Raw genomic sequence first — 139,733 nt, forward strand, 5'->3', positions numbered from 1 at the left:
TTTTTTTTTTAAAAGCAACAAAAAAAAATATCTTAAAACATGGAATCCCCTTTGCAAAAAAATAACACTTGATTTTACATCAAGTGCAAAATTAAAGACCTATGAAATAAATTGGTGCCCTTGTAACAAATTTTTGTAGTAAATGCACTGTTAAAGCTTCCATCACATCATCTTTGTGAGCACCACATAGGTGGTGAATGATATTAGTTGGCCTCATTTCATGTTAAGAGGACATCGTCTTTAAAATAATCTCCAACCTGGCACTTATTGACCCAATTGAGTTTTGTGCCTTTTAGTCCATGTCTTTCAGCTTTGAATCTAACTATACCTATACTGTCAAAGAAAGCAGACAGGGAAAAAATATACAATGTCTGAGGGAAAAGCTCACTATAAAAAGCTTGACATTTGAGCTTTTAATTAATCGTTAAAAGATGTTTATTATTAAACCTTTGTCAAGTTGTCAGGGTGTGTGCAGGCAGAAGAAGACAAGGAAGGCAGAAGGCTCCAATACAAAGTGTTTACTTACAAATATAACTTAAGCGATACAAATAGCCAGGATACACACACTGGTAACAACGTTACATAGATGAGAACGGACCAAGACTGACTGAACAGAGGGAACTAAATACAGACACTGATGAACACAAACCAGGTGACAGATGAAAATGATAGACAAGACACAGGTGATGATAATGAACTAATGATGGTAGATATGGCAACGGATTAGTGGCGGGAAAACAAAAGACATGTGACTAACAAGGCTGAACAAGGCTGAGAGGGACCAGAGCGGAGCAGACGGAGCAGGTGGCCAGGGCGAAGCAGGTAGTGCAGGCGGCCAGGACGGAGCAGACGGAGGGAGGAGCCATGGTGGAGGTAGGGATGACGACTCCAGGGGGCCGACTGACGGGTGCAGAGTAGGTGGGTGAGGAGACCTGGGTGGAGCCGGAGAGCCGACGAGACGGTGATGTTGAGGGACTGGAGGGACATGGTGACAACGACAGCTCCGACGACCGAGGTGTAGGCGGGGATCCAGAGGGCCACGGCGGAGCTGGAGCAACCGAGGACCCAGGTGGAGCCGGAGGGAGTGAGGAGCCCAACTGAGCCCGAGGGACGGAGTGACGAGGCGAAACCGGAGGAGGGTAATCCCAGGGCGAGGGCGGGTCGACGAGGGACCAAGGCGGAGCCGGAGGGACGAGGAAGCCCGGCGGAGCTGGTAGGCTGATGGGCCATGGTGGAGATGAGGGAGGTAAGAGCCAAGGTGGAGGTGATGGACTGACAGGCTGCAGCAGAGTCCTGCTCAAGGAGGTTTGAGGCGGAGACAGGGGATCCACCGACCCTGAAGGAGTTGGTGACAGGCAGACCGTCTGCGACTCCACCTCCTCAAAGGTGGATACAGGAGCAGAGGGGTTGCCAGGCAGTGGTGGAGGAAGGGTAGAGAAGTGGTAGATGGTAGGAGGTGGGATAGGGAGGCTGGGTGGGAATTCAGGCTCTGGTGTCAAGACGGGCTCCGGGCTGGACAGGACCAGCGATGACAAAGTCTCTGGGCTGGACGGGACCAGCGGTGAAAAAGTCTCTGGGCTGGATGGGACCAGCGGTGAAAAAGTCTCTGGGCTGGACGGGACCAGCGGTGAAAAGGTCTATGGGCTGGACGGGACCAGCGGTGAAAAGGTCTATGGGCTGGACGGGACCAGCGGTGAAAAAGGCTCTGGGCTGGACGGGATCAGCGATGAAAAAGGCTCTGGGCTAGACGGGACCAGCGGGCTGGTGCAGGCTCAGCGGGCATGACGTCAACTGTCTCAGGCTCGGCGGGCATGACATTTACAGTTTCTGGCTCAGCGGGCAATACGCTTACAGTCTCTGGTTCGGTGGGCAATACATGTACAGTCTCTGGCTCGGCGGGCATTACGTGATGCGCAGGCTCGGCAGGACTGACGTGATGTGCAGGCTCGGCAGGACTGACGTGAAGTGAAGGCTCGGCGGGACTGATGTGATGCGCTGGCTCGGCGGGCAAGACATGATGCGCAGGCTCGAAAAAAGGTCAATTAAGTCCTTCACGCCTCGTCTCGGCAGAATGAGACTCAGGACGGGTGGTGACGGTGGTTGACCGGCGATGTTAAAATCAGCCTCACCCACAGTGTAGGCTGAGACGCTCAACAAAAGCACGTAATCCAGATAACGAACGAACGTCCCCGGGATCGCTGCTGCTGGAGCTTGCTGGTGCAGATGATCATCCAACCCGTACCAAAACACAGTCTTTTGGACGTTATCTGCCCAGCTTACCCCGTCCGAGAGCTCAAGGAACTCGGCGACATATTCCTCTAGGTGACGGCCGTCCTGGAAACAGGTCAGAAGACTGTTGGTGGAGTTGGCAGGGGTGATGAGTATGCCCATCTTGTCCCATTATTAGGTCCGTTCTTCTGTGCAGGCAGAAGAAGACAAGGAAGGCAGAAGGCTCCAATACAAAGTGTTTACTTACAAATATAACTTAAGCAATACAAATAGGCAGGATACACACACTTGTAACGACGTTACATAGACGAGAATGGACCAAGACTGACTGAACAGAGGGAACTAAATACAGACACTGATGAACACAAACCAGGTGACACAGATGGAACAAGACACAGGTGATGATAATGAACTAATGATGGTAGATATGGCAACGGATGAGTTAGTCACAAAAGACATGTGTCTTTTGTTAGTCACAAAAGACGTGACTAACAAGGCTGAACAGCAACACAACAGTAACACAAGTACAATTACAGCGAACATTCAGATCTGATTTGATGCTGCTGCTGTGCCAGAGAGAGCAGTTGTCATGGATCGGTATAAAACAGCTTCACAAACAGTGTTTTCAACCACACAGTAGCCTGTTTCTGTGTTACAATAATCCAAATGATCACAAAAGTACTAGGATAAAAGTTTATATTTCGAATATAAACACTGATGTCTACGGTAGAATAAATCACCTTTTGAAAGTAATTTGATGCTTCAGATAAAGATTGTATAAATTACATTGTTACACCAGTGGGGGCGACAAGTGACCCAAGAGATTTGTATTTATTCAAGAGATTTGTTCAAAAACACAGATTCACCCAGTAATGAAGTAATGCTGTGTCTCAATTTGCCGACTTATACTACGGCCTAAAAGCATGTACTCTTTTTGTGAAGAAAAAGTAGATCCTTTTGAGTGTGTAACAAAAGAGTACACAAGCTTTGGGACATACTATCACGTCATACAATTGCGTCTTTAACGGTTGCTCTCTGTCGCATCCTGTTTCAGTAAACTGGCCTGTCAATCATCTTGTCACAATTAAAATCCTCCACATTTCATTTCATTTCAGTATTTCTTACTGAATCGGAGAAAAATGCAGTAGCACGTTGATCTGCAGTCGAGGGTCTTTCATGTGGAGACTCTCCTCATATTAATGCATAATGATGCATTTAAAAGTTAATAGCCAAACAGATCTTTATAAAAGTCCACATTGTTATTGCAGATGAAATATAACACGGATAACATTAGATAAATATTTTTTTATCACTGATTAGACACTCAAACCTTTCTGAGTCCTTTCTGTATTTTTTTAAAACTTTTTACTCGTGTTTGTAGTTCCTCCTCCAAAGCGCAATGGGTTGTGGGCAATATTAGCCTATAGAGTGTGCACGGATCCACACTTCGAAAATCTAACGGAAATAGTACACCATCCGGGGACTTTTGACATATTCTTTTCAACATAGTATGCTTTGGGACAGACTTATTCTAATCTCACATACTATTTAGGATGGATAGTATGGACATTGGGATGCAGGGAAAGTATTTGAATGAGTCATTGAATCATCCAAACGATTAAAAAAACAATACTTAAAAATAAAATATTTTTAAATAGACTGCAGAAATTACTACTGTCAGAACCTCTAGTATATTACATGTTGTTTTGTTTATTTGTCTATTCAGAAGAATCGTGAGAGAAAAATGATCTCTATTAAAAAAACAAAAACGTGCTTCTGAAAAATGCAAGTGATCGAGCCAGCGCCTCCATGTCATGCAGTAAGCGCGCTATAGGCTACTTTAGCTCCCTTCCACACTCCGCACGAACACATATACTCCTATTAATAGGGCACATTTATCTAGGTTAACGTTGGAGCGAGCAGCCATGTAAAGATGCTACTTACATGTTTCAAATTAAAAGCCATATTTGAGGTCGTTGGATGATAGGCAAACTTTTGGGTTTCCTGCCCGTGCCCTACACACTGTAATTACCACAAGAACCCGCCGTTAACAGTCTGTCCCTCAATTATTTTTTTTATTTTTTTATTTTTTTGACTAAGACTTTTCTAGTCGACTAACGATTAGTGGAATAATAGGGGGCAGCCAAATAAACATACATACATACATACATACATACATACATAATATGTGTATTTTCTCAAATTCCTTGAAATTACACCAACACAGTATTGCTTCACAAGTAGTGACAAAATATGAAGCCAGGGGTCTGTAATGCTTGCCAGTAAATTTTCAATTGTCTCACTTAAAACAGTTGATTGTAAATGAACCCAAGCTGAGCATGAACATGACATAGGCAGACCCCCACTACAAACACTTCTAAAATATGTAACCTTAGTGGTGGGGATACCCTTTTTTCAAAAAACACATCAGAGAAAGAGAGGAGTAGAGGGTGTCTTCAAGGTGATTTAGGTTCCCTGAGGGGTTTCAGTCATTGTAGTACAGTTTCATTGTGCATCACAATGTTCATGTGGCTCTGAAAACCGTTGCATACAGTATGCAAAACTTGACATTTATTTCAAAGGGTGGGGGGAGCCAGTCTGGAAATTACTGGACCATTAAAGTTGCAACTGCCAGACAAGCCGCTAGCACCACCCCAACCCCAACCACCCACCCACCCACCCACCCACCCAAAACTGTTGGCATCGAGCACTCAAAAATTAGGCCTACATGCACATATTTTACTCATAAAACCCAGCCTAAACACATTTAAAAAGTATATATGGTTTGTGAAAAGTTGCTTTTGGCAAGCTACTTTACAAGCTACTTCTCTCAGTTGTGGTTTCATCAAGTAAGTGTTTCCAGAACCTGAGAGAAACCTGAGATAAACCAGATATAAACCGAAAGTGGACTATCAAATCTTCATTTCATTATGTTCATTATTAACATAACTGAGCAAAGCTAATGTCCATTTGCTCAGAACAGAATAGCCTATGCAGTGAACCCAAAAAGCATGTCTACAACAAGAGCTTTAAAACCTTGTTTGCACCAATGCAACTGTGAATAATCAGTACGCAGGTGCTCCTACTGGTGTTGAATGAGTGGGAAGATAATAAAGTCCCATTCACACTAAGAACGATACCAAGAAGTAAACTATAAACTAAAACTATATTAGCATCCGTCCACCCCAATGGATAATAGCCACAATAGCCAATGGCCAATCGATTTTTAATATTCAGTTATTTTATTCATCATAATTTAATCCAATTTTTTCATTTTATGAAATTAAACAAGCACACATAGATTAGTCAAATCTTCCCCCAAAGATTTTGCAAATAGACAATGAACACAATTTCAGTCAAGGGCAATAAGATATCAAAATCACCTAAAGCACTGGGGAAACGTCCTACAGTATTCATCCATTATCACTACTATTTACAGTTTCAAATCAGGACGATTGATTGAAAAGTCACTGTTTCGGACATCCCCACAGTTGTGGTTAGTTGCGTTTTTAATCTTATTTTCAATAGAAACAGGAACTACATTACAATTTCAAGGTCACTTACTTGGCACAAGGAACCGCTCCTTTTTATGTTATGACATTACAAAAATTCACGTCACGTATAAATTACGCACGCATAATGAGTAAAATGCTTTTATTTTATTTCATTTGTTCCTCAAGCACAATTAAATTATTGAGGAGCTGCCGGATTTAGCTCCTCTGGCCCTATGAAAAACTGGTCATCAAGATTGTCACCTGTTTTTTGAATGCAGATTTTAGACGCATCATCCCTGCGCTCGACAACCAAAACAGACAGCAACAAAACCCAGCGATCAAGAACTAAATCTGATGCCCTGTTTAGTTTTATGAATACGGCTGTCAACTCTCAAGCCCTGTTCTAACGCTCGCATACCCGTCCATTTTCTCACAGTGAAAAAACATCGCGGAGCAAAGAGGACAACGTGTCGACAGACATGACACAGCAGGTTTTGATATGAAACAAAGTCTAAGCTTTCAAATTATGTAAATTATATTACGAAATATTAAACAAGAAATAGCCTACCATTTGTCACTCTAATGTGGCGTGACGGTATTGCCTCAGTTCAAGCGAAGCGGGAACGCATGGGATTGTGAACTAACCATCTCTTCCTCTTTGGGCTACTAGTTGTAGGCCTATCACAAAATATACATGAATGAACATCCGAGGGTATGTTGAAAGATACAGTACAACTTACTGAAATGTATCACATATCTCATGTAATCGTGCAATAGTGTTTCAACTGCAGAAAGACGTCAATATAACAACAGATTGTAAACTCTTTAAAGATAAAAAAAAAAAACTTTACTCTAGAGAGTATTTTGCAAAAAAATCACTATATTATGTTTATTATATTTTTACTCTTATATTAAAAATATATCATGCTATTATTAGAAAAATGACTTTATGTGCAACTGTATGCAAATCAGTTGTTAATTTTAACTTTTTATAGTTGACATGATTCCCTGTAGTTTACATTAGTTGAGAAATATTTTTTTATTGAGAAAAATTATCATATAGCCTATCCATGTATATATCCAAATCGAGATTGATTCGCAAGCTTATGAATCTAATCATGAAATTTGTGTCAATAATTCTAAATCCAAGCTGAACTCAAAAGTTGTGCAGCACAGTCTTCAAGAAAGAAATTGAAAGCAAACAAAAGTTGCTAAATATTCTAAAGGTTCATAAAAAAGTCAACTCTGACTCGTTGTGTGACCTCATTACAAAAAAAAAAAAACGCAAAAGTGCCAAAGTAGTAACGTCTGTAACGTGAGCTATATTCACATCTTCTAAGGCCAAATTACAATGTTGAGAGACAGAAATTAAGTTAAGTCAGACAGAAAAATTATCATTTAACGATGACTCAACTGTGAGCAATTGTGGTTGTGGGTTTTTTGTTTGTTTGTCTTTTTCATTTAATTGATTAATTATATTGGCCTTTTCATGTTCTGCAGAGATTATAATTCTGACTGTAACCTCTAGGGACCCCATAACACCATTGGAAAGACAGGCCTTTCCTTAGTATGAAGAAAATGCCACATTATAATGATAGTTTCCGTTAAAAATTGAAGTATTGCGCATAATAAACTGATAAGATCTGCAGCCTCCACTGCAATGACTGATAAGATGATTTTACTTAATTTGCACTCCTTCACTTTCACTTTTTTCTTCTTGGAATTGTTCTTATCTTGTGGGTTGAGTTGCATTTGAACCAATGGCATTAATTTAGAAAAATATGATTATATCATCAGCGTGGGTACTGGAAGATGCAGCATGTGTGCACTGATATATCTTCAGAGAGGTGAGATGATGATAGAAGAGGTGAGTCTTCAACAGTTTTTTTTGTAAGTTTCACTTGTGGCCAGCGACAGCTACCTCTGCATCTCACCTTTCCTTTCACTGGCTGTTTTCCATAACATGATATTTTGTGATTATGGTATGGAACATGGGAAAGAGTGGGCAGTTGCACCAAAAAAGGGCACAAAAAAAAGTGTGAAAATTAAGGCAAACCTATTAGTAAAAGTAAACAACGTTTCCAATATTAATTTCTATTCACTTCTGTTAAGCTTATTAATCTAGTCCTGTTCAACAACTAAAACACAAGTGATTGTTTACCTCACTCCCATGACAAATCTTATTAGATTGAAAAAAATGTGGTGTAGGATTTGCTTTGAAACAATTTTTTCACTCAGAAACTGCTAGTTAATTCATACTTATTCATTAATTACAAATAGTAACACATTGAATTAAACATGAAATTTTGAAGTAGAAAGACTAAAATGGTATTTTCATGTAAACCACATGTTTCTTGTTTCACTAAAAATATTTTTTACAGTGAGTTGGGAATTAGTTAAAGTATTTTTCATGTCTCTATCATACATGTTTTAATGTATAGGATACAATATTAAGCACAATTTAGAAATATGGAAATCATATTAGCTTTGTTCTATGACAGTATCGCTATTAAGTGAAAAGTTTGAGCAGATGTGCTATTTCTAAAATGAAAACTAATTTATTGTATTCCTCTTATAAAATGTTTATTTAATTGGAAATATTATCATGAATCAACTTTCTGAGTTTGACCAAGTCCATATTTCTGCAGTTATCATGAAAGGTTTAAATAAGTCAACAGCACAGATGCGCTTGATTTCTAGAAAAAATATGGTGATAGAAAGGAAGAAAAAAAGGAGAAGACCAATCACAGATGTCTGAGGTGCAAGGGGAGGGGCTGGCTTGAGTTTAGAGGTGGCCTTGCTATATCTCACCCACATGTAGGCATCCACTGGTCGATGACACCTCTGGTTGAGGTCGCAATGCGCGGTAATGCGTCTCTGTTGACTTGCTCGCGGCAGGACGCAGCCTCCACCTTGAGCTCATAGGTACGTCTTTGAAAGTTTCTGTGAGTCAGGCTCTTCTTCTTTTCCAACGTTTAGTGTCATCTTGCTGTTTCTCATCTTGTCTGCTGTCTCTCTACATCCTCCCCTCCCCCATCACCAAGTGCTGTGCTTTCTATATCTGGAAAAATATCTTTTGATTACAAAAGCATCCGTGCAAGTGTCTGATTGTGTGTTGAGGTCTTTTCTGACTGCAGGCCCGGAGAGGATGTGTCACTGTGCAGACAGGTTTTCCCCTGTTACTCATGGGCCTCTTTCTCTCGCTGTGTCTTTATGTGGGTCTGACCGATGCACTTGTGCAGTTTTCTAAAGTTATCACCTGCATTTGACTGTCTGTTGTACAATCTATAGGTGACTTTTTTTTGTCGCTCATAGATTTTTGTGGCCTGGGCTAATGTCTGTCATTGGATAATAGTTTTGACATCTGATGTACTGTAGTTTCGTACAATGAAGGGAAGGGTTTGGTTTGGTGATGGGACAGAGTGTAACTTGCGTATCACATTAAGACATTCACGGGCCTGTACGGCAGGTAAGTCAATTGCTCATTGCACTACTGCAGAATTTGCAGTTTTAGATAGACTACATAGCCTTTTCCTCAGTTTCATTCTTCTTATTCTCACGCTCAAATGAGAATTCAACTTCACTAGGGCTTTAGAAGTGGGCGAAGAAAGAATAGGAACTGGTGAGGTATGTGACACTTTATTTAGCGTGTTATAGCTGAGCATTAAAATGTAAAACAAATTGGTCTTAGAAATAATTTAGCAAAACCTTAAGAAAGCAAAATAACTTATTGGTGTATCCATATGCATTTCATTTAGCATTACTAATTGTACTATAGTCATAAACATAGAAACAACTTTCTGCACCTCTGACCTGTTTCTTGGCAGTTGCTGTGATCACGATAGTTGTAGAATATACAGTAAATGCAGTAGTGCATGAAACAGTTCATGTTTATTCGACTATTTTAGATTTAAAATATAGAATATGCTTAGCATATCCCATATGCTTTACGTACAATACATAACTAGATCATTTTTGCCAAATCGGCTTGGATTATACGTTTTTTGTGACTTATGAAAAGCCAAAAACTTAGTAGCTTTTGGCTATTTGATATTCATTTTTGCATTTTTAAACACTAATTACGACATACTGTTCGCTGCATTTATGGTGTAGCTTTAGTACAGTAATATGACTCACTTACATTACAATACACTAGACTATTAATATTGTAGCTTAAAATGTGACTCATACTTTTTTTTAAAAATGGTACTCACACACACACACCCAAGCTAATGCTACAAATAAAGTTGCAAAGGATCACAGAAGCCTTCTCTGTTTTTTAGCCGAGCGTATTCTCTGTCAAAGGTACCGTTAAAAAAAGAATTCTGTGGTCATTTACTCACACTTGTTTGTCATCCGTAACATTTTGAAAAATGTCTCTGTGATTTGAAAATTCAATGTTTTTAGACACCAATGTTCTTTAACGATCCTCTTTTGTGTTCTGCCGAAGAAAACAAAGTCATACAGGTTTGGAACGACGTGAGAGTGAGTAAATGATGACAATTTTCATTTTTGGGTGAACTATCGCTTTAAATAGGCTAACTTGGTTCCAGAACTCCTGACCTGAGTGTGTAAACTCTCATCAGTTAATTTGGACAGTTATGAAAAAGAAGTATCTGCACACACCTGTTTGATAAATGTTTTACAATATTAATGTTAAGGTTGTTTCGGTTGTTCTTTCATGCTTTGTGGTGTGTGTGTGTGTGTCTCACTTTTAGCCAGTTTAGCATCAATTCTAGTAATTAGAACATTAAGCATCGTCATCTCAGAACAATATGTTCCACAATCCGTCACCGTTGCGTCTGCGCTGAGGGGGAGTGATCGTATCAGCAAGTTTTTGCAGGCATTCGGTAATCTTACTTTCTTTTGTACGCAATTGTGAGATCGATGACCAAAAACAGACAATGGGTCATAGGAATATCGCCAATTGAGATACTTGCATCTCGAACCTTGTACATCTCAATGATAATATCTAAAAACGGCCATTTTTTATTCCAGAATGGACATGTTATTTGGAGAGTCATTCTTTGCACGCACTTCAAGATCGAGTATTGAAATCGTGTCCACTTTCTGCGCGATTGTGAGGAATTAGTACACAGCTGCGATGTAGGCCTACTGTAATCAAACGTTCCACCAGACACCACATCACACTGCTACTACAGTAGATGCATATCTAAACCGACCTACTGTATGGCTTTGATACTGTTGTTGTTGATCAAACAAACTTGAACTCTTACGAGTCTCAGCGTACCGGCATTAGTCAGAGTTTCACATTCTGAAGAGGTCTGTGGCTTCATCGCAGTACTTCACAGAATTTCAAAGGTGATGCAAAATTCGAAAGGCCCTTGCACCTTGACATGACCAGACATGCCCGCCTCCGCTCTGTGCCATACCTAGACAATGCAATTCCAGTTCATGGTTGAATGTATTGTGAGATAGAAATGATTAAACATTGCTAGAGTTTCATTTTGTGAATTAGTTTGTCTGCCTGATGGCTGAAAGTAGGTTGAAGGTGTTGTGACGCTGATGAGTTCTGAAAAAAAAACAACCCTACTGATTCTTCTGAATATGTCTTTCACAATCTCTGAAATTAAGTGAAATGCAAAGTTTCAAGCTTCGGGCTTATCTGTGTTTCACTCTTTCTTTCGGTCTGTCTGTCTGTAAACCTTAACTATGAAAGATTGATTAACCTTGTAAAATGTGCTTGTAAAATGGCAATGATACTGGTTAGGATTAAACTATCTTCTTGTTTTATACATGACTGTTGAATAGAGATTGATATGATTTATACACTCTACCACGTGCCTTCAAATGAATGGACAAGAATAGCTGTGACAAAACAGTTTATTTGATTTTAGGAAACTAGATAAAAAAAAAATGGGTAATTTATTTATTTTTCTTGGCTTGATTTTGACTATCAGTGATCTATTTCTTCAAAAATCCAGTCAACCTGACAAGTAAATAAATAAAAATATAAATAACTAAAAGCCAATAAATAAATTGAGTTTGCATCAGAGAGATAGATGGGTTTAAAAAATAAAATAATAAATCTCATCATCAATTGCACTCATGATCAGATGTACTTAATTATCAATAGAAAATGTAATATTTTAATTTTAAATATTTTCAGTGTTTTTATTTATTACTATTTGTGACGTAGTTTTATTTTATTTTATTTTTTATTTTTATTTAGCCAGGAAAATCCCATTGAGATATTCCTATCTCATCTCAGACCAGGTCAAGACGGCAGCACATAGAGTTTATAACATCAGCATTTTAATTATTTTCTAATAATGTAGCATATTTTGTTGTATACAACAACAAATATGCAATTTATATAATTACTGATTTTTGATCATTTTCATTTCATGAGAGTTTATTTTAAGATTTGTAGCTGAGAACCTTTTGTCTGTCTCTCTTTCACTTCGACTACGATTCCCTTGACAAACTTAACCTCTGTTTTTTTCCTCCTTCCAAAGGCTGACATGAGATTTCGCAGCTCGAAATCAAACCCAATCATCTCACTTCAGCTGCCCCTTTCGCTCTTTGAAGATGATCCGCATTCATAACCCTCACCACGTGCCTTTTCTGCATCAGACGGAGCAGCTCCGTCAGGCAGGGACACTTTGTGACACGCTTCTCACCGTGGAAGGCCTTTCATTTAAAGCCCACGCTCTGATCCTAGCGCTGGCGAGCAAGCGGCTCAAGCGTCAGTTAACAAACCAGCACCGTCCAGGTCCAGGGTACAGCTGCGCAATAGAAAGTGTCTCTCCCCACACACTCAAGCAAATCTTGGACTATGTGTACAGCGAATCGGTGGAGGTGCCCAAAGATGACCTGGAAGAGCTGCTGAGGGGTGCTGAGTACCTGGAAGTGGAGTCTTTGGTGGAACAGTGTCAAGCACAACTTAGTAGTCCAAATTCCCCTACTAAGACAGACACAAAAGTGGCAAAGTCACTCCAAGACGACAAAACATTCAAGCACACCGAGTTGTCCAAAAGAAGCCACTCTACGGATAAAGACAACCTCGATTGTTCTTTAGAAGAAGAGCGTTCTTCCACCAATAAAGACCACAAGAGGTCGGTCCATGATCCACACAAGAAAAGCTGTTCTCCTGTGTCTCTTCAGCCTCCGGTGTTCTCCAGAGAACCCGTCATCTCCTCCAGCACCCCATCTTCGACCCCGCGCTTCTGTTGGCCCCCAGTCAGCCCGTCTCGTAGCATGTTGTGTAGAGAAATTATGACCTTCCACTCGCTCCGAGCGTACCCGTACCCCACACCCATGTACCCCTTCCTGCACCGCTCGCTCCAACCACATGTCTCTTCCTCACTTATGGGTTATCCCGGGTTGCTTCACTCCTATCACCCTCTCATACACTCTTCTCAGATGACTCAAGACAGTCCCTTTGTTTCGGGTCTAAAAGGAAAGAACACCTCTATCAGTACAGCTTTAACAGAGTCCGAGTCAGAAAGTCAAGAAAGGTAAGAAACGACTTTCTGAAACGTTAGATATTGAAACGAAATGAAAATATTATTGATTTGATCAAATATCCAACCATGTGAAACTGGTTTTAAAGAAAGACAAGTGAATAAGAATAGCTACGGTTCATTTGAGGTAAACTAGATTTATTTTTATTTTTTTTAATTGTCATATTGATAGTGATTTTTTGCTTGATTTGTACTATTAATTATATATATTTTTTATATACAGACAAAACATAAAGCCAGATACATAAAGAAATTGATGAATGATTCAATCAGTGGATAAACAGATAAATAACTAAAAGCCAGTAAATAAAATGAGTTTGTTCAGAGAGAGGTGGTTTAAACAAACGCAATCTTACCATTTGAACTTATCACTCGTGCTTAATTATCAATAAATATCAATGTACACATTTTTCAAGCAAAACATTTTACAAAAAAAATTGGTTTTAAATGGTAAACAATAGATATTGATCACATTAAGATGCTTGCTATCTAATGCAATGATATTCATGTTTAACGGGTGGCTTAAAGGGAAAGTTCACCCACAAATTTTAATTCTGTCATCATTTATTCACCCTCATGTAATTATACACCTGTATGACTTTCTTTTCTTTCTTTTTTTTTTTCTGTGGAACATTATATATATTATTTTTTTATAATATTTTTGTCCATACAATGGAAACTGTTTGGATACCAACATCCTTCCAAATATATTTCGTGAAAAAAGTGACCTATTTTAAGTGTTCAAATACTTTTGGGCTGTCTGTAAGTCTGAGCATTAAAAATTCAATAACATTTAAATATTAAGAAACTATATATATTATAAACTTTGACCTTCAGCAGTCCAGTGTCCATAGTCTTTTTTTCAGGGAGAAGTCTAGGGTTATGAGACATCTGGGTATTGTCAGCATGGTGAAAGAAATCTCTTTTTACAACGATATTTTCAGCAGGAAGCCACATTATAGTCAGTTAATTTCAGCGGAACACCATAAGTCTGGTAAACACGTTTTTCACCAATGCAACAACACATTTACAGTCATAACCAAAGCAAACACCACAAAATCCAACTTTGCATTACTTTAAAAAAAGGACTGGTTTACTACTATGCAATAGTATACTGAAGAAGACCACGATTGCTCGAAATAGACTTGTATCCTGATTGTTTCTAAATGATCTTTATAAAAAATTGATAGAACTCAAAGTATTCTGAGATTCTTTTTAAACCATACTGAAGTTCACATACACACTTTTTTTCTTCACCATCCACTCCAACCATCTTTTTAGATACAATAATTATCAAAAATAGTTTTTGTTAAAAATTTTGATTTATTTGCATTGTATACATCAACAACAGTATTCTATAGCATGTCTTAGTTAAGTTGAGAAACAAATTCAATCAAGCATGCCAAACTTTTCACGGGTAGTGTATATGCTCCCTTTCTGTACTTTCCAACAGACACTTTTTCCCCAACCAGCCCCCTGTTCCACCTACATGAATAGTCTTTCAACAGGCTCCATTAAATTGAGGGGAACTAATAACGGCCTCTGGTTCAGTGGCACTGGAATAATAGTTCAATAAAGACAATTATGGATAGTGTTATGACATATTCTTGTAATGAAACACTTTGGGGTATGAATAATAAATATTGTTATGATTACTTTCATTCGTAATTAGATATGTATGATGTATATAGATATGCTTGTGGACATAAAGATCTGTTAGTCGATATTTTAAGTGTTTGAGCCAGGATAAAAGCACAGAAGCATCATGTGCACTAAATACTGGATATGTCGGGGAAGTGTTTTGGAAAACAACACTTACTATCAAGTCTGAAACTGAGGGGAGCCCCCCAATTATCCCCGACTTTAGAAACAGCAAATATGAAAGTCAGCCATCTCCACCCTCAGAGCATGATGTTCTATTTCAGGCTCATTTTTAGCCAAAGTCTGTTCCACTCTCCAATTCGCCACACACAAAAACAGGTGCCCCATTCAGACAGAGATCTTTATGCTTGTTTTGCTCAATGTGAGTGTAAAATTGAAACTTTTTTTTCTTTCTTTTCTATGCATGCACATACATAGAAACAGTACAAACCACCCACTCACCAGTTCAAGAAGTTCATGATTAAACATCGAAAATAATGTAAATATCTGAAGGCTCTTATAGAATATCACTTCTTATATTTTGAAGAGCATATTATTATTATTATTATTATTATTATTATTTTGGCTCTAAATATTTGAATCGGATATAAAATCAGATGATCTTTTCTTCACACTGTAGATGCACTGCAGGTTGCTTTACTCTGGCAGAGGAAACCATTGTCGACTTGCTTTGTTTCCTGCTACCTGAGCGCAAAACCTTTGTTCTTATACTTTTTGGTCTTGTTTTAGACAGAAGGAGGTGATGTAAGTCTAAATTGATAATTGATAAGTCTTAATAGTTTGATTAAACAGATTTGAGATGCATTTGAATGGCAATTTGCCGCCTTGTGTGTCTACATGTGTGAGGCTACAGAGCGCTGTATATCGAGTTTTGTTCATAAATTTCCTCTTCGTATTCTCCACACCTACTCATTTCTTATTATTTTTATACTTCATCAGGTGCATCCTGAGATGCTTTTTAAAGCGTTGAAGGAATACACATGTAAGCTGACACTTTACTTGATTAAAAGGTAAAATAAAGTAGTAAAGAAAGTCATACCTGGGCATATTTATATTTGTCTAAGGAACTGCTTAAAGCATTTAGATCAAAAGTTTTTTAAGAGCATGTGAAACAAATTCAGGCAAGTGTCTTTTAAAACTTTTAACTGGTTGTGCACTTTCTCCTAAATAATAGCACAAATGTGAAAACACACTAAGCCTAACAGAGAGCATCAGCAGTAACACCTTAAAGCTTGTGGGTTTCTCACTGACCTTTACCTGCTGGTAATAATTAGCTGTGGTCTAGTTAAAGCACTTGAATGTGTTGAAATACATCTCTAGATGATCTCAATTTGCAGGTGTTAGATGACCAGATCAACAAGTGGTTAAAAAAAAAACACCAGAGGAAAATGCAGTGAGTCGGTTTTTGAAGTTATAAGTTGATGATGAATAAAGTCCTAAAAGCTAATGTCACTAGTTATGCATGGAAAATATGGACATCTTTGAATAAGCGTTAACATGACAACATTTTCCACAGGAAGCCAAAGGTTCAAGAGGAGAGGGAGATATGCTGCAGACACTGCGGTAAGCCGGCCCTGGAAAACCCCTGGAGGCCAACCACTGGGTCATCAACCTCAGGTAATATGTTGTGTGAATGCACAAAAATGAATGTGGAATAATTGTATACACTCATATCTGCACAGAATGAAGAAGGCATATAGATACTCATGCAGAAGCTTGCAGAAACACAAACTGATTTTGATTTTGGATGCATTGACATTGTTCGTAGTTCAGAGGAATGGATGCCCGCAACAGGATGTATGTTGTGTATCTCTCTAAGAGCTGAAAGCAATTTAAAGTAGAGATGGTGGCCGTTGCCTCCCTTCCTCTGACAGCAGTAAAAGAAAGAATAGAAGACAGTGGAAAAAATGACAACGTTTTTTGATATGTAAAATTCATGCATCTATCAGTTGAACTTGATTCCTATGAAATCTTTCAGCCAGAATTTACCATTAAATGGTTTTTATTTTATTTTACATTTACATGTACAATTTTGCATTTAGCAGTTGCTTTTATCTAAAGCGTCTTACAACAGAAGAACAAAGCTATTCGTCAAAAGGCCAACAATATTTATAGTCAATGCCAGGTTTATGTACTCTTAGAAGAAAATGTTTAATATAGAACCTTAAAGTGTTCTGTCAGGCACTTCATACTGTACCTTTTAGAGGGTCCCATCATAGGATCATTTTATGGATTTAGTTTTAATGAATTATTTTTGCATGAATTCTTTTTGTTTTATTATTCATTTTTTAGTTTAATTTTTAATTTATTCATAAACTTTATCAATAAATGGATCATAAACATACTTTTTGCAGTAGACAAAAATTTAAATACTTTCATGTTTTAAAGGTTATTATCCAATCATTTAAAACATTTTTGGTATAAAGCCATCTTTAAAATTAAGTCAGGATCCCTAGGGTTCTATATAGAACATTTTATTCTAAGAGTGGAAAGCTAGACTATGAAACAAGGTAGAGCAGAGGTGAAATGCAGAGGTGAAATTTTTGAATCTTTATTTATCTATATATGTGACCTGGATCACAAAACCAGTGATAAGTTGCACAGGTATATTTGTGGCAATAGACGACAATACATTGTATGGGTCAAAATTATCGATTTTTCTTTTAAGCCAAAAATTATTAGGATATTAAGTGAAGATCATGTTCCATGAAGATATTTTGTACATTTCCTACAGTAAATATATAAAAAAAAATATTTTTGTGAGTGAATGCAGAACAATCGCGAAGGCGATTTTTCTCAATGTTTCGATTTTTTTGCACCCTCAGATTCCAGATGTTCAAAAAGTTGTATCTCGCCCAAATATTGTCCTATACTAACAAACCATAAATCAATGGAAAGCTTATTTATTCAGCTTTATTTTATTATTATTTATAAAAAAATAAAAAATTGACCCATGTGACTGTTTTTGTGGTCCAGGGTCACACACACACACACACACACACACACACACACACACACACACACACACACATACATATACATATACATACATACATACATACACATATATATATATATACATACATACATACATACATACATACACACACATATATATATATATATATATATATATATATATATATACAGTGCAATGCATAAGTGAATACACCCATGCTAAAGTTGACTAAAAAGAGGAATAAAAAATCATATTTTGGAAATTGAACTTAATGCCTTAATTTAAAAAATTAGGAAAAATCCAACCTTTAAGGACACCAATTTTCTTTGTGAATGAATAATGTATCGTAAATAAATTGTAGCAGCCCTTGGATCCAAAAGAGAGAGTCTCGACTGATGCATAAGGTGTTTCTTTATTTAGTTCGCCAAACCAGCATGACGTTCAACTTTCAATTCATCATCACCTTAGCACCGTGAAAACTGTATTAAAAAACATACATACAACAAACATTTCACACACTTGGTTTCACGGCTACAAACGTCATTACGTAAACAAACATTTAGGATGACAAACATTAATTACACAGCAAAATAAACCATACATATGTGCAAACAATATTCAGATTTATATATGAATAAAACATATCGTACCTCGCTGCGCTCACCAAGGAATGCAAACAATATACGATAGTCCTTTCTTCCGTCATGAAACGGGCGTCGAATTATTTAAGTTCACGAACAAACAATTCAAATAAAATCCATGTAGGCTCAAACACAGTTGCGTACCATTCACACCCGCCAGCTACCTTTTAAAAGCTCATCTTCTCTTGTGCAAACTACGGTGCCACCAAAGGGACAAATTTCAACATCACAGGTGCATAGGATTTCCGGTCAATCACATACAGATAACATTAAAGCGCATACAAAATATAGATTTATTTGAATAAAGTACAAACATTAAACAAATATTTTACCAATAACCCAACCCATATTTCATTTAATCAACAACATACATTAAACTCCAAAGTGGTCCTTTACATAAATAAATGTTCTTCCTTAAAATACATGGTGCATAAGTGAGTACACCCCTATGTTAAATTCCCATAGAGGCAGGCAGATTTTTATTTTTAAGTATTTTTTTATTATTTTTTTTTAGGATACTATGCATCCTGATAAAGTTCCCTTGGCCTTTGGAATTAAAATAGCCCCACATCATCACATAGCCTTCACCATACCTAGAGATTGGCATGATTTTATTTCAGTTTGCCTAAAAGCTAGTTTGATTTGCATTGAGAGATGATCTTATGGAAAGTACCCCATGCCAATCTCTAGGTATGGTGAAGGCTATGTGATGATGTGGGGCTATTTTAATTCCAAAGGCCAAGGGAACTTTATCAGGATGCATAGTATCCTGGATCCATGAAGTAACTGGCCTTTAAAAATAAAAATCTGCCTGCCTCTATGGGAATTTAACATAGGGGTGTACTCACTTATGCACCATGTATTTTAAGGAAGAACATTTATTTATTTACGATACATTATTCATTCACAAAGAAAATTGGTGTCCTTAAAGGTTGGATTTTTCCTAATTTTTAAATTAAGGCATTAAGTTCAATTTCCAAAATATGATTTTTTATTCCTCTTTTTAGTCAACTTTAGCATGGGTGTATTCACTTATGCATAGCACTGTATATATATATATCTTTTTTTTTTTTTATCATTCCTATACTGTATTTTCCTCACTGTATCTCAAACAGCACAGCATGGCACTAAAAATGCCACGGTCATAGGTTCGATCTCCAGGGAATGCATGACTGATAAATTGTGATGTAATGCAAGTCACATTGGACAAAAGTGTCTGTCAGATGCATAAATGTAAATAAATGCTAGCATCTAGCATTATAGATGAGTTAAAATGCTACAGTGACTTTGTAGAACACATACAGTGGCCTGAAACAGAAGTTGCGATAGATTTTATCTATGGGGAATTGTTAGATGGTTGTGATTTGCTATTGGCCGATCTCACTTAAGTGACAATTGTCCTGCCCTTGCTCCAGTAAACATGTCATCAGAAAAGAGAAGAGATTAAAGGCGCATTATGCAGGATTTTCACCTACTGGAAGTTATTTCAGTTATTTCAGCACTGGCCGTTCCTCTTCTCCGACCACCTGGGACAGGACGGCTCCCAGCCCCCTGTTCGACGCATCTGTCTGCAATAAAAAGGGGAGATCAAAGTTAGGAGACTGTAAGAGTGGCCCTTCACACAGAGTAGCTGTCACTTTGGTTACAGCCTATTGGCACAGCTCCATCCACTGGACCAGATTTGGAGCTTTCTTTTTAGTAAGATCAGCTGGGGAGCTCTGAATAATTAGGCACAAACCTCCTATAATATCCCACCAGCCCCAGGAACTGTTTCACCTCCTTTTTGGTCTTGGGATTTGGGCAGGCCGCATCGCTCTTATCAATTTGGGGACGCACCTTCCCATGTCCCAAGTGGAAGCCCAGATACTGTACCTCCACACTCCCAATTGCACACTTCTTTGGGTTTGCTGTGAGTCCTGCCACCCTCAGCGATCTCAGGACAGTGCGTATTCATTCCAGATGCTGAGATGCAGATGTGTTCCAGCCTGTGGGGAGTCGGGGACCCGGATCCAAGTCCCCGCAGCTCCATGACTGGACACCTATCCTGGAAATGACCTGAGTCCTTGCATCTCCAGCAGACAGGCCCAGGCCTTCCCATCGCCCTGCCGCCAGAAAGTTGGCCAAGAGACTGACAGAGAGAGGGGAGAGGCGAAAAAGACGCAGAGGCTTCGGCACTCTCGGACACGTCTCCTTGTGTCCAAGATCTGTAACCCTGGGAAACCTCAGAGGCCAGACTGCCTCTTCCCTGCTGTAGCTGTCGAGGGGGCGCATTGCTCCATGACCTGGGAATAGGGATGGGATGAGAGACAGAAGAAAAAGAGATAAGGGCTGGAGAGAGAAACATTAGGGAGGGGCTCGCCGCCCCCTGTGCATGCCACCATATGATCCTCGGCCAGCTGGATGGCAACGTTCAGTGACGTCGGGTGGTGGCACTGGACTCACTCTGCAGTCCTGCGCAGCAGACGAGCGATGAACTGCTCCAGCACCACCAGGTCGATTACTTCCTTAACGTTGCTGGGCTGGGTCAATCCCCCAATCCCCCAGCTCCACTAACCGGAAATGCTGGCGGAATTGTTTGGCGGAGCAGATGATCCGTTGAAGGATGAGGAAGGTACCATAACTTTCCATCATTACAGCTGAGGTTTGTTACCTTCACTGCATAGCCCTTGGTGATTACATCATTCATTAAATTAACATAGTCATGATGAAACAATGGATTCTTCAAGATCTTTTTTCTCACACCGCTTGAGGTCGCCATATGGCAGGAGGTTCGCCACAGGCAACTGTTGTGCTGCTTCCTGTGCTTCCCCGGACAGCAGCGGAATCAGGCGCACCAGCCTCCTCCGCTTTCTTCTCAAACAGGTCCACAAACGCCTCAGAGTCGTTTTAATCAGAGGTATATGGGAGATGGTGGAGGCTGCGTCCGGGGTGACCTCCCAGCCAAGCAAGCTCCGGATGACCCGCCAGTCCTCCTCCTGACCCTGGTCCAGCAGACGGAATCGATCCTCCTGCTCCAGTCTCTGAGGTCCATAAGGGCTTGGTGTTGTGTCTGGTGGAGACCGGTGAGCGATTTGACCAGCTCCGCAAGTGGTATTTGTGCTGGCTGCATGGCGGCGTGTATACTTCTTCGCCACGGGCTTCGGCACCACTGTAACAATGTTCATAAATAAAAGCGATCTTGCACATTCAATATACAGTAACAAAGATTTCCAACACATAAAACATGTCCTTAGAGTCTGCAGGCTCTATTTATCCTGTCTCTCCATCAGTTACTGGAATTAGAGACAGGTGTTAATCATCATGCACTTGTCACCGCTCATCTTCGCTCTCTCTCCCCGTGCAGACTCTGCTTTACTACACGCCCCTCGGCACAGTCACATTTGTCTCTTTTTTATTAATCTTTTTTTTTTCTTTTTTTTTTTTTTTATTGCTGAAATAAGAGAGTTGAAGTTTCTTCTGCATCCTATTCTCCTGCAATCCAGAATAGCAGCACAGCTGGACGTTTTTTTTTTTTTTTTTGAGCTGCGCCCTCTACTGGACAGGCGTGAATTTGCTTTTCTTTCAGCCTGAGACTTATTCATTTCACTTTTGGTGAAAGGACTTTTACATTTGCCAAAAATAAAACGTAACCTGTTTTTAAATAATTGTTTCTAATAAACCTTTTTTTATTTGTGTCATTAAAAACAAACAAGCAAGACCAGCCCAGGTGAGAAAAAGTAAAGCAAAAGTAACATAACGCATTACTTTACATAAAAAGTAACGTAATATTTTAACACATTACTTTTAAAAATAACTTTCCCCAACAATGCAATTAAAGGGGTCAAAAATTTTATATTGATGTCTGAGGTCAACTTATGACGTTCGCTTGGTTTTTACATTCAAAAACATCAAAATGAAAAAGTAATAGGCTATTTTCTACCCTGGTTTTGAGCCTAGCTCCTGAAATGCTCGGTTTTTATGAGCGTGCCGCATTGAAGACTTGGAAGTAAAAACCCACTGCTATGATTGGATAACAGTTTTGCATATTATAATGAGTTTCATGTAATGCGCGAATCGGTGGGCGGGGCTAAACAGGCAGTGTTGAAGTAGGCGTTGATCTTCTTCTGCGGAGGCGGTGTTTGATAGCCTTTGACGTCATAGATCCCCACTTTGAAAAACCTGTCGTTCACTGTGCCTGGTGTCAATAACAGCTTTTATTGGACTAACAAGGACGTTTTCAGTTCTGAAACTTACAGGATATTCTTATAGTATGATGACCTCTTATATGTCAAAAGCTCAAGGAAAGTTTGATTTCTCACCCCATTAATAAACTTGCTTTTATATATTTTTTATTATAATGCATTTATTTATAAAAAATGCCAAATTGATACAGTATTTAGAGTTTTTCTGTTTTTTTTTCTCGTTATCAGACATTAATGCAATTAAGCTGTGCAATAAACCTGTGGTTAATCTGCTAGGACAAATGTGTGAACTTGAAGGGAAATTACTTCATGCATCAGATTAAAAAAAAAGATTAAAAAAAAAAAGATCACATTGACACCTGTTGGTTAAATGTTCATGTTATTTCTATTTCAGTTATTTCTGAGAAACACTCCTGCAGCATTTGTTTTCAATGCAATGACATTCATGCACTGTAAGTTAATTAAGTATCCAAATACATTTTAGGGGTCACTGTGTAGTCACAATATTGGTTGTGCTTTGTCCTAGGTCACATAGTGTTCTCTCATTGTACAGAACCAAATGACCCCTTACCTTCTAAACCGGGGTGTAAAGCTGTGTGCGAGAGAAAACTGTGGCTTCTCGTGGTGCATCAGCACAGTCCTGCGGTTGATTGGCTCTGTGCTCCATGGTGGTTTGAATACAGTACCAAAAGAGAAGTGTCGACTTGTTCTTTTTTCATCCAATTTGGGGTTAGAGCGCTTTTTATGTGTCGAGCTTGTGTGCACGTCGGATCATTTTGGGGTGAGAATGATAGTAACACATTTTTATGAGATGTTATCTTTAAGAGACTATGTAATCTATACTGTATTTAGTTTATCACATACATGTGGGTAGTTTTAGTTTTAAAATAAATATAAATGCCTATTTCTTTGAATTAAAAGGTGAAGTGTATATTTTAGGGAATGCAGCTTTTTTTTTACAACTTGTAGCTTTTTTGCAATTAACTGAAATTGTCCTGTGGATTTTTTTTCAAAATCATATTCTAATGTAGTCCCTTATTTATTCGAAATTGCATGTCTGGTAAAGTAATTTTAGAAGAAAAGCATGTCAACAACCTATACATTAAGTTCTGAAATATAAGATTTTCTTCCATGAACTTCCATGAAAATATTTGTCACAAAACCTAAAAATGTGCTTCACATGACTCTTTCAACCTGACAACATTTGGTTACGTCAACTCAAGTCATTTTAGGGTACCAGCTGCAAAGTTTCCAAAGTGTCCAGATGGGTTTTGGTTTTATTAAAATGCATTTGAGAATTTTAGCCAGCAGTTTTAAGAATGGTTGGGTACATTGTACGATGTCACCTATTCAAACAGCAAACTTGTGCCGTAATGGCGCAAGTTTCTGCAGCAGTTTTATGTTACTGTGCTGCATCCTGGTTTAGTGTTGTGTGAGAGAGTGTGGGGTATGTGGGAATGTGTGGGTGTTTACATATGTGTGAATACAATGTCTGTCATGTGCACGTATGTTTGCTTTAGTTTCACATTACTTTTGTGTTTGCTTTTTTTTCAGCATGCTCTGAAGTATAAGCTTACACAACCTTGCAAGTGTCCATATGATTGTCATAAACGCTCTCTTAGCGAATATAAAGGCAGAAAGTGTTAACCATGCTTTTTTTTTCACACTTTGAGCTGTACAGGGGAGGATGTGGTGTGTGAATGTATGTGTGTGTGTGTGCGCGTGTGTGTGTGTGTGTGGGGACAGGGAGAGCTATAAACTAGGCCGCACACCAAGTTGCCACAGGATGTGTTTATCTAAAATTGGGCCCCTCGGCTGCGCACTACCAAAGCCTAGATGTCACTTTATTTTTGACCATAAATCACTTTTAATCTTGACATTTTTACATTTGATATAAAATAAACATAAGATTGGTTTATTATTTGAACAGAACTGGATATTTAACAGCTAGAATTTAAAATCATGTTTTGATTTCTTTCCGATGAAGAATCCTTAACAAGCAGTGTCATGTTTTTTTTTGTCTGACTTGAGGAAACTAATTAAAAATATACACAAAAAAACATTTAGTCAAGTCAAGATATTGCTGGTATGTCTCTCAGTCATCATTCGTACAGTTAATACTTTTTATTTTTTTATTTTTCTTTAAATGTCTAAGCATATTAGCATCAGCTATGATATATAGTAAGGTCCTCACAGGTTAGTTTAAACATGGAAATTAAGAGAAAGTTTATGATTATTTAATAATTTAATACTGATTTAATACAAACCTTTCCACAACAAATTATATTATCATCACAGCAATTAGAGTGAACTTATTTCACACTTTGACATTTATTAGTTTTTGGTTTGTCCATCTTTTGTTTTAATGACAACAGATTTCGAGCTGCATGAACATTCACGGGTTGAGCATCTTATACAGAATACAGTTTAAACAAAAACATTTTAAACAGAATTTGAGATTAGTGAGAATACTTTTGAATACTGTACAGAAGCCCTGAAATGCCATACATTATTCTTCATACATATTTTTCTTAAGAAAGTTGTACAACATATTTCTCTGGCCAGCTGCAAACCATTTGATCAAACATCGTGCAGACATCTCAGGTCAACTGGAAATGAGATTGACCACATCGATAATGTCGATAATGCTGATAAAGTTGTGGTCTTTTGAAAGTGGTCCAAATGAAAATGTACTTTGTATATAATAGTGAAACAAACAAGATGCTAAACCATGTGAATGTTCATGCAGCTTGAGATCTGCTGTCATTCAAGGCTTAGCCTAGTAATAAATGTCTAAAAGTTGCAAGTATCAAATTGCTGTGATAATATCATTTGAAATGGGAATGTTTGTATTAAATTAGAAAATGCAATATAGATGCAGACGTTGGTATATATTTTATATTGTTATAAATGTTTTAGGTTTTTTTTGTTATAAAAAAAGCTAAATTATTTTGGTAACACTTTACAAGAAGGTCCCATTTGTTAATGTTAGTTAATGTAAAAAAAATAAAATAAAAAAAAATAGTTCATGTTAGCTCAAGCCCATTAAATAATATTAACAGAACTTTTGATTTGAATAATGTATTAGTAAATGTTGAAATTAACATTAAGATTATCAAATGCTTTAGAAGTATTTTTCACTGTTTGTTCATTTTAACTAATGTAGTGTGATTATAACAAATGGAACCTTATTTTAATGTGTTACCCTTATTTTTATATTAAGTGTCCTTTCACTTTCATGCGTGGTTAACTGGTGTTTTAACAGGATGGAACAATCATCACCAGCAGCACATCAAATTTAAACATATTTGAGCAGATATGAGGGGCCAAAGAGCTGACCAGCGTCAGACCAAAAATAACCCTGCTTTCTCGTCAAGCACTGAAACTGTTTTTGCCTCAGAGACCATGATGATGTGTTGAGAGTTTTAGTCGAATGGTCACTCTTTCTGTCTTAAAAGAACATGCATAGACAACAGGCATATATTTGAACTGAAAACTTACACTACCATTCAAAAAGTTTGGGGTCAGTCTGATTTTTGCTTGTTTGTTTTGAAAGAAATAATACTTTTATTCAGCAAGGGTGCCTTAAATTGATCAGAAGTGATAGTAAAGACATTTATATGTTACAAAACACTTCTGTTTCAAATAAATGTTGTTCTTTTGAACTTTCTATTTAATCAAACAATCCAGGGGGAAAAGGTCATAAAAGTCATTAAAAAAACAAGCAGCAACGGTTTTCAACATTGATAATAATAATAATAAGAAGAAGAAGAAGAAGAAATGTTTCTTGAGCATCAAATCAGAATATTTGAATGATTTCTGAAGGATCATGTGACACTGAAGACTGGAGTAATGATGCTGAAAATTCAGCTTTAACATCACAGGAATAAATTGTAATAATATTTTACAATATTACTGTTTTTCCTGTGTTTGATCAAATAAATGCAGCCCTGGTGAGCAGAAGAGACTTCTTTCAAAAATATTTGTAAAAAATCTAATGACCGCAAACCTTTGAATGTTTAGGTTTTGATTAAGTGCTAAAATGAATTTAAAAAAATGAATCTGCATTCATGCAAAATAAAAACATAATGCATAAAAAAAACGGGCAAATAGACTTTGAAGATTGTACGTAAACTGAGCCACATATGACTGTTCAAACCTCTTTGTCTGTGGTTTTCTTCTGAAATGAAACTGCATTAAAAAGATCGTCCACTGATAACAGAGAAGTGTTCTATTTCTAGTCCACTTGTTCACAGTTACTCACCTACTGTTGTTCTGTCATCACCCCGTTGGCAGGTTCAGGGGAGATGACGTTCAGGTGTAAGTTCTGTGGCCGAGGTGGACGGGACAGGCGATCTCTGCGCTCGCTCAGGAGGGGTGTCGGGGGAGAGAAGCCTTACCAGTGCAAACAGTGTAGCAAGAGGTTCAGCCTTAAACACCAGCTGGACACTCATCACCGGGTCCACACAGGTACAACCAACATTTAAACCCATGAGCAGAGCCTTCCTGCAGAGTATTGATCCTGAACATTTTCACTTTCTGAGAAATCGAACATTGTGTTTCACTGTATCAAGATAAGATCTGTAATCTGAATCAGTACTGTTTTAGTAGCATTGAGTTAGTAGTATAACCTTTTATATTTTGAATTCATTTTTATTTTATGTTCTTCCAGGTGAAAAACCATTCGAGTGTCGGCTGTGCGGCCAACGTTCCCGTGACTATTCGGCTATGATCAAGCACCTGCGCACTCACGGCGGCGCCACACCGTACCAGTGCACCCTGTGCCTGGAGTTTTGTAGCAGCCTGGCAGCCATGCAGAAACACCTGAAGAATCACTCCACGCAGGACTTCCCTCCAGACTGGAGCCTGAGCAGCACATACCTGTACAACTGCCACACCTGACCATGCAAAAACTGGACATTTGAATCCAGGGGGTTAACATGTGTAGATATAGAACATTTAATACAGTTTTGTTATTTTGAATCATTTTATGAATCTATTTTGAAGCCATTTTACAAATGTGATAATATATTTAATTTACATACAAGGGACATTTATGCCAATGACGGATGTTTTCTTTGAAGACGTCTAGATGATGTAGATTGTAATTTGCCATTGCTTATTTTCTCGGTGAAATATCAATCATCACAATAGCATACAAAATACATGTTTATTTATTGAGCTGGTGAAATCTGACACATTTATCTAAGCACTCACTATGTGATCTATATTTACACACTGTATGCAATCTTTTAATAAAAGCATTATGATTAAAACTGAAAGAGTTTGTGGCTTTTTTTAATCCGTGTCTGGAAATATGCAAATTAATCTACATGAAAGCCTATGAAGAAGAGTATGACAGTTGGCCTATATTCTGAATAAATACATGGTTTAGTCTTGAATCTTTTCCAAGCAGCTGATTTGTTGTCAGCCGAGCACTTTTGGGCAATCAATCTGTTTGTTCAATCTATGTAGCCTATTTATTTCTGTTCCGAACCAATTCGACATGGCAATTTTCCTAGCTCTCCACCTTCCCCAGCACCACCTGCTACCTAGGGGATTCTCCCTACTTATTGCATGTTTTGACAGAAGCCTTAAAGGGATAGTTCACCACATTTACTCACCCTCATGTCATTCCAAACCCGTACAACTTTCATTCATCTTCGGAACACAAATTAAGATATTTTAATGAAATCTGAGAGCTCTCTGTCTCTCCATAGACAGCTACGCAACTACCACTCTGACACTTCAAAAAGTTCATAAAGAGATCGTAAAACTAATCCATATGAATTGAGCAGTTTAGTCCAAATTTTCGATCGCTTTATATGATGAACTGATTGAATTTAGGCTTTTATTCACATATAATCATTGATCAGTGAACATAAACAGAAGCTCAACTGAGCTTGACGCATAAGAATGAACCTCATAAGTTCTTGCTGAAGCTCAAACTTGCTATGTAACAACATGAGAATAAACCTCACTGGTTCTCACCTGGTTCTCACACGACAAGAGAGCATGCTTGAGCTTCTGTTTACTGCAACTGATGTGTGAGTTGATGAATGATTATATGTGAATAAAAGCCTAAATTCAATCTGTTCATCATAAAGTTATCATGTCTCTTCAGAAAATTTGGACTAAAAAGCTTGATTCATATTGATTATTTTCAGGTCAAAGTAATAGTTGAGTAGACTGTCAGTAGACTGTCAATAGAGGGTCAGAAATCTCTGATTTCACTAAAAATATATTCACTTGTGTTCTGAAAATGAACGAAAGTCTTATGGGTTTGGAATGACATGAGGGTGAGTAAATGATGACAGAATTTTCGCTATCCCTTTAACTCGTCATCATCAGATCTAGTCCGCCAAGAAAGCCTATGTACATTCTATTCTTATCAATAAATACTGTTTAAATTTATTCAGAGTTGTCATGATTGAAATGAATGAATTAAATTGTTCTAGCTTTCCGCACTTTTGACAATTACTGTAAAGATAAAACTAAGCATAGCCTACATAAATATTTACTGTATATATCATTGCTGGAATTCAAATACAAAATTTCTCATTTACAACGATTATAACAGATTTTAAAATGAAAAGCTTAGCAAAGTAACAATAAATCTGGCGAAAGTGCAGACATTTTTAATGGCCACTGATGGTAAACGATCCAGCTGGGGCAGACAAACAGGTCAAATTAATGCATAGAGCTTGGTTCGGGTAAACCGCGTTCCGCTCGGTTCCGCTCCGTCTCTCGCAGAGTTGAGCGCGGCGCTCGGCACGAGCCTTTCAAAGTAGTAATTTAGTAGTAATTTAGCCGTGAGGGCGGAAAGACGCGTCCGGCGCATGCGCACTATGTAGTGGATTTAGTTTCAAGCGCTCAACCCAGATAGCACACGTACATCACGGAGACGTCTATTTGATGTGCGTGTTTACATCTAGAAGACGTATTTTTTAGAGTGTTTGCTCATCTGCAATACGTCTATAGGACGTTTTGCTGCCAGATGTCAAATAGACGTTTAGAAAATGTCTTTAAGATGTAATGATTAAACTGAATGCATGTTAAACTGACATCTTAAAGATGTCTATCAGATGTTAGCAAACAGCAGATGCTTTCCAGATCTTTAACAGACATCTTGCAGACGTACGTGTGCTATCTGGGAAGTCACTCGCAAATGCACTGTTGTACCCCCCCAAAAAATGGGCTGCACGCGGACGGGGTGTGCGGACGTCCTAAAGCCTTGTTAAAAAAATACTTTCGCCTGGCTCCGCAGCGCGAGTCTCTGCAGACTGCGCGCGCACCTCCCCAAATGGACGAGCCGTTTATACTCGACACGCTCGCCGTAGTACTATTCTGTAAAACGACAGGGGGCGACTCAGGTAATTGTCCTCTTAACCATCAGGAATCAACGGTGAGAAGAAGAAAGGTCCACACGTGACAATGTTTATTTTATTTTAGTACATCACCACCACACTACAAAAATAATCGTGTAAAATCCAGTAAACCCTGAGATTATTACTTGTGACATTAGAACAAAATGTGGATATAAAAACATGTATGTAGGCTATACAACCAAATTAACGATCTCTTAAATATTCTCTAATTTCACTAAACATTTCATTAAGTTTCGTTGACATTTTATAAAACATGGACCTGTATTTTTATTAAAATGGCTTATGTCTGCTATAGGCTCATTTTGTAAATGTAAGCAACTAATTTAAGACGCACAAACTGGGTGCCAGTGCAGTGAGCCGTACATGCTCGGCCAGACTGGCTCGAAGTTGTGCATCTTCGGATGCGGAGCCGCGCGCGCTGTTACAAAAAAAGTCGTGCACACCGGCAAGCGAAATGGTGTCTTGAAAGTGTGACCTCTTAGTTGGCGACCACAGATTCTTCACCATAGAACACCACCTTGATGATTATCATAGCTTACTGCAACTCTGTAGGTCAATAATAAATAACCAAACATTTCACAACAATGTTTGTGTGTGTGAAAAATAAATGAATTTATTCTGTATATAACAGCATAGACAAGAATTTCTAGAAAAATACTAGGCTACTTGTTAAATGTTTCTAGAAAAATACTACTTGTTATTGGTCTCTTTCTCATTGTCATATTTATTCTTTCTTTCCTTTTTTAAAAGAGAAATGTAGCACTTTAAACTTAATTTAGATCACTATAGTCATGGGAAGGATTGTTACCAATTATTACATATTTCATGAAGATTTTTAGCTTCAAATGGATCCATCGTCGGAGATCAAAAATGTAAGGCGTCAAAAATATTCAGTAAAGAATTCTGTCAAATTATTCAGTGAGACTGGATCAATAATGCCATTCTTTTTATGAGTGTTTTTCTTTTGCTGAGATTTTAAACAGGCATCCACTTACCGAATATGTTGTACCACGCAACAATCAAATTCGGTAAGTGAATGCCTGTTTTAAAAAAGCAGCACACACTCTCATAAAAAATAATGGCATTATTGATTCAGTCTCACTGATTAATTTTACAGAACTCTTTACTGAATATTTTTGAAGCCTAAAAAGAAAATATAGGCTATGGGAACATTCCAGAGACTGGACTACTAAGAAATGTTGCATAGCCTACACGCAATGTAATAGTCTAATCAGAGCCGGCCTGCCCATTAGGCGATAGCAGTCGCCCAGGGCCCCACTTTGCAAAGGGGGGCCCCACAATCTTGGGACTGTTACAATATATAGTTTGTTGGTTGGTTGATGATTTTTACCAGAAGCTTCAGGTGCGCACACCACACGAATAATTAAATTATTACACATTGCATTGACCTAACTAAACATGACATCACAAAGACGGTTCACAAAGACGGTGAGTAACTAATATATTACCCAGACCCACTACATACATAAAAAGGATAGCTCTGTATAGTTCATACATGACAAATTTCCATAACAATACATATAAATACATAACAATAGAATGAATAAAATACGAAAACATAAGAAATATACACAGTAGGCTAGCGCGTCACACACTAATTTGCATAATACCACCCGCGATATAGTGGGAGACCTCGAGTACCGTAATTATTACAGTATTCACACACACTGCAACACACTTCTCTCCGAAATGCTCACGTTTTAGAAACAAGAGAATGGGAACATTTTTATTTATTTAATGTCATAATGTAATAATGTCACGAAGTCTCGTCAGAGTCGTAGTCATACAGCAATGCTATTTTTAGTTAATTGAAATAAGAACAGATGTTAAGCTGTGGTAGAAATGGCATGAAGAAAGGAAGAGAAGAATGGTTGAGGAAGAAAGACAAGCTCAAAGTAAAGGTATGTTCTTCTGACTTCTATAAATAGTGCGTTATTTATTGCTGTATTATTAGTTTTAATAATAATAAATGTAACAATACCCATGATCGCAGACAGACAGACATGGAAAAATTGGGCCACATTCAGCGTGTTAAGAATTATCTACCCATGCATTTTGTATAGATTTTTACCCTCTGATGAAGTTATCGTAGTTTTTTTAATTAAGGCGGGCCATCTCAGGCCTAGGTGAAGGGTAGGTTGTAAAGAGCACGCAAAACGGTTGTTTTACCCCTATGATATGCTAATTATGCAATTAATAAAAATAAAAAAAACTTTCATATGTATGTTGAATGCTACACTTAATACATATTTATAAACTTAAATTTTTAAATTGTCGTCTCATGTGCTTTCTCTTCCTTCATAAAATTATGAAAGTTTTTTACTCCAGTGGGGCCAATTTTCATGATCTTGCCTAGGGCCCCACAACCCCACGGGCTGGCACTGAGTCTAATGTCCCCAGCAAACACAGAACGTTCCCACTTGATGTTTTTTTTAACCAAATAAGAACGGTCAAGAAACGAGGAAACTACAAGGAACCAAAAACTAACGTTCCAAGAACGTCCTGGAACCCAAAAGTATAGCATAATGCCAACAGGGAACGTTCTTAGGACATTCTGGCAAGGTTCTCTCAAAAGTATGAGAAAAAAATAAAAAAAAACCTTTAAAGTTATCTGGTCTTTTATAACACCAAAACATAAGCACAAAATAATGGTAGGCTATTTGGCATATGTATCATTTATATAGAACATTTTTCTGAAACATTTTAGTTGGACATTATTTTGTCTAATGATTGTAAAGCCTACTTTACTTTTTTTTTTTTTTTTTTAGATGGTTCAGGAGAACACTCAAAAGCCGTTCCCATAACTTTTAACACTTGATTGAAACAAAATGATTTGTTTTAAAAAAGGATTAGCTCAGAAAATTCGGAGATACCCGTTGTAATTACGAGTTCTAAGAGTCTAAGAGGACGTCAACGCTTATTAGCCTACATTTTAGAATCTCATAATTTGGGTAATTTCGACATGAAAACCATCCATAAAGTGGATGGTTACTATCGCACTCATAACAACTAGAGAATGTTGTGTATAGTGAAAGTACATGCTCCTGGTGGTTTCACGATGTCGTCTTCTTGATCGTCCCCCCAATTTCCAGTTCACACTCTCTTTGAGAGATTCCTGAAGCTCCAGTCCGACTTGCAAAGTCTGTAGGTGAAGCAGCGCATCTTGCGGAAGAGGCACCGGATATATGTGCTGTGGAACCGTCTACGGTCGACTCGGAACGCCCCTTTCTCCAATGTCATATGCACCGCTCAAAGCTGGCTCCCCATTCGATCTCCGTCTCGATATAGGACGTCTTTGCTTGGCACACCTTTTCCTGTCAAAACAAAGTTGTCAAACGATCTGAGAAAGCATTGCGTCATTAAACTGACACTCTAACGTAACGTTAACCTTGACCACAAGATGGCACTATAATGTAATAAATCACTTTACTGGCGCTGTGACTCCACTTCAGTGGATTAGATTTTATTTGGGTGATAATATCATATGTATGAGAATATCATGAAAACATGCACAGGTTATTTTATTTTATTTATTTATTAATTCGAATGAAATCATTCAATTGTAACATTACTCTCAATTCATCCACCTAAATTCTTTTTTTGTTGTTTTTAATAGTAATTCTCATTTTCATTGCTTTAATCAGTGTTGACTAAAACTACTGAAATATAGTAGAAACAAAATATCAGTGTTAGATGACAAAAAACACTAATCGTATATAGCCTACTACAAATACTAGGCCTACTTTACTAGGCTACTATATATATATTCATGTATTCATATTCATTCATTCAAGTTTCTGTTAGATTCACAAATGTGAGAATTGGCAAATGTTGAATTTTTGTAACATTTAATTTGTTGTTCCCATTACATATACAATATACTTTAATACTTTGCTTCTCCCCACTTCTCAACATTCCAGATTTAGTAAAAATTCAACAAATAAAAAGAATAAAATGTCCCAAATATACAAAAATGTACAAAAAAAAAAGCTTAATATTTGCGAAATTATGCAAAATTATTCAACCCCCATTGCAAATGCATTCAGGTTTATTAGCAAAATTTAAAGACTTTCAGCTGTTTGCAACGAACAAATCAAACAGAAGTAATTGAAATAGCTCAATGCAACACATTTTTCAAGTGGTTTCTGCAAATTCAACTGAAAATGCAACTTTTAATGACTTCTGCAGTCTCAAAATTATTCAACCCCCTGAATAGAATCCCTCACAACAGCACAAATCTGCAAAACCAGTGTTGTCTCAAGCACACCTGATGCAAATAATCAAGGGCTTCATTAGTTGCAACTGGTGTGCTAGAACACATGAAATACAGGAACTAGCTAGGTTTGTTGAGTGTCACGTTTGACTCCAATTTAAAAAATATGGCAGAAATAAGTCAAAAGAATGGTTCAAATGTTAAGAGAAGATCATCGCCCATCACAAACAAGGGACAGGATACAAAAAAATAGCAAAGGAACTAAATGTTCCTAGAGATAACGTAGGAAGCATAGCTCACAAGTTCAAAGTTAAAGGAGCTGTGTAAGAAATGTATTTCAATTAATCATAAAATGGCTCTGATATGTCACTAGACATTAAGAAATCATGTTCATTTCAAATACTTATATCACTGACAACAGTAGTCCGGCCAGGATATTGTCATTTAAAAAGTGAAGTTGCAGCCCTCAACTGATGTTGATGTTGTCATGTTGTGTTTTGGCCTGAAGCGCCACCCTCCACCTATCTACCAATCACAAAGTCATGTAGTGTTTCAGCATCCGGGTTGCCAGCTCAGCTCTAGTTACCACAGCTGCAGCTACAAACGTTCGTGCTGGATCCTGCAGCCTATCTGGCAACCTCGAGTCAGGGGGGAGGGGGAGGGGATACACTGCTCGACAGTAATTTGAAAGTGATTGCAGTACCAGTTTTGGCCACAATCTTACATACAGCTCCTTTAAAGGAACAGTGGTTACATTACCTGGACAGGGCAAAAAAAGGAAGCTATCAACGGCTGCAACCAGATTTCTGAGAAGGCAGGTTCAGAAAAACTGCAAAAGACCTGCAGCAAGACTTGGTGGCAACAGGCACTGAGGTTTCAGCTTGCACAGTAAGACGCATCCTAAACACATTCAGTTTTCATGCAAGAACTCCAAGACGTACACCATTACTGACCCAAAAGCACAATAAAACTCTCCAATTTGCTTAAAATCATAAATAAACCACAGAGGTTTTGGGATTCTGTTTTGTGGAACGATGAAACAAAACTGTAACTGTTAGCAGCCAAGTCTTTTACTTAAAGCAGCCAACGCTATGGTTATTATTCACTGCAATGTCCACACATAAGTTAATATGCTTACATTGTAGATTTATTTTACCGTTTATTTTCCAGCAACACCTGTCAACCGAAGGAAGGTTCCCACCTATATTCAGTAACCAATTGACCAAAGAGAGACCTCTACTGGACACACACTTAAATATCAAAGTTTAAATAAAGACAAAATGGCTCTTACAGTAACTTTTCAGCTCTTTGGATCAGTGGTATGTCTGGAGGAAGAAGAATGAAGCATATGCAGAAAGAACACTCTGTCTACAGTTAATCATGGTGGTGATTCATCAGTGACGCTCTGGGGCTGCTTTGCATCCTCTGGCACTGGAAACCTGTAGTGTGTGGAAGGCAAGAGCGATTCATTGAAGTATATCAGGAAATCCTAGGAGAAAACATCATGCCGTCAGTGAGGAAGCTGAATCTTGGGCGTCATTGGACCTTCCAATAGGACAATGATCCCAAGCATACCTCAAATTCCACCAAGGCTTGGTTGCAGAAGAAGTCCTGGAAGATTCTACAGTGGCCTCACAGTCACCTAACTTGAACCCCATAGAAAATCTCTGTTGGGATTTGAAGGTGGTTGCAGCACGCAAACCCATGAATGTGACTGAACTGGAGGACATTGCTCATTAGGAATGGGCTAAGATTCTTCAGAAACACTGCCAGAAGCTGCTGTCTGGTTATACATCTTGTTTGCAGCAGGTCATAACAGCAAAAGGGTGTTCTAAGATGCTTGTCATGAAGGGGTTACATTATTTTGAGACTGCAGAAGTCATTAAAAGTTGCATTTTCAGTTGAATTTGCACAAATCACTTTAAAAATTGTTGTGTTGCGTTATTTGTTATTTCAATTACTTTTGTTTGTTTGTTCATTTGTTCATTGCAAACAGCTGAAAGTCTGTATATTTTGCCAATAAGCCTGATTTGCAATGGGGGTGGAATAATTTTGATTACAATTGTATATATATATATATAAAGACACCTGTGGCTTCCACAATCCCCTCCAAGATGACAATAATCCCAAGTTCCCAGAAAGTACTGCTGGAATCGATGTTGTGTTGAATGACCTGTCGCTCCACCAGGAACTGATGGTCAGAGCCGCTGTCTTAGCCCAGGTCAATCTCAGACTGCTCCAGCGGGAGAAATTCTCCCTCCGACATCTGCCGAGACTTGATGAGTTTAGCACATACTTTGGCATCCACCATGTGGCTCTCCCGCAGGTCACCTAGACAGAACATAAGGCAGAGATGGTCATCACGGTTGAAGTCCGGCTGAAAAGAAGATTTCGGCGCGTTTCTTGGGACTAGAGCCCGACCGATATATCGGCGGGCCGATATTATCGGCCGATATTAGGCATTTTCCAAACTATCGGTATCGGCATTTATAACGGCCGATAAATTAATATTTAAAAAATAAAATAAAAGCGGACGAAACACCCTGCAACCATGTTATGAGTGTTGGCGCTGCATAGTTTGTCCACCAGAGCACACTCTACAAGGAAGGAAGACTGCTAACATCAATGAGCTTGGAAATCACAACAAACTTATTCTGCCTAAATAAAGTAATGATTACTGTATTTATAACTAGCATATCTGTAGTTCCAGTCCCTGCATTGTAAAACGTAAGTTAGGCACGCGAGGAGTGAATATTTAGACAGAGAGAAAAAGTATCAAACATAGCAGCTAGCCTGTGCATAAAAGTTAGCTTTTCTTTTACACGTGTGTGAAATCCAAGTGTGCGTTACTGTAGGGGTAATTAACACATGGTTACCAAGTCGATCGTTCCCTGGAATGCGTTTTCATGAAAATCGAATGTAAAGAGTTTTATCTCTAAAAACAGATTAGCTTATAACGCTAGTATATGGGGCACAGAGTAAGTAAAAGTAAATCGCTAGTTAATACCACTAACAAGGCTCAAAATAGCCTCACACTAACACGGTAGCATAATGAGGGTCCCTACATGCAAACCGAAGCATTGAGAACTTTGTAAGTGTACAGACAGTTTAATAAGATACTTTATAAAGACAGTACATTACGCGTTTACAGGCATCATCTAGGAAAACAGACTCGACCTCACATAATGTATTTAGTACATCACTAAGTAGTAGATTTTAGAAGGCAGGCAGCAAATGATGATTGAAAATGGTTTGTTGTAGCTTGATGGAATAGATGGATAGAATTAGGAGTGACCTTTGTCTTGTTTAATAATAATACAAATGATGATGATGATAATAATAATATCATCATCATTGATTTTTTTTTAAATTATTACTGTCAATATTAATAATAATAGTTGATTTTTTTTTTGTTCAAAGGACTTTAAGTTTAGTATCTTAAGTTTGTATTTTTAATATACATTATATTTATCAGAACTTTAATATATTCTGTTCTGTTGTGACAATAAAGTTAATTAAAAAAATATATATTTTTTTTTAAACTGCATTATATTATTTTAGTAAGGCTGAGGACTCTTAAATAACTACAAATAACTAATGTTAGGGAAAATCTGTTCATGTTTTGTTACACGTTTCTGGATTTAAAAAATATATATATATATCGGCCGATATATCGGAATATCGGATTTTTAAATCACCAAATATTTGTATCGGTATCGGCCTTAAAAATCCTTTATCGGTAGGGCTCTACTTGGGACACAAAATTCTGACAAACATGCAGCCCACCATGTGGGCGTCGATCATGGATCCCACAATGCACTGCGCCATGACCAAAAGCACATCTCCGTAGCAGCTTGGCGAGACCGTGCACACACCATAACCAATAGTCCTCTGTGTCTCCACCGAGAAGAGCAGACCTGACACAAACCATCTACGTTGGGCTAGCAAACATCAGTGTCTGCAGGAACTTCAAGATCTCCACGCAGGAATGCATTTAGCGAATAAAGTCCTGTGAATATAAACCAGGTGACTGCATAGCACATCATTAAACAAAGATAAACCATCTACGGAAGGTCCACATATGAAGTGAAGATGTCAGCCAGAAAGCATTCTCTCTCAGCCACGTATGCAAAGTCTACACGACACTTCCCATCTTTAGAGACGTAGCGGCACTGCTTGCAAAACTCCGGGGGGCAAGTAGGAGTCTGTGCGCTCTCATTCTCGATTAGATTGTTGCATGCTTTAGGACTGCACTCCACGTCCCGTACAGGGGTGCTGCACAGAGGGCTAGTGCATTGGCTTGCCATGTTGGGACACTAAGAGCATGGCGACAACATGGACGAACGTTCGCCTCACGTAAGAAGCAACACCTCATCATCGCCAGCTCAGCCTCAGTGGGGGCGCAGATAGAGGGTCTCTGGTCTCGGACGTACCCACGCTGTGGGCTGTATGGCAAATCTGTGGTACTCTTGTGGCGGCGCATGGACACACTGGTTTAGAGGCCTGGCTCGGCTTTCCTGTAGCTCAAACAGTAGAGCGTTGGCGCTTGCAACGCCAAGGTCGTGGGTTCGATTCCCAGAGAAAGCAAGAACTGATAAGAATGTAAATGTGTACTTGAAAATGCAATGTAAGTCGCTTTGGATAAAAGCGTCTGCCAAATGCATAAATGTAAATGTAATGTTCGGCATGGAAGGGAATTGCCACCTGTTGAATAGCGTTGACTATCGCTCTGAGGGAGACTCTGGAAAAGAACATGGAGATGATGACATAAATATTTTTTGGATTTTAAGCATTTCTTAGCAAATCCGTGTAATGAAAATGTCACTGTAGCAAATTTTGTCATTGCACTGGAGTTTTACATGATTTAGTCAAGCCTCAGAAATCATAAATTCTTTTAATATTATACAAAGTTTGAATGATGCAAAGCACGAAGAAGCTTCAACAACGACATGTTCATTGACGTTAAATGCTATTTATTCTCTTGGATCTTGTGGCCGATTGCTAAATGGAACAGTAAATATGTAGATGTGAGAGTTAAGGGCCATTTACACCAAGAATGATAACTATCATCGGTTTATTATAAGCATGCAGTGATGTCGTCCACTGCTTTAAATGCGCAAGCTCTTTAAATTTGGGTGGATTCCTGATTGCTGTCAATGTTTTTATCATTCATCATCTGGAAAAAACATTCTGAAAGTGATTCCAACAATATCGTTCCACTGTGTTTTTATCGTTACAGATGTGGTGTGAACGTTGCTATTTTCATGTAATTAGAAAGATTATTAAAATATTATAGTAGTTATCATTATAGTTTTAGTCTTTGCTGTGAACTGGCCTTCACAGTCATTATCATTCATTAAGGTCTTAAACTGTAGTGTGTACTTTATCGCACACAATTATTACTTTTAATTTAATTTAAGTTAAGACTTGTAATATAGCAAATAAGCAATATGGACCACTTTAATGCTGCTGATTTTGGTGTATAGATTTTTTTTCATTTATTGCTCCACAAAAGACTTTTGAATGTCTTTTGAATGATAATTCAATGTTCCAAACCTATATGACCTTCTTTCTACAGTGCTCACAAAAGCAAATATTTCAAAAACAAAATTGGTACACATTCACTTTCATTGTGTGAATTTTTTTTTTTTTTTTATTACCGAGAAATATCTTAAGTTTTTCCTTCCACAGAAGAAAGTCATACGTGATTTGAAACAACATGTAGAGTGAGTAAATGATGACTGAATTTTCATTTTGATGTAATCTTTCTCTTTAAGAATGAGTCAATGATGACAATAGCTAAAACTGATGTTTCAATATGTGTTTGACCCACTGTGGGAGAGTACATATGGTGGCGTATTCCATCTCCAGGTTTGCTCAACAACACAACAAACCTGGATTTGAGCTTTAGATTGTTGATTGTTGCTGGTCTGGTCCTGGCATCACCTGAGGTCCCTCTGCCATCTGCGACAGGAACACTTCTGTCCCCACTCAGCATGATTCTGAATATGGCACTGCTTTATGCTGCTAAGGAGGGGAAGCTGATTCCAAAACGTTGCCAAAGAGAAGAGATTGTCAAAAATGTATCTATAGTATGAAATAATGTTAATGTATGTATAAAATCACTGTTTAAGTGCAATTAAATGCTAGATAAGTATTTCCATTTTACAAAATTAGAATTGTTTTTCAAACGATTTGTAAAGGAAAAAAATATGCACTGGATGTAAAGCAAGGAAGGATGGACTTACAGGAAGCAGTCAGACAGTCTAAGCTTCTTCATCTGCTGGCTCAGCAGGAAATAGACATTAATATGCTTACACGAGCTTCCAATAAACTTTACTCTTTTGACACAGGCATGCCAAAGGGTTTAACTTGTGATTGCTTGCGTATTTCAGTTTGGGTTTTTTGAACTGCTAAATGCAGCCATGACATTTTTACATGATGACATTGCTAAAAGGTAAAAACCTACATCAACAAATTAAATTCTGGTAGCACAGAAGCACCGCTGAAGTGGAATTTACATGGACTGTTTATTGTTGCTCAGAGGTGGCAATGGCATACATACTTTCCCACAGCAATTGCGACCGTAGGCTATACTTTGAGGATTAGGTGGGTCAGCGCAAGAATAATAAGTCTAGCTTTTATTCAGTATTGTTCACCCAAAAATGAAAATTGTATGAGTTCCTTTGTTCTATTAGACACAAAAGAAAATATTTTGAAGAATCTTGGTAACCAAAGAGTTTCTGTTCCCCATTGACATCCAGGCGCGCTGGAAGCTGTTTCATGCGGGGCTGAGTGCTGGGTCAGAAAATATGTGACGTCATTATGTTGTTTCAAACCTGTATGAATGTCTTTCTTCTGCTGAACAGAAAGGAAGATATTTAGAAGAATGTCAGTAACCAGACAGTTTTTGGTACCATTGACTTCCATTGTATATTTTTTTCCTACTATGCAAGTCAATGGTACCAAAAACTGTCTGGTTACTGACATTCTTCTAAATATCTTCCTTTCTGTTCAGCAGAAGAAAGAAATTCATACAGGTCTGAAACAACATGAGGGTGAGTATATGATGACAGAATTTTCATTTTAAAGTGGAGTATCGATTTAAGTAGCCTACAATATTATGTTAGTCCACAGCCCCCCACCAGGGGGTGCTGATGCTATGACGAGGGGGGTTGCAAAAAATGTTTTCTTTATTTTCTCAGAAAACAAATGTATCTTGATTTAAGAATATTTAGATATTTGTATTGGAAAGCAAAACAAAAACATGAGTAAGAACTTTTTTTTTCTTTTTTTTTTTTGCATAAAAAAACTCGACTGTGGATAGGATATGGTTCATTTCATGAACATAAGCACTCTATCAGGTTAAACCGTTTAGAGGTAAGAGGACTGAAAACCAGATGAAAACAAAAACAGTTGATGTTAATATTTTAAGAGAAAAAAATATTTTATAAACACCAAAAACTATATAAATCACAGTAGCCTAGCACACAGCTGATGTCACAGATTCGTTAGACCTGATTGACTACGTGCTTTTCTCTGAGAGTAGCCTAACACTGTGTCTGAATTGGTTATGCAATTTTGGTTTATGGTTTATGTTGGCATCGCTTAACCCTTGTATGGTGTTCGGGTCTGTTGGACCCGTTTTCATTTTTTATCAAAAGAAAAATGATACAATTAATTATTTTTTCAAACTGAGACTCATTGGCCTTGGCTCATTTTCTGTGAAGAACATATATCAGAACACATTTTCAAAGAAAACACACTGTACACCCCCCCTACACATTTATATTACACACAGGAGGTTCGGGTCCACTGGACCCGGGGCTAATAAAAGTGTGGAAATTGTAGGTCCTGTGTAACTTTACTCTGTCCTCCTCCTGTCAGGGCTTGCTGTTAGTGTGTGTATGTTCTTTTATATGGTTTATGAGGACACAAATGTGTATAATGACATGGGAATTACAACGTAAACATGGTTTATGACGATATCTGTGTCCTCATACTAAAACATACTAAATGGTGTTTTTTGAAATTCAAAAAATGCCAAAAGTTTTCTGTGATTGGTAGGTTTAGGGGTAGGGTTAGTGTAGGGGGATAGATTATACAGTTTGTACATTAGAAAAACCATTATGCCTATGGAGAGTGACCGTACACCACATATCCAAGTGAGTTTGTGTGCATGTGTGTGTGTGTGGGGGTGTGTGGGTGGGTGGGTGTGGGTGTGTGTTTTGTGTGTGTCTGGGTGTGTGTTGTGGGTGTGTGCATGTGTGTGCATGAGTGTGTGTGTGCGTGCGTGCGTGTGTGAGAGAGATTGTGTGTAAGTGTGAAAGAGTGCAAGAGTGAGTTTTGTGTTTCTACTCCTGCCATTCCCACACGAGGTTGCAATTCTTAAATGTGATCTGACAAAGGTAAAGAGAAAATATTAACCAATGGGTGATTCTTCAATTAGGGGAACTTTTATGTCCCCAGGTTATACATTCATGTTAAAAATACTATATTATAAAATAAATAGTTTAGTTATTTCAAATAATATTTATTGAACCACCAAAAAATGTTATACACTAAAATCAGTATGATTTCCATTTTTAAAAATGTTTTCATCACTAACATTTGGCTACTAAGGCCTTGTCCCCAACCCAGACTTTAAAACTTATCTGCTCTGAAAATGTGAAAAAATGTTATCAATTCATTAAAAAATCACAATATATGTTTAAAAAGTAACTTAAAAAGGCACTTGATGCATAATTCGGGTTCATATCTGTGGAATTTGTGAATATTTTTAACAATTTAGTATTGTCCACAACAATACTGTCATTACCACGACAGTCTACGATTACAACAAGGATATTTTTGAGGGTAAGACTTGTTTATGCCGTAACCATGGAAATGAAGACTAGCAGAGGAGCACATGTCAGCCATGAAAGAACAGTGATATTTGATGTCTGAAAAAGTAAGTAATTTAATCATGAATTCCTTCTGATCATGGAGTAGACTTATTCAGCGTCATTACCATAAATGCTGTAACAGCAGTATTTTGATAAATGTATATATATATTCACATGATTTATGTGTATTTAAAGTTCTTTTTGTACTAGCTGCTGAGTGATGTTAGCAAATCCATGACCTAGCATCTTTTTTCCTGAAAAAAATAAAAAATGTCATTACCGCAACACGTCATTACCAACACAAAACTTGTTGTGATGGTAATGACAAGTGATGGTGGTAATGACATGTGCAAAGTCTAAATTCTAAATAAAACCTAATTTTACAACAAGGACAATTCTTTATGAAATTAAATTAGCTTATTTTAATACCATGAGCAAGATCCTAAGCAAAAACATTGGGTTACCACAATACTCCCACATGACACACAATGGCATTGCTCTTTGACACTTTGCTCATTGAGTGACTACACTATGCCTGTCATTTAAACTAGGGCCCAGTATCTCTTTCTCTCCACATCCCATCCATCTCCCTTTATCATCTCTAATTCACGTTTTGAATGTTCAAAAACATGTTTGAAAGCAAACACATTTCATTATGCATTGTTAGTTTTAACCCAATGCAACTTTTATGAGTTTTTAACCCAAACATATAGTATTTCACCTAATGGTAATAGTCATAGTTATGAAATGTTTATGAAGGATATTTTTATGCTGTTTTATCCCATTGTGACAATTGATTCTCTAGAAAATATTGTATGGTTTCTTCATGATTGAAATAAACATGTTCAAGTTGATGGTTGTCATATTTATATATATCTCCTCACATCTGTCCATTTCTTTCAACAACACTCACCAGAAGTCATTATTTAAGCCTTTAAATTTGCTTTATGTATCAGTGCACTTTTCATTTATGTCATTACCAAAACACTATGTCATTACCAAAACAGTATGTCATTACCGCCACATTGCTTAATTTACAGCAAAAATACCTTTAAAACTGTTTTATGTTCAATCTTGAGGTACTAAATGAAAAGCCTAATGAAATACTCATCCACCTATTCAAAGAAAAAACATCTAAAATTAATTTTCCAGAAATTAAACAAAAGTGTGCTTTGATGAACACAGAAAAACACATTTTGATGGTAAGAACAAGAAAATATATGTAATTTGCTGAATGGAAACATTTTGTTTTTTTATACGTATTGTTGAAGGTTAATAATGTTTGCAAGATAAATGAGTTTAAATGATCTCCTTGATACATCATGAGCCTTTTTGATGTTGTGATGGGAATGACGTTTTGCAGTGCCAGTTGGCAAATAGATATAAAATACTCAATTTATATTTAAGCTCAGTCGCGGCCATTATTATATCTTTACATCAAAGCATGTAAACATTGTCTTGACATAATTATAACAAAATTCAACCAAATTTCATTCATCAAAATGTAAGATGGCAAAATAGCCCCCAATTGAAGAATCACCCATATATGTTGTTTATATTGCTTGTAATTGGGATGAAGTAAACATCTGTTGAGTATTTTATCATAACATTTTTGATTGTGTTGAATTAAAAACCCAAAAATGCAGCGGGTCCACCAGACCCACGAACACTACTGAGTAACAAAAATATGAACACCACACAAGGGTTAAAAGTTCACAACCCACCCAACTCCTCCTCCCCTCTGCTGGTTATCTTCAGGCAGTCAGAATTTCAGTTTAGTGTAGTGATGGGCATTCCGGCTCTTTTTCGTGAGCCGGCTCGTTTGACTCGGCTCACTGAAAAGAGCCGGCTCTTTTTGACTCACAAACGGCTCTTTAAAAAATATATGTTTTAACTCGCTGAAAGTCCACCACACAACTGTGCAACGTGAATATTCACATTTTTAATTGTCCATCACAACCCAAAAACTAGCCTGCTTGCCTTGCACATCTAATTAATGGGCAAAGTTATGACTGACTATTTTTCTTACCTTCTTTTTTTACTTTTTGATGTGGATATTATTGAGCTTGTAGAAGTTTAGCTCTTGCGTTCTTCTGAACATCTTGCGCTGCAATTGCCCGATGTCATTTCTGAGTCATATCAGACCATAATCTGTCTCTCTTTTAAATGCATGTTCCACAGTAGGCTACGATTGGCTGTTTTAAAATATAATTAATATCGAAACAAAATAACAAAATAGCCCAGGCGGTCTCATCTAAGAGACATTTAGGCCTCCTCCAATAGTACTGACAGCTGGGCATAGCTTGCAGGTTTGCTTAGTGGCAAACTTTTTTCATTTGATTGGTTCAACCGCCACCCGCCCGAATTTAATTAAAATATTATTTTTCGTCACGTCATCCGCCTGATCCGCGGTTTATCCGCATCTCTAGTGTGTGTGTGTGAGTTTGCTCGGCCCTCCCTCATGCAGTTTAATTGGTTAACATCGCGTGTATGATTGACAGGAACAGAATGTGAGGCTGATCAGACAGTCGAAACAAATGTGTGTGCGCCTTTAGGCCTATATAATTATGTTTTTGTTGGTTTTTGAATTAGTCAATTATTTTAAATGCAATTAAAATCATTCATTATTTCATTATTAGCCTACACAATGATTTAATTTCTATAGGCTATATTTTTAAAAATAGAGTCGGCTCTTCAGATATGCGAGCCGGCTCCCGTCGTTCACCTACAAGAGCCGGCTCTTAGATCCGGCTCATTCGCGAACGACCCATCACTAGTTTAGTGCAGTCAAAGAAACGTTCAACATCAGCAGCGTCAATGACTTCAGGAAGGTGTGTAGATGAGAAATTCTGGAATAGTGCTCCGCATAAATGTCAGCCATGCGAGTCTAAATATGAATTCAAAGCAGGTAAGTCTCAAATTCAGTGTTCGGTTAATCGTCTCTTAGTCCATTTACATGTAAACGAATGATTATAATTTCGGGGCGAGGTTAAGGCGTAGATTTGGTTTGAACATTGGGGGGGTTGAAGTTTGGGTCTGCATATTTTTCATGTGATCATGGTATAAATATTGGGGGGGTTGTAATGCATAGATTTAAATATTGGGGGGGTTATCTCCCCCCCAACCCCCCCACAAACTACGCCCCAATTTTCGACATAGCGCAGTCATTTAATAGTCAGTTTTCTAAAGAGTTTCAAATAAAACATTCGATTTTTTTTTTCGTGTTGTAGTAAAAAAATAAATGTTTTGCCGGCAGGTTTCGAATTTACTGACAACTGCGGCTGGTCCGACGATCAATATCAAGTCAAGCCAGCTTACAAACCATGCAGAAATGGAACATATAACAACGGATCTCACGTTAAATGCCAAAAATGTTCCTCGTGCATAACGCCATTTATTGCATGCAACACAACATCTGACACCATCTGCTGTAAACAAGGGTACGTTTTACTTGGATTTTTATTTTTACATTTATTATGTTTGTACTGGGCTAGTTTTGACTCAAAACTTCTAAAATGTGGATTTGCCTAGTACAAACATGACTGTAGCCTATATAATCTTAACGATTGTTAATTCAAGTTTATTTATATAAATAGTTCATTATAATGGTTAATTATAACGGTTTGCCTATTATTTTAATCCCATTTAAGTAGCGCTATACAGTTGGATAAAAGTGAGCTTTAAATTGTCTATTTTATTCATATGATTATTGGATGTTCCTGGTCTTTTTTGCAGGGAGCAGGTTTTTGATGGAAAATGCATCCATCAGCCGTTGCAGACCACAGCGATAACAGTAAGATTGTAACTTATCAAATCAAATCAAATCAAGTATATTTGTATAGCGCTTTTCACAATACAGATTGTATCAAAGCAGCTTCACAGTATTAAAATAAAATAATACAACAAAGTTTGTTTCTAGTGGAATTTATTGATTGATAGAATAAAATTAAATCTTCGAGTTGGCTCTCCCTTTGTCCAACAGTGCTCTCTAATCTAAAGCTGAGAGACATTATATAAGCTTTAGAAAAAGCTTGATACGCCAATTTCAGTGTAAACTTCTTTTTTTTTAGACTGTGAGTAGGAATAATACTAGGCCTACTACTACTACTACTACTACTACGGCTGCTGCTGCTGCCTCTGTCGGTAGCTCAAGCACCATCACCCCTCAATCTCAAAACACCCCTCATGTCATAAATGTGACAGGTATTGATTTGCATTTCAGTGTTTTTAATCTTTATCTCTACAACAGTTTACCATACATATACTACTGTTGAAAATTTGGGGTCTGTACGATTTTTCTAAATGTTTTTCAAAGAAATATCTTCCAGTAGGCTACACCAAGGCTGCATATTTGATCAAAAATACTGAATTTTCACTCCAGTCTTCAGCATGATCCTTGCGAAATTCTAAAATGCTGATTTGGAGCTCAATAAATATTTCTTATTAATGTTGAAAACAGATGGGCTGCTTGATATTTTTGTGGAATCCCTGAAAAAAAAAAATATTTCAGGATTATCTAAAGGGATAGTTCACCCAAAAATGAAAATGCTGTCCTCATTTACTCACCCTCATGGTGTTCCAAACCTGTATGATTTCCTTTCTTCTGCTGAACACAAAAGAAGATATTTTAAAGAAGGCTGGTAATTAAACAGTTGCTGGTCCCAGTTGACATCCATAGTATTTTTTTTCCTACTATGGAAGTCAAATGTGAGGTATTAGGGGGGGTTCTAAAATGTGGATTTCTCTGACCCACATGCATTTTAAGGTGTTTGAAGGCCAAAAAAAAAAAAAAAAAAAAGGATAACAATAGCTTTAAAAGCATGTCAGTGGGCAGTAGCATAAATTATTTGTCAAGCAGATAACAGATTCGTAACCATGAGAATGAGGATAAATGTTGTAATGAATGATCCACAGTACAAAATGGAAATGCAGAATGTTTCTGCTTATTATTGACAATACACAACATATTCCAAACAGGAATGGCCTTAAATGAGAAATCTTTCAAGGATTATTTTGCATAGATGTTACATTTCAATCAAACACCAGTGCAATCTTTTTGTGTCCAGAGGCAAATGAGCAATTTATATATTAACATTAAAGATTGGTTTCAGCAACTTTTTTCTTTTTAAAAGTTAGAAGTTAGAAAAAGTTGACTTTCTTCTTTGATTAGTGCCAAAAACATTGATTAACTCAAGAAAGAAAAAAGTTGCTGAAACCAACTTTGTGGGCTGGTGTGGCTACAGTGCCAGGGCTGAATTACCGGTAATCATGTTATCGTATAACCCCAGCCCCTGACGTTTCGGGCTCAGCCCCTTATGTTTTTAAAACTAGAAACGCCCCTGCATATAGCCTGAAAACATCTCATTTGACAGAGGACGGCGGTGCTGACTGCGTTATTTTTTTATTTATTTTTTATTGCTGTGAGATTGTTTGCTGTTGCGTGCAAATCCTGGAGATATTCTAGATAAATCACTCACGTGGTGCGTCTCTGTGTGAGAGATTTCAGCAATCACCAGCCAGAGACAGCAACAAAGCCAAAGCACATTGAAAAAAGGCAACTTATGATTTCGGGGGTTTACAATGGCTATTTCATATTTGTCAGTCGACTTTTCAAAATACATTCGGGGCCACACTCGGGGCTGAAGCCCCGGCAAAATCGACTGCACACCGCATCTGCTTTTGATCACTTCAGTGAATGGTCGCTGAATTAAAGTATTCATTTCTTTTTAAAAAAACCACTAAAAATAAATACTTACTGACCCCAAACTTTTGAACAGTAGAATACATATTTACAGTATCAGTATTCAGTGCTTGGTGTTGATCTGTTTCTCTATCTAGTACATGTTAAAATGTAGCCTTTTCAATACAAACACACAACATGAGAGAAAGAAAAATAGAATGTGTTGGATTCAATATAAAACAAAAGTAAATTTGATGTTTTTCTTTGCAGGGATTTACGTATGTTTAGGGATTTTATCCACCCTCATTCTGGTATGTCTGTTCTTGGTTATCAAGAGGAGGAGGACAAAACATTTGAATGAAGGTCAGTCGCAGGAAGACATATTTGAAGGATATCCTGTAAGTTAAATATTAATGTTTCCTGTCATGTCTGATTGAGGCTGATACATATATATATTGAAATAGTTTAATAGTTAGTTTTAGATGCTGACATGCAGAGACAAAACAATAAGCCATTCATAAACTGATTCTTTCAAGAAGTGTGTTCTCTCAAAACATCCGCTAGGCTTAGTTTGTTTTTGGCAGGATTTATTAATTTTTTTGGAATGTAATATGGGTGTGTGTTTTGTAAACTTGTATGAAACAATCATCATTTATTTTGTAAACCCATTTGGTGATTTTACAGTGGCAGTACGGAAATTACACACTTAAAAAAAAAAAAAAAAAAAATAGAACATCTTTACCTGTAATCTTTTTAGTATGACATTATTGCAATTGCTACATCACAAAGGCTTGAGTGCTACTATGAAGCAATATGTATTTCACAAGATTAAAGAAGGGGAATAACAGGAATTTCTTTTGTTTCACAGAATTTCAAAAACGTAATGGATCAGCCTGTCCAAGCCTGTCCAAAAAGGGCATCAAGGTATACGAACAGTCCATCTCATACAACATAATCAAAGAAAGCGATAATAACGATCACTTGACTGGATCGGCGTATCTGTTAGGTGGGTATATGAAAAAACAAACTAGTTTCATTTGACCCTAGATGAAACCACTCCTTTCAGGTGTGTTTACAGTAAATTTCCTTGGGCGAAGGTACGTTCCACATTCTACTAACTATAAGTAACTTTGCATCTACGTGTTAACTAGCAGTCATTAGAGTATTAGTAGACTGTCTGCTTAATATCTGCAAACACTTTATTTTTAATGGTCCCCTTACAGACATCCTACTGACTATAATTACTTTGCAAATACATGTCAACTTATTCGGTAACACTTTATTTTAAGGTGACGTAGTTACATTGTACTTATTACGGTTAGGGTTTGGTTTAGGTTAGTTACTTGTAATTATGCTTAATTTACTGTTTATTACTATAGTAAGTTCAACTTATTCTACTAACTCTAACCTAATAATGGTAAATTAATGGGTTAGTTGACATGTAGTTGCAAAGTCACTAGCAGTGGACTATCGAAATGAAGTTTAACCCCTAATTTAATTTATATTCATAGCTCCTGAGATCCAGGGAGCGCCTTTGAAAACTGTGCTGAACAACCTGGATGTTCTGGAGGAGCTTGTGCTGGTTTTAGACCCGGACATCTCTAGCGCTAAAAATACACGTCACCTTGCCGCCCAGTGCTCTTTTTCCTTTGCCTGGATCAATTATGCATATTCCATGAAGGACCACAAAAGTCCCCTCGTCGCCGTTTTGGAGGGTGTCGTCACCAAGAACCCACAATGGACCGTCGGCCACCTTGCTGAGCGGTTAACCGCTATCGGTCGCAACGATGCCATGGAGATTTTAGCAAAGCTCCCTGCTGGTGTTGAAGAATAACTAACGTGGTTTTGTAAGAAAACAACGCAGTATTAAACTTCTCTATATAGTATTTTTACTTTAAGGGGGAGCCTACAACAGCTTGTCACTGGGGAAGTACCGTTAAAGGGGTGGTTGATTATGATTTCACTTTTTCAACTTTAGCTAGTGTGTAATGTTGCTGTTTGAGCATAAACAACATCTGCAAAGTTACAACGCTCAAAGTTCAAAGCCAAGGGAGATGTTTTATTTTATAGAAATCGCTTTTCAAGGACTACAACAAACGGCTGGTAGGGACTACACGAGCTTCCTCCCTGGTTAGTCACATCACTAACCCTAAAATTTACATAAACCCTGCCCCCCATTTACATAAACCACGTGATTTATAGATTATCATGACAGAATATGCTAAATCAATGACTATAAGATAGTTAACTCCACATCGCCTACATAAATTCATCAGTTAAACATTCAGAAATGTCCTGTTGCATTCAACATGTTGTCACTTCTTCTTGAGTCTCTTCATCATGGTCCGACTCTGGTTTGAACATAAAAGGCTAAAAGTTTTAGAAATTTTAAGTGGTGTCTGTGTGAGGTAATTGGAGCTGCTAACACACACACACACACACACACAAGCTGTTGAAGTGCCACCCTCTGTGCGGAAAAAGGGACACACACGAAAACAGAGCGTGACCAAAAAAGTGAACATTTTAACATGCTATAAATTTTGAAATATTGTACTCTAAGGGACTATTATAAACCTTTTAGGAGTAAAAAAAAAAGATTCAAATATGTCCTCTGTAAATTTTACACTTTGGTGTTAAAAAAAATAAAAAAAAAATATATATATATATATATATATATATATATATATATATATATATACATATATATATATACATACATACATACATATATATATATATATATATATATATATATATATACACTCCAGTATTCGAAGACAAGTTGTTAAAGCACAGTGATTTAGAGACGCACACAATGTGAACCTCCAGAGTTACTTGGACTGAAAACTAATGTAATGGGTAACAGATGTGTGTAGGAACAAAGAAATGTGTGTGTAGGAACACGTGGAAGCAGAACAAAGAAAGTTTTTTACTGTACAATTTTGTATGTCGTTTTCACTCTAGTTCAACTTTGTTAAATGTTTACTTTTGTGTATGTCAAAATATTAACAGTGCATAACTAATATTTTGGCTTTTTATTAAATTACTACTTCAATTCCTGAAATAGTTGTTTTTTTATATATATATAAATAAGCCATAAGCAATATCTTTGGTTATTAGTGGTGCACAATTGATGCTTTTTGTCTGTTCAGCTCAAAGACCACAATAAATCTTAAACTTTGTTCAAACATTGTACATCTTTATTAAGCAAAAACATTATAAATAAAAAAGTGCATAGAAAAATTAAACAGGTTTAGAAATATGTATACAACTATTTACAAACTTAGGGGTCGTTTGTACAAGGTAGCAAAGACACTTTTTTTTTTTTTTTTTTTTTTAGTCTTTCAACACAACGTTGTTGTTTTTTTTTTTAAAATAACCTACACAGGAACAGACAGATTTTTCCTTTCCCAAGAAGCTCTGGGAAACGCATCATCACAGGAGGTCCTGACTAGTGCTTCGCATCCTTCATTGCACACGAGCCAACTCTGCATGACAGAACAGACCAAGCAAATCTAGTTTTGCATTAGTATTACTTGACGTTGTCTGAACAGCTTGAGGTAGAATCCTTGCAAGTCTGGGGTGGTTTGATTAAAATCTGAGATCTGCTAAATTTCAGGTTCTCGATGGAGACGCCCACTCCAAGCAAAACACACGAAACAAGCAGGAGACGATAGCGTGATTTAGGGGGAAGAAAACTGCTGTTTAGGAGGTTAAATAAAAGCAAACAACTAAGACATAAAACAAACAGCTGGCTCAAAACATCACCTCATTAAAAAAGGCCACGTTGCAAGAACTCATCCTCAATGTTCCAAGTTAAAAAAAGGAAAGAAAATGTTGAAAAGGTTTAAAAGAAGAAGAAGAAAAAAAGAAAAACCCTGAAGAAAACTCTGATAAGACCATGGTCAGATACAAAAAGCACAGACCTATGGGTATAAACTCCCATAAAGACAAACAGGAATAAATAGAACGCTTCTGAAGTCCGAACAATCTTTTATACGCTGCGATGAACGATGGCATCAGCTTGATTTTTTTCCTACACGAAGAAGATAACCAACTCCAAATCTTTCAAGGAAAATTAAGGTGCCGAGTGCCACCATCTGCTGAAAAACGTTCAATAACTCTTCTATAAATATATATAGATTCTGTAAGTCACCAGTATACATCGCCTTTGCGGTCCTACATCTATAGGACACTTTAAGCAGTAAATGTAGAGCTCCAATTGTATGTGCAATTGTGGCAAAAATGATTTTATTGCAGGAACAATCCACAACGTCATCACACCTTGTGTGCTGTGACGCAATGAGGATGCGGTTAGTCACAATTAGTTTAAAGTAGTGTCCTCTACTAACACGATGAAAAGAAACACGAATATACTTCTACGCTCTCCAGGCATGATTTTGTTTCGACACAAGGCTCTCAAGAGGTATAAAAAGCACAAACATGCTAAAACGTTGCTCTTCGAGTATTCGGAATAGGGTCTGAACACATCATAGACATATATGGGCACATTGTTAGAAAGCATGACTGGTTTTACTTTGCTATTTTAGTTTCGTTGCAGCATTACAGCTTGCATCAGTAATCTAACAAGAGATGAAACAGAGGAAGTAAGTCTTTCCCCTTTTGGACTTGTGTTTGATTTTAGCACCATCAAGATTAAAAACCACCTATACAGTTTTTGGTGAACAGAAGTGTTTAGACATGACTATAAAAATGCAATGAAAACTAAAAATAAATTATTGAAATGAAAAGGTTAAAAATAAAAGCCTTATAGGGGTTTTCAAGCGAAAAATCTGACACGGATGAAAAGACCACTAGATGCTTCAACAGAACGCGTCCGTTACCGACTGCCATGCACAAGGAGTGGATCCATGGGTTATACTGAGGGGTTCACAATGTTGTCCTGAGCAGTGTGTGAGTCTTTCTCAGTTAAACACAAAAGTGAGATCTAAAATAAAGTCAATAGATACAGATCAGAACTAATACGTTCACATCATTTGATTAGTAATATGCATGTTTTTACACTGCCGCTAAGCTTTCACAAACTACGTGGTCCGCACTGAAAACTTGAGAATCCAGCAATTTAAGGTCGGCACGAAGAAGAAAAAGGGAGGGAGGGTTTTGATTTAAAGGTCAGTTACGGGAACAGAACGTCCTGAAGTCTTGGCAGCGGCCATTTCTATTCAGCTTTTAAAAAGCATAAAAAAGCCAACAGGAATAATTTAAAAGTAGTCACAATTTTGCTGCAAAATATATAACGACTCTGGCTAAAGTTCAACCTTTGTGCCGCTTTTTTGTTTTACTTCGCTGCTTATGAACTGGTTAAAAATAAATTGCTATGACTGAGACCGAGACTCTTTTCCAAACCAGTAATATTCAGATAAAACATTTAGTGAACCACAAAGGATGCAGCACAATGGAAAATGTTCTTGAAAGGCCATGATCATGTTTCCACACATCATCAATCATGCGTCATCTGCTCTACTGGACTGAATGTCTAAAGGTCGGCAGGAATCACGATTCAAGGACATGAATGGCTCCACAACAGTTGTTTGAAAGTTAGTGGTCCTTTTAAATGAAGGACTTTCAAATTGAAGAGGTGGCTGTTAAGATTTGAAACCATCCGCTTGGACCCCCTTTACCCGTCAAGCCTCGGCCCAGTGTTTTTACCCGTCTAGCTCCATTGTCGTCCACAACTCTTCCTCAGTTTAAGAAGCGTCGACAGCGCTTGGCACCACAGTTACAGCCGAGCTTGTTGCTGGCATCTTCGATGGGGAACTTGTAGTCATAGGTCAGTTCTTCTCCACGGTAGATCTTCCGCAAGGCAAAAATGACTATGTGCTTCTGACCCTCCACGTTGATGACTCGAGAGTAGCAGTTTGGTTCACAGGAGTGGTTGATGAACCGTGCTGCATTGCCGTGCATCGTGGCATCTACAACGTCAAAGTCGTCAATGCGGAACATATAGCATCCAATGCCCTGGTAGGAAGAGCAGAGGAAAGAAGTGGTATTAGACCCAAATCTAGTACAGGGTGATCGTATTTATGTAAAACAAATAAGATAATCTAAACATAAATAAGACACATTAACAAATATATTAATATAAATAAAACATGATTCAAAAATAAATATAAGGAAAAATAGTAGTTTAAAAGCATGCTGTTTCTATTCATCAATAAAGGAATAAGACATCTATCATGGTTTCTACAAAAGTTTTAAGCAGCACAACTGTTTTCAATATTGATAATAATAAGAAATGTTTCTTGAGCAGAAAATCATCATATTAGAATGATTTCTGAAGGATCATGTGACACTGAAGACTGGAGTAATGATGCTGAAACTTCAGCTTTGCATCACAGGAATAAATTGCGTGTTAAAATACATTAAAATAGAAAACAGTTTAAAAATGTAATAATATTATTTCACAATATTAATGTTCTTACTGTATTTAAAATCATATAAATCCAGGTGAAAACATAAATTAAAGGCAGTATGTAAAAAATTAATGACATAAATATTTTAATATTTAAATTAAATAAATATTAAATACTACTACTACACATAACAGAAAAAAGGAGAAAAGACAGAGAGATATGAATATCCAAAATACATTTCTGTTGATCAACCTAGTTGTAATCGGCTGAGAGTTCAAAAATGATAATAAATACTAGGAATGTTCCCATCAAGTTTTTTGTGCCCTCCATCCGATCCAGTGAATATTTAGTATCTGCCGATACCGAGTCCGAATCCGAGTCCTAGTGCTTGGTGCACATCTCAAATACAGATGGCATATAAAAATAAACAGTAAATAAATGACTTTAGAGCGATTCGTTACAAAAGTGCGCATCAAGTATGCTTAAAAAGGAAGCTCAGACGTGTGTGACGCGCTAGAACAGACCTCATTGGTTCTGGCACATCAACATGCACATTTGAGATACATTTCCTATTAATGGAGGTTGACAAACCCACTAAAAGCTGCATATCGCCACCTACTGCACAACACCTGCATGACAGATGACATTTTAAAACGGCATTTTTCCACTTACCTTGCCATCGTAATACTTCTCACGCTTGTCCGTTAGAACAGAACGAATGACAATGCCTGAATACTCAATGACCATCTCCCCTGCCTCGATGTTTCGCTTGCAGAAAAGGCCTCTTCCGTGAATCGCAGACCTATGACAGCAATAACAGTTACAGTGAATTTGACTTGTTTTGAATGAAAACACTGGCAACACAACCAAGGAACCGGGAAGAAAAATATTTAACATTTTAGTATCCAAAATTGAATTAATTAATTGCAAATACAACAGAGCAAAAGAAGATACTGGCAAAGGGTTGCAGAATAGACTCCAAAGATTATAAAACAATTTCCATGGAAAAAACATTTCCCATTTGTAAACCAAAGAGTTCAGAATGTGTCATTACAGGGATAAAAAGGAAGACAAACATTTCTAGCAGATCCCAGGGCGTGCATTTCTTAAAATGAAGTGCATCTTTATGCCAAGTCAACAGGGTTTTTTTCACAGGTTTATTATTGGGAGATCACCTGGGAACAAAATCTAAACATCTCCTTCCTGTGACTGGTGGATTCGATCTAAACTAAACTTTTCTACTGATGTAGCTCAAATCGTGGCGGTTAAAGAACAGAACTGAAACTATGACTCAGTTCCTCAATTGGGTTAAAACTTTTAACTCACCTATAGACGCCCACCGCTTCCTTGGATGTCCTCTCCAGATGTCTAAAGCGCATTGCCATAGGAAGCTCCAAACTTGTTGCACGTCTGTAAAGTGCAAATGATTTTATTTGTCATGTGAAACAAGCTATAGTTGCATAATAAGTCACTCAAAAATATGAATACTGCGAAAATTAGCCAAGAAAGAGGAATTACAATCAGCGACGAAAGATTAAAAAAGGGGAAAGGACTATGAAAGGCACATTGTCATGACAAAACCCCCCAAAAAAACAAGTCATCAAAAGCAAATGTATATTTTTCAGTCTATAAGCAAAAGCAAAAATATCAGCATTCGTATTTTAGTGCTCATGGTGACCCCATTGAAATACTTTAAAGTGCCCCTATTATGCTTTTTCAGATATTACCTTTCATGCAGTGTGTATTATAGCCGTTTCGAAATATAAAAGGTCTGCAAAGTTTCAAAGATCGAAGTGCACAACAAATGCCATTATTGTCTCCCAAAAGAAAGAGCTGAACTGCCTGAAATGAGTCGTCAGTAATTCAAATCTTTTCTGCATGAACTTGCGTACAAATTCACATAATATGGTCCTCATTGGCTGCCCGTGAACAGCATCTACTTTGACTCGCCCTTAAACACTGTAGTTGTAGCTTAGGCCTGGACTAGTTTGGTTCGTGTTGTCGACATGTCAAGAAGACGCTGTTTTTGGCACTGTAAAAAGCAAATCCGCTTTTTATTTGTACTACTGTGTATCATGCGCCGAGGAAGCATCCGGAGTGGAAATTCAGTTGTGGTAATGGCCGTTTTTGCTTCCGGGATGAGCTGTAAGCAGTCGACCAATCATGAAAGACTGGACCATCTGACCAATCAGAGCAAAGTAGACCAATCACTACAGACCAGCTATCTGACCAATCAAGTCAAGTCAAGTCAAGTCAAGTGTATTTATATAGCGCTTTTCACAATACTGATTGCATCAAAGCAGCTTCACAGCATTAAACCAAAATAACACAACAATGTTGTTTCAGAGCAGAGTAGAGTAGACCAATCACAACAGACTGGGTCATTGACCAATCAGAGCAGAGTAGACTCTCGGAAAGGAGGGGTTTAGGGAGACCAGATCCTTTATCGAACAGTTTAAGACACCCTTTGAAAAGAGTCGATGCAGTGTATACGAGAACATTAAAGTGTTTTTGACATTGAATGCAGGTAAACCTATTGTAGGAGACCTCTAAAACTAAATTAGGAATCTAAAATAGTATTATAGGGGCACTTTAAAAATACTATTTATAAAAATACAATTAAAAAACAGCAAAGTATACATCATGCATATAGTGTAGTAGTTCTGAAACAATATAGATGTTTTACTGTGAACCTCTATCAGGTTTTTCTCGTAACTTTTACGTGCTTTTGTGTCATATCAAGAAACAAAACTTTCATTCAGTAAAATTCTAACTCTTATTTGACCTGGTGGATTTGAGAAGAACCTCGTCTTCTTCCTCATCATACAGGTCTGTGTCAGGAAGCTGTCTGTGCTGTGACGCCAGGAAGTTAAACATATCAAAGGTAGACTTCCTGTGAAACAGACAAGTGGGTGTGAGCAGTTTCAACCAGAAAAGTTCCCTTTTTAGGCACGCACATATTAAGTCACGGAACTATGGCTTCTAGATAACATCACTTGTTACTCTCTAAGACAAATGTATGTCTAAACCACCTCCCTACATTGGTAAGATAACCAAGAAGCAAACCACCTACTCCCTTGTTGCTAGGTATTAGTCATTTAGCAAATGCCTTTTATAAAAGCTAATGATATAGGGACAGACCCCTTACAGTGACACACTCTAAAGTTCCTTATTTAAGGCGAGACACGGCAGGCAAAAACATGAACATTTTTCATGCAGCGGTCAGTTTTGAGATTTTGGGCTAGTTTACTCCTTCAATATGTGTATTTCAAGCTGCTATAAAGAAAACGTTGAAAACATACATTAAGATGTTTATTTTATTACATTTTGTTTACTTGTGGCAGTAAGTTTCTCCCGAATTTACCAAGAAGTTAGCATTCCAACACGTCATGCCGAGATCCGTCTGTTTACTGAAGTGTGTCATGACCGGTATCGTTGTAAAGCTCTGAGTCTCCTGCACAACGCTATGTAACCCAAATATGGGCATTTCCTTTCTATCAGTAACCAATCATGAATGTCCAATGGGGGATTTAAAGCTAATGATGAAATGTCATTTAGAGCTATTAAATCTTTAACTGCCATTTTCTCAAAATGAGTTTTTTTGTCATTCTCCAGTACAAACATCTCAGGCTATGTAGCACCTGTGTACACCAAACTTTCCAGTTATACACTTAGCAGTATTCTGAAGATATTTTCTGAGGGATTTGTTAAAAAAATCATTCCTGCCCCTGCCCAAAAAATGTAAGGCTATGGACAGTATATTTTGATTTCCTAGGTAATGAAAGCATATATCATGAAATCCCTCTGATTTTTTTTTTTTTTTTTTTTCATCTTGTGTGAACAAAATGAAAAAAGAATTTTGCACCTGGCTTTATCATATGTTCAGATCTATCTACCGAAAATATATGCAAAATCTTGCATATTTAATGAGATGGTGCCTAATTTGCATAATTAAACATTCAAATTTCTAAAACTTGTAATACTTTTTTTTATATACTTGTGTAAGTAATCAACTGAGGAAGTTTCATGGTGATATCTATTATTTTAAAATTGTACCCTATTCACCTGTAGTGTCTCGTCTTAAGGCACAATGTTATTCCCAGTAACTGGATTGTAGTTTGTGAACTAGGACTGTCAATCAATTATAAAACACAATTGAGATAATTACACATTAAGGTCAATAATTAATCAAATTAACAGCAAATATTCACATATCAATTTACTGGGAAAAGCCCTTAAAAATAATAATAGTAGTAACACAGAAGTAGTAGTATATTATTATTATTATGAGTAGTATATTATTGTGGCATACAAATCAAACATTTAATAAACATCACAAAAAGTGTCTTCAGAAGTCAATAAATAGTTTGAAGCTTTGTAAAAAAGAAAAAAAAAGTTTTAAATTATAAATTTTAAATTATTATTCTAATTATTATTAAGTAGTGGTAGTACTACTATAATATTGCGGCTGACAAGTTAATTAATTAAACAAACTGTAAATAACCAAATATAAATCTGTTGGGAAAGACGCTTAAATAATAATAATAATAATAAAAATAATAATAATAATAAATTATTATCAATATTAAGTAGTAACAGTACTATATTATTGTGGCAGACAAGTTAAGCATTGAATAGACATTACAAAAAAAGGTTTTAGAAGTCAGTAAATTGTTTGTTGCTTTGTAAAATAATAATAATAAATCATCATCATCAATAAAAATAAAAAAAGAATCAATTATTAATCCAATTAGTCAATTAGTTACCACCACTTCATATATTATTTAACAGTTAAACCAGTGAATTGACCTTAAGTAGACTTCAGAGCGGGCACAGCCACTTGGGTTAACCGGCAGATCTTCCTCCTGACTGGCCTGCTTGTGGAAGCGGAAAGTGTGGCGCTGGCAGCATTTGGCCCCCTGGAGCTGTTCCACCAGGTATACTACGGCATCTTGAAGCATTCCCATCATACGAGCACCGCTCAACCCCGAAAAAGTGAGTTGCCTCAGTCCAGCAACAGCACGGGCTTCCTGGACCCCCTCAATAACAGTGGTCCAAGCCACTGTTGGGAATTTCAGGAGAAAAAAAAAAGAAAAGTGAATTTATTTTAAAAAAAAATATTTTCTATAAACTAATATATGTTTACAAGTGAAGTACTGTAATCTGATTACAGTGTTGGTCAGTGCAGTGTGAATTAGCCTTTAGATTATAGCCTTTAGATTAGCCTTGACCTCCTACCCTCAATGCTGTCTGCTTCTACACTGAAGCCGTCATCACTAGCGATCTCAAAGCGTAGGTGGGGATGGTCTCGGCTGGGGGGAATATTCTCTTCACCGTCTGAGGGAGGCATCTCATCATCTGAGCAGGACAGCATCCCTAAAAAGAAAGAATATATCTTTTAACATCTCATTCTTTGATCCATTAAAATACATTAAAGTGAGCAAAACTAAATAAAATAGAACAACAACAAAAAAAGATTACATTTAAATTACATTAAAATATACCTGAGTATTTGTTCCAGTCAGATGCACTACGGTTAGCAGGATCCCAAGTTGCTGGCTTGTTGCTGTCTCCACCTCGAGGCAATGAAAGGCGATCCCAAGGCCCAGGCCTAAAATAAAATCAATGATAGGTCACATATTAATGGATTAGTCAGGCCATTTTAGTGTCTGACATATTCTTTCCAGTCACCACTCAGTCGAATGACATAAATTAGTGGTAATGGTGGAACAAACTACCCACATTAAATAAATACTGTGGTGTTTGTTATTATTACTATGAAAATATTTGTGACCCGCTCTGGCGAAATGAGTCAGAAGTCGCAACGTTCCATTTTAAGATATGGGCCGATTATGTGGATAAACAATGAAATAATAGATTTTTTTTTGTTGCTAAATTTCAAAGAACAGACATTCAAAAATAAATCTCCTAAAGTTTCGTAGTCCAGATAATTGAGTAAAGGTATTTAAATGACTATTAAAGTTTACAAAGTTTTACTAAATTCGCTGGAAATGAATATTGCTTTTCTCAACTCCTCTCGTCAGTCGTCACCTCTGAGCATTTCCCGGGTATCCCCTGAAACATCTCTGCTCTCCAAATATGGTGTTACACGTTGTATAGAACCAATCAAAAAGCTTAGAAATGTACACAAACGCTGATCATTTGTCAATGGGAAGCCCCGTTTCGACTGACCGGCACGCGATTGGTCCAGCCATCCTCCTGTCAGACTCGCAGCGCTCTGTGTAAACAAGCTAGCAGATCTCTTCAGAAAGATTAAATATTATTAATTTGAGAAATGTCGCTGTCAAAAGAGAGCAAAGTCACCAAAAAGTCGCCAAAAGCGTTGAACTCTGGAGGCTTCTAACCTAAGCTCTGCTGCTGGTCAGCAAGAGTGGCTAAGGCTAGTCAGTGATTTTTTTGAATCTGGAGACGTGTCATCCTCTGTGTTTGTGACAGCCCTGTGGTATTTATTGTGTATGGATGTGAGTGAGTGCAATTATTCTGTGAGTGTATTTATCTGCAAGGAGAATCCATTACAATGTGTTTGATTTATTTTAACCCAATATTTAACTGTTGGTATCTCCGTTATGAATTTGTTACACTGTTATTGTCAACTAGCCTACACAAAGATATGATTGCATAGGCTAACATTATTTGTTCTCTGTTTCCTTGTCTCTCTGCCTCTCTCACTTTCTCTCTCTCTCTCTCACACACACACACACACACCCTCTCTCAAGCAAAACTGTAGCACCTCTGTTCAATCTTTCTGATTTTAGTAAATGTTTGTAAAAGTGCCTTTTAAATTATTTATTCAAATAAAAACTTCAGAGCTTCAGCCTGGTTTAATAGCATATATTAATGTCTTTGGTCAAATTAAGCTGTACAATAAATAGTTTATCCCTTTAAATGCAATGGATTTTGAAAAATATCAACAAAAAACAGGCAAAAAACTTTAAAAGCGATTTTCTCAGGTTTTCAATTGGAAAAAGAGGGCAGACGACCATAATTCAAATGTGTATATCTTTACAACCTTTCAAAGTATGATCATTTGAAAGCTTATGGTCTCCTCTTTCCATTTATACCAAAATCTCAATTTTGAAATTTGGGTCACTGTGACTCATTTCGCTGGATCGGGTTACATTTAGTATTCTTGCTTTGAATTTTTAAACAGACATGCGATGTAATGTACTGTATGCAATGCATTTAGTGTTTGAAAAGCAAAATATATATATATTGAACAATAACACTTTTCATATTTGTTTTAAAAATTGCAAAAAACGGGCAATACAAATTCAATTTCCATTCAAAGGCTCACCTTGCACTCTCAGAGTCACTACTTCGCTCTTCATTCAGCTTGTCCAAGTCTAGAATTCCCTTGACGGTTGGGGTTTTAATGCGAACTCCATACCTGCAGTGGAAAATAGTAAATTGAATATTTCTTGCGAAGTTTGAAATAACAGAAAATATCCTTAAATTTAAGTAAATTACATTTACCTGGCTGATACAGAGTTTGACTTGCATGGTTCTTCCAATCCACTAGGGCGGCCCAGGTCCAGAAAGTCTGATTTTGATTTCTTGGTGGCAATACGGTCAGATAAAGAGGACACTCTTTTCATTCGAACCTGCTTTGGTCGAGGTGCTGCTTCTGGTGTAGCTGGTGGGGAAGTCTTTGTCTCTGGTTCAACAAGGATACCTTCAGGTAAAACAACTGAACTTGTTTTCTGAGTTCGCCCAACAATGGTAGTGTTACGAGGTGATGAGGGAGTAAGAACATGGGAAACAGTTTTGTTGGGATCATAATAGCCAGCCATGGCTTGGTTGATGATAGATTGAGCACTCTCTACTTGATTAGATGTATCTAAGGAGGTTGTTACTTGACTCATAGATTGTTTGCTAGAGGGACCAGGTGTGCTAGCAGACTTTGTCCTTCTAGGTGTGGAAGACTCCTTCTTATTTCGTGCTTTTTTCACTCCATCTCCAGAAGCTTTGGCATTCCTACGTGGTTTCTTAACATCTGCTGGTAGTGAAGCTGCTCCGTTACTACTGGTGGTAAGTAGCTGGGTAATGGTATTGGAGGTCTGTACCAATGGGGTCACAATTTGGTGGATTTGGGTTGGAACGGTGGCACCCGCAACTGTGGGAAAGTTCCCAGCTGCTGCAAGTGTTGCCGACAAGGCATTGCTTTGCAAGAGGCTGGCGATTTGGGTAACGCAGTTGAATGAAGGGGAGTGTGGAGTTGGCAGCTGGAAGGTGTTGCTTTCTGGGTTTTTGACAAAAATTTGACCAAGACGGTTAACAAGTAAAACATGTGGTGTGGGATCCACATTAGGTCCACCAACTTCCTTTACAGTAAGAATAGCATGACCTGGTAATGCTTGAGTAACCAACTGTTGTTGGGGTTCAATTGTTGATCTGGGGGTTGAAAAATTGATGGAAATAGTTCGTCCTGGAGCAGTTTCTCTTTGCATAGGTGTGGTGTTGTATCCATTGATGACACCTGGAGCAGAGGCTGTCTGAATAGCAGTAGGCATTGCTTGGCACTGAACTGATGGTTGGGAAGTTACGGAAGAGGATGAGGAGACTACACCAACTGCTGTAGAGCCGACAGGCTGTGGGTAAGTGGGATGCAATGGGACAGACACTGTACCAGAAACTGGCCCATAAGTCCCAAGGGGTACACCAGTGGCTGACGGCACAGACAGCATTGACTCTGGTTTCTGTGGTACATTTGTGGGGACACATGGCATTGCACCTCCAGGAACTGAAGGGGCAGGATGCCTTGGTTCAGCAGGTGGGTGTAATTTGGTTCTGAAACTCTCCATGGGCGGCAAGACAGTCTTACCCTCAGGAGTTTGGACAGGGTACAAGGAAACATTTGCAGCAGGTGCCTGATTTGGGAATGTTGCAAAAGGAAGTTGCACAGAGGAATCTGAGGATAAAGGTTCAGAAGTGGATGCAGATTTGGGCAACTCTGTGAAAGGAGCAGGATTTGGTTGCAGTGGAGTTTGAATCCCATTAACTTGGCTCAAGTCAGGAGAAACTTCTTGCAAGTGGTTGTTTGGATAAACTGTAGGGTCATCCATAGAAGACACAAAGTGGCCACTACTAGGATCCAAGTACAATTCTTTAGATTCTTGTGGGTCACCAAGAGAATCCTGGACTGGGACAAGCTCTGTAAAATGTGCATTGGGTGAAAGAGAATCACATCTCTCAAGAATTAAAGGCATCTCTGGCTCAACAATTAAATGAGGGGATTGGAATTCATCACCATATGTGGAAATAGAGGGGTTTAAAGACTTTGCTTCAACAAAATTAGTCATAGGGTCTTGTGTGTGTACAACCACCCCAAGGTTTGACTGCAATGTTTGGGTTAGACCAAAGGAATTTTGACCAGCAGCAGCCTCGGAGTTGGACACTGGTTCTAACCGACAACTAAGGGACGAAATATCAGATACAGGGCTTGGAAAAGTCAAACACAGCCCATTGCTAGCTGTCTGTTCATGAGGTACAGAGTTGAGTGATTTGTGTGACTTTTGGGCTTGATTTGACAACTTCACACCCTGGTCATTGTTAGCCACACTTGTATCACTCTCTGCCCCATCATCCACACCATCAAGTTGGGAAATATGCCTCAAAGATGGAGATGTAGGTGTCTGAGAGGCATCCCTTTGAGCCTTGCAAGTAACCACTGTGCGAGTGAAGTTGTAGTAGTTCTCCATGTCCTCATCAGAAGAACTATTACCCCAGTCTTCTCTACAAGCATCAACAGTGCAAGACAATCTCTGCGTAGACATTTTGGACTTCTCTTCATTTGGCTCCCAGAAGTCCTCCTGGTTGTCTTCACCTTCAACTACAATTTGTGCACTGCAGTTCATAGCTACACCTTCATTCAGCACTGTTTCTTCAATTTCAAGCTCGGTCCTCAGCTCAGGTGCCTCAGTCAGGTCTGCCTCTAAGTGGAAGGATGTGTAAGGGAAATCTCTCTCACTGTCTAGATGATTACCTTTTTGTGTACCCAAAGGGTCACCTAATGGCAAGGCACCATTTTCTGCTGGATGCTCCTGTGGTGATGCTATAAAATTGTGTGGAAGTTCTACAGAGTCTATCTGATTAAAATCAAAAGGCCGTGGTCTTGTGGAGAAATGGGTGGGAGATGTAAGGGATCGGTTGGTGCAAGGGGTGCTGCCAATGCCAACTTGCCTTGTGGACTGTGAAAATAGTCCTGAGGTAGAATGGGGTGTCAATATTCCAGAACCCCGGACTGAGGAAGCACTTCGACCGACAGGCCGAGCTGAGGAAGAGGTCAGCAGGTTTTCAGTAGCACCAAGGGGGAAAACTGGGGAGGTAGGCTGGGAGGTTTTAAGGTGGTGGGAACCACCTGCTCTAGATGCAATTGGGCCTGCATGGGATCCAAGAGTAGGGGAGGTCATGTGACTGCGGGTACCGCTATTCTGGGTGTGTGGGCTATGCCGTCGTGGCCTTCGAGTGTCATCCAAATCACTGATAGTCAGGATGTGGTGAGGTTTGGATGGGGCAGCTCCTGATAAAAAATAAATAAAAAAAAAGTAAATAATCAATGATAATCAAAATGTTTTATATGAATTTTGTGAAGACAATACAAATGTGCAACGCCACTTTGTTAAATTGATTTTGATTACCAGGAGAAGGCAGTGGTCTGGATAGTCCTCCGGCAGGTCTTCTGTTTTGGGGGTATGAAGGGATTTTGGGGCGGGTACCAAGGTCTGGTTTGGCAAAGACAGATACCGAAGTGGAATTTGTTTCACTGGAAGGATTTGTTGAGGACAAATCCACTTTGAGGGCTTCAGATTCTAATGGAAAAATATATTAGAATTTCAATATTCAAAAATGTACAAGACATCACTTTGCAGGAAGTAACAGTATGCAGTACTCACCTGACTGCGGGCATGGACTGTGGGCAATTGTGCAATTTTCTCCCTGATCGGGCGACTCTTCCACTGGTTTTTCCTGAACAGGTGGCCGGACCTCCGTAACACGAAATGTGTATTTGCAGCGACGAAGGGGGTTTACAGTACTCCAATACCAGCGAGAGCATCTTAAAAGTAGAAGAAACAAAAACTCTGTTGATGTGCAAGCAAGAGGAAATGCTAAGTCTAATACATCCATTACGTGAGGAGCAAACTCCTCAAGAAATCTCAAGAAGCTACTTACTCATAACCCACAGGGAATAGTTTTCCATGACAGGCAGATAACTCACTCAGCTTTCCAAGCTTTTCTACTAGCAAAGAACCTAACAGTTGAAAAAAATGATGTTTAAAACGTTGTTCAAAACCTCCTTGTACAACAATGCATTATATTTACAAATTGCACATTTATTTTTTGTAACCTTAAAAAGACAAAAACACCAACCTATCATTAAATTAATTGACTCCGGCTCCAATCCAGTCAAAAACTTTCTGCGAAGACTTATCCCTTCAAAATCCACATAAACTCTCCGAAGAACTTCAAACCCTTGACCAGTGATGACCTGGTAAAATACAGAAAAAAAAAAAAAACCTGTTCTCACAAACCAGCTGTGTAATGTGCACATAAGGCCTCTATTTGACTTAATTTTAAGCTACTATAACAAACCACAACTAAATAAGCAGCTATATAGCTAAATTAAATGCATTTAAACAAAGCTTACTTTTCCACTTATAAGGTCACGGTGCTTGTAACAGAAGACTCTTTTATCATCCTGGAAGACACAGTTGCGAAAGCGGGCACACATGAAGTGGTAGTTGCTCTGGCACGAAGAAAGGCAGCAACCTACCGTTGCTCCAGTTCGGTTACACCGTTCACAGCGCTGTGGAAGGAAGGTTGGAACATTAGCAAAGCCAAACATTCTATTATGCTTAACAGATGCAAGTATACTGTTTGTTTAAATACTACATATTAAATTTATATGGCATATAGTTAAAATCCATTAAGTATGATATTTGCTAATTATTATTTGAAGGCAGTGTAAAGCGTCACCAATGGATCTGTTGAACCAGAATTAAATGAGATTAATACCATACCATTAGACGACCTCGTGCAACAGCACTGTGGACATGCAGAAGTGAGCCATTATCCTCCTCAAACACCTCTGCAGACCACATGGTACAGTTCACATGAGCCCATTCATTTTGCCCAAGATAGAGCAACCTCCCTGCATCCTGGGAAGAGAAATTTATAATACAAAGGGTTGCAATATAGATTTGGCTGACACTAATAATATCTTTCACAGATCAGAGTAAGACTTTTATGCTATAATATTATGACATGGTATCTGAAAATTACATTTTTGTAAGCACTCGTACAAAAAGTACTGCGACAGTACCATGGTACAGCGGTATTATCAGATGGCAATGCCATGATACTTACATTTATGCATACCATATTGACTATGATTACTATATTCATAAACCACAATAATTACATAGTACTTCATGGTACTACAAAGAACACAGTAATATTTCCATGGTATGTGTCTTAGAAAACATGATATTACGATTGTAACATCCCTAAAAACCTATTAGGACCTTGTAGTAACAAGCTATTATGAGGTAGAATACAGAGTTTACTGTGAGCTACTGTCTAAAAAAAAGTACTTACGCTGGACTTTGCATCACCATATTTTTGGCACAGAACGCACTGTCTCTCGTCGTCTTTCGACCAGCCTGTGTCCAGCTCGGTTTTAGCTGTCCGACCCTTTTTCCCTGGGAGAAAGCATCAAAATCTCAAGTTAGGATGCTTTTAACACAGGTTTTCCATATGTTCAGAAACAATGGTTACAATTGTCATTTTATACTTGTGTGTTTATTTACCTTTCATATTCATTCGTAATGCCCTTATGTCCATAAAATGACCTTTAGGGTTATGGTCCAAAAGTGTGGACAGATCCTCTTCTTCTCCCATTTTAACATCCACGTGTCTTCCCATTATTTTTGGGATGCCGTCCAAAGCCTTGCTGCAGCCATCTCTCTCACGCCACTGAGCATAAACATGTTCATAATTTGGTGGCATCACGGCATGTGAAAGCATCCCACTGCAGCACAAGTGAGAGTGCAGGAATGGAAAGGAAGGCAAGTGTGATTAATAAAATATACAATGTTTCTGAAAAGAATGAGACTGGAAAGAATTATTAGACACTTACGCTGGCAAATGTTTAGAGCGTGGATCCCATACTTTAGGGTCCAGACTGTTGAACCAACCATAAACTTCCTCTAAGATCTGAAAAGGATTGAAATTATATAAATGCATCCAAATATAAAGCCAAGTTGAAGAATCACAAAAAAATAAGTATCTTATGAGTATTTCTAGGCTGATATTGAGAATAGAATAATAAAAAAAATGTATGCAAACTTAAAATGTAAAAAGACAGTTTTGTAAAAAGACAGCCATCTTTGCAGTCGTAACTAAATATGTGTATATTTAAACAGTGCATCATTAGTCCATTTTTTTTTTTCATGAGATGACCTAAGCTACTCTGACTGGTTGGGTGAAAATAACTTTGGTGTCAAATTAAAAACAAATACACAATAATCTGACCGTGAGATAGTATGAGCGGGCGAGAGCAGTGGGTCTTTGGTCCTCAGGTAAAATATCCTCTTCCTCCAAGTGACTGTGAATAACCTTCACCACATCCTCGTGGAAGGATTTCTGCTTAACAAAACCACAAATCAAATTAATATTTCCTTTCGATATCCTGTTCATCCTGAAACCAAAACACAAAATGATCCAGATAATTTGAGGATTCAGTTTGAGGTCGACTAGCTAATGTGTGCCATCAGAGATACTAGCAATTAGCAGGCAAGAGAAAGGAATGAGCATTTATTAATTTTTTGTCAAAAACACATTTACAGTAATTGCTCAGTCCCTGGTTACATCCGCATACATCCCTGGTTAAACCGCATAAACCGCATACATCCCTGGTTTATGAACAATGTGGGATACCACACACTCGAAAAGCATGGTGAAGCTGCACAGCCACACTGAACCAAGGAATGTGGACTGAATATTTGGTAAAAGCACTACAGTGTAAACAAAGTAATTTATGATGGTACTTTTCAACCCTACATTCCCATTTGGTTAGAATTCTTTCAACTTTTTTGAGGCCACAAAAAGCAAACAGAGTTTTCCCTTTACTGATCTCAGACCTGAAACAAGCACATTTTCAAGTGACTTGAAAAGCAGAGAAACTGACCAAGGATGTGTATAGGCCTTCATCAAACTTCTTTCCAATAGCACGGAGGTCGCAAACAGGCAAATCTTCAACTCCAGTGTCCGGAGAACCCAGTGCAGCACACTACAAAAGACGACAAAGCACTAGGAATTGCTAACTAATCAAGCAATGATTAATGATCCTTTTTATATGTATCCAGTTTATTTCCTGTAAATTCCCCCGCTTTGAGTAAACTGTTTAAACATCAATTTTCAAATGTTTTGTACAAAATACGACAACATAATGACATTTCCTCTTAAGTGGGCTTCATGAGGCAGGGCTGGAATGTTAAAAGCATCAATCTGGTGAACTATTTCTGGTGAACTATTTCTTCAAATTGAAGAACTCAGTAATCAACAAAGTAATCAGTCTTAACTATTACTTCCTTAACAATAAGTGCATTGACCTTAAAGTGGATTTAAACCACTATTGTAATACAGCTGTGTAAAATAATTTAATAATAAGTATACTTTACATAATTCTGTCTTAATTTCCTCATTAGCAAGAGTTAAATTCTTGAGCATTAATTTTAGCAGAAAATGGCAGTTTCTGTATAATCGGCGCGTCTCAAAAAAATATAGTGAAATGCTGTAATCATCTGTCCAAAAAAATGTTGAAAAGTATGTGAATGTAAAAATAATATCAATTGGTTCCACTGCTTTCCCAAATGCACGATAGAAAAAACTGAGTTCTCTGCACTCACTGTGACCTGGGCCATGGAAAACATTGGAACACATGCTGAACGCATGATGAGCAAAACAGCCTATATACTTAATTAAATCGCATCCTTTTGCTATTTAATAAGGGCACTAAGCCATATCACGCTTTGGATTTTAGTTAAATTTACAGATGCTTTGACAAAACCATTGAAAAGTGTATTTTAGGTTAATTGTGAGACTTTGGTTCTTTGACGAACTTTACACTGATGAATAATGACAACGTTTTTTCACTGTAAAGCTGCTTTGAAAATGTGACAGGACAGATTAACACATTGTGGGCTGCCAGAGTCTTGATTATTTACAGGAAACACTGGGAATTATGTCTTTTCTTTGACTGTCACGACTACACATTCCAGTAACTTTCAGGACCATGGAAACTCTGAGCCTGGGAAGGAACATGCTTGTAACAATAAACATTTTGGAACTATTTTTATTAAATTATCAAAATGTTTATGCGATCCTAGCTGCTGTTTGAACAATCAACAGTATCTGGTTGCTGCAGCTTTAAAAGTACAGCATACTAGGTTTAGGAGAGATCATCGGATGCCCACCTTCTTGCAGGTGACCAGGTGCTTGGTGAGGGTGGAGTTCAGCAGGCATTCCAGCACCCTCTCTAAGCCAGTCCTCAGCTCCTGGTTGAGCAGTTCCCTCCACCCCGCTCCATTAACATCCTCTCCATGGGGCTGTTCTTGTAAGCACGGCTGACAGGAGTACACCACACTCTCAGGTAGACTCGACAAGATTTCATACAAGTCATCTGTGAGAAAACAAACATTCGAGGAGTCAGCCACAGATGCAAGAGGTAGATTTCCCATTGATGATTCAGAGTGGAGCATTTTCACTGAATATTGAGAGTCATCTGTGACTAATTGTTTTTCCTCAGCAACTCCCTGAGAATGCTTCATTCAATAATAACAATTAGGTTGGGGAAATCATGCAAGAGTTTGCATTACTCAGTATGTTTATATGGAAATGTACACATTTCCAAAGTTTATAGGTTTGCAAATGTTTGGCCTGTGAACGCAATAGTTCAAAAACAACAGAGATGGTGGAAGGAATTTTCTTTCCATGACAAGCTTTTTGGAAAACCACATTTTATGTAGGAATGCTTTCATATTCCAGACACATAAAAAAAAAAAAATATATTTATTCTCCTATAAAGCACAATAAATCATTTAATTATCCTATAATGCACAATAAATAAGTATAAAATATTTATTTACAACCCGATGTTCTCTGGAGCTTTCTGTTTTGTGAATTTGGTTAAGTGTCATTAAAAAAACAAAGATCGCAGATTTAGATTGCAAGTTAAAATGCATTACATTTGATTGATAAAAAATAAACAAATTAAGATAAAATAAAACGAGATAAATTAAGATTAAAATAAATAATATTAATAAATAAAATATGTTAAAAAAAGAAAAAAAAAGAAAAAAAAAATCTATAAAATAAAACCATGTGACCATCCCACTCTGCCCAGCCTTTAGCAGAAGGTAAGATCTGAAAAGGTCACTCACCTGTCAGACCTTCACATTTAGCATGGACCCAGTGGTTACAAGTGGAGCACTGCATCATCTGGCTATCGTAGTCATTATCTTCATAACACTTGAAGCACATGGTGCAGTAATTACCTACACACAGAGAGAAAATAACTTTGTGCGGATGTGTTTGTCACATGGGGTGTTTTTCACATAAAGGTTAGGTGTGGCAGACTGTTAAAATGTTTTTGCTTTTTTAAGTCCATTTGTTTTTGTAAGTCCATGAGATCCGATCGTACCACCCTTTTGAGATTTCCTTTACAGCCAGGGCCTAATACTGACACTTGTCAAGCGGCAAATGAAAGTAAAAATTGAGTATATGGAAAGGTATCAGTCACGTGTTGGCCGGTAACATTTTTATGAATCCTAACACTGCAATGCTGTGAGAACATCAAGGTGAACGAATGAAACACGGGACAGATGACAGGCCAGTGCCGTATCGTCACAAAAGTTTAAGCCTTGCCCATTTAAATATTCAAGCGCAAGTTGTTGTGAAAGGGAACTCAATTCGTAAAATATAAATCTTTTGTAAAAAAAAAAAGTTTGGGGTCAGTAATTCTATAATTCTATAATTCTTTCTATTTCTAAATGCTGTTCTTTTGATCTTTTTATTCATCAATGAATCCTGAAAAAGGGATCACAGGTTCCAAAAAAATATTAAGCAGCACAACTGTTTCCAATATTGATAATAACTGAGTATCAATGATGCTGAAAATTCAGCTTTGCATCACAGAATTAAATTATATTTTAAAGTATACTAAAATAGAAAACCATCATTATAAATTGTAATAATATTTCCCAATATTTCTGGGGGGGTTTTTCTTCTTTTTTTTTCCGAAGAAATAAATGCAGCCTTGAGCCAATCAGAGGTGTTTAGGAATCCGTTCAACAGCGCTCAGAATGCTTGAGGGAAATGCTGCTATCGTCACCTTTTTTAAATTTCAGTACCAAAGTTGGTACTTTTGACAACTCTACTGTAGAGTTTAGGCAAAGGCCAAATTAAATAATCATGTTATGACAAGAATAAAAAATCCTCAAGAACTTGTATTTATTAACAGTACATTATTTCGTAGCTTGTGCTAATCTGACTGGATGGGTGTTGAAATATCTAACAGACACTCTGTAAAGATCCTGGAACAGCAGAATTTTTTTTTTTTTTTTTTTTTATCAACAATTTATAATAGCATATATAAAATATGCTACAAGTCTCACCTTGATCAAACAGCCTAGTGCAGTCAGGACAAAGACCCTTGTCATGATTCCACTCAGTGTCCCAGCTCTTTCCTGGAGTCACACCACAACTCTTGCACCGGATGCATGTCATACAAACCTTAAAAAAAAAAATGTCACTCAATCAATATTTCCTGCATAAACCAGAAACTGTACAATGACAGTTTGACCAAAAATTATAAAAACATGTCATTATAAACATTTTATATAAATAATCTAAAATTATATACATAAAAATACATAGTGTACACAGTCTACTTTATGGTGCTTTTTGAAGTTCTGGCCACTGTAAATGTTTGTTCAAAAAAAGGGTTTTGTACAGTGTGTACACATTTGTACAGAATTTTCATTTGTGGGTGAACTGAATTATACAATATAAACACGAATTCAATGTCTTGCATTTGTTATTTCCCCTGATACTATCTGAAGTGCTATCTTATGCCACACATTTTTTGTTGTTTGCGTTGACATTCTAAAGAAAAGGCAATGTCATAGAAGCGAAGACTTCCTTGTAGGTTTTGCAAGTGGAGGAAAGTCCCTCGGTGGACAACTTACCCAAGGCTTCTTACGTTTGTTGGGTTTGGGGTAGTTTGGACCCAGACAGGCAGGATGATAACAATTCTGACACCTTTCACACTCCAGCAGAGGCTGCAAAAAACAATTACCAGTGACATCAAAGCTGTTACAGACCATCTGTTTCCATCGAAAATGACTAATGTCACAAGTTCCTCTTGTGAGAACAACACGTGTACACTACTGTTCAAAATTTTGAACTCAAAAAGATTATTTCCCCCAAAGAAATTATTACTTTTATTCAGGGACGATGTATTAATTGCCCAAAAGTAACAGTAAAGACATCTAATGCCTGGTTCAGATTACACCATTTTTTTGTCTGTTACGATAGTCACTGTGTCAGATTACACGATTTTGACGCCTAAAAATCTTGTCATGTCGTGGACAAGAAACATGTCAGACTACACGTTGTTTTCCGACCAGTCATCGTGAGCCGTCTCACACACTCATTCACTCGCACATACACACGCTCACTCACATAGCCTACACACACACACACACACACACACACACACACACACACACATACACTCTCTCTCTCTCTCTCTCACACACACACACACACACTTCTCACTCACACACTCGCTCACTCACACATGCTCTCTCACTCACACACTCACTCTCGCGCACACACAGTCACACACTCGCTCACTCACTCGCGAACACACACTCTCACTCACTCACTCACTCACTCACTCACTCACTCACTCACTCACTCACTCACTCACTCACTCACTCACTCACTCACTCACTCACTCACTCGCGCGCCGTTGTCGTGGAGGACCGTTAAAAAATTAAACATGCTAGTCTTTTTGTCATGATGTCGTGAAGCATCGCAGACGCGACGTAGGTTGTCGCTCACTATGACACACTATACGAGATGAAACGATCGAATCTTGCGTCCCGACGCCCGTTGTCGTTTGCGAATCCCCACGACACCCTACGTCAAACGGATCGTGCCAAAATCGGGCTAAAATCGTGTAATCTGAACCAGGCATTAAAGGTTATAAAAGTTTTCTTTTTCAAATACACAGTGGGGTTTTTTTCTATTCATCAAACAATCCTGAAAAAAAATTCAGTTTGCACAAAAATATTAAGCAGCACAACTGTTTTCAACAATGATAATGATAAGAAATGTTTCTTGAGCAGCAAATCATCATATTAGAATGATTTCTGAAGGATCATGTGACTCTGAAGACTGGAGTAACAGCTGCGACAGTTCTTTTAAACTGTAATAACATTTAACAATATTACTGTTTTTACTGTATTTTTTATCAAAATTCAGTTAAGACCATTTCGGTTATAACCTTTAAATTAGGGTTAAGGTCCGTTGACAACAAGGGCATAACTATAACGAAAAGATATAGAGATAAAGATATACTTCTAATTTTTTTTTTTTTTTTTTAATATATAAGAGTTCACACCACAACTATAATGGCACAAAGAAACGATATTGTTGGAATCATTTTCAGAACGATTTTCTTTTCCAGCTGATGAACAAAAATAAATAAATATTGACAGCCAACCAGAATCCATCCAGCATTAAAGAGCTTGAGCATTTAAAGTGACAGAAGACAAAACCGCGCTTGGAACAAACACAACGTTATCATCCTCTGGTGTCGTGTTTTGGAGTGTCTCAAACTACCTTGGATTCTTTATTCTTGCAGCCACAAACGCGGCAGAACTTGCAGCGACGACAGCACCAGTTCTCCTTGTTCTCCTCCAGTGGACGCTCTGAAGGGTCCAAGCAGAACCGATGGAAAGGCTCACAGCAGACTTGACAGTACAGCATCTGCACAACATAAGGTTGTCATGAAAATTTTATTTCCAGGATTTCACAATAAATTGTGGTAAAACTCGCTTGGAAAGATGTTTTTCATGTATCATCACTATCAAGTAATGTGGCAAGATAAACTAAAAACAACATTCTTAATGTGTTGCTGAAATGAAAAGCAGTACCTCATGTTGGCCTTTACTAGCACACAGCAGGCAGGCGTACTGGGGCACGAGGGGTACAGATGTGAGGATGCTAAGACCTCCGGTCGACCACACGCTCTGCACGCTACAGTCCTCCTGTGGAGAGCAAAAGGAAAATTTTAGCACCACATAGTTTCTGCTGCATGCTTTGATCACGCCCTGATTATTCCATAACAGAATCCAGTGCTGCCATCATGTGGCAAACCTCTGCAGTGCTGAAATCTGAAGATCTGTGTAGATTACAAATAAAACAGAACTTGATTTTTATACTCCGTTTGGTAAAGGAACATAGATATCTACCTTAAAATCAACACGGATCTTATGTGTGGGTTCTGCAGGCTCCTGTTCTCTCTCTGCGAAACCATTGGCAAGGGCTGCAAGGACACTGGGTGGTGTCTGTTCCTGAGGGCTCTGCAAACAAAGGAACAATGGACGCTGCTTTCGATGCTTCAATGACATTTTGGCTGAATGAGGACAGGACTCTTTGAGAGAGTCCACCGGTATCAACAACATGAATACCTTCTCGACTTTCCGTTTGATGGGTGGAACCCTGTGGAAGCCAGGCCTGCGATGGCGCACTCCCTCGTCAAAAGCCTCGCCAATGAAGTCGTCCAATGACACAAAATCTGTGGTGCATTTAATACAGACAGAACTGTGACTTTGAGAGCAATAATGCAAGTAAATAACTGGCAAGATTCTGGTTTCAATTCCACTTTTCAAAAAAACAGAACCAGTTATGAAAAAAAAACCATTTGTAGATTCCTGATCACTAAGGTCTAACCCGAGTTTCGAAGACCAGGAGTTCTCCTGCGGCCCGGGGAAGTGGAATTTGAAGCTCCAATCCAGTCAAAGTCGGAGTCATAATCCAACAGGTCGCAGTACGAACGTGGTTTTACGTGTCGCCGCGGCTGTTTCCGCACAGATGGACTGTCGCCTAGAGAGGGTGGAAACATCCGTCCGATCCCATCGCCGCCCTCACCTTCTTCATTACTTGAGTAACCAACACTTATCGTGGAGCGGCGCTTCTTCCCATGCCCTGAAAATTATGACACATTTATAGCAGACGTACAAAGAATAAACATAGCATTTCATTTTGTATGCCGGCTTTCACTCTAAAACACGTTCTTACCTTTTTGGAGCTTGCCACTTAGCCTCATGGCCTTCCTTTCTTCAACCTGATCACATCTCTTGTATCTTTAAAAAAAAAAAATTATAATAATAATAAGAAAGAGTAGTTTAATTTGGACAGGACTGCGTTGAATCCAAGTTCGAAAAATATGTGGACCTTGAATCAGACAAAAGCAAGAAAATTGTTGTAGAAAATGTAATTATAACAGGGGCAGACATTAAACAAATACATTTTATTGTCAAAAACAGGTTAAAAAAAAACTAACAAACTAAAACAAATGGGTTTGATAATGCCCTTTTTTAGATGGATTCCTGTACATTAAGTAACGAAAGTGGGCAAATGGAAATGTAATTTGTGATTAATTAGAATGGTTTTGATATGTAACACATTGATTACTAATATATATTCCTAATACAGAATGTTAACCATAATTGCCTTTTTTTGTCAAATAATTTGGTATTTCCTTTGAACACATTTATCTGTATGCATGGTGGTTGTTGACAAATTTGTTATTTTTTAAACAAAACAAACTATTACAAAGTGTTTTTGTTAACTGAAATGAAGATGAAATAAAATAAGATATACATATTAGATGAAAAACTTTGCCAAAGCAACCTAAATGAAAAATGTTGGCAATTAACTGAAATAAAAAATTGTATGTACTAAAACCACTAAAATAGGAATGAAAATAAGTTAAAGCTAAACAGATATAAAGAAAAAAAACACACAAAAGCACATAACCAAATTGCTAAAAATGTAACTAAAATAAAAATGAATATAAGTATATAAATAATATTAAAATAAAACTAGCTGTGAAAAGTAACCTTTTCCTCAATTTAAAAATATATATATATATTAATATTTACAAAATTTAAAGAGTCCCAGTTGAACGGTGCATTATGCAATATTGACAGCTAGTGTTTGAAATGGGTATTGCAGTCCAAATTCAAAATGTTGGAGAGTTGCCAGATTGAGGACACACAACACGAACAAGCTTAATTGACAAACCCTACACTCTAAGTTGTACTGTATCTGTGTTTTGATATGCCCCTGGTCATAGATCTTTTTAGATGGATGCTGAGGCTTTTTAGGTCAGGTAGAACCTGCGATCTCTGCGTGGGGTGGGGTGGGGGGGGTGGTGGTGGTGGTGGTGGACGACGACACACATGCATTATATTGCATTGCATAAAAATGTGTCCTGGACAACTAGTCTAAAATTAAGAAACCACTATAAAACTGTAAAAAAAAAAAAAAAGACAATTAAGATAGGCTACTTAATTTATTAGTCCAATATCCAAATATGATACTAAATACCACAGGGAAAAGGGCTTCTATTTGTGACGTGCTGTCTTTGCATTTAAACATTGCGCATTTTAAACAGGACACGCATTAGCTGAATAAATGTTAGCCAAAACATATTTATAGAAAACAGTTGACAATGAATAGACAGGAGTCCAATAATAGCATAACGAATCACTTATTCTAAAAAGAATGTCAAGTATACCGGTAAGTTAGACGAATCCGACATATAAGGGCTGTTAACAGTAAAACGTTCGTCATTTAACGAATTTTAAAAACAAGGATGGATAATACAAAATGCTTTCTGGCATTTTCACAGAAAAAAACAAAAACAAAAACAAAAACAAGCAAGAACAAAATTTAAACTTAACCCGTCAAATTTAATTTTACAATTATCTTCTCTCTGTGCGCGCGTCCGTGTTTGTGAGAGAGCTCGCGCAGCACTGATACAACGGTACTTTTTAATCCATAACTAACACGCTAGTTTTCATACAAAACAAATATGTAACATAATTAGGTACTTTAGTTATTATTAACACAATAACGTACATGAAGGCTACGTTTCTTAGCACTGATAATTAATTAATAAACGCCTGTTCTCCAGACTCGCGCTATCCGTAATCCACAAATGATCACATCACTTTCATAATCACGAAGCCATAGCGATTTCAAGTTTATTAAGATTTATTGTTGAGTATTTCTTGAGCATTTTATTATTTGCGTGGCTGAATGAGGTCTTCCTCTTTTTCTGAGTGACCATGAAGAACGGAGTATTTTAAGATAATCCATGCGATCCGTGTGATCATAGAATCCATAGGATTAGGTTAACTCAGTACAATATTTCAACTTTCCATATCGAGCCCAGCCCAGCCCGTTTACCTTCAGGAGTCAGATGTACAGTGACTACTGTAACGTTACTGTCCTCGCTTATGAAATCAGCCAGACTGCGGCCGCGGGAGTGGAAGGCGGATCGAGCGGGATTCTTTATTGGTGTCGATTTTCAGTCTCTTTTTAATGATAGGCCTTACGCATCTGTCAATCATCCCCGCTTGCTATTTGGGGAATGAATCCAGCGCTATGATTGGTCGAACTCTTCTTCTTTTGCTGTTGCTTGATTTGAGGACTGCGCGTGCAGAGGCGTCACCAGGTTTTTGCGTAGTTTAGACTAACAAATCGTACCAGCGTACTTTGATGTCAAAATGCGTATCCGCTACGCAAAATGCGTACAGGTTGGCAGGTCTGCAGTTTGTTTACTGGCTTCCATGGCTACAATACCCTTTGTTTCCCACCAACTGGCAATCCGGGGTGTCGAAATACTATTGGGCAAATTGGCAGTGGGCGAGATCACACAGACCAAAACAAAAACAGACATTCCGAAACGGGACGACCTTTTCAAAGCAGAATAACTATCTGTAGCATTGTGTTTCAGAGAAAAAAAAGTATGTGAACTTAGTTTCCTAAATCTCCCATGAACTACAGTGCCTGAAAAAGACTAAACTATGAACTGAGTGTCAAGTAGTCTGGGTAAAATAACATAAACATACTTACACACAGCACTGCCGTTTTGTGTTGGGGCCACCAAACTTGGGTTTGTCCAAGCAGTTGATGCACCTGCCACAGTCCTCCTCATGCAGGCAACCTTTACACTCCCCACACCGTCGGGACCGGTTCCCAAAGAAATGACCTCTACCGCGACGAAACTTTGGTGTCCTGTGTTCTTGTAATACAGGGCTTTCTGGGTCAGAATGAGACTCGACTCCTGCAACAGTGATAAAAAATGATACATAATTAACAAAAGGTATCAAATACTATCAACAAATTAGTGCACGTGAACTGCCATGCTGTCTAACTTTTTAAGGCAAATACAATGCTGTCAAGTAGCTTACAAGGCTTTGGAACAGACCAGAAATGTATTTTGAATATATAAACAGTAAACAGCAGATTAACAAGAAAGCATCCTAAACTATAAATATCGGTAGAAACACATCTAAAAGAATGGTTTATAAAAAGTTACACTAACTGAAGTCTATTATGAGACCCTCTCTTGGGTTTATTGGTAATCTTTGCAGTTTGCAGAGTAAGTGATGGTACCTTTTTCTGCAGGTGAAGGGGATATGTCCGATCTCTCGTGCAGGGGTAGCGCACTAAGCCGGGGGATGTCGTCGGGGACCATGGCACGAGGCTGACCCAAAACCACAGCTGCAGCTCTGCAAACGTGCTTAATGCGAGGCCCCCCTCTGGCAGGTTCCTTATGGAGAGATTTGTAAAGTATAAAAACAAAAGCACTCAACAAATTCTGTTCTGTTATCACACTGGTTTGACTGGCATCATATTTGCCAAAATTATGTCAATAATTACAATTAGTGTGCACATATTTACTATGTGATAACCTAGTTACCTACTAACCTAGTAAAATCTTAAAAGAACATGTACAACATTGCTCATGAAATTTCTATCATATTTTTAATACCGATATTAAAGTATAATGAGATCAAATAAGAATCAAATAAGATTCTAGTGCATTTACTGAAAACAACACAAAACTCTGTTTATTTAGTAGGATTTCTTCTTATTTGATAAAAAAAAGGAAAAAACCTGATACCTGCTCTGGAGAAGCATCAGTCTTGTTGGGGCAGGCATTTTCAAGCCGTTCTTTCGGTTTTCGTCTCTGTCTCTTTGTTGCAGAAATTCTACCCTCTGGCAAAAGCTACCACACAAAAAAAACAGATGAAAACAATATTAATAGCACTTCAAATTATACACATGGTCAAAAAGCATCAACTGAGTAAGAATTTCTTAAAGCATGCATTATTGTTCAAAAGTTTGAGGTCATTATTTGTAATGTTTTTGAAAGCAGTCTCTTGCACACCAAGGATGCATTTATTGTACACAGCAAAAACATTACTATTGTGAAACTATTTCAATTTCAAAAATAACAGTTTTCTACTTTAATACATTTTAAAATGTCATTTATTCCTGTGATGACAAAGCTGAATCATTCCAATATGCAGATTTGCTGCATTTCTCATTATTATCAATGTAGACAACAGTAGTGCAGCTTAATGTTATTGTGGAAACTGTCATTTTTGATCAATTGAATGCATCCTTACTGAATAAAAAGAAAAAAATCCACATTAACCCATGATAAGATTACAGTTACTCTTAATGGAAAGGTACACATTTAGATAAATGGACTTACCCCAGATGATTTCAGCTGTTTCTGCTGATCTATTTTGATGAGTTGAACCTTGGCTTTCTTGAGGAGGTTGAACATGCGCTTGTTGGCTCCTGTCAGGCGAGGGCGCTGGGTGGCAGTTTTCTCCTCAATGTCAACGGCATGTTTCTGAGTGTCCTCAGAAACCAGTCCTTCTGATTCTGTGAGATGCATCTTATCAAAGTCTGAAAAAGAACAAATGTGTATGGACATGTTGAGAACAAAATACTGCCAAGTAGTACTTTCTAACAAACGTTGAAGTTAACATGAAATGGCATTATTTGACACAACATACTCAATGGTTGTAGAAACCATGAACTGTGTTAAATCAACTTAACTAACAGAAACATTTTAGAAAGAAAATTTGGAAGAAAATTCTTTGGAATAAGGTGAACTGATGATTCATTTATAACGAGAGCAGGAATATGTTTTACAAGTCTATTCTGGTGTCGTGTATTTTAAGGTAGACAGCATTTATTTATAATTAAAGGTTTAGATAAATAAAATATTTGCCTACCTTTGCATTTATTGGGAAGAGAGATGTCTGTATGAATGGAAAACTCATCTGGCAGGTCATCCTCTTGGATGTCTTTTGCCTGGTGTTGCGCCAGCAACTTGGCACTCAGAGCTCGGACACAGATGGAGACTTTGCGAACAACCCCAGGGGTGTTGAGATCTTCAATCTTGAGTTTTGCTTTTTCCTTCTTCATGTCTCTAAGAGACTTTATTAGACTGGCCCCTTCTTCCAACTCCTTCTTCTGTGTCTTGGCAGGGGATGATACAACTTTGCCTATTTTGTCCTTTGGGGTCTTTTTACACCTTGAGAGACTCTGTTTGAGTTTAAGCTTTTTGTATAACCTAAATTTTGAAGTTTGCGCTTTGAATTTTGAGGATTTTTTCTTCTTTTGGACGGGATCAAGCAACGAGTCCACTGTAAAATCTTTGGCAGATAGCAAGGTCTCCAACTCCTTGTCAAGATCTTCATCAAAAGTATACACATCATCATTGGCAGGCTCCAGCACTCCCCATTTGAAACCCGGATCTCTGAGTAGCGATCGCCTTTTCCCAGGTTGCTTCTCCTCACTGAAGATCTCGGCATCATCAGGTGATTTAGGTTTTGAGTCCCAAGCGGAAGGCAAATCAAGATCAGTTTCACTCACTTCATCTTCATCCTGAGACTGAAGAGATCCAAGTTCACCGCATTCATTAGATTCAGGTTTCTTTGATTTCAGTTGTAGACCAAGCTTCTTTTGGGAGTTCTTGCGGGGAAGATCTGACATACCAAGATCATCCATGAACCTCTTTGGTGTTTTGATAACCCGAGAGGATCGGGCACTAACAACTGGCATTATGAAATGTCTGATGGTTTTCACGAACTTTGTTTTGCTGCGTTGGATGTCTTGATCTTGGTCTGTTTTCACATTCACAGAATCCTTTTCTGCCTGATCGGAAAGTTGATCACCGCTGGCGTTCTCCAACTGCTTGGATAAGAGCTTAGCTTTTTTCCGTCTACCCTCTAATGACTGAAGACTCGAAATCTGTTTCCTCTTGTACTTTGTTGAGAATATACCAACTAGTTTAGACTCTCCTACTTCAGACCCCGTCATCGTTGGGCTATCGTCCCTAACCTCAACCAACTTCTTCTTTTGCAATTTCGGATTTCTTATTCGCCGTCCAATCAAAGACTTTCTTCTACGCTTGACCCGTTTTATTTGCCTATGTGGGGGACGAGGTACCTGTGGGTGATCTCTCACGGAAGGCTCTAAAACTAGAACCTCTTCAGTTTCAATTGATGCTGTCTCAAGTTTTATCTCTGGCTGGGGTTCTGTCCCAAGATAAGGACTGGTTGGAGGTGATTCAACAGTTTGTTTAATGACCTGAGATTCGGCTGCTTCAGGTAATGGTTCTGTAGCTGGTGGAATGGACCTTTTACCTTTTTTCTGCGCAACTTTACTTAAATGCCTTTTTGGTTTGGATTCTACAGGTGCTGGCACTGATGTTGGCGATACTGGCAATTCCTCCACCTGAGATTCAGTTTCAGTTGCAATTTCAGAAGCAGGGTTTTCTTGAGATTCATTCAATTTGCCCTTCCGCCTGCACTTTCGTCTGTAAATTGTCCAGTGATTGCGTCTTGTACGTTTCTTCCGAGCAGTGTTTTGACATAGCTTGTTCCTTACTTTGGGGGCGGGAGTGGTAGCAGTAATTTCCAACACATTCTCAGTCTTTTCTGAATGCTGATGGTCTTCGACTTTTGCGGGTTCTTTTATTTCAGGTGAAGTTGTAACTTGCTGAATTAAAAAGGATTGCTTTAAACTGTTGTTTTTACCTGGTGAGGAGACAACTTTGATTTGAAGTGGTGGAACGGTATCGTTACTTATCAGATCTTCAGGGTCCGTCTGAGTGGCCTCATCTGGATGTGCTTCAGTTGCGATTTCTGACTTTTCAGGAGCCTCCTTGTTTTCCTTTTCTAGGGTCTCCTCAACCTTCTCAATGGCCACAGGGTTCTCTGGGCTTTCAGGAAATAGATCACTGGCAGTGTTTTCTATGTTTTGTAACTCCTGAGAAGAGCTAGCTTCCAAGGAATTGGAAGGAGCAGATATGGATTCTGCTTCTGTAGAAACATCTACTTCCTCATCACATTTAGAAGCAAGTTCAGCCTCTGTGCTGGGGCTTTCACCTGCTTTGCTTGGACTCTCTTGGACTTCTTGGGGTTTGATTTCTTGCAATTCGTTGAGATCATCTTGGACTTGGGAATTTTTGCTTTTGCTTTCTTGGGTTTTGTTTGGATTCTCTTGGATGTGTGAATCTTTGCTTTTGCTTTTCACCAGTGTAAGAGTCCACACAAACTTGCAGCGTTTCTTGCGAGACCGTGCTTTGGGGTTTCGTATTCTGGTCAGTTTCAAACCTGGAATTCCGACAAAGTCATTGTCAAAAGAGAGTTTTTGAGGATCATCAGCTGAGTGGCCTAGATCTTTTGCTGATGGTGAATGAGGCTCCTGATTCCTTTCAGATTCTTTACGATTTTTCTTCTTCTTTTTCTTTTTTTTCTTCTTTGAAGGTGACCTGGATTCATCAATTGTTGAGACCTCCAAAAGCGACTCTGCTAAACTCTGGTTCCCAGATTCCTGTGGAACTTTTGACGACCTTCTGCGTTGTCTCCTAATCACAAGCTTATTTACCTCTGATGCCTCTTGTTCTGACTTATCATCAGGTTTTGGCTCCATAGTTTCATTGAGAGGTGGATTTTGAGACCTTCGAGTTGATTTCCTCAGCTTGAGTTTTTGGTCATTGGTCTCTTTTTTAGGATCTGTTTGTGGAGGGGATTCTAATTTCTTGTCAGCAGATCTTCCTCGCCTTCTGGTACAAACCTCATCCTTTGCCTCACCAGCATTGATTTCACTGGCTGGTTTGTTTGTCTTTAATTTCACATGAGCATTTGAGATTTGGGCACACTCACTCTCTGTAACTTCAGATTTGATTTCCTTCTGTTTTTTACCAGATCTACGTTGGACTTTAACCACTGTCTTTTTGGCCACCAACTTGATTGTGATCCGTGGAGTTGATTGGGTCTCCCGTTTTGTTGACCCCCTTTTTCTCCTGGTGGGCTTCTCTGATCCTCCATCACCACCATCATCATCTACTGATGTGTCCTTTAGAGACTCTTGACTGTGTAGTTGCTGAACAGAACATGAATCATTTTGAGGATCTTCTGAACCTGTGTTTTCCACTAAAGGAGAGACTGGAAGAGTCAGCCTTTGACGTATCCTCCTTGACGACTTTGCTGAAGCACGATCACCTGAAACAGACCATTCAAGATTTAATTTAATTTAATTATATTCATTCCACAGTGGTCAAGTGATTCAAACGTGTTAGGGCTTAAGCTCCAGAGACTATCAAGTGGAGACTGAAATAAGAACATGTATATTTTAAATGAGCTATGCCAACACTGTTTGTTCTCGAGTCATTGAAGTGACGCTCTGTTGTACAAGATGAAAAATTACTAAAATTACTTCTTTTTTTTTTTACTTAAATCATATGGGATCCTTTTATGGTATAAAAAAAGCTACAATACAAACACAGACTTTGGGGATTTTCTGAATTATTTGCATTTGAAGCCACACTTACGTTTATATGGATTTCGTCCAGCCCGAACTGGGGCGCTGCTATTTTCGTTTTGAACATCAAATCCTTTGAATTCAGCTCCCTGAAAGTCAAAAAGAGATTTGAATTTAACATGCGTAACTTATTTCAAGTCTACACTTTACTTGTTTGTTGTCTTTTTACATAATTTACTGTGATATAGTACACGTCACATAAATACTCTAAAGTTTGGGGTCAGTAAGATGTTTGGGATATTTTTAAAAGAAACTAATACTTTTATTTAGCAAGGGCACACTAAATTGATCAAAATTGACAGTAAAGACATGTTTAATTGCTGTTCTTTTTTTTGTTACTGTTTTACTGTATTTTTGATCAAATAAATGGAGCTTTGGTGAGCAATGAGCATAAGAGACTTCTTTCAAAAACATTTTAAAAATCTTACAGAACCCAAATTTATCAACGGTAGTGTACATGAAAACGTCAGTTAAAAAGGCCTAACAAAAAGGAAAAACAAGACATAAAAATATAAAAATTTGCATATTTTACCAAATGTTGCTGACGCTTTAAAACAGGTAGTACATATTTTTAAGAGACCACTGAACATTTATAAAGGGGTTATTATTTATAAATGTTTTGTGGCACTTTTCTGCATAAATGAGCATCATAGGATAGCCGAATGTCTTGTTTAAGATTCACCTTGTCAATAATGTACTGAATAAACAGAACACCACAACAACAAAGTAATGCCATTTCTGTGTTTGACAAAGATTTAAGGCCTTATTAGAATTAGGCCTTACAAGACTTAAAACACTGAACTGTAGAAGACAGGCTAACTCTCTTGTTTCACACTTCACAGAACACTGTTCATGCTCAAAGACAAAGAAAGAACTGAACTGAAACAACTCAACTATTCTGTTGTGTGAAACAACGCAACTGGAACAACTCTGCTGTTAACCACCCTAGTAAACTTGAAAATAACTGATTATTTATTTAGTATTAAGAAAAAGCCCTCAGGTAAAGTACTGTTTACTTATACACAATACTCTGTTATTTTAACATCTATTTGAAACATAAAAAATATGTCTTTTGATAAGTTTACAAGCAGCATGGTCAAATATATGTCTCTGCACTGACTAATATCACATCCTAAAGGCTACACAATATTACAACAGATAGCATGTTGGTAGAGAGTTATCCTGCAAACTTGTAAAATCTGCACACATTTCTTCAAGTTTACAGAAGTTGTTAACCGAAAACTGAAACCGTAAACCTCACAGAAGCTAATACACAGACAATGGCCCCGTATCTATTTATACGTATCTACGTAAGTGTCAGAGCGTCTTCAAGCCTTCAAAGTCCACAAAACTTTGACCTTGATCATCTTTTTTTTTTTCAGTTGCACCTTTCTGCTCAGGAAACACAACACAAGTAACCATAGCACATTACCATGCCAATGATACATGACGCATAGGTGAAACAAGTGCACCAGAAAAAAGCTGCATACAGGGTTCCCATGCCTCTTGACCAATGAATTCATGTGACTTTTCTCATCGTTCAAGATTACAGGATAAGGACTTTTAGAAAGAATTCATACAGAGCACTCACAAAGAGCGATTTCTGGCTAAGGCCAAACACAACTATTAAAACTACACACATTTCCATGAATTTAATAGGTGTGCAAATCACAGTTTTACAACTCCATTTCCATTATTGTGGAAACCCTGTACATAACACTGACCAGCACAGTGTCTTAACACATCAATCCACATCAAATACATCAGTTTTCAAAATTTAATAGGCCTTTATGTTGATATGATATAGCTATGCCTTTAAAAACACAACAGTTTTGTCAATTTTATCGTTCATTTAGTAGCCTTGCGCACAAGGTTATGATGATGCGACAGAAAAAAACACTTATATTGTTACAAATGTCCAGTTTTTGATAACTAGTTGTTTACTGTACAAAACCATAGTAAAAGGGCTTACAATTTAAAATCGTCACCTGGTGACACACCTAACTAAATGTACCTTAGTTATACCATAACCTGGGAAGTATTCATTTTTATTTTTAATACAATATTATACCTAAAGTCAACATATATAAAGTCTAAAATCTACCAGTATAATTATCCATAAATATTATGACTGAAATCTACATACTTTTTACAATTACAATATACATTTACATAATTTGTTGCTAATACACAGGGGAATTTGGAAACACTGACTAGGGACAGACTAATATGCATCATAATAGAAAAAGAAGATGCAAATGAAATAAGAAATAAAATAAATTCACTGGATTTTGTCTGATGTGACAAATCCCACAAAGCATAAGTAACACACAGTGAAAATTTGTGTCAGCTTTGCATTGTAAAGATACCCCCATATATATATTCATTGACTGCCATGGAATGACCTTCTAAGCATTAAAGTAACATCATTGTTCTTCACTGCAGGTGATCCAGCAGCACTGAATGCTCTTATCAGCAATCTGTCACAAGAATCAAGTCCAGTAAACTGGGTGTTGCAACTGGTGTATGGGTATGCATAGAAAGACAATATGCACGTGCAAAGAGGATCAGTTAACGCATACAGTGGTGTTTACATGCAGCACCTACAACAGTATGAAATTAAATAAACAAAAATTCAAACTGCATGATCTCTGACCCACAATCTGCTGTGAGCTACAATGCTACAGTAACTGTCCCCTCCCCCTCCGTGTTTTAATGTAACGCTATACGGCAGTCACTGCGCTCGCGCTACTTGTATTCTTATTCCTTCCTATGAAACACGGTCGCGTAAAAACAAGCTCGCACTGGTGCATTTGATTGCTACAGTAAAAACCGCCAGTTTGAGCCATGCACTCACCTCTTCGCTCCCACTCGAGCTGTACCCAGCCTCTCCCAGGCTCTTGTAGCTCGCCTCTAGCCCGATAAGGCGCAAGTGAGACTGGTCCTCGTTCAGCGCGAGCACCAGGCAGGTGGGCCTCGGGCCTCCGTTGGAGGAGATCTCGTCTAGATCTGTGCCAGAGCGGCCGAGCTGCCATCGCTTCTCCGAACGCAAACGGCTCCGCGACGACCAAGGCCGACCGGGGAAGCGACCCCGCGCCGCGCCCATACCGCCTGCGCCCACAACGGCAGCCGCGGTTGCTGATCCGCATCCCGCTGCCGCCATCATCGCATCAACAACAACACCGATAGACAGAAACTCAGGCTGCGAGAAGAGGGAAAGCGCTGATGGGAGGGGGGAGGACGCGCGCTGCACTTTGGGAAGTGTAGGCTGGGAATGAAGTGCACTTCCACAACATCTGGCAAATGTTGAATATACATTATTTCTAATATATCGTTGTTTTATTAAAAATATATATATATATTTTTTTTTGGTCAATATATACAATACAAGAATGGATGTAAGTTGATACATACAAACTTTTTTATTTATTTATTTATTTACTTATTTATTTATTATTAAACCACATAATGTATTTATAATTGTTATTTCTTATTTAATAGATAATAATTATTTCAATCAAATAAAACTGGACTTGTGGGGAAAAATATTATTTGGAATATGAATGATTCTATTGGTCAGAAGTAAGGCCTTGCTTTTAGTGTGGAAAATAATATTGTTATAGTTAATTCCATTCATTTGTTATAACAATAATAAGAGATTTTAACCATTTGAATAGACAAAATGTACAAAAAAGAGCCTCCGTGCGCATCTCCTGTGTTGAATCAGGTTAATCCTTTTCCATGCATGTATTTTTTAACATCTAGTAAAATATATATGTTTTATTGATTTCACAATCAGCACATTGTTTATGTATTATTTGCATTATTGTAATGCAAAAATAACTAACATACTATTTCAATATTAAATAATATTTAAATATAGTATTTTTAGTATTAGTATTATTAATAGGTGTTTATTTACATCATGTCAGTATTTACTGTTATTTATGCTTTTAAATATTATTGGATTGTAGTAACAATGGTTTTTACTGTAATACTGTAAAATAAATACTGTAAGAATAAAGGCAATTTAAAAATGAAGCATCTGGACACATTATAGAACAGATATTTTGTGGGGAATTGTAATGAAAATAATGGCAAATAGCTACAAAAAACAAACAAACATTGCTTTGAAGCAAAAAATAATATATATATATATTGTTTTTTGTGTGTTTTGAATCTGGGGTGAAATGCGACCTAAACGTGTTTTTTGTGACATTCGCTAGTTAAAGCTATTAGACCAAAGGGTTATACTGCATAACCCATGATTCGAATACCAGTCACGCGCTTCACGCCTGTCCTAGAAAACTCCATTAACCATCATGCAACGCCGTAGAGTGACGTCACGTCATAGTTTTCATCAGGAAGCGGAACCATAAAAGTTGTTTCCCCCCCTCGCCTTTGTTGTGTTAAACCCTCCGTTTTCTCATCTGAGCTCGGCTGTTAAGGTATCAACCCACCTTCATTAAAACAAACGATCAGTTTAAGGTTTTAGAGAAGACAGTCTGACGCATGCGATCGGTTTGTGTTTGCTCGCAGTCCAGTAATGCTGTTTTGACTGAGGTGTAGGTTAGAAAATCCACCTTATTGCTCTGATCATTTTGACTGGTTTCCAAGCAGTGTCTTAATTGTATTGATGATTAGATTTTATGACAAAGCTGTGGCGGGGGCTTAAATGCATGATGTTTCACAGTAATCCCAATTTCCCTTTAGCTAGCGATCATGTGAATCACTGTGTTATGGCAGTACTGTTTTGAATAGGCAGATGGCAGCAATGTTTCAGGAGATTGATCAGTTCACTTCGATTTCCGCGTCTGGATTTATCAACGAACTCTTTTCTTCACAGAAAGCCCACCACCATCACAACAAATCACAACTATGAATCTTGAACGGATTCCCAATGAAGAGAAGCTTCAGCTCTGCAGAAGATACTACCTAGGTAACGTTAAGCTGTGACAATGGAATATCATGACACGCTTCAATGTTTTGTGTACAAGTGTTATTGTTTCAATGTGCTCATTTTTTCCTCAGGTGGTTTTGCATTCCTCCCCTTTCTCTGGCTGGTTAATGTGATGTGGTTTTTCAAAGAGGCCTTTTTAAAACCTGCGTACACAGAACAACCACAGCTCAAATCTTGTGAGTATGTGACAATACATGTCATGAGTCACACTTTTTCACAAAACTTGTGTTTTACCGCATTACTGTGGGTGATATTCTTCCTTACAATTTTCCCCACAACCTGTTTTAAAATGTCTCTTTAAAAAAGTCTAAACTCAGATTTTAAGTCAGGAGGGAGTCTCGTTGCCATTTGATTTGCAAAAAATCCTCCAGAGGATATTCACATTGCAGAGATGCTGTTCCCTCACTGGAATTCTTGAGCCAAGTTTGTGTAAACTCCAGTGTGTTTATATGCAAGCGTCATAATACTTTTAAGGGCATATTTTGAGTCCAGGAAATACTTTGAGTTACTTGTGTTCATCTATCACTTGTGTTAAATATAATGCTATATTTAAGCAATAAGGTTTGAGAAATCATGCTGTACTGTGAATATTGTTCTGCATTATGGTGAGCATTGTTTTAAACAACTGCTACTATATAGTGAATTTATTAACTGATAAAATGGATATAAGCGTCTGCCAAATGCATAAATGTAAAAAGCACAATATTTCATTAAAACATTTTTTTTTTTTAAGCCAGCCGAGTTGCCCTTTATAGACAGTTAGATGTGTATTACACAAGGGAATAGGTGAATTACCTTATACCTTTTTTTAAAATATTGTATTTGTGCATATTTTTATATGGAACAGTTTATTTAATTTATTAGGTATAATATATAACCAAATGTACATATGTTTATTTATCATATTTGATGCATATAGTATAATATATAGGAGTGGAAAAATATCTCAATTTTATTCAGAAGTCCAAACCGAGCAAAAATATGCAATTTAGTACAGTTGCTGATATTTATATGGCTAAGATTCTGATGGCGTGTAATGTAAATCAATGAGCTCTTTCTAACAGTATAGCAGACTACTTGCATAAAATGCATATAAATATAGTTGTCACTCCTTATCTCCCAATAATATGTTTTAGTAAGATGTTTAATTTAATTGCTTAGTTTTATGATTGAAGCGGTGTAGTTTTAATTGTGAGAAGCAAAACATATAATGCGATGATTGAGAAATAAATGTTCCTCAACCTGTTGTATCATATTTGATGCTCACATTTAAACATGATGTATGAATATTCAAGTAAACTTAAGTTGCTTCAGTCCAGTATTCTTCTTGAAATATTACAAACAATATAAATGTTTACTTTACAAAAATCGATAGATTTCACAGCAAAAAGACGCGAGAACAACAACCTGAAGGTTTTTTAATCACGTTCATAATTTAGAGGCGTATCAGATATGATATAGTAGGCTTTTATAAGGTTAAATACAGTTATCCATGACTAATAGAGTGTGCTGTCCGTGACATGACTGGTGTATATGCATTTCAGTGTTTGACATCTAGGATGTAATGTATAATGCTTCTTCTTCCGCCTTCAACAGATGTAAAGAAGTCAGCTATGGGGCTTTTACTGTGGGTGGCCGTGCTGACGACGTGGATCACCATTTTCCAGCATTTCAGAGCACGGTGGGGTGAGGTGGGAGATTACCTCTCCTTCACCATTCCGCTCGGCACAGCCTGATCAGATGGCGCTGCTTTAAAATACCTCTTTCTTTTTTTTTATTCTCCTCCCATCGACATAATGCTCCTTCGCTAATTTGACCACTGTTGTCTCTGTTGTCCAATTAATAAAAAATTGTGTTTTGCACCATTTCAAATAAAATCAGAAAATTTCCTGCAGTGTCACTGTCTTTATCATGTGAAATACAGAAATATATGAAAATTAACTATTTAAATAATTTAGAAATACAATTTTTTTTAAGCTTGTAAGTTAAGAGGCAGAGTTTTACCCTTTTTTTTTTTGTCCAGTGGTGGAATATTTAGTAGCCTACATTAACAAGCAAAAAAATAAGTTAAAATTTACTTATGTGCATGCAGCATATAGGATATTCTCACTGTTAGAAACAATATGTCAAAATGGCTTTCTACCTGGTTTATGTCCTGGTGTGTGATATGATAACTCCATCTAAAACTACTTAAAGTATTTTTGTAATTGTATTATACAAATATAATTCATGATTTTATGAGAAACTACATGGAATATGTGACCCTGGACCACAAACCAGTCACATGGGTCGATTTTTTGGTTTGTTAGGATATGACAATATTTGGCCGAGATACAACTATTTGAAAATCTGGAATCTGAGGGTGCAAAAAAATCGAAACATTGAGAAAATCGCCTTTAAAGTTCTACATTTATGTTCGCGATTGTGCTGCATTCACTCACAAAAATAAATGTTTGATATATTTACGGTAGGAAATTTACAAAATATCTTCATGGAACATGATCTTTACTTAATATCCTAATGACTTTTGGCATAAAAGAAAAATCAATCAATTTGACCCATACAATGTATTGTTGGCACAAATACCCGTGCGACATGTGACTGGTTTTGTGATCCAGGGTCACATATTTGTACCTTCAAAATGTCACATGGTAAGATATCAGTGATGAAAATCTTAAGAGCAAAAATATACACTTTTCTTTATACAAACGGATATATTTTAACCTAAAAAAGTGCAACGTTGAAAAGAAAATCTATCTCTCATTTTCCATTTTTAGAGCTTGTTGTGAGTGGAAAATGAAAGCATCAAATGGCCAAGAGGGTTCTAGCAAAATCCACACGATGAACGAATTCCCTTGTTCTCTTGCTTACTAATCAACACAGCTTGCAATCATTTTAAACCCTCTGCATACCAGACTCTGTAATATCGACGCATGAAGCCTCTGTCTCATTTGTAACCCCTTACAGGCGCCTATTATGAAATTCGATCCAACTTTTGAGTGAACGCTAAGCCCCTCGTGGATCTTCTTGGGTGCTGTTTTTAGTCGCCTATAGCCAGTGCACAGACAGAAAGTTCTGCTTCTGCTACCAGCGGATGGCAACAGCAGAAGGACATGTTATCCTCAGCTCCAATGACTTGCACTCCTGCCAGTACACTGGTCATGATTTAAATCCAAGTTCCAGAAAGTACCTTTCGTAGGCCACGTGTGGTCATTAGACAGTTGATGAAGATCCATGTGAAGAAGATGTCCTTAGAAATGAGCTGTGAGTTATTCTGTTGTTGGAGGTCAGCAGTAGGACAATGTGTTTAGTGTGACATAATACTGTTAATATGAATCCACTGGACTGGACAGATTGAAAACTTTTCAACAGATGTCAAAATGTGTAGATTTTGATGCCTTTTTACTGAAAGACTTCTCCCGTAATGTATCAGGCCCAAAACGCTTTCCCATCATTAGCTCAGGACTTGTTGTGTGTTTACGTTTTAGGATTTGTATTATGTAATGGCATTCAACGTGTTACTTAATAAACAGACTAATAGCGATATGGCATCATGCATTTCTTAGGAATGCCTGCCAACCACATTTCATTAACACTAAGATAGAAAATGCCAACGACTGGCAGGCTGGCAGCGGGAGTGTCCATTCAATATGCAGAATAACTTCAATTTCAGATTCTGGAATAGAATAGAAAAGTTAAATTACTTCAATACTGCTTGAATAAAAGTAACATTATTTACTTTATAATTTCAGGTTTAATTTAATTGCAGATTAGCTTGTGTAGGTAAGGAGAAAATGACTAACAGGGTGAGGTCAGACACTTTTTTGGTAAACTGTGTTTTAAATACAAATAAATCTATGCTACCTCCACTATTAATGTTTTAAACAAATGCTTAAGGTCTCTTGTACCTTCAACTATGGTTTTTGAAGGAATATGGGTGTTTTTTTAAAGGGGTGGTTGATTATGATTTCACTTTTCTAACTTTAGTTAGTGTGTAATGTTGCTGTTTGAGCATAAACAACATCTGCAAAGTTACAACGCTCAAAGTTCAAAGCAAAGGGAGATATTTTCTTTTAAAGAAATCGCTTTTTAAGGACTACAACAAACGGCTGGTAGGGACTACACACATTCCTCCCGGGTTAGTGACATCACTAACCCTAGAATTTACATAAACCCTGCCCCCTGAACACGGTTTATAGACTATCAAGACAGAATATGCTAATCAATGACTAGAAGATAACTACACATTGTTACATTAATTCATCAACTAACATTCAGAAATGTCCTGTTGCATTCTACATGTTGTCACTTCTTGAGTCTCTCCATCATTGTCTGACCCTGGTTTGAACATAAATGGCTAAATGTCTGTGTGAGTGCAAGCTGTTGTAGCTCCGCCCTCTGTGCTGGGAGCAGCAGCTCATTTGCATTTAAAGGAACAGACACAAAACAGTGCGTTTTTCCATATCTTTTGCATATTCAAAAGCTCTTTTTTTTTTGCACATCTCTGCAAAAGAAGCTTTAATATGTTTCCTTCTCAGACGACTCTGACAAAAATGGTTATCTGCCAGAGGAATGACTACATTGCACTCACAACACCTTTCACTCTTTTTTTCAAGGGTGGATTTTGGAACACACCATGCCCTGGCCAAAAAACAAAGTCAAGGTTCCTGGCCTGTCTCCCCTCTCACCTTGTACCTAATTGCTGTGTTTTCCCAGATTTGTGACATTTTCTGTAAAACAAAACAACATTTCACATTAAGCAATGCATTATCTTTTATTTTATATGATGTCCCACTTTAGTTGAATACTACTGTCCCATTTTATCTAACACGTTAAGGTAAACTGGGTCAGTAACAAAACTTGATATTTAAAAAAAAAATAGAACGAATAAACATCATTGCATAAAATGTAATTACCAGCACCTGAGTAGTATCCACAGCCCCATGGTTTATATTTGACCAATCAAATGATGATATTCAAATTAAGTACTGTTGTTGTGACAACATTTCAAGACAACCCACCATGATCGCAATTTTTTTTAAAGAGCACTATACACCAAAAAGTTTATTTGTCCCATTTTAGCTGATGTCCCACTTTTGCTGAAGTCACCCCTAACTAACCATGGTTTTATAGATTTACCATGGATAAACATAGATAAACCATGGTATTCACAGTAAAACAAATGGTAAGCAATGTGGCACAAAACCATGGTTACTACCCCAGACAGCAACATAGTGTCCGCCAAGATCCGGCCCACATCTGGTACGCGTGGAATCCACATGTAGGCCTACCAGATGTGGCCCGGATCTGGGCCGACACAATGATGCTGTCTGCGACACTTCTACTACAATAGCCTAAAACCATTTTCGTAAGGTACACCAAGGCAAGCAGACAAAGAACAACAAAAACAATGTTAACCTGTTTTCACAAGGCTATGTCAGGTAGCTCTATAAGTTTTGAGTCAAAAGTCTAATTAGACAAATGTGTGTTATCTACAGCAGTGTTTTGTTGCTTAATTTTCGACATTTTAAAAGAATTTCAGTCAGTCAATTTCGTGTCTCCACACAACCAAATTGTGATGTAGGCTACTTGCGAAATATAAAAGTAACCTACAATAAAGTGAAAAAATAAAAATAAAAAATGAATAGGCTACTGACTGCAACCGCTGATTTTTATTTATTTATTTAGGCAGGCCTACTGAAAGTGCTTGAAAACTTTGCTGGAAATGTAAATACTCGCTCTCGTATAGAAAAAGAATGCATTGCATACTTTTTGACCCTCACGTGCTATGTCATGTGGACCAGCAGATTGCACTCTTTCCTACTTATTTATAGCGGCCACACACACACATAACGACCTTTTGACATTGAATAGTCGCACATTCAGTTTTTGAATGTCTCTCTTTGCTTAATATAAAACAGGCAAGGTGATGACAGAGAAGGGAACCATTTGAATGAAGACCATCATGTTCCACATCGAATCATTACATAATGTGGATATCATGGGAATAAGGGGAGGGGTTAAATCCTACTCCTGTCATTGGCATTCCATTAGGCTACAACATGCAGCTTTAAAACACATTTGGTGCTCCATGATTAAGTATCTCAGATCTCGACAGCACCATCAATCCACTTATTTATGGCATTTGTTTATGGCATTTGAGGAAGAACTCACGAGAAGGGGCGGCGTTTAAGCCTTTATAAACCTCCTAAGTGAGATCAAACTTGAAGAGCAAGTGCTTCCCTGCTTTCCTCTTCCAGAGTTGCGCGACAACATAGACTCCCATTATAATAACCAAGCACTCCGATTTCTCTGAAGCAGTATTAGTCTATTTGGTGGTGGTTATTTTTCCACATTCATCCCAAAAGAATGGACTTCGACTTGCCTCCTTCTCTCCCGTCGAGCGGCATCCCATGGGACAGGGTTCTCCCGCCGTTATTCCCCCGGTTGAACGGGACGATTGGACCTTACTCATGGACCCCGACTGAACTATTAATCCCGGTTTCCGAACACACCGGAGCAGCACAGGTAGAGTAATCCTGTTTCTTATAAAAATTCACCACGGAAACTATTTCCACAATAAAGTTAAATCTGTGGTGACTTGTTAGCTACAACTGTCAAAAAAACACAATAATTAATATTTCATTAAATAAATGTATAAAAGTGAATAAATTAAAGTGTTTTACAGTAACTGTAGATACATTCATTTAAAAAAAAAACAAAAAAACGCTAGTTTGCAATGACAAATATAGCCTAGGCCTACTTGTTGAAAAATTTAGTAAATTGTAAATTAACTTTTTAAATTAAGTTGATATAAAAATACATTAGATATAGAATTAGTAACAGGACAAGGGGTAATAAAAATAAAAAGCTACACTCTATAACATTTTTTAAAAAAAAGTTACTATACATTACAAGAAATGCCAAAGTTTGGATGATTTCTCTCTCTCTCTCTCTGGAGTAGAGTTAAAAATGTAAATTCACTTTCTTTTCAGGTTACCTGTGATAAGAACGGGTTTACTGTGGAAGTTGATGTGAAACACTTCAGTCCTGAGGAGCTGCTGGTTAAAGTGGTTGGAGATTATGTTGTGGTTGAGGGAAAACATGAACAAAAAAAGGTAAGATACCCAGTGTTTCTTTGTAACGCTGATGTATTAACATGCCTTTGGATTATCAGATGTTACCCCTGCAATAAAACACTCTGTACTGGACATTTGAGACATGTTTTTTTAGAGCATGATATATGTGTTTGTTCAATCCTAGGATGGTTCAGGAATGGTGACACGTCAGTTTAACCGGCGATACCGGATCCCAAATGGAGTGGACATCATGGCACTGGAATCGGCCGTGTCACCGGAAGGAATGCTAGTCATCTCAGCACCTCTGGCACAAGGAGACAATTCCAGATTGTTAAATCACACCGGACCATGATGCGCACACACACACACACACACACGTTTGGATTCTTTGCTCTCTTAACATGTTAATGCAAGGCACTTAAAGCGCTCATCATTTCGGTTTCTCACATAATGCAATGGTAAAAAGACCAAAACAGACTTGCTTCCTCTCACTCCCCCTTGTGGCAGTGGACTTCTCAAATCAACAACTCCAAACATACTTGATTCCAAGCCAACAAGAAGATTGTATCACATTTTCTTCACACTTGCCGTCGGTTTAGCACACAGCCTGCAATAGTCCGCATGTTAACCGGATCCCCTGATCCAAAAGCTCATACACAGTCAAACATACAAACCCAAATTATTTTGTTTCGCTCACTGTGGGGATTGTACATATTTTTTAAATTTAAATAATTATGTTATTTTGTTCATCTAATATTTGTGTGATGTACAGTTTGAATATAAATATAGTGTAACACTTGTTTATTTGCTAAGGTCTTTATTTAGAAATACATTCATACATGTTTGAATCCACAACATAAAACAGCATAAATAAATAGTAGCAAAAATAAACATGATAATGTGTTCGACACATATTGCATCTTTGATATATTAAACATGTGCCTCAGAGCTGCTGGATCATCATGTCAACCTCACTGGAAAATAAAACAAAAATCAAGTCACTAAAGTTGCAGTAATTCACTGATGCAGATTTGTGTAAATGTATGTCCAAACAGTGTTGGGGAAAGTTACTCTTAAAAGTAATGCGATACAATATTGAGCTACTCCCTAAGCAACTAATTGTGTTACTAAGTTACTTGTTATGCAAAGTAATGCATTACATTACTTTTGCGTTACTTTTCCTCACCTGGGCTGGGATTGCTTGTTTTTTAATTAAGAAAAAAAAAATCTATTTTGGCAAATGTAAAGGTTCTTGAAATGAATAAGCTTGAGGCTGAAGGAAATGCAAATTCACGTCCTTACAGTAGAGGGCGCGGATCAAACAACTTTTTTTGGATTGCAGAAGAATAGGACGCAGGTGGAGAAAGGTCAACACTCTCAGCAATAAAAACAAAATAATCAAACACAAATGTGATGTTTATCTACAGTCATTTTGCATACTGGATTATCGAAGGTCAGCAGCAAATACATTGGTTAATATAGTGAGATTAAATACATAAAGTATATATTTGTGTAATTGAACGTTATTGCAGGTTCTGAGTTCGTATTTCACTGTTTTGATTGATTTGGAGGAATACTGAATGTGTTTTTGTGCGAGTGAGATGAGTAAATGCTCACATTTAGTCTAGAGCTACAATATTCATCGTGTTCACACACAACTCCTCTGCACTTACTCATGATTTCTCTCAACATGAGGACAGGAGAGCTGTCAGTCAATACATGAGAAATCAAAGCAACTTGCATTACTTGTTTGAAAAAGTAACTCAGATATTCTTTTGTGAATTTAAAAGTAATGGGTTACTTTACTAGTTACTTGAAAAAAGTAATCTGATGAGGTAACTCACGTTACTTGTAACGCATTACCTACAACACTGTGTCTAACAGATAAAGCGTAGATATTCTCACCAAATTTTTTCCTTCACCCATTTCCTTTGCTCTCTGAGGACTTGCAACAAAGGATCGTCTTCAAACTCCTGCCCATCTGAGTCTGTTATGTAAGATATGTGATATCATTATAAGAGAAGAGTGAAAACATTTGTTTCTATATTTATGTACACTACCATACATAAGTTTCTGGTCAGTAAGTTTTTTTTTTAAAGAAAATTAAATTGTAAAAAAATGACAGAAAAGACTGTTACAAATAAAAATGCTGTTCTTTAAAGGGGTCATTGGATGCAAAATTCACTTTTTTTATTGTGTTTGCATATAAATGTGTCTTTGCCATGTGTGGACATAACCACCATACAATATTTTTTTTTTAATCCTCAAAAAGCCTAAATAATCTCAATAATCAAGCCTTTGGACTTTCTGAGCACTACAATGTCATATTGCTCATGCTCCGCCCACGACCACTGACGGACTGTCCCGTATTAGCATATTTTCCCCTCAGCCATTTGTATACTGTCCACCAAGGCAGTCTTGTGTCAACATCCCCCATGGAAGAGAGGGGTGGGGTGAGCAGTTGCTCATTATCATTTAAAGAGACTTGCACCGAAATGGGTCGCTGTGAACAGAGCTGTTTTTGAGGAGGTAAAAAGGGTGTTGTTTTAGGGCCCGTCCACACAGAGACGCGTTTCGCTGTATACGTATAAAAGTTTTATCGTACTGGCGTTTCGTCCACACAGATCCTGCGTTTTCGGAGACTGAAACCGCTATTTTTTGAAACCGGGTCCCAAGGTGGATAAATCTGAAAACGCCGCCCTTGCGTTTTCGTGTGTACGGCCAATCCGTACATTTTGTGAAACGATGATGTCATCACACCAAGCGTCAACTAGTCAGACACCGTTAAGTCACAGCAACTACATTTATGGTTTTTCATATTGTTCAATAAAGTTCTTGATAAAAAAAGAAAAAAAGAAAAGAAAAAAAGAAGCTACTGTGCCTAATATTATTGCTGTATACAGCGTGCAAGGTTTATGCGCATGCTTTAAGTCTTCTTCTCCGTTTTTAGTGTATGTCTGTGGCAGAATTACAGCGCCACATACTGGTCTGGCATGTATACTACATCGTTTTGAGTCGGTTTCAGTGGTTTCGTGTGTACGCAGATATTTCTTGAGATGATGCCGTGTTTACGGAATTTTTTTTTTGAACGGGGAAAAAAACATATCGGATAGGGAAAGCTCTGGCTTCGTGTGGATGTGGCCTTACACAACCATTGAGTAATTTTAACCAAAGCATGTTACAAACTTTACACGAAGACCCTAAAGAATCACACCAACTTGTGGAAAATGAGCATTCGATGATCCCTTTAAACTTTTTATCCATCAAAGAATCCTGAAAAAAACATCACGGTTCCACATATATAATAAATATTAAGTAGCAAAAACTGTTTTCGACAGTGATAATACAAAGAAATGTTTCCTGAGCATCAAATCAACATTGAAGAGTAATGGCTGATAAAAATTCAGCTTAGCCAACACAGGACTTAATTATAAAATATATTATAATAGAAAACAGATATTTTACATTGTAACAATATTTTACAGTATTACCGTTTTATTGTATGGTTGAATAAATGCAGTCTTTGTGAGCATTAGAGACATCTTTCAAAAAAAATAAAATAAAAAAAACCGTACCAACCCCAAACGTTTGACCTGTAGTGTATTTAAAAATCAGTTGTTTTATAGTCAAATAAACAGGGGGAAAATAAATAATATTAACATATTTAAAGTAAAACATTAAACAATTTGAAAAAACAAAACATTTGAATTGTACAATATTTTGTCATTTTCTGACATATATACAATGTACTAGCATTAACAAATTATGTTGTTCTAAGCACACCTAGATGGGTCAATCGTGCTATTTATAACAGGTTCAGGCTAAAACACTCAACTCTAGTCTTACGTGACCAGTTAAATACATGTTGTCATAGAGTTTTAGAGCTGTCATACCTTCTGCATCCTGCATGAGTTGATCTATGACCTCCAAGGGTTGCTGCACACCGGAACAAGAGGCAACAGGGGATTGTGGGGGTGGAGGTGGGGTAAATGTTGGGGAATCTGAAGAACTCTCAGTTTTGCACAGGGTTGGGGAATCTGTCTCTGCAAAAAGCACCTCAGAGACAACCTGTCAATGTCAAGAACAGCGTTTTACTATTTGCTAGTCTATTTCACAAGAAAATAAGAGATCACGTACAGTTACTACTGTTGACCGTATAATAAACAGGATGAGATACAGCTAGTTGGTTGAAAATATTGATTTCTCAATTTTAATCGATTCTCATTTTGATGAACTGATATGCATTCTTAAATCCCAAGAATCAATCTTTTAGTCTTCTGCTGTTTTCAGTTGATGCGTGACCAAACGTTCACTAAACATTATTTGTAGCGCACCTCCCACCCAATAATCACAATAAGCTTTGTGCTTTGATACTTTTGATATGAAACAAAATCTCTGCTTTCGAATTCTGTCAAGTTTATTACAAAATTCAAACAATAAATCTTTAATGTGGCGTGACAGATTTTTACCTCAGGAAAGATAGAATAATACTCTTGAGAGGAGCATTGTTAAATACAGACACTATTACACATACTTAATATTTTTACTTGATCTGTTCTTCAATATTTAAATCATGTTTGAATAAATCTGTCATGAAAACAAGTTTTATTGCCACCCACCGAGTAAATATATTTCTAAAAATGAAGAAAAAAATCATTAAAAAGTTAAAAAACTGCATTGTGCAATTTGTTTTCCTTGAGAAAAACGTAATGCAACTGATAAATATCTAAATGAATCGATATGGAAATGAATTGAATGGAGAATGTGAATCAAATCGAGACTTGAATTTAATCTTAATTCAAAATGAACAATCTTCAAATCTTATCTTCAAAAATGTTTAATGTGTCATAAAACAAACACACAAACCTTTCCTAGAGCATTGTGTATAGGTGAAGGTGGTGGTGCTTGATTTCCAGGCAGTCTTCCTCGTGTCGACCTTTGACCCTCTTCCTGCCACCTGTTTTTCACACTCGGCTCCTCCGGCTTGCGACTGACCCCTTCGTGACCCCTAGAATTTCTAGCCCTCATTGGAATGCTGCCTCGCTCACCACTATGTCTAGAAATGTAAGAAAGTAATTAGGAAATGTTTAATATTAAACATTAATAGTACAATTACTAGTACAGTTATTAAACACTTGCCATGTTATGCCTGGTTTGGTCACAGTCTGTTAAGGACAATTATGTAAAACATCTAAAGTACCGTTCAGATTTTTTCTTTTGGTTTGAAGGTTTCTTCTCACGTCTCTCGTTTTCAGTCTGTCTTTTGACTGCCGGCCACCGGTCCTCTGTGCTGTCAGAAGTCTGAGGAGATGGAGAAGAGGACCTCTTCGATCTGCCGTGCTTTTCTGTGGTTTCTGGGATGCTGACTTGTGTTCTGATTTGATTGTGATGCTGTGGTTGGGCAGAAGGGGTTTCAAGATTCTTTTTGACAGTCTTCCTGGAGCGCTGGGGAAGGGGTTTGGGTTGAATATTGGGGTCTGGTTGCTCCCGGGTGACATCAGGCTGAAGTCTGGAGATGCTGGGGCTTGAAATGGGGAGAGCAGACTCAGGGACTGGAGGTTCGAGGCTAGCGAAGGTGACCGGAGTGAATGAGAGATTTGCTCTCTGATGAGGCGTGCTGTCTAAAGTGCTATGTTGTACCTTCTGAAAGCAAACAGAAGAAAAATGTATTCATTAAAAAAGTTTGCAGGAAGTAAAAGTGAAAATCTAACTCTGGTGTGTCACAGGTTCTATTTGGGTCCCATTTAGGAGGAAAAACAATGTTAAATGCAATTTATACAATGCAACTAACCATATATAATCATGCATTTATGACAGCAAAATAAGTAATCAACCTTTAAAACAATTCCCATGTTATTTAAAAAAAGAAAAGTGAAAAAAATATTAATGCATCATATCATACAAAAAATGTCCCAAAAAATATTAAGTTAAAATGGCACTTTATATCATATTATATTATAGGAAACTGCAATATAAAGAACTGCAAAAACCAAAACTGTTTTAATCATATGACTTTTTGGTACATATTAATAAAAAATAAAGTAACCCTAATGTGCACTGAGGCATCAGGCATTCACCTGGTTTGTTACTATAGTGTGTGATAGAGGTATATGGAGAAGAGAATTGTGGGAAGGGGCCTCCTGACTCCATCGTCTGGCCTGTTCCATCTTCCTCCTTAGACGCCACTGAAACAGGATGTCATCTTCACGACGGACACCTGACCCCTCAGAACCAACTGCTGGTGGAAAAGACATTCCCTCACACAAACTGGGCTCTAAAACTACTTTAAGAGACAGAAACAAACAAACAAAAATATCTAATGCAATTTTATTATTCTAATACAGTATAAATATCTTGCAGGCCAAAATGGCAATTATACCCTTTCAGTTTGTTTTTTAGTTAACTGAGCATGTGTTTTTGAAATCGGCAACACAAAGATGTTCTGAAAAGGATAGATAGTGTGCGGCATGTTACATGACATATACTAAATGTGTTGATGTTTTTTTTGTGTGTTACACCTGTTACTTACTGTTGATTGAGCCCGTTAAGGTGGACATGACTGGTCTTCGGACCGGCTCATCAGTGCTCACGGGGGAGGAGAAATCGGAGCAACCCAAACCCTCAGAGCTGATAGGCACCCAGCCACTGCTGAGAGAATGCTCGCTAAAAACACAAGAATTAAATGTCTAAACTAGTCATTTGGACTTTGATTTGGTCAATTGCCATCACGATACATTACCAACCAAATATAAACATCTTTATTCACATCTGCTTTCCATGAGCAAATGGGCTATACTTGGTGTTTTTCAAGAGTTCAGTTTAGCTTTTTAAGAGAAACACTCGGACTGCAAATACATTACCAACCAAACAAAAACATATTCTTTCCACGAGTGTTGTCACAAGTCGCTGTCTCACTAATATACCCGATGATTTAGAGTTAATTACGTAAATGCAATTTACTATTGTGTAAAAAAAAAATTAACAGAAAGCTTTTTGTGTCTGGTTGTTATGTTGTAATGCTAAATTGAATGGTAGAATTGTGTGTATTAAGACCTGCCAGGACCTGATGTGAGATCCACCAATCAGAGAGGTTTCCCGAATCTCAGCAGATTTTTTGATTGGATAAAATTAATGGTGAATATCTCGTGTTTTTCCGTGGGTGCTCGGCCATTCACGGAATTGGCACCTGTGACTGATATTATGACAATATATGTTCAAAAGAATACAATTTATTTGAAATAGAAATCTTGTAATTATAAATGTCTTTATTGTCACTTGTCTTTCTACAGAGCTGCTTTATAGATGAATTAAACTTATTTCATAATTTGACGATCTTTACACAGTTATTGAACAGAACTAAATCAACACTGAACTGACCTCAGCTAAACAATGACATTATTTTCTTTTTAGAGCTGCTTTACAGCAGAATTGAATCATTATTTTCACAGCAAAGCTGCTTTGGAACAATATATATTGTATTAAGCGCTATATAAATAAAGGTGCCTTGACTTTTGAACAATGTAATGCATGCTTGCTAAATAAAAATAATACAGCTCACTTGATTGTGAAACTACTGTATTGACTTCCACACAGAACATTCAGTCCAGGAAACTGAACATGTTGGTGGTCATTAATCGCTTGTGAAATGACATTTCCCCCCTTGAGTGAATGAGTGTGTGTTTACAGTATGTGTGGCGGGGGTCTTACTTACCTTCTTTGCAGTAAACGGTTGGCCCGCTCCTGTAGCTGCAGTATCTCTGGTTCTTCTTGGTCACAGTGCGATGACTCAGATAATGACTGGTAGCACATTTGTGGTGGAGATTACAAGAATAAATCACTTTTTAAAATATATTAAAATAGAAAATAGGTACAGTCAAAAAGGCTGCATTTATTTGATCCAAAATACAGTAAAACTGTAATATTGTGAAATATTACAATTTGAAATAACTTTCTATTTTAATATATTTTAAAATGTAGGCTGATGAATACAATGATGTCTGGACAGAATTTTGTGGTGGAGATCAATGAGATTATCAAAAACTCTAATACTGTCACCAGTAAAAACAGTCACTAAGGCACCACCGACTACTGACATTTAAGGACAGCCTGGGATAGTTTCCATCAGGCATGTAAATCATTGCTGAGGACAAGACCACGAGTGGCGGCCTGCAACTCAAAACAGGGAATGTGTGCCAATGGTTGCGTAACAACTCTCTGTTGTGTCCACTTCTAAACAGTTCTAAGAACTACTCTCCCCCAAACTCGGTTTTGCCGTTTGCGTTCGCACTGGCCAAGTGGCCATAGGAACTAGTAGGAGGGGTAAGGGAGTGACGCAAGCACGGTGACTTTTATATTGACGGACCTTTATTTTGGCGGTGCTGAGAACGCCAGAGCAAACAATGCTCGCATTCTCTGTGTTTATTAGTTAGCGATCTGTCTAACAGTACTGTTTAATATGATATTAGATAGAACTGTTATAGAAAGTAGACAGTATATGAAAAAAGGTTATTAGCCTATGCCGTGTGGTTGATGTCCAGTGTTGCTAGCTGGGCAGATAAATTAATCATGTTTGGCTTCATGGTCCCCTCAAAGTTGCGTTGGATTTTCTCTTCAACATAAAGGTTTAGAGACCCATCTATCACTGTTTTCCATGTTTGTATTAGTTTATGGAGTAAATATATAGGCTATAATCTGTGTGTTTACATATAGCTGTTTTAAAAATGGCGGGTGCTGGTGTTCCGCGTGCGTTCGGTCAATCAGCGTACACTAACGTCACGGATAGTTCCTATAGTGCTGGTTTAGACCCTACTCTGAAGTAGGACCTAAATTAGTTCCTCCAAATGGAGTTCCTAGAACTAAAATCGTTCCTAGTTCCTGCGGTGAGAACACGCCGACATCCGGGTACTTTAGCCAATAGTTCTAGGAACTGTGAAAAGGTTCCTCCGGTCGGAAAGCGGCTATTCTAGAGTCCTTTCCATAAATGCAACATGCAAGTTAAACAAATCATTACAATACCGTTCCTGCCAATCTGTGCAATTTTGTTTTGTATGTATTTATATTATATATATATATATATATATATATATACACACACACACACATATATACACATATATACATACATATACACACACAGACAAAGTACACTTGTTTCAAATGTTTGGGATCGGTTGGATTTTAAAAAAAAGTATCTTATGCTCACCAAGGCTGTATTTATGTGATTTTAAAAAAACAGTAAAAACAGTAATATTGTGAAATATCATTACAATTTAAAATAACTGTTCAAAAGAACAGCATTTATTTGAAATAGAAATCTTTTGTAACATTATAAATGTCTTTACTGTCACTTTTGATCAATTTTAATGGATCTTTGCTGAATAAAAGTATTGATTTCTTAAGAAAAAGAAAAAAAGAAAGAAAAGAAAACAAGTAATAAAAACTCGTTGAGTGTTTTAGCGCAATTTTCTGACCTCATGGGATCACAACACTAAGAGATAGTAAATCTTTTCCTGGATTTTTTTTGTGCGTTCCCGAGATTAGACCTTCCTTAACATAATGCCGAAAACCCGAAGTCTCTAGGTGGTCTGGTTGAGGAGTAGATAGAAGTGCAAGATTGGTGCGCACAGACAGAACAGAAATCATGAGTTAACAATCGCAATTTTGTCCGGTGGAAAATTGCGCTAAAAACTCACTGACCCCAAGCTTTTTACAGTACACATATGTGACCCTGGATCACAAAACCAGTCACAAGTCGCACAGGTATATTTGTGGCAATAGCCAACAATACATTGTATGGTTCAAAATTATAAATTTTTCTTTTATGCCAAAAATCATTAGGCTATTAAGTAAAGATCATGTTCATGTGAAGATGAAGATATTTTGTAAATTTCCTACTGCAAATATAGAAAACATTTATTTTTGTGAGTGAATGCAGCACATTCGTGAACATAAATGAACACCTTTAAAGGCGATTTTCTCAATGTTTAGATTTTTTTGCACCCTCAGATTCCAGATTTTCAAATACGGTAGTTGTATCTCGGCCAAATAGTTTTGTATTATCAACAAACCATACATCAATGGAAAGCTTATTTATTCAGCTTTCAGATGAGGTATAAATCTCAATTTCAAAAAATGTACCCATGTGACTGGTTTTGTGGTCCAGGGTCACATATATCCCTGCTCTAAATGAAGAACCGCCATGGAGGGAGATTTCCCAGCTACCACCACTAGATGGCAACAATCATCCACCGCACTTCGTAACCACATCTGGCAACATGAGGAAATATCCTAGTTTTCTTCTCACATACATCATAAACACAATTCAACCGCAATGGCAACATATATAAGACCTACATCAATATAATCAATATAACAAACTGTAAATTGTTTAGCATTCTCTCTCTTTAACATGCGGTCAAAATGACTTCAGCTCTTTCAGGCAAATCAGTTGTTCAAATTTATGCAAAACCTACCAGCATACTGAGGTCAAGCATGTGTCTAGCTGGAGACAGTGTGGTTTCATCATGCAGTGGCTTTGAGATTGGGCTCTGGGAGCTGGTAGGGCCATCGTTCATGAGGTCAAGTGGATCTAAACACAGGATATACACACACACACAAAGGAAAAGTATGATGTGTGATCTCAAATACTTTATTTTATCAATAAAAAAAATAAAACAAACAAACAAACAAACAGATGTATTATTCGAAGTAGTATAGGCCTGTATTAATCAACTGGGTCAGCACACCTCTGATATGTTTTTCTGATGTTTGCGTTGGTGTTGAAGTGGATAGAGGGGATGTGGACATCCACCAAAACGGCTGATCATCTCTTCCCTCTGTTGCCTGAAGCTGTCTTTCCTCGCGACTCTGTGGCCTTCCAAAGCGGAAGCGTTCAATGTACCTTGAAGGATTTAATCGCAAGAAGGATGTCACATAACGAACAAGCAACAATATATTCTTAAATGTAAACAAAAGGGTGTATTAAATGTCCCGGACCTGCTCATCTGAGAATTAATGTGTCACCAGACTCACCACGTGGCAACGTTACTCTATAACACCAGTTTTCCTTTATTAAGGAAAGCTACTGTTGACATTTCAATTGCATGGTTTACTACATACAAAATGGTGTGTGAAATTAAATAGTGACACTGAATTATCTTACCAGTGCTGATGCCACTCTTGAAATGAGCTAATGATAAATAAAATGCAGCTCATATCTTGCTTTCATTGATGTGAACATGAATTAAAGTTTCAATTAATATTAGATTTGCAGAGATGCAGTTATGTTGCCATGTGTAAGTGGAACACTTTTAACAAAACGGATAGTAAAGAAGTCATGTGAAAAAACACAGGTGTAAAATCTGTTCTTCAAAAATCTACTTTAAGCCTGAAAACAAAGATGACAAATCTAAAACAAATTTCATGAGAAATATTACAATTTCTGTGTTATGGCGCTTTTCGGTATAAAAAAATATATATTTCGCTTTTCGGTTTTTTTTGAGCCGCATGGTACGGCTCGGCTCGCTTTAGCTCGGTTTGCTTTTCCACTGCAGTTTAGTACCGCTTCAAAGTGGGTGGGATTATAGACTGATCTAAGCGATGTTGGGTGACGTCACTTCTGGTTGACGTTCAAAGTATTGTCAAACAAAACGTAGGCTAGCTCGACCCTCTGTCCTCCTCATCCCGTCCCCTCCCCCTCCCTTCCGTGCTTCCTGAAACAGTCATGAATGCCAGACTGGACTTACCCACCTAAAAAACGTGTGACATCGCTTAGAGCACCTTTAAAGTTGCTGAAAAACTTTTGCAGTGAAAAAGCACCACTATATAAACAATCTCGATTAATCGATTTGACAGCACTAGTTTATTTAAAATCAATGGTAATATTGCCAATAGAGATGTCTCTTACTTTGCAAGAACTGAGGGTTCCTTTGCCCCCGTTGTCACTGGTGAAACCATGTTTCTCATGCCTTGCATCTGAGCTTCAGAGCAAGGAGAAGCGTCAGTGTCGTCTGTGGAGCAACTCGGGTCAGTAGAAGGCCAAGACTCTGAGAAGTTCAGCTGGCGTTTATTAGACGAAGGAGGGCAGAGCAGGACACTACGTGATCTTTCATGGAGAACCTGGTCTTCCGTCCTCAACGGTGATATCTGAGAAGGAGGATCTGGAAGACTGGGTGGATCAGCAAACCGGACAGGACTCAAGGCCTGCAATGTGCAATGCAAAAAAAGACAACATCACCATGTGCTTTTGACAGTTAAAGCCATGTTTTTCTAATCTCAGCACTTGCAGTTAGCAGTTATCATTGCATTGAGATACCAATCACTTGTTGAAGTCACTATGAAATCAAAATGGACAATTCTTTTTTTATGGAATATTTGCAGTCTATTTTTTTTTATGAAAGTGCCCCCATAATCTTTAATCAAAATAACTTCCCCTCCCTCTTGCAGTGACATTCTTTTCTCTGATAATGTGTTTACTGCTGCAAGGGCGGGACAATCTGTCACTCACGAGATCGACCAATAGCAAACCACAACCATCCCACCATCCAATTCCCAATGGACAAAATCAAGTCCTGCCCTACATTTTTTCTTGTTTGAGAAGCCGCCGCACTGATGCACGTTACTAGTGGTGGGAAGTTTGGATCATTGTACTGACTTTTATCACAATTAATTAATCTTTTTTCCAAGTCATTTTATTCATTTCAGCAGAATGAACAAAATGGTCAAATACCCCCAACACATCTACTTACTAGTTAATCACATTTTGAATAAGAAAAAAACTATAATACAACCAAGGCCAAATAATAAGAAACAGGAAACGATTTGTTCACTGCTTATCTGGGTTATCAGGCTATGAAGTCTGTTAGTTTACGACACTACCCGATCCGAGTCGTTCGTTCTTTTGTCACATCACATCCCCATAAACTGAAGCTATGTAGTCGGTACCAGAAACAGAAATGATTAGTTCACCTCTTGAGTCTTCGGGTTTGAAGACCCTGTCGTTCATTCTTTTGTCAAGTTACTGTATGTTGTTATTATATGTAGGTATCTTTGCTTTATCAAAGTGATTTTACCCATCACACTAATAAAGTTTAAAGCATGTCCCAACTCTTTACCACATTCAATGCTATGGAAAAGAACCATCATGACAGAAATTCACAAATTTATGAACTGTAAGAAATAAAAAAGCTACAATTTGAGACCAGAAGCGCATCTATTACAGTTATACGAGAAAGACACGTAACTGTAAGAGTTAAAAAAAACTGACCACGTGCTTGTTTGTAAGGAAGTTTGGAAATTATTAACTAATTTCTGTATTATGACGCTGTCACGTCGTGTGACAAAAGAATGAATGACTCAGATCCTAAGACTCGAGAGGTGAACTAATAATTTCTCTTTCCAGCACAGACAGCATAGCCTCTATGGGACTGTCACGGGATGAACGACCGACTTGGACCCAAACCCGAAGACTCAGGAGGTGGACTAATCATTTCTGTTTCCTGTACAAAACCTATAAGATGTTGTGCATGCGCGGTCAACACCAAATGAACAAATCACTCTCTGAGACAACTCATAGTTCTGAAGTCATATTAAAGATTCATTCAAAACGAACGAATCGTTCATAATCGACCCATCACTACACGTCACAACAGGGAAAAAAAGACTGTCGCAACTTTCGTTTCATGATGACTTAAAGTTCAGATGAGGACTCTTTTGAATAGAAATCAAGTTTACCATTTACTGAATAGTGCACAGTATATAGAACATACTGCCTACTATTAAAAAAAAAAAAATAGTATGTGAACCACAAGTCACTATGCAATGGTTTCAAGCAGTACTACTCTACCATAGTCATTTTTGTACTTTAAAACGAATTTTGTTTCAAATTCAAAATGCACATGCTGTGTACATTATAGCCTACAGATAGTAGTATGCTATTCCAAACATTTGTCTGCCTCTACAACCATTGAAAGCGTCACAAAATACTTAAAGAAACATAAAACAAAGTGTAATGCAAAGTCACTTCTCTAACCAGCCTTCTTTGTTGCTTTGGGATTTTTCTGGATCTAGATGGGCTGTAGTGGCTCCTGGACAAAGGAGGGTCTGGAGGAAATGGATTCTGTCTTGTAAAAAGAGCTCCACTGCAAATAAAAGTGAGAAAGTGTTTAAATCAACCTGATGTAATCCAGTTTAACTTAATCTGATACTCTGACAGCATTTGACATCCAACCCACCTTGATCTCATAGCTTTCATGCAAACCTGTTCTACTCAATAAAAACAAAAGACGCAAGTGGAGTTTCATCATGTAGGATCCATGAATATCTAAATGAAGACACAATTAAGTGAAACTGCATTATGATTCGAAAAACAGTGTTTATGTTGCACGAGCGTGGACTGTATCTTAACCGTCGCGTGAGTAATTACGTTACTAGGGGATAATTAAACGGTCATTTAGCACAGTATTTGTTAAGATATACGCCATTTTAAATCTTAAAAACAACACAAATCCGAATATAAACACAATCTTATTGCAAATTTGTTGTATAGTCTGATATTTCTTCAAGAAAGTATCTCCGCTTACTTTTCGAATTATGTGACCGTGTTGTATCCTGGGATATGCAGTCCGAACACTGTTGTTTACATTGTTGTCGAAAACAGCTGACCAACCAATCACGTTTAGTATTTTGTGATCGACAGCCATTTGAACCAATAAGAGCGATGCACTCTCGTCCGCTGCAGCCAATGACGAGCCGCGAATCTCATTGCGCGCGGAAGAGGAAAGTCGGATTGTGACAGAAGCTTCTCGTCGTCAGTCTCTCTGCTAAGGATTGAAAGGTGAATGACGTGTTGTTTGGTGTTTATAAAGTATTTCTACCTTTCCAAGTTATATTATTTACTGTATTGTTTTTTTGTTAAGGCATTTGTGAAGTCGGTGAAGAGTTTAAATGCCGTTAATCAGGGATTTAAGTGGTTCTCTAGCTAGCTAACGACAGCTGTTTATATCATTGTAACTTAACGTTAACGTTAGCTGATTAGCAAAATAGTGACGTTACTGTTTTTTTCCTTGTTTTTCATGACCCCTGTGATTTTCCTTTTTCAAACTTTTCTATTGATTTACCGAAAACTATATATATCTATACAAATATATTTGTTTCAAATAATTGTAACAATAATTGAAATAATTGCAGATGGAAAAAAGAAGGGTCTGAAATTAACTAGGGCTTGGGGCATCAAAAGTGCCAAAAATGCCCCAATGATTGGGACATTTTTTATATACCTATATGTAGGTACCTCATTTTTTTAATATGCCCTCAATATAGCATATCAAATTGGAGCACATCCACTTGATTTTATATTAATTTCAATGTCATTTAATTGAACCCATTTCAATTATATTAGTCATTAGTAAGTACCAAATCACTAAATCATCATCTGAATGATATTACAGGTAAAGAATCCCTGTTGTGTGAGGATCACTCTGTCACAATGCTTCACTGTAAAATCAAGACTGAAAAAACAGGTGAGGTTGCAAACGAGTTTCTTGTTACATTTCTGTTTTAGTATGTGGTGTGTCCCTGAAAAAAAAAAAAATAATTATGTGGTAAAATGGTTCTTTTGCAGATGCTGGGGCTCGAAACCGCCTTGATGCAGTATTGCAAGGTCTGGTTGAGAGGAGTGACAGCGAGAGGTTAGTGCATTAATGTGCCTTGAGCAGTGAAAGCTTCAGGCTGTAACAACAAAGCTGCAAATGGACCTTAGGCAATTAAAGCTCATTAGTGATGAGTCTACTTTTGAAAACTGTCAGTTATCCAAAATGTCTAGCAATACTTAATAGCATAATCACACAATGTACTCCCACAGAAATCTGTTGTGTCCTTTTGTTGTTATTTGACATTAGTGACTGTATTGTGTTTGGAGCAATGGCACAGCTGTAAAGTTTGTTCTGACTGTGCAGAAACTGCACTTCCTTTAACAGTACCTGTGTCTTAACCACTAACCAGGTGCAACATTGTAATATTGTACTGTATAGTAATTTGTCTGTTAAATTCTGCAAGATGTAAAATACATGTATGATCTACAGTATCAGTGACTATTGTAAGTGCCTAGACTTTTATATTCAATAAGTGTTTATGCATCATTCATCACAGTATTTTACTTAAACATATTGTTGCAAAATATTAACTATATTATTGTACAATTCTATATATAAAATTGTATGCAAGTACATACAACTTTACCTGCATACATACCGTATACTCACATAAAGCAATAGACCTATGAGCCTAAAGTAAAACATTACGATACATACCTGCCTAATATGCTGTTGGTCCTCCGTGTGCTGGCAAAACAGTGCTGACCCGCCGAGTCATGGACTCTACAAGAGCCCTGAAGGCGTTCTGTGGTATCTGGCACAAAGACGTCAGCAGCAGATCCTTCAAGTCCTGTAGGTTGCGAGGTGGAGCCGCTGTGGATTGAACTTGTTGGTCCAGCACATTACAGATGCTCATTTGGATTGAGATCTAGGGAATTTGGAGGCCAGGGCAACACTCTGAACTCTTCATCATGTTTCTCAAACCATTCCTGAACAATGTGTGCAGTGTGACAGGGTGCATTATCCTGCTGAAAGAGGTCACTTCCACCAGGGAACACTATTGTCATGAAGGGATGTACCTGCATGCTTTGCAACAATGTTTAAATACACCACATGAATGGCCAGACCCAGGGTTTCCCAGCAGAACATCGTTACACTCCCTGCTCCTTGTCATCACCCCACAGTGCATCCTGGTGCATCACTTCCCCAGGTGATAAGCACACATACACGGCCGTCAACGTGATGTAAGAGAAAACGGGATTCATCGGTCAAGGTGACCTTCTTCCACTGCTCCAAGGTCCAGTTCCTACGCTCACATGCCCATTGTAGGTGCTTTCCACAGTGGACAGGGGTCATCATGGGCACTCTGATTGGTTCATGTAATTCATGTGAAAAGTCTGGGGAGTAAAAAAAAATGTACTAGCTAATGGCGACTCAAGCTTCATTATGTCCATAGAGGGTTTTGTTGGCTCGGACCAGACGGGATAGCCTTCAATGCCCTCGTGCATCAATGAGCCTTGGGCACCCAACACCCTGTCGCCGGTTTGTGGTTTGTCTCTCCTCGGACACTGTTTGTAAATTCTCATTACTGCTGTCTGAGAGCAATCCACAAGCCTTGCTGTTTCAGAGATACTCTGACCCAGTCGCCCTGCCATAACAATTTAGCCCTTGTCAAAGTCACTCTCTATTCCTCTCTGTTCCACACATCTTTATTCCTGCCCATTTCTCCTGCATCCAACGTGATTGTTTGCTTATCATCTAATCTACCTAGGCCTTAATATGTGGCCTTGTTAGGAGACGGTCAATGATATTCTCTTCACTTGGGACTGGTCATAATGTTTTAACTCATCTGTGTATGCTATAGAGTAAATCTCAGCTTCTTGATTGTTTATATCGTCGTAAAAAATGTAAACGCCCAGCTCTAATCTGCTAAATGTGACTGTAAGTGATTTAGGGAGTCTGGATTCTCTGAACATAATTACCAATTATGGTGTTTCAGAGGTTATGTTTTTCCACTGTGACTGAGCTCAAAAAAGTACTTCGTATACTATTGATTAATTTCTTTGTTACAATCAATTTGTATTTCAGATGTCTGAATAATTACCATCCATGCTATAATTATATTCTGGAAATACCCTCTTACATTTACATTTAGTCATTTAGCAGATGCTTTTGTCCAAAGCGACTTACAAATTAGGACTAAATTAAGCGAGTCATCGTGAAGAGGCAAAAACAATGCAAAAAGTGCTCAAAATACGAAGTTCAGGCATTGTTCAGAGTAGCATAAGCCCGATAAGGGAGGATTAAACAATATATATATATATATATATATAATTATTATTAATCTTTTTTTTTTAATGAGGTTAAGTGCTCACGGAAGAGATGTTTTTTCTTAGCGTGTTTTCGTGGAAAATCACATTAATGGTCATCAGCACTAATGCTTTTATTTGTTCCCTGAGAACCTTGCAAAGTATTCAGATAAATTATTCAGGAAAAGCAAATTGTGTCTGAGTAAATAATGGCAATAAATGGCTTTCAGAAATTAAGGAGCAGTTGTTTTGGGGAAATTGGCATCTGTATAATCCGCTGTGCTTTTTCTTTACTTTTCCTGCATAGAGAGCAGAATGAAGAGGATTCTGGAAAAATGGTGGCAGACTCTTTGAGCAAGTATGCACATACAGGATGTTTATGTTACTGCTATAAACACAGTCTTCTCCCAGCTAGAAATATGTAAATGTTTAAGATTAATTTAACAGTCATATGTAATACACACTTTTTTTTTTCTTTTTTTTTCTTTTTTTTGCAGGGATTTGTCACCTTCTTCTGCAGGGAAAAGGCAAGGAAAATCTTCTGGCTAGTATTTTAAATCCGTAAACCCGTAAAACTTCCCTCCACTGACAGTCTATGCAACTACCACTTTGACGCTTCAAAAAGTTAATCGTAAAGAGATCGAAAAACTAGTCCATATGAATTGAGCAGTTTATTCCAAATTTTCTGAAGAGACATCACTTTATATGATGAACAGATTGAATTTAGGCTTTTATTTACGTATATATGTATCAATGCACACATCAGTTATATTAAATGGAAGCTTAAGCATGCTTGCTTGACGTGCGAGAACCAATGAGGTTCATTCTTGTGTTGCACATCACGTTTGAGCTTCCGCAATAGCCAATGAGGTTAATTCTCGTGTGACGCAGCATGTTTGAGCTTCAGCAAGAACCAATGAGGTTTGTTCTCGTGTGTCAAGCAAGTGCATTTGAGCTTCTGTTTATGTTTGCTGATCAATGTTTATATGTGAATAAAGGCCTAAATTCAATCTTTTCATCATATAAAGCATTGAGTCTCTTAAATTTTTCGTCTAAATCACTAGATTCATATGAACTAGTTTTATAATCTCTTAATTAACTTTTTGAAGCTACAATATGGTAGTTGCGTAGAATGTCAGTGGAGGGACAAAAATCTCTCAGATTTCATTAAAATATCTTCATTAGTGTTTTGACAATGAACGAAAGTCTTGCAGATTTGGAACGACATGACAGTGAGAGTAATTGATGACAATTTTTCATTTCTGTGTGAACAAACCCTTTAATTTTCTATTGGCAGCAAAATCATTGCAATATATCAATCAATATATGTCGCCTAGCCTTACTACCAGCTGCGTGTTAACCACTTAAAGCTCTTCAGCATTTGAGGGTGCTTTGTTAATATTTACGATAGTAATACTTAAAAAACAGTATTCAATCCTAATTGGCTTGGTAGAGTTTCCTGTAAGAGCCTCTTTTTTCATTCACAGACCATCACGATTCCCACAACACAGAAGGAAGAAGCGTAAAGAGATGGATGATGGTCTGGCAGAAACCAACCAGCACAAACAAAGTAATTGATAGATCAGTTTTGTCAAATGCTCTCATTTTGGGAAATTAACACTCAGCAACAGCCAAACTAGGGTATTTTGTTTTCACATTGGCAAGTAATTTTGCCTGATCTACTAGATGTTGTTGCAGACAGCTGCTCACTTATCTTTATTTTACAATTGTGTGTATCTATATTTAGTCAAAGTAACAAAATAAGGGAAAGAGCAAATGATGATATAGGAGGAATTCAGGTCAATTTGAAATGAATGATATAAATGTATATTGGTAACTTTGCATCTTTCAGATAAATAACGTGTTTTATCATTTCTGAGAAGCGCTGTTGGGTTTTCATATCAGAGAACATTCTGTGGTGGCTTGAGGGATTTCTAGAGAATTTAATTTAATTTGCATGGATTTTTTAATCTTCATTTCATAAGACCCATTTCCTGTTTTCTTATGTGCTCCACATCTCATCTTCTCCATCAGATGCATATATTATCAAGTTATTTGACCGCAGTGTGGACTTGGCTCAGTTCAGCACTACCACGCCGCTGTATCCCATTTGTCGGGCATGGATGAGAAACAACCCCTCTATGCGAGAGAGAACTGCGCCCAGCCCCCCTCACAGCTCCGGGGAGGACGAGGTCACACCCAGCATTCACTTCACAATTATTTTAAATACAGATCCTTTTCAGATCATTGAACTACTCAAAATAACACCATTGTATTTTGGTCTATGACTGTACTTTGAAGATGGGCATATTCCAAGTTAAATACAAGCTAAACTCTATCTGACATTGCTATTTGCCACTGAAAATGACAAACAAAATCATGCTTACATTAATGTAATTACTGGGGAAATCATGAATTGTGAAGTTCATATTTTTATTAGAGCACTTACATAAATTAGGTACTAAAAATGTGTTGGTTTAAAATGTTTGTCTAAATCATCTTTTTGAAGTGGGACTATTTTTCTTGGCGGATGAACATTTATAATTATATAATTATAATTATAAAAACATTATATAATTCTGGCAATGAAGTTCCTTGTAAAAATGTTCCCACGCCACGATCCAAGAAACTTTACAAAAAATTATTTTAAAGACCAAAAATAGTAATTAAAATGTCTCCTGTCAAGGTACATTTTTTGTTAAAAAGTATTTCTTTGACTAGAAACTATGTGAGAGTGATCTCTAATTAAAATAATGTAAAAAAGTTTAATTCTCATAGAGTCTAATGATTCGGAAAAGTCAAGTAAAGGACCCCTGATGTAAACAGATAGTTATCAAGCACCCCTTACATATGGTTATTTTAGTGTTTATTTGGGTTATTGTTGCACTATAGACTTTCTTTGCAAGGGCATCCCTGTAAAAGCATTTATAATTGATTTTACAAAATCAGTATATTTGTAATAATGTCAGACTGCTTGAGTTGTATTTAACTTGACCTTCACCTCGTTCTTCTCTAACTCATGTTTGTCCCTGGAGCAAAAGAAGAATTAATTGACCCACTGCAGTATAATATCTTCAAAGTTTGTTGTTGTTAATAATCCTGCAACATCTGGCTTGACTCTCCCTTCTGAATTCAATTACCCAGTGGAGAAATAAATGAATCCTTTTCCATTGAATTTCCCTGGCTTCCTTTCACCACTAAGGATTGTTCTTGGCTTCACTTCTTTGAAAAATAAAGTACTTTATGCCACAACAAGCATCACAATTGAGGGAAACTGCTCTTTGATTCTTATTCTTTCAGATGACTGACATGCTGAATGGCAAAGGACAGAACCTGTACAGGCTTCCTCCGCCTGTTTCCTGTCCAGTAGGTTCAGCTGGTGAACCTGTTAATCTCAGAATTCCACCTGTAGAGAAACCAACAGAGAGCCAGGTGGGCTATAGCAACTGTTGTGCCGTACATGGTGTACAGGAAACGATTATCTTTCTTTAAGGATCTGCATTCAAACAATCCTTTTGACAGGAACTGTTAAATGACAGAAGATAAAGTTGCCGTCAAACACTTCTGCTTAACCCTTTACCAATCTTTGTTAGGAATGTGATAAGTAAACCTGTTTGCATACTGAATTGATTGGTTATTCATCACGTTAATGACGGAATTCATAATTTAAAGAGGACCTATTATGCTTTTTTACATTTTCAGGTATCTTTAGTGTGTAATGTTGCTGTTTGAGCATGAAGAAATTCTGCAAAGTCATAAAGCACTAAGTCACTCCAAAGGGAGTTATTCTCTATATTCTGAACTCCCTGAAACACTTCAATTGTAGTCTTGTAATTCCTCAATTAAATAATTCCCACCCAAGGCATACACAAGATAATGCGGTTGAATAAGGCCTGGTTGAGTTGCGTTAGTAGTGTGGTGAAACTTGTGGTTATGGTAAGGGCCGTGACGTGCGCATTTGAGCGTGCGGTTAAAAACTATCCTAGAGCGCCATCTGCTGTTAAAAACTAAGCTCAGAATCGTTTCGCGATTCATTCGGACAAAAATTGGAATTGATTCACGAATCGCGATGCATCGATACATTGTCCCAGCCCTAGTTTTCCATACAACGATGCAACTCGCTGCTTAACTACCATAGTATGATGCATCGTTGAAGAAATCAACTAGCAAGTCACAACTGTTTCCCAAAACCGTATTGTTGCAAATTGGTCGTTCAACCACGTTGGTTAATGATGTCACACAGGTGGTGGAGTAATAACTAATTTTAATGAATCTTTTTGAGATCGAATTAATGCTAGATGTTTTGCTATAAATTATGGACATGGCACCTGAGGACTAATTCTAATTTTTCTCAGTTATTTTGCTTTATTTCCAGAATCAATTATAAGCTCGTTTTTACGTAGTAGAGCACGTTCGCACGTGCACTATTCAGAGATGACGCTTTAAATCAATTAAACTAAAAGACACTAATGACAGGAAACAGTAGTTCTGACTCGTTGAACTATGCTGATAACGACGGAACTTGCAACCATAGTTTGCATGCACCCATAGGTTTTCATGGGTGCATGTTGAAAAAACATATTTTACATTGTTGCAGCACCTCTCTACTTAGTCTGTCAGTAATTTTCTGTGGTGCGTTTCCCAAAATGCACCCATGAAGACCTATTCTTGTAGACCCCCAACACAAAAAAAAAGACTTTGTATAAGGGCATTTACCAGGTCCTATTTAAAGTTTGCAATACTGTAATGTTGCTTAATTGTGTGCTTCATGTGGCCATATCCATTTGTGATTTTGGTATTTGCAAGATCTTTTTCTTTTTCAGTCCAAAGACACTGCAGCAGGCACCTCACCTCTTATCTTCAGTCACATCAAACGCTGGAAGAAAATTAGACAAAAGTATAACTTCTCATCATTCATTCATTTCCACTTCTTTTCTTTTATGGGGGATGGGTATTTATTAATGAAATTATGCATATGTTCTTTATAATTTGTTTCTTGTGTGTTTTAGGTGGAAGGAGGCCTCTAGCAAGAACCAGCTGAGATACAGCGAGAGCATAAAAATCCTTAAGGAAATGTATGAACGCTAGTTCACATGCATCCTTAGAGCATCTAAAGAAAATCTGTTAAAGGAATTAAACAAAAATGTCCAGGCAGGAAGCCTTCAATGAGAGTGAAATAGTTGTAACCAAAATGTTGAAAGCTGAACTTTAGCATAAAATATGTGAGTAAATGATTTTTTTTTTCTTTAAATACAAAAAAAAAAAAAAAAATCACATGGGTTTCGAATAAATCTACAGTTCTGAAAGTGAATTTGATTTGTTCATTGAATAAATTGAATGAATTCTTTATGACAGTTCTTGACCCTTAGCTATTTCAATGCTCAGTGTTTGTCTATCACCTATTTGCATGCGTAATATCCTGAGATATCACATTAATGAGACTGCACACCCGATGGGAAACATTTATGCACTATTTTTAATACCAAAGTTCCATTCAAAGCTTTTTTACATGCTTTTATTCAGAATAAAGGAAATAAAATGGCTAAAGGTACATAGAAGTGGAAAGCACATTTTGAGTGATTTTCTCAAAGTCTTGTGTGTCCTGGCATCTGTTAGGTGTGGAGGTGCTGGTGCCTTTTGTCTGCTTTTTGACCCTGAAGTTCAGATGCTCTTCAGTATATGCCGTCTCCAGCAGCAGACACTAAGCTTTTGCTTATATTCCTCAGACATGAACATATAGGTGCTGGTCATAAAATTAGAATATCATCAAAAAATTTATTTTATTTCAAGAATTCAACTTACCAGGTGAAACTAATATATAGACTCATTACATGCAAAGTGAGATATTTCAAGCCTTTATTTGTTATAATTTTGATGATTATGGCTTACAGCTTATGAAACCCATGAAATCAAAATCCCAGAAAATTAGAATATTACATGAAATCACACAGTGATACAATGGTGATTGAACCAGGTTTTGGTTCTTTTGGCAGTGTGGGCAGGTGCAAATCCTGCTGGAAAATGAAGGAAACATGAAGTGCTCTGAAAATGTCCTGGTAGATGGCTGCGTTGACTCTGGATTTAATAAAGCACAGTGGAGCAAAGTCCTCTTTTCTAAATTAGGGAGCAGACATCCTATCGAGGCAGGGGCTGAGGCCCTAGGAATTGAGACTCCACCCTAAGGTGGTGGAGCTTCATTGGGAGAATTTCGGCCAAAAGGAAGTAGATCTTTTCCCATCTCTAGAGATGACACATTGTCCACTGAAGAACAAAAAAATGCTATATTTTACAAAGAACTGACAAGTAAGAAGGATATTTAATATAAACATGTTTTGTCTTGTCGTGAGGATTCTGTCTATGCTATTGAATAAGAAACTTTTGGAATTGTCTGAATTCTTTACATGGCCATTGCTGTGGCAATAAGTTATTAATGTGGAAATCAGTCACTTAATCTCTTGACTTTTGAGACAATACTACAAATTGTGAATCAAAACAATGAGTCCACATGGCTTACTGAGTTTTAAAACATGCTAAATATAAATGTTACATATTACAATGATGGACTAAACATGATTTTAGATGAATTTGCACCTATGAAAACTCGAACTGTTTCATTTGTACATTCAGCTCCTTGGTTTACACCTGAACTGCGTGAACTTAAAACTAAAGGCCGTAGGTTAGAGCGGTTGTATGTCAGGTCTGGCCTTACTGTTCATAAAGAAATGTATGCTGAACATATTCAACATTATAAGAATGCACTGTCCAAGGCTAAATCTGATTACTACTCCAACATAATTGGAGTTAGCAATGGGAATTCCAGGTCCCTTTTCTTGGTGGTAAAAAATATTCTGCAACCACCTGATTCTTTGCCATCTGATATGTATTCCACTGACTTAGGTGATCGCTTTTTGACTTTTTTTGCATCTTAGGTTGAAAATGTACATCAGCAATTACGTACTGGTACTCTTCACAATGACTCCTGTCAGTCTATCACTCACACACCTCCCCACTCTGTTTTCTCTAACTTTACACTACCAACTACTTCAGAGATAGTGGGTCTGATAGGTAAATCTAAATCTTCGACTTGTCAGTTAGACTCTCTACCAACTCCTTTAGTGAAAGCTTGTTTACCAGCCCTGTCGCCATTGATTACTAAAATTGTTCATGCTTCACTTGTTTCTGGTTCGGTACCTCCATATCTCAAATCTGCTATTATTACTCCCATACTTAAGAAACCAGGGGGTGATCCATCTAATTTTGATAATTTTCGTCCAATTTCAAATTTACCATTTATCTCTAAGGTAGTGGAATTTCTCCAGTTCTTCAGCAATTGCACTGGCTTCCAGTAAAGTAGAGTTGAATTCAAGATCTTGCTACTTACTTATAAGGCACTTCATAATCTTGCACCCCAATAACTTACACAACTTCTCCATGTTTACACTCCTTCACGTATTCTCAGATCTTCATCTTCAATTTCTTTTGTGGTTCCTCGGATTCGACTAACTACCATGGGTGCCAGATCTTTCAGTTATGCAGCCCCCCACCTATGGAACTCTCTTCCCCTTGATGTTCGCAATAGCGATTGCTTGATGACTTTTAAAACGCGTCTTAAGACATCTTTTTATACAAGCTTTTTTATAACATGTTGTATTGAGTCTTTTTAATGCACTTTATCTGTATATGCGGCTTGTTTGTTGTGTGTATTGTCTTATGCAGTGACCTGTATATTGCTTGTTGTGAGGTGACCTTGGGTGTTATGATAAGGCGCCATTAAATAAAATGTAATATTATTATTATTATTATTATTATTATTATTAAGAGCGGTGACCGACGGGACCCCAATAACTACCGCGGCAACAGTGTGGGCAGTGTGTTGGGAAAACTGTTCTGCAGTATCATACACACACGCATCGTCTCACACATCTCAGCACACAACATCTCAAATAAAGCACAGATTGGCTTTTTACCAAAACATCGCACATCCGACCACATCTATTCCCTCCACACTCTAATCAACAAGAACATCAACGACAAACAAAGGAAAATATTCGCATGTTTTGTAGACTTTAAAAAAGCATTTGATTCAATTTGGCATGATGGTCTACTGTACAAAATCCTAAAAATTGGCACTGGCGGAAAAACATTTGACATTATAAAATCTCTGTACACCAACAGCAAAAGTGCGGTGAAGATCGGTAACCACAGAACCGCGTTCTTCCAGCAGGGCCGTTGAGTGAGGCAGGGCTGCAGTCTGAGCCCGACTCTATTCAACATCTACATCAATGATCTGGCATCAGCGCTGGAGAGCTCTACTGCGCCCGGCCTCACTCTACAGGGGTCAGAGGTCAGATGTCTGCTGTACGCAGATGATCTGGTCCTGCTGTCCCGCACACCTGAGGGCCTTCAGCAGAGCCTGTCCCTGCTGGAACAATACTGTCACAACTGGGCCCTAGGGGTGTAAATCGGAGCCTACATGACGTTTCGATACCGATTTCTTAAGCCAACGATTCGATTATTTTCGATACTTCAGAATTCCCTGCGATACGATTCGATACAATACTAGATTTTTACATGATATCTAAGTTTCATATAAATCAACAAAAATAATAAATAATTTGCCTTTTATTGAGAATGCAGAATACAATTGCATGTCACAAAGAACTTGTTTTTCCACCTCCATGAATGAGACAAGTGTTGTTCATTAGGCCTATGTCGCCTTGTTGAGGTAAATTGTAGTTTTCCTTGGTTTACCGTTTACCCCGGTCTTAACGTAAAAAAGATGACTGTAAAAAATAGTACAATTCAATTAAATACATTTATGGTGAGATTACTAGAATTTATTTAATTAAACGCATTTATGGTGAAATTACTACATTTTCATGTCAATCTGTGTTCATTTTGACCACGAAACATGCGCTGTCACTTTAATTCAGCGCGTGCAGCACAGCAGAAATAGACTCGGTGCGGAAAACAACCTCTGCACTGTTGTATAGCCTATGCACCGCAACTGGAACGGATAAACAGACCGCAACCGCGTGCAGTGTGAAAACTCTGACCTGTTAACATGGGTACGAAAAAAAAAAAAAAACTACTACAAAACACTACAAAACGGAGTATGTGTGAAATGTCTCTGGTTACTTGCGTAACCTATGTTCTCTGAATAGGGAACGAGACGCTGCGGATAGCGCAGTGGGATATTCTCTGAATGTGCCGATTGTCTGAAGCCCTATAGAATCACGCCAATTCATTGGCTGATGGCGCCCGCGCAATCTGGCTCCGCCCCGACGCTCTTACGTCGTATCATTACATATTCGCGCGCGCCATCTGCTCCTCAGATTTCTCTGCCGAAAAGAAAACTGTCAGCAGCGCGAGGAGCTTGGCAGCTAACGCAGCGTCTCGTTCCCTATTCAGAGAACATAGGTTACGTAAGTAACCAGAGACGTTCTCTTTCATAGGTTCACTCAACGCTGCGGATAGCGCAGTGGGAACGGACTACCAAACTCGCCAAGCCAGAGCGCTTACCATGACTGGTACATAAATGAGACAACGACCAAGATGAGTTCAAACAGAAAGAACCTAGGAACCCGGGGTCATGTCAAGATCCAAATTATAGAACCTTACAAAAGTGTGCGGAGAGGACCAACCTGCCGCAACACAAATGTCCTCCAAAAGTGCTCCTCTAAAAAGAGCTTGAGAAGATGCCACACTTCTGGTGGAATGTGCTCTAATGCTAAGAGGTGAAGGCAAACCACGCACCTCGTAAGCCAACGAGATAGCTTCTGTGACCCAATGAGAAATCCTCTGCTTTGATGCAGCAAGCCCACGGCGGCCAGCACCGAAGCAAACCAGAAGCTGGTTAGATTTCCTCCAACCGCCTGAGCGGTCTACATATATCTTAAGAGAACGAACTGGGCAGAGCAAGTTAAGCTTCCTATCTTCCTTAGAAGAAAATGGAGGAGGGTGGAAAGCGTTAAGGTTAACCACCTGCGAGCGGAAAGTTGTGGAAAGAACTTTGGGGACATACCCTGGTCTCGGCCTCAAGGAAACCTTGACCAAGCCAGGAGCAAAGTCCAAGCAAGACTCGCTAACAGAAAGAGCTTGTAAGTCTCCTACCCTCTTTAATGAGGACAAAGCCAACAAAAGAGAAACCTTGAGAGTCAGAATCCGTTCCGGAGCTGACTCCAAGGGCTCAAAGGGGGCCTTCGTCAAACCCTCCAGGACAACAGAAAGGTCCCATGAGGGAACTCTAGGGGAGCGAGCCGGCTTCAGGCGCTTAACCCCACGCATGAAGGCCGAAACTAACCTTAGTTTCCCCAGGGGAATCTCGTCCGATTCCCTATGTGCTGCGATAGCTGCGACATAAACTCTGAGAGTGGTAGCAGCTGCTCCAGAAGCAAACTTCTCCTGCAGGAACTCCAGTACTGAACCAACAGGGCAGTTAACTGGGCTCCTACCATGTGCTAAGCACCATGTCTCAAAAACTTTCCATTTGGAAGAATATAGCTTCCTTGTAGAAGGGGCTCTAGCACTCGCAATGGTCTCCTGAACGTCAGTTGGGAGATCAGAACTTAATGCTAACGGCCTCTGATCGGCCAAACATACAGCTTCCACATTTTAAGGTGAAAACAAAAGTGCTGCATGGGGTATAAAATCTCGGTGCTCTTTGGTTGTGAGATAGTATTTCTCTGAAGACAAGAATTCCAAGGCACTCGAATGTCAGTGAAAAAAGTAAAAAAGCCTTTATTTCATTCTTGGCTTACTTTAAAAATCAGTGAGAAGTGCACCTACGCGTTGCAGGCATGTAGCCGTTCGAGTGCCTTGGAATTCTTGTCTTCAGAGAAATACAGCTTCCACATGTCTGGGCGAGGATGCCATATCCCTCCCTGCAGCTGGGACAGCAGGTCTTCCCTGACCGGGATCTTCCAGGGGGAAGATTCCAGCAGAGGAATTAGCTCCGAAAACCATGGCTGAGACGGCCAGAACGGAGCTACCAGGAGGAGGCGGACTCCGCTCTCTCTCACTCTGGCTAAGACCGCTTGGATCAGTTTGATGGGCGGGAAGGCATAGAGTTTCTGCGTTGGCCAAGGGTGAGCAACGCATCTATCCCTAATGGAGCCGGGGGACTCAGGGAGAACCAAAGCGGGCATTGGGACGACTCTTGAGATGCAAAGAGGTCCACTTCCGCTTTTCCGAAAACCTCCCAGATCAGGGCCACCGTCTGACGGTTCAACATCCATTCTCCCGATCTGAGTTTCTGCCTCGACAGAAAATCTGCTGCAAGGTTCAGAACCCCTGGGACATGAACCGCCCTTAGAGATTGGAATCTGCTCTGAGACCACAGGAGAAGGCGACGCGCATGCCTGTCTAGGGTGCGCGACCGAGAACCCCCCTGCCGGTTCACATGAGACACCACTGCCATGTTGTCTGTTCTAACAATTACATGGTGTCCCTCCAGAAGAGGGAGAAAATGATGCAGAGCCAGAAAAACGGCTCTTAACTCCAGGCAGTTTATGTGCCAAGAGAGAGTCTCGCCAGTCCAGACCCCACACGCTGGTCTGCCCTCGAAAACTGCTCCCCAGCTGGTGAGAGAGGCATCCGTCGTAATCATCTGGCGACGAAATACCGCACCCATGCTGACCCCTTTCCGAAGAAAAAGAGGGTCCCGCCAAACTGACAGGGCTCGAAAGCAACTGCGCGATACCTTCAGTAGGCGAAGGGTTGGCCCGGAGGGCCGAACCCCTGAGAGCTTCATCCACCACATGAAGGGTCTCATGTGGAGCAGGCCCAGCGGTAGCACCGAGGCGGCCGCAGCCATTAAGCCCAGCATCCTGCGGCAAGTGCCCACAGACACATGATGGCCTAGCGAAAAACGGGCCAAGCATTTCGTCAGACTGGAAATCCGTGCAGGAGCCAAGCGGGCCTGCATGAGAACGGAATCCATGTTCACCCCCAAGAAAACGGTGCTTTGAGCCGGAGCAAGAACACTCTTCTCCGAGTTCAACCTCAAACCGAGAGACTGGATATGACTCAGGACGATGCCTCTGTGGTGGGTCACTAGCTCCCTGGACTGGGCTAAAATGAGCCAATCGTCCACGTGATTTAGGATACGGATGCCCTGGAGCCGCAATGGGGCCAGAGCTGCATCTATACACTTTGTGAAGGTCCTCGGGGCCAGAGCGAGGCCGAAGGGAAGGACCCTGTACTGGAACGCTCTTTCTCCAAAGGCGAACCTGAGGAACTGCCTGTGTCGCCGTACAACCTGGATGTGGAAATAAGCATCCTTTAGGTCTACTGTCACGAACCAATCCCCTGGCCGAATCTGAGATATGATAGCTTTCAGCGTCAACATCTTGAATTTCCCTTTGTAAAGGGCGAAGTTCAGTTGGCGGAGGTCCAGTATGGGACGCAAACCACCGCCCTTCTTCGGGACCAGGAAATAACGGCTGTAAAAGCCCCGCTCGGTTTCCCCTGAAGGAACCTCCTCTATTGCTCCTTTGAGAAGGAGGGATGAAATTTCCTGCTGAAGTACAGAAGCCTGAGTGGCGCTGTCTACTACAGTAGGAAAGACCCCGTTGAAACAGGGGGGATTGCGGCAAAACTGAAGAGTGTAGCCGAACCGAACTGTGCGAAGAACCCAAGGCGATACCCCTGGTAAGCACTCCCATTCCTGAAAGAAATGTGAAAGAGGAAGAGGGATGTTGTAATGCAGACGACATACCTGAGTGAGGGTGCCGTGTTGACATCCGTGAGGTAGAGAAGTTGACTGTGCAGGAGAGCCCTTGGCGTCCTGGCACGTGATGGGAGGCATCGATGTTGGGGTCATGGTGACCAGGACCGCCCGCTCCGGAGGAAAACGGAAAGTGCCTCAGAGGATGCGACCGGTAGTTATAGAGAGTGTCGGGGGTGAGGGGAGAAAGCAAAAAGCGTCTCCTTCCTCCCGCGCCGGGCTGAGCAGAGATGGTGAAAAATGGCCTGCACTTCGAGACACTCTGAGTGGCGAAGGTGACAGGGCAAGGAAAGGAGAGCTGGGCAGAAACGCTTGCGCGGTCTGTCCCAACCTTGAGGAAGCAGAGGAGCTCTCCTTTTTCCGACTGGAGGGTCAGGAACGGCTCTGAGCTGCCGGAGCGGACGGTTTGTCGGACCGCTTCAACTGGAGGCGCTTGTGAGGCCGTTGACGGGGAAACGGGCGACCGCGGGCTCCCCAAACCGAGGTAGGTGGGGGATGCACCGGTTCGCTCCTCCTGGAAGAGAACTCCGGTCTATGAGAGGGACGTTCTCTGGGTCGAACAGGGGAGGGAGCAGAAGGTTCCCTAGCCCTCCTGGGCATGAACTGTCTGAATGCGGCCGATTGGGATTTGGAGGAGCGGAATTTCTCAACCACCGTGTTGACTGCCTCACCAAACAAACCTGTTTGAGAAATGGGGGCGTCCAAGAGGAAAACCTTCTCCTTGTCACGGATCTCCGTGAGATTAAGCCACAAGTGGCGCTCCACCGCAACGGAACCAGCCATAGAGCGACCTATAGCGCGTGCGGTATGTTTGGTGGCTCTTAAGGCTAAATCCGTAGGCTTACGAAGCTCCTTGACCACCTCAGGGGTCACGCCGTCGCCCTCGTCCATTTCCTTCAGGACGTCCGCTTGGTAGGCCTGAAGAATGGCCATAGTGTGCAGGGTCATGCCTGCCTGCCCAGCCGCCATGTAGGATTTCCCAATGAGAGAGGAAGTAGTCCTACATGCTTTAGAGGGGAGGAGGGGGCGCGACTTCCAAGACGGCGCGGACGACGGAGCAAGATGGTCGGCTAAAGTCTCCTCAATCGCCGGAACGGCGGAATAGCCCTGCTCCACAGAACCTACTAGGTTGGTGAAATCAGCAGCTGCCGCATTAGTGAGGCGCGCAGAGAAAGGCTGCTTCCAGGATCTGGAAATCTCGTCATGCAGATTACTGAAAAATGGCAGCTTTCTCCGTTGAGGCCTAGAACTAGGGCCACTGAGAAGTTTAGACGACTGAGATTCGCGGGGCTCGTCGGGCCAATCAATAGCGAGCTTCTCCGTAGCGCGTGAAAGTACGTCAACGAGCTCTGCGTAGGCCGCAGTAGGCCGCGCTTCCTGGCCGCTCGGCGGGATAACCTCGTCGGCGAGAGTAGGCCCGAAATCCTCGGAGTCGGAAGCCTCGGTAAAAAGTACATCCTTCAACCCGAAAGAAACCGCGTCGCATGCTCCCGGGCTGGGGCGCAAATAATCCTGCGAAAATTCGACTGGCATGCCTCGCGCGTGCCGAGGGGAGGGAGGGAGAGAAAGAGCCGGGCTCGTCTGCTCGAACTCCACATCCTCAAGCTCTACATCCGAACCCCAAGTAAGTCGCGGATCCTCGAGAGGCCTCGGGAGTGCGACAGGGGGAGACGAATGATTCCCTCTCAAAAACCGCGAGCCGCGATTTGAGGGTTTTGAGCAACAAATTTTCACAGAATTTGCATTTAGACGATCCTATGACTGCCTCGCTCGCATGTGAAAAACCCAAACATTTAACACACTTACTGTGAGGGTCGTCGTTAGCGATGTAACGAGCACATGGCGGAGTACAGCGTCGGTATTCCATGGCAACTTCACCGTAAGGAGAAACAGAGTTCCGCTTGAACAGTCGCAGAAGCGCCGAGAAAAATCCAAAAGTATTAGTTCAGAAAAATCACGAGCGAAGGGCAAACGTGACCGCTTCGTTCTGAAGGCAGAGAAATCTGAGGAGCAGATGACACGCGCGAATATGTAATGATGCGACGTAAGAGCGTCGGGGCGGAGCCAGATTGCGCGGGCGCCATCAGCCAATGAATTGGCGTGATTCTATAGGGCTTCAGACAATCGGCACATTCAGAGAATATCCCACTGCGCTATCCGCAGCGTTGAGTGAACCTATGAAAGAGAACGGGCGCAATCAGACAAACGGCAACTCTTACCACTGCTCCATCTGTTTTCCTGAAGCCAAAATACATCCACACCCATGACTTGACGCCGACTGGAGTGTGTAACATTTCACTGTCATTGCCAGCTCGCTCTGACGGTTCCATCGCTCTTGAAAGTCAGACTCAACAATGGCCCTGTCCCAAATGGCGCACTTCATGCGGACTTTCGGTCTCGTGGACTTGAATTGCGCGTGCTCGCTGAGTCTACGAGTCCGTAGGCCGTCCCATTCAGCATTTTACCGCTCTGAAGTGTGCTCAGCAGCGCCCCCTTTGTACCCTTGTCTTCTGCGAAGCCCGCATAGAAGCAGGCTCTCACGCACTTTAACTACCCAGGAATCCTTGCGAAAGGCCAATCAGACAACAGATGGGAGGAGATTTCACTCACGGATAATTGTTGACATGGCTGAGAAGAAAATATTACGGTTTTTATGACCTAGATGTACATTTTACCAGTTGTTACCTACAGTTTATACAAACATTATGGTCATCGACCAGTGGTTGATGTCTCAAACATAATAATAGCGCATTTAATAATACGATCGCATTATGATTCATTAAATAAATAGAACCGTATGTCAGGGCTGAGTCATATGTAAACATAATATGAATATTGAAACCTGTAAATTGAAAAAATTATGTTTAAATTATGTTTTAAAATTGTAATCTTAGTTCAAATGGAACATTATGTAGCCTATTATTATGTAGAACTGTATACATCATTTAAATAAGCATGATATATCTATTGTTTAATGCCCAGGTGATATGCACAATATCAAAATATAGAACTGTAAAATTAGGCTGTGTAGTTGACATGCAGATAAGATGTCGGAGCGCAAAAATGAGATTTCTCCTGTCCAACAACAACCAGGCCGTTATTTCCGGCGTGCCGATCGAGTCTGTCCCAAAAATACCTCTCAATGCGCCCTCGTGGACTCGAGACAAGGGCCCTATAGGTCTGCACTACATGACGTCACCAAAGTGTGGACTCTGAGGAAGTCCACAAGTCCGGAGTGTGCCATTTGGGACAGGGCCAATGTGTGTAAACATAGATAGACTGTGAAACGTACGTGTGAAGTAGAAGACAATAATAGGCTAGCGCCACCCGCAGCTTAGTAGGTTGTACGCATATGTTGGAGCAGATGCTGAAAATAGACAGGCGGCAAAATAAACACATTAATCGATACTCTCGCGGACACATCGATGCATCGAATCGTCGGCTGTATAATCGATGCATCGATACGAATCGATTAATATTTACACCCCTACTGGGCCCTGACAGTCAATCTGGACAAAACCAGAGTCATGGTGTTCCAGAAGAAAGCCCGATCTCAGGGACACAAACACCAGTTCCTGTATAAAGGCCAGGTCCTGCGGCACAGCTCTAGCTACAGCTATCTGGGCATCGACATCAGCGCTTCAGGACGCTTCGGTCTGGCTGTGAAAACACTCGGTGAAAAGGGCTTTCTATGCTATAAAGTCACGATGTGGACACTTAAAATTACCCATTAAAACCTGGATGAAATTATATAATTCAATAATAAAACCAATAATTTTATATGGATGTGAAATTTGGGGACCAGTACTAAATTGTAAAAATTGGGATAAAACATCAGTAGAAAAATTACAATTGGAAATTGGCAAAAATATTCTCGGGGCTCACAGAAACATGTGCACTGCCGCCTGCAGGGCTGAGCTGGGCCTGTACCCGCTGAACATCGAGATCCAGAAGAGATGTGTTCAGTTCTGGCATCATCTCCATCAGTCTGATCCAGAGTCAGTGCAATATAAAGCCCTCCTCGCCAATGAAAGCTCAGCAGAACCTCATCCTCTGAACACACTCGCTCTCCAACTCGTCCATCAGAATATACTCCCCATCCACCCCAAACCTGTCATTAACCAAATCCACAAACATCTAAAAGTCACTCATGATGAATCACTAAAAGCACATTTTGCCCTCCAGAATAAACTCCAATGTTACTCGACCCTCAATAGAACCACTAAATTGGCCAGTCATCTATTTATTGAACATTTTAAAGAAAGACAAATCCTCTCCAAATACAGATTAAGTGACCATGATCTAGACTAGAGATAGAGAGAGGAAGACATAGACAAACATGGACAAAGAGAGAGCAGAGGATCTGTAGACACTGTGATCTAGAGCACATCGAGGATGAGGAACACTTTCTGCTCTTCTGCTCTAAATACTCCAGTATAAGAGAAACCTTTCTGCCCAGATTTGAAATCTTGATTCCATCGTTCTTTGAACTGAGCGAACACTGAGAAAATGTTCTTCTTACTGGGAGAAGATGATAGTACAGCTGCACTAGCGGCTAAATATATGTTAGCTATTCACAATGCCAGAGACAGCTAATTCTCTAGAGAGACCCACTGTATTTATTCATTTATTAGGATAGATTGTGTTTATTTATCTATTTATTTATATTTACTATGCTACATATGACAATCTATACATATGTTTTGTTTGTTTTATTATTTATATATAATATGTTGATGCTTTGGCAACATTGTGTTACACAGTCATGCTAATAAAGCTCATTTGAATTGAATTGAGAGAGAGAGAAAGTGTTTTTTATATATATAGAGAGAGAAAGAGAGAGAGAGAGAGAGAGAGAGAGAGAGAGAGAAAGTGTTTTTATATATATATATATATATATATATAGAGAGAGAGAGAGAGAGAGAGAGAGAGAAAGTGTTTATATATATATATATATATATATATTAGTGCTGTCAATCGATTAAAAACTTTAACTAGATTAATCACACATTTTTTCTGTGATTAATCGCAATTAATCGCAATAAAAAAAGAAATGTTTTTGTACATTTTTATTATATTTTATAATGTATTAATTTCACAGTTAATCAAATTAATGTAGAAACAACATAAAGACAGTATATTTTAAATAATTGTTTAATGGCATCTTTTTATGAATGAAGGCCAGTATTACTGATATTAATACAGCTACTGATTTTTTTTTTTTTTTTCACATTTATTAGGCTTCAAAAATATAACATTTTTAATTTAAGTGAACTTAAAACAATGCTAACATAAACCCATAATAAATGTCATATTTATTCGTGCCCTTCCTTTCTTAACAGTTAGGAAATATACAGAAATTTAATAAAGTTATCAAAGTTATATGCAGTCTGCACTGCATAAACTATAAATTAAATAGTTAATCCTTATTAAAGCTACAAAAGTTATTTAGTCAACAGCAGTGAGTCATTTTCTCTGTTCCCTTTGTTCTTTAACTTTACTGACAGGAAGCTTTATTGGCTGCTGTCCCTTTAAGAGCAGACACACACACACACACACACACACACGCGGATCTCACCGTTTATATACTGTCTATGGATCTCACACGCGCCTCATTCTCTCGCAACTCTTTGTTCATTTTAGACTTTATATAAATCATTTAAGACTGCTCTTATGAGGATAATCGACAAAACGGACATTTTGGGATTGTTATTGTTATTGTTAGTTCAAGCGCGAAAGAGAACTGGATTCTGGCGCCCTGTCTCTGTGTGTGTGTGTGTGTGTCACATAAGGACATTCACAGACAGCGCATTCTCTTTTGTCTTGCCGCGCTTGAAATGTTTAAAAGCATTTAAATGAATAAGAGCGTGATCATATAATGTAAAGCTAGCCAACGGATGGCAGAAAAGACGGATGCTGCGTTAATTGCGTTAAATATTTTAACACGTTAAACCAGACAAAAATTAATCGCATGCATTAACGCGTTAACGTTGACAGCACTAATATATATATTAATATATATATATATATATAGAGAGAGAGAGAGAGAGAGAGAGAGAGAGAGAGAGAGAGTGTGAGTGAGAGAGAGTGAGAGTGAGTGTTAGTATTAATTGATCAAGTGTTGATTTTATGCCAGTATATCACGAAACGCTCAGCATGAAACTTTGCGCGTTAAGTTCATATTCTGAGTCCATCTTCTTGCCTGTAGCCTATATAGTAGCCTACAGCCTACTTCCATAATAAGGTGCAAGATTGGTCTTTCATATCACTGTATTAGTCCATTAAGCTTTTTGTCCCAACGGAAGGGGAATCCTTGAGTATGAGGTATTGAGGGAAACTGATTATAATCCTGTTCATGGTAGAGAAAGCTGACATGTAGGCCACACAGGGAAAGTAACAATGAAGTTACTGAATGAAATATTAACACAGCTTTTGTGTGTTTATCATCTTTTCCGCATATACTGACACAGATAATAATTTTCATTTTATGAATGAATGTCTTCGTCAACAACACGCACTTTTGCACCATCTGATGGTGAGGTCGACTAACAGCAGATGGAGAGTATGCTCGGTAATCTACTGCTTTTCCTGCAGTTCCTGGACGTCAATGTTGAATTTACTGTCGAATTTGAACTACTGAATTTGTGGAAGCGAATTTGCAAAGCGAAATAAAATGGACCGAAAATTGCCTGTTATTATTGATTGTATTTTTAAACAGTTTGAATATTTTGGAAGTGAAATATGAATGGTGAATATGGATTATTGAATTTTTAATAATGAAAAGGTGTTTGAAATGTTTTTAATTGAAATATACACAGCTTAAATATTCAACCATGTTGAATTTCAGCCCATAAAAATGCAAGCCCTAAAAATACAATGCATTAAAATGCAAGCATGGTTAATGCAATGCCTATTTTTTTTCCAAGTAGTGCAATTCAACAGGCTTTTTATTTCAAAAACATTTGACATTATTTTACTTCCATATATCTGACAGCTTATAAACTGAAATGAATGGTGGTGAACTTAATAAAGATATTAAAGTATCCTAATGTACAATCTAGGTACTACATGCATTGAGGAGAATATGTTAATGTTCTTCTCCCCCTCTCCCTCTGGATCACTACCCAGTTGCCTCATCTTTTGGTTTCCTGTCGGTCGGTTTGGTGATCGTATTCCACTCATGTTTAACAATGCTTTGTTAGGGTATAAGAAGGAAAGGTAACTGTTGATCTAGGAGTAAGGCTTTAATCCTGCAACTCCCGCACATCGGTGCGTAACCTCATACTACAAGAAAGGCTTTTACGGCCTCTTCTGTACGACAGTGCTTTATTTGTTACAACTGAGTTTCTATACTTTATGTTGTTCGATTCTACTGTCTGTATATTTAAACATGTAACTTAATAAATAACTTTGCCTGCTTTAAGGATTTGAGAATCTTTCCTTTTATCACTGATTATGTTGAAAGCTAAAGTGATTATATCTTTCGTTATCTAAACATTCAGGTTAAATCCTACGTTTTCCTATCAGATCTAAGAAAGACCTTTACAGAATTACAGGTTAAATAGTAACAACAACTTTAAAGCTCCAGTATGCGACTTTGGTATTTGACCACAAGAGGGCGCAGTTTCCAACAATAACAAAGGCGAAGCTTGATGACGCTATGAAGGAGGTGACGATGGGAGATGTTGTTTTTAATGCGTTTTCACCATCTAGTGATATATCTAACGTTACATGGAATTAATGAATCATGATCACGGATGAGGTAATTTATTCGTTTTTGTATTACCTGTATGTCTGATCGTATTATTTTATGTCATCATAATTAATGAACTGCAAGGAACGTGAAATGTTATGCTATATTATCCCGTTACAACATACAGCTATTTGTCAAATGATTTGTTTGGTTAATGTTGTGCAGTTTTACGTTTTTATGGTTAATGCCGTGTTGTTTAACGTGTTCAAACCAATATCTAAAAGTAAATTTGAACGAACATTTGCAAGTAATGACTAAATATATTTTTTTAACATCATATCCGATTGTATTTAATTGTACTGCCATAATCTCGGTCACCACACGTGATAAAAAGCCTTACCAAAGTACAAAGAGCAATATAACTTTGTTTATAAGTGCTATTATTGACAGTTGCATGTCTTACCTGTCTATCAATACACTCGCGAGAGCAGAGTCTCTGTCAAGTCCAAGATAGTCGCGCAGCTCTCTCCATCTCGAAAACGCCTGACGATATTTATCCGGGTTTTATTCCTCCGTTTGTCACACAGTCCGCGACTCCGCGTGTATCAGAATATGGACGCTTTCGTTTTGTTGGCACTTCAATACTCGCCAAAGAGTAATCGTGATCCATAACAGCTATAACCATACAGTCTATGGCTATAACGCTATAACCACCACTTCCGCGTTTGACCATGCGATATTCCGGTGTGGTGGGTCATATTTTTTATTTTATTCTTTTTTTATTCTTTGTCAGACGTCTTTATTGTTTATTGTGATAAGAAAAAAAACCTCAATAAAGTTGTTGTAAAAAAAAAAAAAAAAATCCGGTGTGGTGGAATATCCGATCACATGGTCTACACCGGAAAAAGGGATAGAGCGGACATTGCGTCACTGAGGCGCGACATTTCTTTTCCGGGACGGCCAGTTATTTAAAATCGGAATTTCTCTGAAATAAAAAATCTTTGGAGACTTTTGAGATATTGTAAGTACACAACTGGAGGAAATATATCACACTGTGCAAGTTATTTTCGGAAATTTTATTACAAAATTCCTACATATTGGAGCTTTAATGCTTTATTTATTGTTTGAATGAAAATGTAGATGTTCACTATATACACATCTAGAGTGTATTCATGCATAGCTATTTCAAATGACATGCATTACATTTTGTTTGTTTTATTGAATTATATCATTTACAATAAAAAGTAATATAATTAATTGATCAGCATTTCTCGTTGTTATTATTGTATGTTTTGGGCTGGGATAGCAATGCAATTCATTCTGGGGTAATATAAATTTTTAATAATGATACTTTTTCGAGTATAAAATCAACAGTTTTCTCCAAAGGTGAATCTCCCTTTGTGCAGACATTACAAACGCTGAGGAAAACCGTTCTAGGTAGGGCTGTCGAGTTACTGATGTTATGAGGTATGTGTATGTATGTATGTATGTATATATATATATATATATATATATATATATATATATATATATATATATATATATATATATATATATATATAAAATCAATCATGGGTTTGCAAACATATGAGATTTTATAAACAGGAAAAAACCTATAAGGTTGAATATCAATATATATTTTCTTAAATAATTAATTATATAATACATTTAAAAAAAATGCATGTTCTGTTATTTATAGGCCTGAGGGATGAAACGAGAGTTAAATTTAACAAGAAAAAGAGGAAAACAAAGCAGTAAGCCACTTTTGCTTATGGATGAAAATGTTTGGATATAAAATAAAGAAATTAACAACATATTCAAGAGATGACAATTTTGGGATTTCATAATAAAAATAAATATCGTTAAGGATAAAACGGTGGGTCACATTAGTAGGGTTAAATATAAGAACTTAAATCAACCCTAAATGTACTCACAAAATAAATGGGCAGCAGTTTCTTCAAAAAGACCACAAAATGAGCAAGTTTAATCAATATCATGATATTTACAGACAGATGAATTAAACGTGTCGTTCAAATCTTTTAAGTTGTTGCGCTTGTGATAACGCGTTGTAGGTCACATGATAATGTCAACATGGCAGATGTCCGGTTCTCATTCATACTCAACGAGATCTGGCTATAAAGTACCTACTCTTTTAGCGCTCGTTAAGTAAGTACTTATTGCAATTAAGTACCTACTCATTTACCCCTTTTCCACCAAAAAAGAACTGGTTCGGAACTGGTGCTGGTTCAAAGTTGGTTCAACTTGCGAACCTTCTCAGAACCTGTTTGTTTTTCCACTGACTAGAGAGCCCAGCGAACGACGTCATCACTGTGTACGTTGCCATAGGCTACAAAGGGGGTCGTAAACCGGACGCGCAGCGCCGCGTCTAGTAACGTTACATCTCTCACCTGAAAATCCGATAACATCAGCAATTTTCTGATTTCTGTAAATGAATATTAAACTAAATGTATATTGCAGCACAGGGTAAAGTCAGTATACATTAACTACGATATGAGACACATACATGCAAATTTAATATAAAACTATGTAACGTCGGTTATGTTGCGCGGCAGGATTTTGAACACGGTCCTGAGCCGTTGCTGGGCGCCGCGGACAGACGCCGAACGGCGCCGCCGGTGTGTGTACACTTCTAGAGAATAATGTGTTTGAATTTAAAAGACGCGGCGCTGAGCTGAGCTGCGCGTCCGGTGTGCGACCCCCTTTAGCTTCCCTAGAAACGCTTGCGCCAAATTCAAACATAACAATTACAATGGCGGACTACACCGTCTTTCTGCAAATGTTTCTCCTTGCTTTGCGATCCTATATTGGGGTCAGAAGAAGACGTTTAGAACACATTTGTGCTGCTCGGACGGAGGTTACGTTCGAGAAGAAGTTCGACAATAACCCCGCCCCCAGCATGACGTGGTTAAAGAACGGTTCTAGTCCAGCAAAGAGTTGGTGCCGCTCTGGAACCAATTTTCCTGGCCGAGAACCGGTTCTTTGGCTGTCGAAACACAAAGAACTGGTTCGCGAGTAAGCACCGGCTCCGAACCGGCACCAGCACTGCCTTGGTGGAAAAGGGGTAGTATGCGGTTTCGAACGCAGCCTCTGAGTTTTTGCAGAACTATGCCCCCTTCTGGCGACACGCAGAACTGCAACCAGAGTTGTGCACGCGGTTACGTGGAGTTTGCGTTGGGGTTTGGGATGAACTAGAAGCCGGTGTCGTGCCGAATTTTGACTCCTGCCAAATTATTACCCCCCTAGGATTGGTAGGTTTAGGATTAGTTGTGGGGGTGGGGTTAGGATTAGGGGTGGGGTTAGGATTAGGCAATCAGGTCCTGACTTCAACGAGGGGGGTAATAATTTGGCAGGGGGTCGAAATTCGGCACAACACCGGTCTCTTTGAATCCATCTTCTACTTTTGCCAAAGTCACTTGAGTTGTCTTCGCTGATGCGGATAATGGCGGCGAATACACAAACCTGCCAGACATAGCCAGGTGAGCGTGAACGTGCATGACGTCACGCCCAGTCGATTCCGTACCGAATCCCTCTTATTTATTTTACTGTACAGGATTAAAGAGGCAATCGCAGAGATCATAGAAGGGCTCATTCAGCCCATCAGGCAATTGTTTAAGCATGTATGGGTTAGAAAAACGGGTATTTTTAACATGAAAAGTTGCTTAATGCAGCTTTAACTGTAAGATTAAAAATATTATATGAATGCCTGGCTGAAGAGATGCATCTTTAATCTAGTTTTAAACTGGGAGAGCGAGTCTGAGCAACGAACAGTATCAGGAAGGCTATTCCAGAGTTTTGGAGCTAAATGTGAAAATGCACCCTCTTTTGGTGGATCTGGATATCCTAGGTATGACCAAAAGCCTCGAAATAAGTTATCTTAAAGAGCGCGATGGCTTGTAGGGCGATAGAAGATCCGTTAAATAGACTGGAGCTAGGCCGTTTAGGGCTTTATAAGTCAGTAGCAATACCTTGTAGTTAATGGTTGAATCAGTGATTTCAGACCCAAAAATAAATTATCACATTCATCTAATCTTTCCTAACGATCTGCTAGCTGCCCGCCCCATAAGCATGCCGTCAAAAAACACATCTCTCTAGGGCTAGGCAACCAAAATAAATTGTGTTCCA

At 38.3% G+C, this 139,733-nt stretch overlaps 8 protein-coding genes across 13 annotated transcripts; 5 read left to right on the plus strand and 3 right to left on the minus strand.

Moving 5' to 3' along the window:
- Window positions 1-8,520: 8,520 nt before the first annotated feature.
- On the plus strand, window positions 8,521-27,927 carry zbtb32 (zinc finger and BTB domain containing 32). Of its 2 annotated transcripts, none has more exons than XM_084126223.1 (5): window positions 8,521-8,648; window positions 12,203-13,204; window positions 16,389-16,489; window positions 26,950-27,123; window positions 27,326-27,927. In XM_084126223.1, exons 2-5 carry the CDS (start codon window positions 12,276-12,278, stop codon window positions 27,553-27,555), a joined length of 1,434 nt encoding a protein of 477 aa, XP_083982349.1. In that variant the 5' UTR covers window positions 8,521-8,648; window positions 12,203-12,275; the 3' UTR covers window positions 27,556-27,927. The 2 variants fall into 2 exon arrangements, with proteins under 2 accessions (XP_083982349.1, XP_083982350.1); XM_084126224.1 differs by lacking the exon at window positions 8,521-8,648 and adding an exon at window positions 9,055-9,192.
- Window positions 27,928-32,953: 5,026 nt separating this feature from the next.
- kcnj20 (potassium inwardly rectifying channel subfamily J member 20) lies at window positions 32,954-38,758 on the minus strand (the record flags this gene model as incomplete). Its single annotated transcript, XM_084125636.1, is given in 14 exon segments — window positions 32,954-32,961; window positions 33,162-33,246; window positions 33,249-33,302; window positions 33,305-33,373; window positions 36,362-36,487; window positions 36,491-36,645; window positions 36,648-36,665; window positions 36,668-36,684; window positions 38,036-38,204; window positions 38,207-38,216; window positions 38,220-38,323; window positions 38,326-38,342; window positions 38,344-38,590; window positions 38,593-38,758. Coding segments are annotated over 14 exon segments (1,245 nt in total).
- A 7,154-nt stretch (window positions 38,759-45,912) lies between these two features.
- igflr1 (IGF-like family receptor 1) lies at window positions 45,913-51,475 on the plus strand. Its single transcript, XM_084126592.1, has 7 exons — window positions 45,913-46,068; window positions 46,417-46,600; window positions 46,896-46,953; window positions 47,231-47,363; window positions 49,111-49,203; window positions 49,709-49,846; window positions 50,352-51,475. Exons 1-7 carry the CDS (start codon window positions 45,978-45,980, stop codon window positions 50,672-50,674), a joined length of 1,020 nt encoding a protein of 339 aa, XP_083982718.1. The 5' UTR covers window positions 45,913-45,977; the 3' UTR covers window positions 50,675-51,475.
- A 542-nt stretch (window positions 51,476-52,017) lies between these two features.
- Window positions 52,018-88,478, minus strand: kmt2bb (lysine (K)-specific methyltransferase 2Bb). Its single transcript, XM_084126591.1, has 37 exons — window positions 88,090-88,478; window positions 85,243-85,321; window positions 81,635-84,913; window positions 81,103-81,302; window positions 80,506-80,610; window positions 79,995-80,151; window positions 79,452-79,662; window positions 76,605-76,669; window positions 76,257-76,511; window positions 75,995-76,101; window positions 75,776-75,886; window positions 75,458-75,571; window positions 75,144-75,290; window positions 73,481-73,573; window positions 72,908-73,025; window positions 71,675-71,788; window positions 70,709-70,914; window positions 69,421-69,522; window positions 68,766-68,876; window positions 68,371-68,447; window positions 68,042-68,262; window positions 67,830-67,933; window positions 67,253-67,390; window positions 66,880-67,038; window positions 66,603-66,720; window positions 66,405-66,483; window positions 66,128-66,288; window positions 65,873-66,043; window positions 62,709-65,754; window positions 62,530-62,622; window positions 60,719-60,825; window positions 60,453-60,590; window positions 60,024-60,276; window positions 58,000-58,107; window positions 56,541-56,624; window positions 55,887-56,016; window positions 52,018-54,819 (listed from the first exon to the last, which is right to left on the minus strand). The coding sequence occupies exons 1-37, from the start codon at window positions 88,396-88,398 to the stop codon at window positions 54,544-54,546; spliced, it is 11,346 nt and encodes a 3,781-aa protein (XP_083982717.1). The 5' UTR covers window positions 88,399-88,478; the 3' UTR covers window positions 52,018-54,543.
- A 1,071-nt stretch (window positions 88,479-89,549) lies between these two features.
- psenen (presenilin enhancer, gamma-secretase subunit) lies at window positions 89,550-92,081 on the plus strand. The gene is made up of 4 exons (XM_084127033.1): window positions 89,550-89,680; window positions 90,079-90,171; window positions 90,264-90,368; window positions 91,789-92,081. Exons 2-4 carry the CDS (start codon window positions 90,111-90,113, stop codon window positions 91,926-91,928), a joined length of 306 nt encoding a protein of 101 aa, XP_083983159.1. The 5' UTR covers window positions 89,550-89,680; window positions 90,079-90,110; the 3' UTR covers window positions 91,929-92,081.
- Window positions 92,082-96,230: 4,149 nt separating this feature from the next.
- hspb6 (heat shock protein, alpha-crystallin-related, b6) lies at window positions 96,231-98,070 on the plus strand. Its single transcript, XM_084125869.1, has 3 exons — window positions 96,231-96,720; window positions 97,188-97,310; window positions 97,456-98,070. Exons 1-3 carry the CDS (start codon window positions 96,562-96,564, stop codon window positions 97,621-97,623), a joined length of 450 nt encoding a protein of 149 aa, XP_083981995.1. The 5' UTR covers window positions 96,231-96,561; the 3' UTR covers window positions 97,624-98,070.
- Window positions 97,558-111,913, minus strand: proser3 (proline and serine rich 3). 5 transcript variants are annotated; one of them, XM_084125867.1, is made up of 14 exons: window positions 111,851-111,913; window positions 111,503-111,591; window positions 111,301-111,409; window positions 109,177-109,472; window positions 108,017-108,171; window positions 107,744-107,859; window positions 104,983-105,068; window positions 103,801-103,934; window positions 103,349-103,506; window positions 102,472-102,914; window positions 102,138-102,327; window positions 101,165-101,339; window positions 99,177-99,258; window positions 97,558-98,245 (listed from the first exon to the last, which is right to left on the minus strand). In XM_084125867.1, the coding sequence occupies exons 2-14, from the start codon at window positions 111,520-111,522 to the stop codon at window positions 98,215-98,217; spliced, it is 1,995 nt and encodes a 664-aa protein (XP_083981993.1). In that variant the 5' UTR covers window positions 111,523-111,591; window positions 111,851-111,913; the 3' UTR covers window positions 97,558-98,214. The 5 variants fall into 5 exon arrangements, with proteins under 5 accessions (XP_083981993.1, XP_083981992.1, XP_083981991.1 ...); XM_084125866.1 differs by having other exon boundaries at window positions 103,349-103,509; window positions 111,851-111,896; XM_084125865.1 differs by having other exon boundaries at window positions 103,349-103,551; window positions 111,851-111,896.
- Window positions 111,914-111,966: 53 nt separating this feature from the next.
- On the plus strand, window positions 111,967-120,524 carry lin37 (lin-37 DREAM MuvB core complex component). The gene is made up of 10 exons (XM_084125868.1): window positions 111,967-112,104; window positions 112,718-112,789; window positions 112,891-112,957; window positions 115,478-115,528; window positions 115,668-115,697; window positions 116,658-116,740; window positions 117,205-117,362; window positions 118,471-118,602; window positions 119,994-120,067; window positions 120,180-120,524. The coding sequence occupies exons 2-10, from the start codon at window positions 112,756-112,758 to the stop codon at window positions 120,256-120,258; spliced, it is 708 nt and encodes a 235-aa protein (XP_083981994.1). The 5' UTR covers window positions 111,967-112,104; window positions 112,718-112,755; the 3' UTR covers window positions 120,259-120,524.
- Window positions 120,525-139,733: the final 19,209 nt, after the last annotated feature.

The sequence above is a fragment of the Abramis brama genome (assembly GCF_963993115.1).
Source record: "Abramis brama genome assembly, chromosome: 10".
NCBI classification, from domain to species: Eukaryota; Metazoa; Chordata; class Actinopteri; order Cypriniformes; family Leuciscidae; genus Abramis; species Abramis brama.

What these genes read in the sequence shown, in the direction of transcription:
- zbtb32 (XM_084126223.1), top strand. Translation starts at nt 12,276, where the DNA reads ATGATCCGCATTCATAACCCTCACCACGTGCCTTTTCTGCATCAGACG. An exon ending in GAGTCAGAAAGTCAAGAAAG is followed by an intron (nt 13,205 to 16,388) that starts GTAAGAAACGAC and finishes CATTTTCCACAG; the next exon opens with GAAGCCAAAGGTTCAAGAGG. An exon ending in CACTGGGTCATCAACCTCAG is followed by an intron (nt 16,490 to 26,949) that starts GTAATATGTTGT and finishes CCCCGTTGGCAG; the next exon opens with GTTCAGGGGAGATGACGTTC.
- igflr1 (XM_084126592.1), top strand. Translation starts at nt 45,978, where the DNA reads ATGACTTCAGGAAGGTGTGTAGATGAGAAATTCTGGAATAGTGCTCCG. An exon ending in ACCATCTGCTGTAAACAAGG is followed by an intron (nt 46,601 to 46,895) that starts GTACGTTTTACT and finishes TCTTTTTTGCAG; the next exon opens with GGAGCAGGTTTTTGATGGAA. An exon ending in TCATGTCATAAATGTGACAG is followed by an intron (nt 47,364 to 49,110) that starts GTATTGATTTGC and finishes TTTTCTTTGCAG; the next exon opens with GGATTTACGTATGTTTAGGG.
- kmt2bb (XM_084126591.1), bottom strand. Translation starts at nt 88,398, where the DNA reads ATGATGGCGGCAGCGGGATGCGGATCAGCAACCGCGGCTGCCGTTGTG. An exon ending in TCTTCCCAATAAATGCAAAG is followed by an intron (nt 81,303 to 81,634) that starts GTAGGCAAATAT and finishes GTTCTTTTTCAG; the next exon opens with ACTTTGATAAGATGCATCTC. An exon ending in CGCTCTAAACATTTGCCAGC is followed by an intron (nt 68,263 to 68,370) that starts GTAAGTGTCTAA and finishes CTTGTGCTGCAG; the next exon opens with TGGGATGCTTTCACATGCCG.
- psenen (XM_084127033.1), top strand. Translation starts at nt 90,111, where the DNA reads ATGAATCTTGAACGGATTCCCAATGAAGAGAAGCTTCAGCTCTGCAGA. An exon ending in CTGCAGAAGATACTACCTAG is followed by an intron (nt 90,172 to 90,263) that starts GTAACGTTAAGC and finishes TTTTTTCCTCAG; the next exon opens with GTGGTTTTGCATTCCTCCCC. An exon ending in ACAACCACAGCTCAAATCTT is followed by an intron (nt 90,369 to 91,788) that starts GTGAGTATGTGA and finishes CGCCTTCAACAG; the next exon opens with ATGTAAAGAAGTCAGCTATG.
- hspb6 (XM_084125869.1), top strand. Translation starts at nt 96,562, where the DNA reads ATGGACTTCGACTTGCCTCCTTCTCTCCCGTCGAGCGGCATCCCATGG. An exon ending in AACACACCGGAGCAGCACAG is followed by an intron (nt 96,721 to 97,187) that starts GTAGAGTAATCC and finishes CTTTCTTTTCAG; the next exon opens with GTTACCTGTGATAAGAACGG. An exon ending in GAAAACATGAACAAAAAAAG is followed by an intron (nt 97,311 to 97,455) that starts GTAAGATACCCA and finishes GTTCAATCCTAG; the next exon opens with GATGGTTCAGGAATGGTGAC.
- proser3 (XM_084125863.1), bottom strand. Translation starts at nt 111,522, where the DNA reads ATGAAAGCTATGAGATCAAG. An exon ending in ATCAGAAAAACATATCAGAG is followed by an intron (nt 107,860 to 108,016) that starts GTGTGCTGACCC and finishes TCCTGTGTTTAG; the next exon opens with ATCCACTTGACCTCATGAAC. An exon ending in ACTCATGCAGGATGCAGAAG is followed by an intron (nt 99,259 to 101,164) that starts GTATGACAGCTC and finishes CTTACATAACAG; the next exon opens with ACTCAGATGGGCAGGAGTTT.
- lin37 (XM_084125868.1), top strand. Translation starts at nt 112,756, where the DNA reads ATGCTTCACTGTAAAATCAAGACTGAAAAAACAG. An exon ending in CCTTCTTCTGCAGGGAAAAG is followed by an intron (nt 115,698 to 116,657) that starts GCAAGGAAAATC and finishes TTTCATTCACAG; the next exon opens with ACCATCACGATTCCCACAAC. An exon ending in TGGAAGAAAATTAGACAAAA is followed by an intron (nt 120,068 to 120,179) that starts GTATAACTTCTC and finishes TGTGTGTTTTAG; the next exon opens with GTGGAAGGAGGCCTCTAGCA.